At 38.7% G+C, this 121,896-nt stretch overlaps 3 protein-coding genes and 1 long non-coding RNA gene across 5 annotated transcripts; 1 reads left to right on the forward strand and 3 right to left on the reverse strand.

The window, feature by feature from the left end:
• Positions 1 to 15,721: 15,721 nt before the first annotated feature.
• Positions 15,722 to 16,542, reverse strand: LOC125229765. The gene is made up of 3 exons (XR_007177446.1): positions 16,261 to 16,542; positions 16,009 to 16,153; positions 15,722 to 15,794 (listed from the first exon to the last, which is right to left on the reverse strand). It is a non-coding gene; the product is annotated as an uncharacterized LOC125229765 (long non-coding RNA).
• A 36,200-nt stretch (positions 16,543 to 52,742) lies between these two features.
• LOC125229639 (molybdenum cofactor biosynthesis protein 1) lies at positions 52,743 to 74,988 on the forward strand. 2 transcript variants are annotated; one of them, XM_048134523.1, is made up of 9 exons: positions 52,743 to 52,961; positions 53,854 to 53,980; positions 68,723 to 68,890; positions 69,837 to 70,082; positions 70,295 to 70,358; positions 70,591 to 70,729; positions 71,240 to 71,350; positions 71,882 to 72,002; positions 73,706 to 74,988. In XM_048134523.1, exons 1-9 carry the CDS (start codon positions 52,899 to 52,901, stop codon positions 74,626 to 74,628), a joined length of 1,962 nt encoding a protein of 653 aa, XP_047990480.1. In that variant the 5' UTR covers positions 52,743 to 52,898; the 3' UTR covers positions 74,629 to 74,988. The 2 variants fall into 2 exon arrangements, with proteins under 2 accessions (XP_047990480.1, XP_047990481.1); XM_048134524.1 differs by having other exon boundaries at positions 52,744 to 52,961; positions 73,639 to 73,739.
• A 5,534-nt stretch (positions 74,989 to 80,522) lies between these two features.
• Positions 80,523 to 88,535, reverse strand: LOC125229352. The gene is made up of 4 exons (XM_048134172.1): positions 87,803 to 88,535; positions 86,273 to 86,335; positions 85,103 to 85,138; positions 80,523 to 84,915 (listed from the first exon to the last, which is right to left on the reverse strand). Exons 1-4 carry the CDS (start codon positions 88,533 to 88,535, stop codon positions 83,486 to 83,488), a joined length of 2,262 nt encoding a protein of 753 aa, XP_047990129.1. The 3' UTR covers positions 80,523 to 83,485.
• A 2,230-nt stretch (positions 88,536 to 90,765) lies between these two features.
• Positions 90,766 to 120,515, reverse strand: LOC125229353. Its single transcript, XM_048134173.1, has 22 exons — positions 120,361 to 120,515; positions 119,998 to 120,288; positions 119,464 to 119,605; positions 118,374 to 118,477; positions 117,458 to 117,636; positions 116,202 to 116,283; positions 114,959 to 115,018; positions 114,344 to 114,456; positions 111,448 to 111,566; positions 110,089 to 110,297; positions 108,562 to 108,753; positions 107,965 to 108,236; positions 106,642 to 106,724; positions 105,949 to 106,041; positions 102,323 to 102,432; positions 100,484 to 100,588; positions 99,230 to 99,459; positions 97,879 to 98,007; positions 96,902 to 97,029; positions 93,118 to 94,500; positions 91,620 to 92,763; positions 90,766 to 90,769 (listed from the first exon to the last, which is right to left on the reverse strand). The coding sequence occupies exons 1-22, from the start codon at positions 120,394 to 120,396 to the stop codon at positions 90,766 to 90,768; spliced, it is 5,208 nt and encodes a 1,735-aa protein (XP_047990130.1). The 5' UTR covers positions 120,397 to 120,515.
• Between the last annotated feature and the right edge of the window lie 1,381 nt (positions 120,516 to 121,896).

The following is a 121,896-nucleotide window of genomic DNA, read 5'->3' on the forward strand; positions in this document are numbered from 1 at the left end:
TAAAAGTATCATAGTCTAATAATATCATCATCATCATCATTCTTCAACACGTGTCTTCTTGTTTAGCAGTTACACTTCTGAAGTACTGTTTTCCAGCAAAATTTAATGCCGACTGTATCTAGTTATTAGAAAATTTCAAGTACGGTGTTGTCCCCGTAGTCTATGATTGCAACGGGCGGATTATTCAGTGAACTATGCAGTGGACTATAGGCTACTTGAACCTTTTTTAAAGTTTGTCTTATATTATTACTTACTGTCCAATAAACCGAAAAATAAATATCACTATATTTTATTATGACTTATAAAAAAAAAACTTACGTAATCAGGCAAAAACAACATCAGCCATGTCATCTATAGATTTTCTGTGAATGAAGTCATTCTGGACGAAAACAACACTTTCTGACGCTTTAAGTACGAGGCATAAAGGTCATTATGTCAGTGATTGATTTGACATGAATTCTATGACGTCATTACACAGCCGACAGCGTTTTCGGTGGCCCAAATAAAAAAAAATACTCACATTTTTGAATGTGAAAAATACGTAGTCACCGTACGCATTCAATACCCAAAATCATTAAATATTGGTTTCATAATGTCAAATATTACAGAAGACAATCATTTATTCTGCCAAATTAGATATGAGTCTAATAGCCTATTTCGACATATCAAACTACGAATACTAATATAATAATTTTAATTTTAATATACCATATAATAACTATGTACCTAAATCAATTGTGACGTGTAATATGTAACAATATTATAAATAAATGAGTATGAGTATGAGTATGAGTATTCAGGGAAAGATCATCCAGACGCACTATACGACGTGGTTTAAACAATCGCGGCTGTGCCAAAAGTCCGTATAGCGCTTATGATAGCCAAATTCTGGTAGGAACTCCTCTCTAAGTGGATTAGGTACACCTTAACACAACTGGCCCCGTAGCCGAATGGCATTTCTATGACGCGAAACGAAAACAAAACGCCGAAAAGTCTGGCTCTGTCGCGTCAATACACAAGAGCGATAGAGATAGATATCTACGAGCGTTTCGTTTCGTGAGCGTTGCATTCGGCTCCGCACGCTGGCCTGACACATCGCAAACAACACCCAGCCGTCTAGGTCCGTTCCTGGCACTGATCCAACCGCTGGTGTGGCTACAGCCACACTTCTATTTGCGCTTGTCTCACACCCATTAAAGTTATACGATTATTACAGCAATTCCCGTCAACTTTGTACAATGCCACGTCAGCAAATTTTAATTGATCCTATTTTGTTACCAACATTTAGTAATATAATTCGACTTTCGTAAGATATATACAGGATAATTGTTATAATTAAGAAAATATAGATACTAGAGAACCTTAATGACGAAATAAAACTTAATAAAATCTCAATTCATCAACAAAATCTTGGTAACAAAATAGGAATTAATAAAAACAAATTTAACTTTTCCCTTAATTTTTGTACAAAGTTGACGGGAATTGCTGATTAATTACAATCATTCGTTTTAAGGACGTTTTAACCGCGCTCATCTGTATTGCGATTAATATAGTTCAAGCGCTTTGTTTCTTTCGGAAATGGTAGTGGTGCGTAAAAAAGGGGTAGGTATTTGTCGTTGAACCAATCTGCCATATGAGCGGTTTCTAAAAATAGAGATGAATAAAGAGAATCTACATAGCGAATTTGTTTTCAAAATGTCAAAGGAGTTCGGCGTGACACAAGCGTCTACCATGACACACCTCGGACACTAGCTAAGCGATCAAATACATGAAAGAGGCGCGTTCCTACTTAGCACACAGTCTAAGCTCATGTAGGTGAACGCGTACTATGCTTGCTTGTATGAGTGAGATATGACAGGTCGACTGTTCGCGTTTTTGACAGGCGGTAACTGTGAGGTAACCGAGAGGGGGTGGGCGACACGTTCAGCGGGGAGCGGAAGTGGCCATACTGTATGATAACTGTGACCATGATTTAGACGTTTTAGAACATGTTACTCAATAACGACAAAACTCGACGGTGGAGAGCATGAATCGCTTAAGGACCAATTTACGAAAAGGTGGGATTTTCCTTGGCGTTATGAAGACTATCCAGTATCCATGGATGCATGGATGGACTAGGTTAGCCCACGTTGCTAAGCAGAGTGATGGCAGGTGGACCAAAATGTTTGGTGGACGGGAAAATAAATAGAAGCACCTGGCAATGGCATCCACTGGCTCGTTGGATGAATGACATCCGAAAAATCGGGAGACTGGACCCAGTAGGCCTAGCACATGATGGCCGCGAGAGTATGTCGCCGCCATCCTTATGTCATTAATACAGTTAGAAGAAGACGTGTCATCTATCTCGCGGCGACATACTGTCGCGGCCATCATGTGCTAGGCCTACAGGACCGGTATAAGTGGCATACACGAAGGGAGGTCTAAATTTAGCAGCGGACGATTGAAGGAATGATGGTTATGAAGTCTTTAAACTCAAGAATAGAACGAGGATAAGTCATTTTCACCATCACCAATTGGTAAAGAATTTTATCCATAAGAGTGCAAAATAAATTTCATACAAATTTTACCTATTTAGTACTCAAAGCGGGCTTGAAGTGCTGACGTTTATTTGATGATTTTGAACTAAAACTTTAATAAATCGATGAATTTGATTTAGTCGATGTTTTACAGTAAATATTTTCCTCGTTTTGGTTTGATAAAAAAATCTTGTGTTTCAGTCGATGGCAAAATTTGTTTAACTTTGTCTTGAAACTCTCGCAACGCTCATGATTCCACATTATATATTGGAATCCTTCGCTTGCTCGGGAATCTATATTGGCACGTGCGTGTGAGGTTAAACAACATAAACAAATAACTAATACTGTCTCCTCAACAAACAAACAAATACTACATGTGAAACTGTGCGTATGATCTAAATAAACCTACATCTATATTTACACGACATACTCAGATTGTAAAGCGTGTATTGCACGCGCAATAAATATGGGCGTCGCGTTAACCAAGATTTAGTGTCTCGCCGGACAGATATTAGCAGTCAATACAGTCGAACAAGCTCATTTACATGCTAATTCCAGGGGAGCTTCGTTTGTGCTAGTTGTATTCAATTATGTATGGAAACACGACACTTTATTAACTAATGCGAAAATTAGCTAAGAATATAGAAAAGGGCGCATGGGTGTTTGTCACCTCGTCTTGACCACCTTCATATTTATTATAGGTGATAGGTGTGAGTGACGTGTTCGAATAGAGAACACATATTTAAAATTAGGAACACAAACAAAACAAACGCCTATTCGAACCCGTCACTCAATTTATTTATGAAATAAAGCTATGGAAACGGATTAAATCGCTTATAATGAAATTACAATACATCCCGACGTTTCGAACACTTTACAGCATTCGTGGTCAACGGGTGACACCGTTTATTTATTTATTTAAACATTATTGCACAAAAAATAAATGTTATAGTACGAGTAGGTACAAATTACATCAGGCTTTACATCAGGCGGGCCGTATGCTTGTTTGCCACCGTAGTATAAAAAAAATGCGGACTTAATGCATAAAAAAACGTTCTCTACTAATTACTCTAAATTATTGTCCATCCAAAAATATTATGTTGTTTGAAAACGCATTTAATCAAAATTACGAATTCTCTAATGGTTTGTATATGGTTCATATCTATGACTGTTTGCCATTGACGTAGTAATGTACAAAATATTAAAGTTCTTCTACATCTTCACGCGTCATAGACAAAAAAATACGCCCTCTTTATACGCATACTAGAATTTTATAGGCACTAAAACAAGTGCTAGACATAGACAATCTAAATACCTACAACTTCAATAAGCGGCTTGGCCCCGGCTGCTGCCGTAAATTCCGACAATTGTTTGTTTTCACGCAACGCTCGCACGCCTTTTTGACTTCAATTTTCACGAAAACATTATATGGATAATCTTTATAATTAGGCGTGACTACTAAAAAATACGAATTAGTCCGTCAGTTAGATTATAAAAGAATTTTAGAGACGTATTTTTTCTTTTTTCTCGTAAACGAAAAATGACGACGGTACAGTGCGTTGAAGTTTCGCGTGACCCCCCCACTCCGGAACTTTGATGCTCCATATCTTTGTATTTATTTATTAATTAGAAAAAGCGAAAAATATGTGTTCAGTATTTTTGGACGATCTAACTAACGGACTAAACAGAATGCCATTTTTTTTATGTAGTCGTCATCCCTATTACCTAAGACTCGTTATATTTTGCCGACTGATAGGCTTTCAGACTTTAATGCAAGGAATATGCCAATTTGATTTAAAGGAATCTTTTACACGAAACGTTTGATAACAAACTTCAACGTTCCTTAGTGCCCGTGCTGTATGTTTGTTACGTAGTTATCCCACGCCTTTTTTGTCAAATAGGTATTTTAACTAAGTCTAACCACAGAATATATAATAGTACAAGTACAGAAGGCCCACTGCTTTGATGTTCACGAAATGCCGCCTTTTTAAATGCCTACAAAATTCTAACAAAGAAACGAGCCGCACGTGCGCAGCGTCTGGCGATAGGGTTGCCTATGGTTTAAAACGCATTAATTCTCAGATAAATAGTTATACTATATATTCAAGTCTTGGGTACTTTCTAGGTATATATACAGTATTTATATATTTTTGTTACAGCCTTCAGCATCACAAGCCTTATTGAACTTTTCCGTGGGACTTAATCAATAAGATCAGTGTTAGATTGTCCTATTTTATTCATGATGTCTATTTAACTAAGCATTATTAGCCATTCCACATATGGACATCGCATATGAACCTTGAAAAAAACTCGCTACGTAATGTAACAATAGAAAGTGCGAACGTCCGTTCCGTGAGAACGCGCGCCACCCCTGATTAGGCCGCGAACTCGCGGCCGCCAGAATGTACTTGTAGCGCGGCGATAGAATCGCGGAGTGAGCCGCCTCTGGTCTAACTCACGCACGGCCGATTTCCATCCTTTCTTGGTAGATATTCCGTGAATTCGCACGAAACGCTTTGCTTCTTCTTTTCTCATATAACCCGGCAACCTTCAAATCAAGGGTAAACAGGCATCTTCTGGGCTGAGCTCACTCCATCATAGGCCTCGTCTTTGCCTTTGGCTAGTCTGTGGTCAAGAGTAAGCCCATTCATAATAATAGATAATAAAAAAGTAACTAAATTCTGATGCTAAGCAGCAATCCTGTGTTCGAATTCCTGTCCGAAAATTTATTCCTGTGTCATGGTTGTTTTCTATGTAGGTACATTTGTATATCGTTGTCGTTGTTGTCGTAGTATACTACGACATACGTATATAATATATTATATATATCGTTGTCTGAGTACCCACAACACAAGCCTTCCTGAGCCTTCCGTGGGACAGTCAATCTGTGTAAGAATGTCCTATAATAATATTGTCTTCGGTTACCGCGATAGTTACTCATGAAATAAAACTATGGAAACGGATTAAATCGCGTATAATGAATTTAAAATACATCCCGACGTTTCGAACTCTTTACAGCGTTCGTGTGTGTGTTTGTGTTGTATGGTGTTGGACATTTGCAGTTTGTTTCTTTGTCAATTTTGTGTAGATTAATTGGTTAATTATTTTTTAACAGAGTAATGGTAAAATTTTTTTGAATATTGTATAACTGGCTTTATTAATAGTGTGTGAACCTGCCTTAGAAATCTATATTATTTGTGGTCATGGTTCGTTAATATTTCTTGTAAGTGGGTAGCTTTTGCACATTTTAATTTTTTCCTCAGTCACCCGTTGACCACGAACGCTGTAAAGAGTTCGAAACGTCGGGATGTATTTTAAATTAATTATACGCGATTTAATCCGTTTCCATGGTTTTATTTAATGTCCTATAATATTAATTTATCTTTTTACATCGTCTTATCCTCACTATTCTATCCTCCTGTCGGCCACGCTACGTAAATCTCAACTTTTGTCTACATCTTGGATAAATTAATTGTTTAGTGTACTTGTGTTGTCTATCGAGCTTATATCGACTTGATTTGAACGTTGCGATTTATATGTCTGGCCCGGCCTCCGCACTGACTAACCGTTTTGGAACGTCCCTCACCTCCCTGTTTTTGGACGTCAGACTTTTTTTTTATACTACATCGGTGGCGAACAGGTATACGGCCCGCCTGATGGAAAGCGGTCACCGTAACCTATGGACGCCTGCAACTCAAGGGGTGTCACATGCGCGTTGCCGACCCATTAGAAACTTGTACACTACTTTTTTGAAGAACCCCGTACTGTCATCGGGAATACCTCGGCAGGGAGCTCGTTCCACAGCCGGAGCGTTCGTGGGAGGAAATTCCTCTGAAACCGCACGGTGCGCGACCATTTAGGTTGCAAGGTGTGTGGATGAGCGCCCTATCGATGGCAAGCGGTGCGATGATGAAAAGTGGCCATTGGCAGCATGTCAAACAGTTCTTCAGTTCTTCAGAACACAGCCCATTGTACAGGCACAAACATTTAACTTTTTTAGTTATCGTACTTGCTCGTATTGGGTCGTTCAATTTGTATTCGTGAAGTTATTATTTGTCCGAATCACCCCCACAAAAAACGACATCTTTGGTTCAATGGCAACACCAATGTAAGAACTCAACAGTCAAGAGCGTCGAAAAGTGTACACGGCTTTCTACCCAGTGGATGTACATAAAGTCATTACTGACATTAGCTTTTATTTAAATTCGTTACTTATACATAAAATATGCTGCAAGTAAACCTCTTTTAGAAATCAATCCATACAAAAATGGGAAAGTGGGTGTGTCTGTTTGTTTGTCCGTCTTTCACGGCAAAACGGAGCAACGGATTGACGTGATTTTTTTAGGTGGAGATAGTTAAAGGAATGGAAAGTGACATAGGCTACTTTTTGCCTCTTTCTAACCCTCCATTTTCCTAAAATGGGGGGTGGAAGTTTGTATAGAGCATTCCACAATTACCGAATTTAACGCGAGCGAAGCCGCGGGCTAAAGCTAGTATGTATTTACATAAAATATTTTCATTTAGATCTAAACGTTTATAGGAGACAAACCCTTACGACAAAGGTTTGTCGAGTAACAATTCGTTCCACTCCATTCCAACACGAAATCTCAAACACTAAACAAGTGTTTCAACAACCTACACATTAACAACTAATAACGCACCTCAAGAAACTTATAAATCATTCAAACATTCGTCAAAACAAAACCTTACAAAAGTTTATGGTCAAGTCTAGTGTTGTATAACTCGAGTAGGTACTTACTTTAAGTCTGCTGTTGCAGGTGCTGAGACTCGAACGGTTATTCAGACTCATTGTAATCAAGTTCATATTCAACTTCCTGTCGTTTTCATAACAAAAAAAAAAACGAAAAGTTAGGTATTTTTCATGCGACATTCATAGGTTAAGCATAGTAATACCTACATATATACCGTCGAGCAAGTTGCTGCTGTGTAGCATCAAAGAGGATCAAGTATTTTAGAGAGTTACTGTCAAAGTAAAATATGTAATCACAGTGCATAGACTGCCATCTCTCGACACAAGCTCAAAACCTTTGGTAGCATTTAACACAACCGACATAACTTTTTAACAAAAAATAAAACCGCCTTCAAAAAAAGCGTGTTACAAAACACGGAGAAACTAAAAAGCCAAAAATAATAAACCTTCGAATTCAGATTTCTTATCGGATTGCAATAATCTAAACATCCAAATTATAAACAAATCAATTATTTTTGTAGTCGGTACCAGACCTGTTCGTCACCTTGCTATTTCCTGTTTGCCCCACCCAACCATACGCAGGCTGGCCCCGACTCCAAAAATAATTGATTTGTTTATAATTTGGATGTTTAGATTATTGCAATCCGATAAGAAATCTGAATTCGAAGGTTTATTATTTTTGGCTTTTTAGTTTCTCCGTGTTTTGTAACACGCTTTTTTTGAAGGCGGTTTTATTTTTTGTTAAAAAGTTAATTTATTTGTTGATTTTTAGTGGTTCCTAGTGATATTATATGTATCAGTCCGAATATATGTACAGTAGTGAAAGAATTATCCTTTAACTCCTAACCGTTGAGGAGTTGACCTTCCATCATCAGCTCAGCCACATAAAATTATTAGCATCAGGCGTAAATACTGGTGTACCTTTGAAAAATACACTAAGAACATTACATGTGCCTATAACATTTGAAGAGTTCCCTCGATTTCTCCAAGATCCCATCATCAGACCCCGACTTGGTGCCAATGGGACCATCTCGGGGTTATACCCGTTCGATCAAAAAAAAAATTTTGAAAATCGGTCCACGATCCTCGGAGATATCGAGTAACATACATACAAAAAAAAATAAAAAAAATAAAAAACATTCAGTCGAATTGAGAACCTCCTCCTTTTTTGAAGTCGGTTAAAAATTGATAAAAAAAATACTCGACTCATATTAAGACAATCGAGACTTATTGAGTACACCAAATTTAGAGTTGAAAGACTCGACTTTCCATCACTGCCTTTGGTCCAGTCCAACACGTCTTAAAAGTCCCTATCGCCAGTAATTAATCTTAATAATAGTTAAAACGCCAATTTAGATTCCCGGCCGGGTGCCAACAAAGCGCCTGCGTCTGCCACCGTCCGCGTTTTTTTTCTACAATTATGACCTGGATACAAGGTCCTTTAAGAGGAGGCAAATCATTTTAGACTAATTATCTTATGAGAAATGAGCCACAGGAAGTGGAAAGAACGACGACGAACAACTTGCAATGGATAAGTAAGTGGTTTTAACAGTTTATATTTTTGCAAAGAAAAGACTTTGCCGGTTACTCTCTCTAATGTGTATTGGAGAGAGCCACCGGCAAGGTATTTTTTTTTTCGTGCGCATATTTATGATAACATTTTTAACTACAATATACAAATGAAAATATTATGAAACTTTAACATGCTTGCGTGACTATCTTTCTATTGACCAAACAGCTGAATTTACAACTGCAAATTATTGCTGCCAGTTTTGAGGCGCAACCACAGATCATTACTTTTCTAGACACAGCTATTTATGGGTAAGAGTGAGTGGCAAAAATACCTGCATCTCTTTCTTGCATATACCTTTGTTTCAAAACTTGCAAGTGTAAATTCAGCTTCAGACGTTTGAAATTTAGGCTTATAAATAGAATTATATTAAAATAAGTAGTTTAGGTGTGACATTTCTCTTGACAATATTCTCGCTTGAAAATTTAATAAAATATAATTATGACATTGTCTTCGGTTACCGCGATAGTTACTCATGAAATAAAACTATGGAAACGGATTAAATCGCGTATAATGAATTTAAAATACATCCCGACGTTTCGAACTCTTTACAGAAAAAGAGTTTGTGTAACGGACCACACAGTCCTCGGTTCAAATCATAAGATATAACTATAATAATTATGCTTAGAAACAAATGCATACAGAGATAAAAACTTAAAAATTGCAAATAAATAAAACGAAAACAACTTACATACGAAATGGAATTCCAACAAATTAAAAATAGAAATTCTCGGAATTAAAACCGGCACAATAGGCGTTTTAGGCACAATAGGCAAAATCGGCACAATAGGCGTTTTAGGCACAATAGGCAAAACCGGCACAATAGGCGTTTTAGGCACAACTGGCAAATCAGGCACTATTTGCCATAAAACAACACAGCGCATGCGTTAAAATCGGGACAATAAAACTCAGAGCGCAGCGTCAGAGGGGGCATTCGGCGAGGGAACGTTGAGGTGTTCACATCTGAGGGATAGGTAGGCAAGTATCGTTACTAGGAATCGTTGAAGGAACACATCAGGAGTTTAAGTAGGAAGCGGACTTGAGATACAAGATTGAGAGGTTGGAGACTGGCGAGAAGGTATCTTGGTAAAGTAGACTAGAAGACTACAAGTAAGTGTCCAAATTGTTTATTTTGAATGTGTTTATAGTTGTAATTTTAGATTAGTGCTATTTTTTGAAGGTGATAATTTTAAATAGTGGTACTTATTCATTTCATATGAACAAGATATTCATGAATGTTATATTTATGTGGTAATTATTTAAAGTCGTTCAAATTTCAATTTATTTATTACATACAATTAACACTAACGGTTAATTTGGAATATTATTAATTAAAATTCGGATCTGAGTATCTCTAATATGACTACTATATATAACAAATAGATACATAAAATATTACACATATTTACTTTATGTACATACACATTCTATTAGCTAGAATCTCTTTGGGTGATTAGAAGGATTTTCATACTATTGTCTCATCCTTAAGTAAGATAATTTTGCTATATCAATGAAAGTAGGATTAATAACTTTATTTATTGTTCATAACATGTAAACTTTATTAGAGTTAAAGGATAACTTGTGGGAATTAATACTAATACTAAATACTAGGGAGGCATAGGACATCTATGGATGTTAGGATCCTGTCGCTATCAAGGAGAATCATTGATATAAAAATAAGATTGTTCACAAAAGTTGAATCATTGACACTGGCCTCGAGATTGGCAGACTTTGGAATCATCATTCCATTTTCATAATATGGTTAACGATATCGTTGTCTGGGAGATCAAACAATTCTAGCATTGACTAGTGAAACACGATGTCAAGCAATGGACCACTATACTCGGAACGTGGGAAATTGCACGCATATAGAATTTATATTTTGTGATCTTGGACAACCTTCGATGGCTATGGCCGAACCAAAATATATATATATGGGATGGCGTGTGAGTCTGGGGTTTTGTCGTTCGAAAGGCTAGATCAATGAAGTATTTGTCTTAGTATCAAAAGAAGGTCAATGAATAGGCCCAATAAAGGGTATCAAAATAGATATTCTGTTTCCTTGATAGACCAGGGGTAGGCAGAGCAGTTTCTATCCTGACGGTAGAGGACTAGGTTGCAGAAACATCCCAAAACATATAAAATTATACTGGGATTAAAGGGTCCTTGATTAAATATTTGATATCTACTACTATGGTAGTACATTTTTAAGTAGTGCAAAGACACTTTACATCAGTTTACTTTTGTTCTAAGGATCCCATTTGTTCAATGTTTGATAAAACATAAATTGAATCAGCAACCTGGTTTGTCCAAATGCTCGAGCGAGGTCCTTATAATAGGCTATGTTATATTATACACCTATTATTCCTACGTATAAGGGACTCGTGGGTCGGAAACAATTAACCCCATTTTAAATAATGTCTTGTATATATTTTTAATATATTTCCTGTATTTATATTCCTTACACAATTTTACCTATCTCGCACACTCTTATCTCAACGCACTAAATTCTTTCACAAATGTCGTTCTCTCTGCTTATTATACCTCAAGTGAATATATTACTGCCTTAGTTTTATCAACTTAAATTTACCCCTAATAGCAAGTTCCTAAAGGTAAAAAGAATCTGGATTGCTACGCACAACTACGGGGTCCTACCACTTACTAGACGATCACAGTATTTGTTTTAATGGCCAATTTTTAATAGTGTATTGTTTTAATTAGGGCTAACAATTTGGACTTAAGTTAGGTAATTTAGGGTGTATTTAATTAAGGGGTAGCGGGGTGTTATAAAGTGGTGCCGTGACCAGGATGTAATAGACCCTAAATATGTCCAATTGTTAGCATATTCAAGTGACATTTTGTCACAAAGTGTTGCTGTGAATGAGATATCCTTTTTAGGAACTTGCTATCCTTCATGCTGAAACTTTATGTTAATTTTGTATCATTCGTCTATTCTTATTAACCACTGCGTAATAGTCTAAGGGGCAATCAAGCTATTGATAGTTTCTAAGATACGTTTCATCTTGAAGTAAGTTTTGTAAGTTTAAGGTCACTAACCTGGATTTTTAAACAAAGTTATAATCCGATATTGAAACAGAAACATTGCACTTTGCACAACACATTTCACTCACTTTAGACATAGCTGTGTAATTTTAAAACCATTGTAGGCTTATCACTTATCTAATTAGATTTTTATTTCACTTTAATTCACTATTCAAAGAACTAATGACAGTTTGCGCTTCTAGCATAAACTAAACTTATAAACGTTACCCGTTACGAACTTAGGACGCGGCTTTATACGATAATTGGAATCGCGTGTGCACATGGTATTGTATGTAAACAATAACATAATTATCGATCAACAACGTGCGTACAGACTGATAAGAGATAACACGTGCAGAAAACTGTCATCGACTAGGGACACCGGGGATAGAAGAAAGTATTTGAGGCTATTGTAAAAATGTCAAACCAGCTGTCAATGAAACAATTCAATTGGAATGGCAAATTTAGAAAAGTTATTCGTTTTCTAGCTAATATTTATTCTGTTGCGATAATGAAGAGATTATAGCAAAAATAAAACCTCAATGGTATCGGTTATATTTATCTACTGGGAAAGTTTTGTACTAAAACAAATTAGTCGTTACTGAAAGCAATTACGCACAGATCGACTGTCTTGTGGTAATTTTGTGTCGAGGGTTCTTTAAAACGATATCATGGAAGATTATAAATACTTAGATACATCAAAATAATTTAATATTAAAACGTTGTACATGTTTTATGTTAAGGGAAACTTTTACTGTTTAGTGAATCAAGATTTTCCGTTCTGTTGGTTATAATATATCTGCCAGTCTCACTAAATTAAGTAGAAATGAGCAAGGAAATACTGCTAGTATTTTAGGTACTTTGCTCTGTGGGCCTCTGTAGGAATTGATTTCTAACTAGATTTGGCATGTAGTATGTATGTATGTCATGTACAAGTTGCTAGTATTGGCATGTTCTTTTAAGAAACAGAATAAGCTAAATTAATGACAGTATGCGATACACAGACTTGATTAAGTACATTTTGTCAAAATCTATTCTTCATGTGTCAACAGTGTCGCATATCATGGTAGATGTCACTTTGACAGCAAGACAATATCATGTTCACTCTTACCTCGCTCTTTTCTCGCCCCTTTTTCGTGTTATCAACTGATTAGTGATAAGCTGTTATCAACTACAGAAAAACTAGGAAATAAAATGATGATTGATCTAGAGAAGCGTTAAGCTGTGAAATATCTATTTTAGCTGTGATTATACTGACAAATAGAGGCTGTTTAATCTTAAGTTGTCAATAGGGCGACTCATTGATCTGATTTATTTTTAAATAAAATTAACAATAGAATAAGTAATGGTACTCATAATCATAGGGAAACTAGTAGCAATTAGCACGTCTCATACTTACTAACAACTAAGGATTAGTTGTCTTCCACTGAAGTGTGAACAAATTATAATTACTTGAAAGAGACAAACAATCAAGTAGCTAATTGTCAAGAACATACAATCTAGAATTTAAGCATAGTACTTAAGTGTACTCAAGTGAGGAGTTAGGCACACCATTCAATAACCTCAGGCAAGCTTATAGCTAGGAATATTTTTATTGACAGTCAGTCTGAGTCATTATTTAAGATAGTATTCAAAGCTGTGTTAACATGAAATGATTCCCATCAGTGAACAGATTGCAGTAGCTATTGCATTTAATAATTAGGGATATGGTGAATCACACACTAGCAAAATTATGAAGGAAGGTGGTAAATGAAACACCCACAAAATGCTTTATTAGTAATATTGGAAAGGTGCACAAAAAAAAAAAAAAAAACCCAGAGCATACATGTTCATGTTGTTTCCATTAGACGGAAAAGCGCCACTCCATGCAGGAAAAATAGAATAGAGAAGTAACTTTTAGTTAGGATTATTCAGGCAACAATGGAAAAAAAAATATTATGTTCCTCTTCTCGATGACTTTTGAAAAGTATCTTGATGTGAGACACGTTGAGTGATGATCATATTTGGTGTAGTCAGTGTAGGCGTTAGAAGTGATTGTACATGGAGAAGAATTTTAACTCTTTCATTGAAACCTGGAACAAAAATGAAGGGTAAATACATTTCAGTTAAAACATTTAGAATGCAATTCCACTATTGGATGTGCATTCCTTTTTTATACATACAGGTCAACAAGTCATATAATGAATTGCATTGTTTGTCAAGACATCTTCATGAAGTTGGCTTTCAATGATATTGTAATATTGTATTGTCATCCCACTTATTGGTTTTATAAAATTTCAGCTCTTTAGGTAGCATGTAGCTAGTAAATATATCAACTATGGAGTAGTCTACAATATAACCTGAGGTTACAATAGGAAAGCATAATTGCCAAGAGCAAGCTTTTTAAAATATTTATCAATAGATTGTGATTAGAGTAAATCTAGTATACTATAAAATAGAGCAAGTGAGTTGATCATAGGTTTCCTATATTTATGACTTTGTCAGATTATCCGTCAGTCTGTGTTTTGATTCTTTAAACCAGTTATCAGTGGATGGAGCAGGTTAGCATAGATTAAGTACTTATGAATGTAGATAAATAAGCTAGACTTAAGATTTTAGACTTAGTAGTAGTGTTTGTGCCAAATATAGTGCACAGTATAATAGTTTGGATGAACAAATGGAGTCAGTCTGTAGTAGACTTGCTATTATTACCTCTAGAATCAGGAATAAGAGCAAATAATATTATTTAACCTAGAGTAAATCAAAGAATAATAAATAAATAAATAAAACATTTTACCATTGTGTATGTAGATCAGACATACAGGAGCTGAGCCAGGTCAGCCTGGGAGTCATTCTGTTGCAAGTGAATGTGTTTCGAGCACACACACACAAGTTGCTCAGTCAAAGGGGCATGCAAATGGAGTTCCAATTTGTACACAGCCGGGGAAGGGGCAGGACGTTGATCCTAGTATAATGGCAGCGCATTGTTCAGCATACTCTGGAAAATTTAAGAAAATATTTATTAATTAAGTAGGAAATAAGTCCTAGTTATAAGCATAAGTTATAAGAATAAGATTGGTAGAGATTTTATAACTAAATAGGTATTTGATCATTTTATTAATTAGGGTCTATTTTAATTACGGGATAAATTTCAAATTTTATCATACTAAACTATTATCGAAATAAAGTTTAGCCAAATAGAATAAAAGAGAATAATTGACTTAACAACAACATAAAAGTTAAATAAATAAATAAAAATTGAAGGGGCATTTTTGTACAGGCCTACTTGATTACAAACTAAGCATGATTCTTATTATTGACATTCGGTAATGCTTACATTCTTCATTTATACAATTTTTGCTTAAAACCAACATTGCTTGGTCATACTTTAAAATTCATTCAACCTCCTTGCATTATTCCGGTGTTTGCCACGGCTCATGGAAGCATGGAGTCTGCTTGACAGCTAATTCCAGGATTTGGCGTAGGCACTAATTTTCAATAGGTCTTATTGAAATTAGTCTGGTTTCCTCACGATGATTTCCTTCACTCAAAAGCAACTGGCAAATATCAGATGACAGTTCTCAAGGACAATGGGTCGCGGTTCGAACCCGTACCTTATAATTCAAGGCATACAAATAATTTTATTAACACTAGGTGAGATTAGTTAACAGATTACAGGATCATTAGACATTAAAAGTGTAACTTACATATTACATAGCAGTACAGGTGATGCAAGCCGTGATCGTCGGTGCCTTGTCTACTCATGGAAGCGGTCCGTCGAAAAATGAGCTGCGACTGGCAGGTTTGAGCTGGTGGAGCGAGGTCACGAGGGTTGCTGAAGATAGGAAGGCGTGGCGTGAGCTTGTGAAGGCCCTATGCATCTCTGGGGTGCCTTAGGACACCCACCCACACATAACTGGTAAGGTAGTATAGTGGCACTGGGGCTTAACTCCAAGGGGCATCTAGCACCCAATACCTGAAACATGTCAATAGGCGGACATAAGAAATAGAAAGTTGTAGGCTTACTGACATTTCCCATCTCTAAGACCAGAATTAGAATGTTATTGTAGTGCGCTATAGGAATTAGACAATCTCTCTATTGGAAAACATTTTACCATTTTAGCAAGTCAAGGTTTAAACTAAACTATGAACTGCTTTGTGATGGACAAGTTAAATACATTATTACTTACGGCGAAAACTTGGCTAATTCCATTATGGTATCATCAAATCATCATGAAAGAAAACCACGTAGTTCCACTGGCGTCATGGGGTCATTTTATTATTGTAGCTAAAGGTTCGGTTTGTTTCATTATTGTTCATGATGTTTTCCATAATCTAAAACCAAACAAGCATTTATTTATTACATTCGTTATACACATTTTGTGTTGTATTTACCACATTACTAACAACATATATCATTACTTAGTTAATGTATTACTCACTTTTTTATGATTTATAACAAATACAAGCCAGCAGGTCGATAAATTACGTAATTTTCAGTTCCAAATAATGCGTGTACGTCTGAACGGCATCCATTTTTCTTTTATTTCTGTCTGACTGACAGTAATGACGTGGCAATGACGTCAGCATAGCAAATGTTGCCATAGAAAAATCAAAAGGGCTCTATAGATCATAAGACATTTGACGGACCGGATGCGACTAAAATTTATCCAGTATGAATGGGGCTCTGCAGACTATGTGGAACGAATTGTAGAATAATAAAATAGAGACAGTGATTTGACGTTTACATTCAATCTTAATGTTTTTTTTATATAAATATGAAATAAATAAATAAATATTGGGGACATCTTACACAGTTCAACTTAGCCCCAAACCTATCAAATTTTGTGCTATGGGTGCTAAGCGACGATATGCCTATTTGAATGGATAAAAACATGCTTGTATACAAGGGAAACATCCATGATTCATATAAATATATTCTGTGGAGTTTCATTGAGGAGAAAAATATTATTATAGTAAAACTTTGTTTAGACTGCTAGTATACTATGACAAATTAAAAGGTCAGTTGAAGAACACCAAATTTCAAACTTTCTATGTTTTGCTAAATAACGGATCGTAGAACCATATTAGTTATAAAATGAGATAAATAGGTAATGCGTAGTAGTACAGGATTTACTAGCTTTTGCCCGCGGTTTCGCTCGCATACTGTTCGAAACGTAATTCTTGTTCAATCGTTTACAAAACAAAGTAAGATTTCAGTTGGATCTGTAGATTTCGATGTACGGTACGGTAGCCATACTACCATCGTTGTGTAACAATGCAACAATCGTTGCAATCATTTATTTAGAAAAATAGTACATGTACAATATTATGTGCAACCAAGTCTCATATTTCGTCATGTTTGGAAACTTTCACTCATGTGACTTTCCATCTTTTTTATATACTACGTCGGTGGCAAACAAGCATATGGCCCGCCTGATGTAAAGCGGTTACCGTAACCTATGGACGCCTGCAACTCAAACAGTGTCACATGCGCGTTCGATAGGTTTATTAAACTAATGATAGTTCAGTATGTTGGTATGTGTGTATGTTTGTAACGATAATTCTAGAAGATAGTTATGTCATAGAGTTAGAAGATGTTATCAGAGCAGCTAGGCGTAACAAGTTACTTGTATTATTTTTCCTACTTACAAAAGGAGAATTCATACCGGTATTTCGTAAAATCTTCCATAATTCAACTTTGTGTCTTGAACTATAGGTTGAAAGGATGTAATTAAAACTTAACGGTAATTGGTGTCACATACAATATTTTGGAGTTTTGCGTACAATTTTGCGTACGTTTGTATAGGGTTAATGCGAAAATTAAATGTAAGATTGCGGGTGATTCATAAGTAAAGAATAACATAGTACCTATACTTATGATATAAGTATGTATATTATTTTAATTTCTGATCAATTTGAAAAAATTGAAATAGCAACAGGAAAAGAGAGAGCTTTTTAATTATGATATCATACATTATTTTTACTGTCATTATCTAAGTGGACTTGCAGGTATGACAGAAACAGTAAAATTGAGCGTATGAGGAAGGATGAAATCTGAACGAGTATATTAAATGAGAGTGGCATAATAGAAAGAAGAGAGGTATAGCTAGATGAATGGATGAAGAGTCGTTTGAAGATATGAAGGGTTTCCTCATGTTTGCAAGTTTGAGAATAGTGACGGCAGTTATTGGAATTTCGAAATGGGGAAAGGGTTACACAAACTTGTTACCACGAGAGTTAGGTGTTAGGATAAATAATTTATACCTTTTACAGGTACATTCTTTTGGTAACAACATACTCTACATGCCGCTAACAAACGAACTAAACACACACCCTGTGTCTTTATGGGATAAATCAGATAATTTTGTTGGCATATATAAAAAAAAAAAAATGTGACTTAACATGGAATCATATTTATAAAATTGTTGATTTGATTAAAACATTGATTGTCTGATTACTCTTATAATTATACATAGGACATTATGCCGAGAAAGGAGGAAAATTATTGATTAGTATTGAGTTGTGGACTGGTTCCTTGAACTATGGGGAGAACAGTTGTCAGTGGCTACCTGAGAATAGAAAGGCTTTTTCTTTCTAGTGAAGAGATCTTTGTAAGTTCATAATATCTGGACAATGGAGATAGCGGGTTACCTGTCGGACAATGTGACTAACTACCCATATGAGGATGCAAGGATTTTACCATTAGGGTACATTTGATTCACAACCAAATGCTTTTACTGGAATGAAAATTCTGGCTGGTGGCAATTTGACTCATGTGTCTGGGTAACTATTAAGTTCATAATTCGTGCTGGATCAGTGAGGTTCTTTTGAGTATTGGTCACTTTTATTCACCACAACTATGAAAATGGGAAATTGAAAATTTCAATAACTGAATTATTTTATTGGTTATTTTCGTTTAACACAAAATGTTATTTTGAATCAAACGAAAATAAAAGGGGCAGATGTAACGGACCACACAGTCCTCGGTTCAAATCATAAGATATATCTATAATAATTATGCTTAGAAACAAATGCATACAGAGATAAAAACTTAAAAATTGCAAATAAATAAAACGAAAACAACTTACATACGAAATGGAATTCCAACAAATTAAAAATAGAAATTCTCGGAATTAAAACCGGCACAATAGGCGTTTTAGGCACAATAGGCAAAATCGGCACAATAGGCGTTTTAGGCACAATAGGCAAAACCGGCACAATAGGCGTTTTAGGCACAACTGGCACAATCAGGCACTATTTGCCATAAAACAACACAGCGCATGCGTTAAAATCGGGACAATAAAACTCAGAGCGCAGCGTCAGAGAGGGATTCGGCGAGGGAACGTTGAGGTGTTCACATCTGAGGGATAGGTAGGCAAGTATCGTTACTAGGAATCGTTGAAGGAACACATCAGGAGTTTAAGTAGGAAGCGGACTTGAGATACAAGATTGAGAGGTTGGAGACTGGCGAGAAGGTATCTTGGTAAAGTAGACTAGAAGACTACAAGTAAGTGTCCAAATTGTTTATTTTGAATGTGTTTATAGTTGTAATTTTAGATTAGTGCTATTTTTTGAAGGTGATAATTTTAAATAGTGGTACTTATTCATTTCATATGAACAAGATATTCATGAATGTTATATTTATGTGGTAATTATTTAAAGTCGTTCAAATTTCAATTTATTTATTACATACAATTAACACTAACGGTTAATTTGGAATATTATTAATTAAAATTCGGATCTGAGTATCTCTAATATGACTACTATATATAACAAATAGATACATAAAATATTACACATATTTACTTTATGTACATACACATTCTATTAGCTAGAATCTCTTTGGGTGATTAGAAGGATTTTCATACTATTGTCTCATCCTTAAGTAAGATAATTTTGCTATATCAATGAAAGTAGGATTAATAACTTTATTTATTGTTCATAACATGTAAACTTTATTAGAGTTAAAGGATAACTTGTGGGAATTAATACTAATACTAAATACTAGGGAGGCATAGGACATCTATGGATGTTAGGATCCTGTCGCTATCAAGGAGAATCATTGATATAAAAATAAGATTGTTCACAAAAGTTGAATCATTGACACTGGCCTCGAGATTGGCAGACTTTGGAATCATCATTCCATTTTCATAATATGGTTAACGATATCGTTGTCTGGGAGATCAAACAATTCTAGCATTGACTAGTGAAACACGATGTCAAGCAATGGACCACTATACTCGGAACGTGGGAAATTGCACGCATATAGAATTTATATTTTGTGATCTTGGACAACCTTCGATGGCTATGGCCGAACCAAAATATATATATATGGGATGGCGTGTGAGTCTGGGGTTTTGTCGTTCGAAAGGCTAGATCAATGAAGTATTTGTCTTAGTATCAAAAGAAGGTCAATGAATAGGCCCAATAAAGGGTATCAAAATAGATATTCTGTTTCCTTGATAGACCAGGGGTAGGCAGAGCAGTTTCTATCCTGACGGTAGAGGACTAGGTTGCAGAAACATCCCAAAACATATAAAATTATACTGGGATTAAAGGGTCCTTGATTAAATATTTGATATCTACTACTATGGTAGTACATTTTTAAGTAGTGCAAAGACACTTTACATCAGTTTACTTTTGTTCTAAGGATCCCATTTGTTCAATGTTTGATAAAACATAAATTGAATCAGCAACCTGGTTTGTCCAAATGCTCGAGCGAGGTCCTTATAATAGGCTATGTTATATTATACACCTATTATTCCTACGTATAAGGGACTCGTGGGTCGGAAACAATTAACCCCATTTTAAATAATGTCTTGTATATATTTTTAATATATTTCCTGTATTTATATTCCTTACACAATTTTACCTATCTCGCACACTCTTATCTCAACGCACTAAATTCTTTCACAAATGTCGTTCTCTCTGCTTATTATACCTCAAGTGAATATATTACTGCCTTAGTTTTATCAACTTAAATTTACCCCTAATAGCAAGTTCCTAAAGGTAAAAAGAATCTGGATTGCTACGCACAACTACGGGGTCCTACCACTTACTAGACGATCACAGTATTTGTTTTAATGGCCAATTTTTAATAGTGTATTGTTTTAATTAGGGCTAACAATTTGGACTTAAGTTAGGTAATTTAAGGTGTATTTAATTAAGGGGTAGCGGGGTGTTATAACGACAACTTTGGTTATAATGGCGGCTTATGGTAACGGATGGCGTTGGAAACGTTTGACTTATTGGTTAGACGGCTTATTGGAAATCTTTTTTCTAGTTGCTAATAAGTTTCCCTGTTTGGAGACTGGGCTGGCGTACCCTTTCGGATAGGCGCCTAGCGAGGATGCCAATGATTAATAGAATAATGGCTAATTGTTCTGGGGCCGGAATAAGTAAAATTTTGACAAACTTAATGAGCCTCCGGATATACTTAAATATTGTGTGTGTGTCTGTTTGTTTGTCCGTCTGTCACGGCAGACCTGGAGCGACGAATTGACGTGATTTTTTAAGTGGAGATAGTCGAAGACGAAGAGTGACATAATGTTACTATGTGTCACTTGTTAACCCCCCACTTTCCCAAAAAGCTGGTACCTACAACTATACATAGAAGTACTCAGTCATAATGTGACTTTTAAGTTGCATCTGTCAAATCCCATACATTATTTGCGTCTTACGAGAGACAGATAAAATCAATTCATGCGCTTACAGTTTTCAGCCCCATTTAAAAACAAATAAAATCTAACATATATCCAAAGTAGTTTCACCCTATTCTTGTCATATCCAAGCCATCGGATACATAACAAGTCAATGCATGTAGAAGATCATACCGAAGCAAAGCCAAAGTTTAGAGTTACGAATGAGCACCTGAATTATTCAGGTTGTGGGTCGACGGTCCATCAAACTCCTTGTATGCGGCACGTAAAGGATCCGGTATCGAAAATTAAGATACGTCAAGAGCATTTCTTTTTTTTGCCACTTTTATGAAATGTGATATTTTTGAAAAAAAAAATGCTTTTTCTACTTAGAATTTTATAAAGTCTCAAGGCCATTTTTTGAATAATAAAATTTGACAGGCAGCTTACAAGGGGGTTCATGCAAACTCCTTTTGGAGTGTAGTGATCTAATACTATTTGAGCATTTCTTTTTTCTTTTGCCACTTTTATGAAGTGTGATATTTTTGAAAAAAAAATGCTATTTCTACTCAGAATTATTAGCTTTTTCAATCCTAGTAGTTAAAAAAATTGTCCCATACTATTTTGTCTTATTTTGTTACCATTTTCCGTACACGTTGTATGGGGTAACAAAAGAGGAAAGTAACAAAAATGTATGGAAATTCTGGGACACTTTTTGTCTCCCAGTGAGATTGAAAGTACTCGTGATTCTGTGTACAATTGACCTAAAATTCCCTAAAACAATCAAAATAAAAAATGGCAAAAAAAAAAGAAATGCTCTCAAAATATAAGCCCCACGATGTAGCAGTATAATAAAGAGTACTATCGTACAGTATGGCCACTCCCGCTCGCCGCTGAAAGTGCCTCCCATCCCCTCTCGGTTACCTCACAGTTACCGCCTGTCATACAAGCATGGTACGCTTTCATCTACACGTGCTTAGACTGTGTGCTAGGAACGCGCCTCTTTCATAATAGAGGTATTTGATCGCCAGTGTCTGTGTGGTGACGCGGGTTATGAATTTCACCACCCGTGGGTGTCGTAGAAGGCGACTATAGGATATGGGTTAAATTGTGGCGTAGGCGAGAGGCTGGCAACCTGTCACTGCAATGTCACAGTTTCGTTTTCTTTAAACCCCTTATTTGCCAAGAGTGGCACTGAAGCTTTAGTAGTTTCATGTGTTCTGCCTACCCCTTTATGGGATACAGGCGTGATTGTATGTATGTATGTATGTATGTGATCGCCAGTGTCCGAGGAGTGATGTAGGTATGTACGTAAGATTTGTATCGGATATTATAATATATCAGTGTTAAGGCCGTTTTTTGTTGGAAGAAACGTCATTTTTGACCTCCTCGGGTGCCAATTAGAATAAAATCCAAATTCGAATGACTCAAAAATCAGTCATTTTTGAGTCATTCGAATTTGGATTTTATTCTAATTAATCAAATTTCAAATTTGATTGACGTAATCGGCCGGGAGTCGACCGGTCGCCACTCCAATATGTAGAGCTAATATTTGACGAATCTTTAAGTTCGAATCGGGCAGACAGTCGCCAGCGAATATATGGATGTTGAAATATATCGGAACATGCACAATAACGTGAAAAATAAAGGATTTACTATAAACTTAAAAAAAATTTTAACTATAAAACTCCTGTCAGACTCAGACATATTTAATAGTTATTTGTTATAAGGGGGCAAAGTGGTATTTTAACGCCGAGTGTGGAATTGCAAAACGAGCAAGTGAAAGGATTCTATAGTTGAACCACGAGCGAAGCGAGTGGTTCGAGAATAGAATCCGGAACTTGCGAGTTTTTTAACACACGAGAAGTAAAATACATTTGCACCCGAGTGTGACACAAAACTTTTCCCCTCACTATAGCGAGGAAACTACAACGCAAAAAATGCGTTTATCACTGCTTCCAGTAGTTCCACAGGTGGTAAATCATCTTTATTACTAGATTCACCTACTTTTATCAATTTTAAAGCAGTTAATTTGACTTTATTCAAGGTCAAATTACTTTACCCACTAGTGGATAAAATGCGTTTTTACCCGCTGGTATTAAAGGACAAAACACGTGTTTCCGAGCTAGTGAGGAGAAAAAATACTTTAAGTGGGTTACTCACGTAGGTGTTAAGTCGATATATCGCTCGACATGTTTCGCTCCATTTCCGAGGAGCTTTTTCTGGAGTATCGAGAGTTATATCAACTTAATGCGTGAGTAACCCGCTTAAAATATTTTTAGATATGAAATAAATGTCACAAAAATGACGGGTTGGCACCGGCGTCCTTTTAGTTATCGTAGCTAACATCTTAAACCCCTAATAGTACGAGAGCCCACGACCAATAAGCCATGACGTCCACAACATCTCCAAGGAAAGAAAACTACATGTTAACTTCTTCGCACTACATCTTAAAGTGTATTTTTTTAAATATGTATGTTCATACTTATTTATTTATTTATTTAAACTTGATTGCACAGTAAAATATATAGTTACAAAAGGCGGACTTAATGCCACATGGCATTCTCTACCAGTCAACCTTTAGGCCAAACAGAGAAGACCAAAAAAGGTGCGAAGGTGGTGAGGTGGGACCAAAAAATTTATTTTATTTAAGCGAATTTAAACAGGAAGGGAAGGTGGTAGTTTTCTCCACATTCACTCACTGAAACCACAAAAAAACTTACATTTTATGTATTTTTAATTTTTGTAATACCTAATATATAATAATTACCATGACCATATCCATATGATAACACTGCGTCACTTGTACCACCGAAAATGGAGGGTTAACCTGAAGTTAACCCACCAATTTACACGGAATTTGACAGTTGACAGCCCACTAACCCTGAGTTAAGCGGGTGGTGCAACTGGCCATGAATGTATCAAATCAGACATAATTAACACAAAATAAACTCCCCCGGGAATAAAACTCAGTATACATACACATACATACATACAATCACGCCTGTATCCCATAAAGGGGTAGGCAGAACACATGAAACTACTAAAGCTTCAGTGCCACTCTTGGCAAATAAGGGGTTGAAAGAAAACGAAACTGTGACATTGCAGTGACAGGTTGCCAGCCTCTCGCCTACGCCACAATTTAACCCATATCCCATAGTCGCCTTCTACGACACCCACGGGAAGAAAAACTCAGTATATCGAGTTAAAAGAGGAATATCTATTGAATCTAATTTAAAAGCTTCGGATTCTTTTTTATAGCTATGTAGAGAGCATTCCGACCATCGCTCTCCATTTTAATGAATAAGTAAACAAAATTAGTGCAGCCCAATATCGAAATAAGTGGCAATGTACTCCAGTTAATGAGGATTCTTCGTTCGAATAGATAAGGCATCAGAAATAGAATTTAATCATGAACAAACGGATAGATTGCTTTATTAAATATTTACCACTAGTGCAAATATACTACAATATAAATTAACAATTTCAATATATACTAAAAAATACCAGGTTATAATAAAACTGTCTTAAAAACTATAAATAAACAAAGTAAATTTAATAATAATAATAGATTGATCCATACTTACTAATATTATAAATGGGAAAGTGTCTGTGTCTGTTTGTTTGCCCGTCTTTCACGAAAAAACAGAGCGACGAATTGACGTATTTTTTAAGTGGAGATAGTTGAAGGGATGGAGAGTGACATAGGCTATTATTTGTCTCTTTTTAACGCGGGCAAAAGCTAGTATTTTCACACATATCAACTACTAGCTTTTACCCGCGGCTTCGCCCGCGTAATAAAAGTATTCATTAAGATTTTCATTTGGATCCGTAGGGACCGTAGGTTTCTCTGTAGGTATATTTATCTGCGATTATTTCGATTGCACATAATACTTTTGCTTGCAATGATTGTAGAAATATTACACATCGACCACAGCGTAGGTAATTCTATATACGCTGGGGAAACCTTTATAAACATCCCACATAGCCCGTATTTGGACAGATCGGTGGGTAAAAAGTACTTTTTTCTACTATCCCTTACAATTTTTTACATTTTGCTTAGGTATACTTATCGCAAACGTAATCTTCAAGCAAGCAAACAACGATCGTCTTAGAGCACATTGATTGTAAGAGACCGCCGACCGATTATCCGTATCCCTCTAACGATACCCATATTATCCGTATCCGTATCCGTATCCGTATCGCTATCGCTATCGCTAGCTCTATCGCTATCGCTATCGCTATCGCTATCGCTATCGCTGTCGCTATCGCTATCGCTATCCCTATCCCTATCGCTATCCCTATCGCTATCCCTATCGCTATCCCTATCCCTATCGCTATCCCTATCCCTATCCCTATCCCTATCCCTTATCAAGATGTTTAATGATATAACACTTTAAGTTCTCGCGCTTTGTACACATATTTAAAGTCACATACAGGTCGAACGCGATTAATTAACATTATTTTTACCTTTTTTCCCAACGTTTCGGCCAGGTTGCACTGGCCGTGGTCGCGGAAGACTGACGTCCCAGCAAAATGTCACAGGAGATGTAAACAACACAAAACTACCCGATATTAATTTATATAAATGTTCGGGGTAGACAAATAAATATAATCTACCCGCTTTTAGTTAATGTTTATTTCTCACCATGTTTATTTAAAGGTAAAAATAATGTTAATTAATCGCGTTCGACCTGTATGTGACTTTAAATATATGTTTAATGATTTCTTATCAAGTGCTAAAATATAAAGTTTGATGGTTTTATCTTTTAAAATTAAGAAATCCCATACAAACTTTCAACCTCTTTTTCAACCCCTTTATCCCTTTTTTTCGAAATAAAAAGTAGCCTATGTTCTGTCTCAGGGTCTAAAGATTGTCTGTTCCAAATTTCATCAAAATCGGTTGCGTGGTTTAAGCGGGAAAGCGTAACAGACAGACAGACAGACAGACAGACAGACAGACAGAGTTACTTTCGCATTTATAATATTAGTATGGATAGTATGGATTACATGACAAAAATGTCATTTTTGTGTGAAGAAACGTCAATTTTGGCACTAGCAGACCGACAATTCTTACACGTATTGTTCGAATGCCGACCGCAAATATTTATTGCCGGCTTTAACATGGGAAAATACCTACAACAAAAAAAAGTATTTACAGCACTTTAGCCCCCTATAGAAAAATAGTTAGACCCCATAATTTTTCTTCTGAGCTCAGTCAAGTTCACAAAATACAATATTTCTATTGTCTCATGTGAAAATTTCCTAAAATTTCCGTGAACTTTCCAGAAACATTCCACTGACATTCTGTACCTCATTGACTGGACTAGCAGGAGACGGTGCGATACAAACTCCGCATACAGATCGCTCGCTTGAAGGAATGTTACCTTAATGGCCAGTTCCTTGCTTCACTCGATCTAACAACATTTAGATTTAATAATATATTATATAGATATTTACGGCTGTCTTTACTCTGGATAACCAAGCTGCATATGTGTAAGAGAGACAGAGATATGTGTATAGCGCTGTCTTGTTCACTCACCGGAGTGGAGTGCGGATTGCTATACCTAGGGGGCTACCATGATGTACTAAAGCAATTCAGTTTAGGTTGAAAGAAAAAGACAGCGACAGTTATACAGGGTGAAATAAAAATAACCGTTCAAACTTTTCATAGTGATATTTTGTCTTCGGTTACCGCGATAGTTACTCATAATATAAAACTATGGAAAAGGATTAAATCGCGTATAATGAATTTAATATTCATCCCGACGTTTCGAACTCTTTACAGCGTTCGTGGTCAACGGGTGACTGAGGAAAAATTACAATGTGCAAAAGCTACCCACATACGGGAAATATTAACGAACCATGACCACAAATAATATAGATTTTTAGGCAGATTCACACACTATTAATAAAGCTAGTTATACAATATTCAAAAAATTACCATTACTATTTTAAAAAACAATTAATCAACGAATCTACACAAAAAAAATCTCCATAATTTTCATAGTGACTTTTGAGGTTATAATGAACAACTTTTACTATGGGACCAATGCTGAAATCGCAAAAAATATAGTTCTTCATTCATTATGACTGGAGATGGGCCGAATATTCGGCAAATATTCGGTATTCAGCAAGTTTATCAATGTTCGTATTCGGCCGAATAGTTCGGTCACATTGCCGAATATTTACCGAATAAACCAAATAAATAATTGGCGTAAGTTGTTTCGTAATTCATCGCATAATGACATCTTATTTCAGCATTCTATAAGGAACTACCAAAGGGAGTTAAAAATGCGTTAAATTATGAAATACAATAATTTTGTAAAAAAAGTAAAAATAACGTATCTTAAGAAAGAAAAACCAAAATTTTCTAATGTACTAAATTATAGGAACATTAAGAGCCTTACTAACATAATGTGTACCACTGTACCCACAATCATTAAAACGTTTTTAACTCTAAGCCAGGATTTAAAATATGACTCAACTGAATATTTGGCCGAATGTTCGGTTCGGTAACAGCTGAACCGAATGTTCGGTCAAATATTCGTATTCGGCGAAGTCCGAATTCGGCCCATCTCTAATTATGACCTCAAAAGTCACTATGGCAATTTTTAACGTTCCTTTTTATTTCACCATGATATCTTTCTCCCTTTCTCTCGTCCTAAACTGAATTGCTTTAGTACGCCATGGTAGCCCCCTTGTAATGGATTATACTTAATTTTATCGGTTTTATTATATCGGCCCGAGTTTTAGGATTTAAGTTTATATTGTAGAACAGTAACCGTAGACTTTTATTAAAGTGTTAAATTTGAAGAAAAAATGGAAATAGAGGCCGTTTTAGTGGTAACCGTTTTCTTGATTTGTATGATTTGATTATAATGGCGTTTTATACATTTTTTTCTATCTAATGATCCAATAATGTACTTATACATGAAGATTAAAATTAAATTAATTAATTAATTTTAAGATTTTTTCTGCCTCCTTCATTCATTTTTTTTTCATTCATGTTCACACTCCCTAAGGTCGTGTTTTAATTCATCGCCACTCGTTTCAAATTTCCTCTTTTCCGCACTTGTATCGAACTAGTACATTTTGTTATAAGTGCGAGAAGTACCTATGTCATTACTTCACGAGTCCCGAGACATTTTGCGACGAGCGGCGCGCGTGGCAAAACTCGGGACTCGTGAAGAATGACATTCTCGCATGTGTAACGAACGACGTTTTGTAATACAGTTGCGAAAAAACACTACTACAACGAAATAAAACGATAACCAATCCTAACTCTCCATTTTCGCATTGACATTGACGCATTATTTGACAATACAAAGGCGTATCTTTAACTTTTAAACTTGCGTGCATATTTTCGATGTTGCTATTCATCCAACACAATTTATTTATTTCATTGTGTGCCATAAAAACATAAACATTTACGACTTGAGTAGATTGTTTAATGTATAACTACATTTTAATTTAATCGATCCATTTATGCCCCGACGTATTGCAAATAACGTAAAATAATTATGACAAATCGCGTAACATATTGAGGTTTTTGAACGTGATTGAGCAACTGTATTAAAAAATCATATAACTGACACATCATTTTTCGTGACGACAGATTTTTTTTAAAATACAGATCTATTTATTTACCCTACGGACCCTACACCCTAAAAAACCTTGTAAACCCACCAAATCTTATGCAGTTTGATGCACCTCATTCAGAATTCCTCTCACGATCTTACTCGATCCCCAAATCATAGTTATTACTTCACTCTTGTTTTCTTGCCATTACCTGCGGGACAGCGGTCATAAATAAATCAACACGACAGCCATTTTGTTTCTGAGACATTATGACTTTCTATCCAGAGGTCGCTGGTTCAAACCCCGGCTCGTACCTATGAGTTTTTGGGAATTTCTGTAGGTGTAGGTGTGTGTAGTGGGTTAAGAATTTCACCACCCCCTTTCTTCCCGTGGGTGTCGTAAAAGTCGACTGTAGGATATGGGTTAAATTGTGGCGTAGGCGAGAGGCTGGCAACATGTCACTGCAATGTCACAGTTTCGTTTTCTTTCAACCCCTTATTTGCCAAGAGTGGCACTGAAACTTGAATAGTTTCATGTGCTCTGCCTACCCCTTTATGGGACACAGGCATGATTATATGTAGGTGTGTGTAATAATACATATTACATATTTTTTAGCAACTTTTGGACCACCATTTTACACTTGAGGGTCAATCCACGGCAAGAGTAACATGAGTCACGATTTTATGGCATGTTCCATTTATTCACGACGCAAGTTCAAGTAGTAATCTATCTCTAAATACGTGTTACTTTTTAAATATATATGCAAAGATCTTTTATTTGCTGCTGTAGTTCAAATAAACACGCAATGAAGTCGTGACTCACGTTACTTTTACGTGGATTCACCCTTGACTGTAGGAAATGTCTTTTTGATATTTGCCAAGTTTTCGGCAAGAGCAATTAAACATCATTGTCTGCGCGTATAGACATACGTTGGGGCTGATGGCCAGGATTTGCGCTGATGTGGATGGCAGGTTGATGAAATGACGAAGGCAGCGGGTTCTTCGAATTAAGTGATTTAATCCGGGATTTTTACATGTTTTTTACTTAATTAAAATTTACATAAAAAAATAAGCAAAGTAAATGTTAGGTATGTGCTACGTGGTAGCAAAGGTGAGAAAGCGAAAGTGAATGTCATCGTCGATCTTCATTGGGGCTCGAAGAGATGACGAGCCGCGACACCATTGGTTGGCGATCACGACATATCGCGTACATGCATGTCATTGGCTGCCGGTGAGATGGCGCGATGATGATGCATGTGCCGTATTGTGACGTAGGTTGACTCGTGGTAGGGCAGCGCAGCCGGGGATGTGCTGCGCGGGTCGCTATGCGCGCGCCAGGATGAAGGTCACGCGCCGCCGTCAGTTGAATGCGTTTTAGGTATGGCCGTAACAATCATGAAGAAACCGGAGTAATCCCAATAGGTCTTAGTTTGTCCTCTGGGTTGGAAGGTCAGATGGCAGTCGCTTTCGTAAAACTACAACACCAAATCCTGAAATCGTTTGTCACAGCGGACCCCAGTTTCTTATTAGCTGCATCAAAATGCCGGGATAACGCAAGGAAGAAGACTGGCACCAGTGGCACCCAAATCACACTTATTCACTAACTTTGTTTTCTTTTCTTGCCATTACCTGCGAGACAGCGGTCATAAATATATAAGCACGGCGGCCATTTGTCTCCGCGACTTGATATATCTCGTGTTAACTTTGTTCTTTATTGTGCAAGGGGATTTTCATCTTTTATGGGACTAAGTCGGCAACATAAATGTTCCAGTATTGCGCCGAGATATTACTGATGCTTGCATTTTATTATGTGGAACCTACCGCAAGAAACTATTATGACAAACGGACCCGCCACTACATCACACCGCGATTATTTAACACATTAGGTACATTAGAAGACGAATGTCGAAATAAAAACATCTTTAAATCAAATATTAAGAAGTTGCTATTAGGTACAAAGCCTGAATGAAAAATTACCCTCGCATTTTTAAAATAGTTACTGAACTGGTTAGTTAAAGGGTGCTTGGTCCTTTTCTCACATATAGGTACCTATACCTACATAAGTCAACATGACAGATAAGGACAAGCGATTTTTTGGCTAATTCAGGTTTTTAAAGCGTTAATGAAAAGCGCCATTAGTAGTTGATAAGATATTATTATCTATTAACACTAGAATAAGTCTTTTAATATAATTTAAGGTACTAACTTTGAAAATGAGTGCTTCATTTCGCCGTTAAACGTAAGTTTGGCGAAGAAACTAGAAACTGTATAACTGTAATCTTTGTTTACAATAAATTAAAAAAAAATCCTTCTGCCTGTCCCGTGGCCTATTTTACAAACAGTGACATTGACACTGGACGCTGACAATTCTATGCCTATTTCTGGGTTGATAATGATAAGTAACATTATTACACAGCGTCAATGAATAGGCAATGAACGGCGAAGACAAGTGTCATCGTTGTGAAATAAGCCACTGGTTTTAATATTTGCGGTAGTAATGCAGTCAGTATAATTTTTTATAGGTACTATTAGCGTGAATCGAAATTGTACATTAAAAAAAACAGTAGATCCTGAGTGCGTTTTCACATTATCCGGTCCGATATCGGAATCGGATGTATAATTATACCTATAGCCCCTATAGGATGGATTTCAAAGGCAAAAATTAAAGAGGGCGGCTGAAATATTTGGGATATCGGTTATATTTCCGATATCGGATCAGAAAATGTGAACACGCAGTTAGGTAAACATTATAAACAGTGGCACTGATCAAATTAAAATACATTCAAGAAAAAATACTTAAATATAAGGTAAGTATATAATAATATACTTAATTTCGAAAAGATTTTAGTTACCGTTTCTTTATTGTCTGTTCGTTGAAATTATTTTGCCTTATTTTGTGGGCGTGTATTTTAGTGGATTTTTTCTATAAAATGAATATTTCATTATCACTACCAGTGCCAGTTTAATTTCAAACTTACATTTCTTAAAAGAAAAATACAATAATCAGTGCACATAAGCATCCAAATTATTTCAAGACCCATAAACAATAACTAAAGAGGGTTCAAGTAATGTCACAACACAGTCATATCATCCACATGTATTTCACAAATTGTAAACCGAGCCTATACGTTCATTACTTATCTTCAAACGCATCGATACGCAACATTTATTACTTTACCAATTCCAAACTTTACCTCACCATCACAAAAAATATATTCACTACTTATATTGAGGAGAAGTTCTATTTGTCAGCCGCAAATATAACTTTGTCATCGAACGTCTAGAGGAGTCCTATCACGTCGAAACAAGGAGCGTGGAATTACATAATTTTAGAAAGGTCGTAACTCCCATATAAAGTCCAATAACATACGACATTTTTAAGAAATGTTGGAACAATGTATTGCAGTTGGCAATCTTAATGCCCTTTCCGCAATATCTTTAGTGCGACGCCCTATATGAATAATGTGTCACAATCGCGCCCTCTATCTGTCTGGGGGGGAGTTACTGAAAAATGTTTAGCAATATGTGAGATAAGGTGACTAATTTACATGTGTGGGAAGATATGTTTAATTTTTCATGATTTTTCGTATAATTTTGTGATAAATTCAAGAAAAGGAAGGAAGAGATCAGATACTTAGGGTAATGTTCCAACTTCCAACCGCAACAGCAGGGCTGCAGAAAATTCTGAAAAAATGTTCTAGCACAGCGGTTCTCAAACTTATTTTCCCATGGAACCCTTTTGGAAAGCAAAATATCTGACGGAACCCTTAAATAAAATAAAAAGAAAAATAGTTTATAGCAACCTTTATTTTAATAAGTCTTAATAATAATAGTAAAATCTAATCACTAGATTCTAATGTGAGGTACCTATTACGTGGAACTGTTTTTATTTTTACAATTGGTGAATCTTTGGTTTTGTGGAAGAGAGTTGAAGTCGCATATCAGTCAACCAAAATTTACACGGAGCCCCCAGTTTTGCGGAGCCCTAGGGCTCCGCGGAGCACACTTTGAGTATGGCTGTTCTAGCACAATGAATAAACTAAATTTGTGTTTACTTTTTTTCATCAATAAATATGCAATAACAAATAGAGGCAATCTCTTCTAAATAACCTTTAGGTAGTATGATGTTCTAAATACATCATTGGACAATATTATGTAGGTACTTCATTGTACCCTTACATCAAAATATTATATGCGTCGGGATGTACTAATTCTGCAGTTCATTTTACCAACATTCCAAAAAATAATTTTTGAAAAATCCCCATACCGGACCGATTTTCATTAAACATTGCTCAGAACACTTCCAACGAATTCAGCTTTCAAACAAAGAAACGAAATCTAAATCGGTCCATCCACAGGCACATACACAGTCAAACTTTTACGAATTTTACATTATTTAAATTACTGTATTCATTTCATTTTAATATTAATATTCCTTGATTTCGTTTGATAATGTATTGGCATATTTTGACATTTTTAACTATAATTACTACCAATTACTACTAATATAATTATTAATTTTAATACACCATGTAATAATGATGTAAATAAATTTTGACGTGTAATATGTAACAATATTATAAATAAATGAGTATGAGTATGAGTATAACACCCCGTCATTCTTCCGTCGGGGGTTAAAAAATCTTTCTACTGTTTATAAACAAAAGCACCTGCATAGGTATTCTCATTTCAAAATAAATCAATCAACTGCACAATTACAACCCTCAAATGTCGCCTATAATTAACCTTACTCGCCCCACCCATTAGTTGATTGTCACCCCGTGACGCTTTTGTAAATATAGTCCAACTTTATTACGGGGGAGTACGGTATATTGAAGATCATTGTTATGATTCTTAATACCATCGTTGGTAATGTAAGATGAAACTATCGCTAAATTGTAGTTTTCCAATTATATACGAAGTAGTAGTGTTTTTTTATACGAAGACATAAGAATCGTATGAAGAATAAAAATGTGTACAGTCAACCAATTGGAACCTAGGCCACTGTAGAACTATGTCATAGTGACGTTATAAAACATATTGTAAGAAATATCTACATAGATACTATATTAAAATTTGACGAAGCCTGTGCTGTGGATTTTTTTTGTACTTATTATTTACTTTATTTGCTTATTTATTCAATAAAAGTCACTTTGCATATTATTAAAACAAGAAATATCTTACTGCTTGACATTTTGACATGATTGTATAGTGGCCTATAGGGTTTCAATTGGTTGACGGTACATGAAATGACATCGAATTGTATAATTTTTCATTCGCGTTTAATTTCATTATACTGCATACCGTAGCAATACCTATAAATTTAGCACTAAGTTCCAGTAGAGGTATTATTTCCAAGGGTCCAAAAAGCAAAATTTTTAAATTCAATAATATTATCATAGAAATTATTTATATCAAAGCCTCTGTGAATCCGCAGCAAGAGTAACGTAAGTCACGATTTATGTCATGTTCCATTTATTCACGATGCAAGTTCAAGTAATAATCTATCTCTAAATATCTGTTACTTTCCCGATCTAAACACAGATCCATTCATTTGCAACTGCAGTTCAAACAAACACGATTGAGTCGTGACTCACGTTACTTTTACGTGGATTTACCCCTACAATGATTTTTTTCTTTAAAATACGTTACTCGTATGCGTTCTCATCTTGTTACCTACAGCAAATGACACTCATTATATAGAAAAAAATGCAAAAACATGCCTACTTACTAATTTTGTTCGCTTCGCGTTTTCTTCCCTAATACCCCGGCTTTACGCCCCCTTAACAATTTCTAACATAATCATTATTGCAATAGGTACAAGGAAAGGTAATCGCAACAGCAATATTTTTATTAAAACTAAGCTTAAAAATTACTGTACTGATAATGAACTGTCGGATTTTATAGGTGAATCCCTACTAATATTATAAATGGGAAAGTGTGTGTGTCTGTTTGTTTGTCCGTCCTTCACGGCAAAACGGGGCGACGAATGGTCGTGATTTTTTAAGTGGAGATAGTTGAAGGGACGGAGAGTGACATAGGCTACTTTTTGTCTCTTTCTAACGCGAGCGAAGCCGCTGGCAAAAGCTAGTTTAAAATTTAATTAGGTAAATGAAATGGAGAAAGCAGATGCAATTTAATTAATAAAATTTAAAAGCTAGCTAATGTCTAAAATAGGCCCTTGAGGCATTGTACCAAGGATACTGGCGACATTTCCTCGCTGTATCGCAATGCTGATACGTTGTGCGAGGAAGTCGCCAGCTCTTCGGTCACCAGTTACCTCAACCAGACGCTTCGCGATTTCTGTGAATTAATAAAATAATTTCTTTAAATTAAAAATTAACATTTCGAAATTAATCGATATAAAAAACATTCTGCCCGTAACTTCCTATGTGTGTGATGATAATTATTGGCAAATACTAGAAATCTATGATTTAAACTTTCACGATTATTACACATAATTATTTTTGAAATCGGGACTTAATCGCGTATGACTACATACTAAACTGACCTCCAACGTTTCAGGGACGGCGTTGTCCCCGTGGTCTCGGAGAAGACTGGCTTGAAATGACATCTCAAATAATACGTACAATTGAAATAAAAATATAAATTATAATTACCAATTTGAGATAAATTTGGTAAGTACTAGGTCCCAATAAATCATCATTTCATTCAATTACTCACAATAATGGCGAAAAGTAATTCACACAACTATGCTTTTAACTTTTAAGCCATTTCAAGCACATTATATGAGTTATCGTAAAAACACGTTACGTTTATTACATACTGCTCATTTCGACAAAATGTCATAAAGGTCAAAAAATATCAGTGAGAGATACGCTTTTTTGCTTAAATATACGTATAACTAGCCTCTGCCTGCGGCTTCGCTCGCGTTAAAATCGGAAATTGCGGAATACTCCATACAAATTTCCACCACCATTTTAGGGAAGTGGGGGGGGGGTCTGAAAAAGACAAAAAGTAACCCATATTCACCCATACCCATTTTCTTCAAAGTTATCCACCCCACTTTTTTTTTTATTTGGAAATTTCTCTTTCAATCCTTAATAGGAGAAAAAAGTGTGGAGGGTTTTTCCCATTCCGTTACCATTTTTTCTTATGTTTTGTATGGCAATAACGGAATGGAAGGTTCGAAAAAACGTATAGAAATTTTGGGACATTTTTTTCTTCTATCAAGATCGAAAGAGCTCTCGATTCTAAGTATGAATCGCGTAAAAAATACCCATGTTACAAAAAAAGTGGGGTGGACAACTTTAAAAAAAAGCCCCAATACGTCGCTCCGTTTCGCCGTGAAAGACGGACAAACAGACACTCTCCGATTTATAATATTGTATGGATATAGTAAAACAGGCAGTCGTTCCCTCAGGCGAAAAATTGTGAGTAGTGAGTACAAATACTTGTATTATTTCTGTGGGGGTGACTCTTGTGGGGAAGCCAATGTTTTGGCTCGGCATGCTGCATAAAAAACGCGTGGGTCGAATGCAATATTTTAATATTAACTGCATTATGGGGTGCACTGTGCATTTGCGGAGTTAAAACATATTGGTACGATTATTGTGGCTGCGCTCATTGTAGTTTCATAAAATAAAAATAAATATTATTTCTATTTTATGGCAATAGGCAATTTTATTTTAATTATTTTTCACTTCGAAACATTCCTAAATACCTAAATCTGAATGTAGAATAAAATAATCAAATTACTGCACCCATGCGATTAAAACTGAACGAGGCCTAGCGCTTGGCGAGGAACAGACGCCTATGGAGAGACCTAGTCTTCAACAGAATGACATGATGTCACGATCCTCAGCATTGAGGGAACGACTAAAGAAGAAGAAGAATGTAAAATTTTACTTTTCCTACCTACTTTAAATCGCATCGCACTATTAAAGTATTATTTGCACCGAATATGATTGTATAGAAATCTGGTAACAAAAAAGGAAGGTTTCATACAAACTACCGGACACTTTGGGAAACCCAGTGGATCTTGCTCAGCATCATGGACTCTATCAGCCTACTAATTTTTATCAAAATCGGAGACGTGATCCAAATATACAAACTTTTCGGGAATTAGGTACTCAGGAATGAAAGTCAATATCCTTTTAAGTAACATTCACATCCATACTAATATTATAAATGGGAAAGTGTGTGTGTCAGTTTGTTTGTCCGTCTTTCACGGCAAAACGGAGCGACGAATTGACGTGATTTTTTTAAGTGGCGATAGTTGAAGGAATGGAGAGTGACATACGCTACTTTTTGTCTCTTTCTAACGCGAGCGAAGCCGCGGGCAAAAGCTAGTTTTAAATAAAGTAAAGATACTCGTGCCTAGTTTCATACTCGTTCATAGTTCATACATCTAACATATTATTTCTCTTAGCTACCCTTTTTTCCTAATTTAACTAATGTTTGGCATACGATTGAATACCTTTTTATACCAGTCTAGTATTCCAACTAATGGTCCTGAATTTTCCGATCTCTTTAATCAACTAATGCCCAAAAACTTTCACTTTGATGTATCAATACTATTCCCTCCGTTCACCCACATAATATCATAAAAACTCCAATGCAAGGGCAACACTGGTTTGCACTCATATTAGACTAATATTCGGCTTACCCTCCTTTATTAAAAAAAGGCTATTTGTATGTATTTATAGGGCAAAACAGTCGACCATGAATATACTATCCTAACCTAAAAGACCGTATGTCACATTGATGAATACGAAGATACGACTTTTTCCGTTGTATTTAATGAGTATTCTGTCCTAACCTAAAGGACCGTATGTCACATTGATGAATATGGACATACGACTTTTTTCCGTAGCATTTATGCCTTGTGGATGCAAAAGTCCCTGTCAATAGGGAACTCCCTGTAGATTAATTTTGTTGAAACATTCCACCATAACTCAATTCCGAAAGATAATAAAAGCATTAAAGCTAAGTACATCTTTACGACAGTTTTCTTTCAAGGGTATTTCTTATCAGTCTTTAGAGAAACGTTGGGGTATGTTAAAAAGAGCTTACGATTTTTAAATTTCAATACGTTAATCCTTGAATGTATTTCTCTGCGTGTTTTTAAATGTTTAATGAAAAGGGAGAGTATAAAAGATGAAATTAGAACGTAAAAGGTAAGTTCATTTAGTTAAGTGGCGGCATTTAGCTAATTTCAACACAATTTTATTAAATTAAACGGTATTAGGAAAGCCGTTTTAAGGGATATTTGGTACTTGAGAAATACAGAAGCAAACAAATTAAAGTAGTCTCTTTTGTATCCAAAAGTTAAGAACACTGTAGTCTAATTTCTGGTTGTTTGGGACTTTTGTAGCTCAAGATCAGCCCAATAGTTAAGTAGAAGTACCTAATTAATGCCTAAAATTCTAATTATTTAAAAATTTGCCTCCCAATATATTATATTTAAAATCATCATTCATATATCATATCAATTGAGGTATTCGTAAACAAAAAAGACCGGTCGTCAATTTCTTCGAAATTATTAAACGCTTAGAACAGTAACGTGTACAGTGTATGAACAGTACGTGTAGGGGATACAATAGGTTATTTGTTATATAAAATAAATAAATATAATATAATAAATATTATAGAACATTCTTACACAGATTGACTGAGGCCCACAGTAAGCTCAAGAAAGCTTGTGTTGTGGGTACTCAGACAACGATATATATAATATATAAATACTTATATACATAGAAAACATCCATGACTCAGGAACAAATATCTGTGCTAATCACACAAATAAATGCCCTTACCGGGATTCGAACCCGGAACCGCGGCGTAGCAGGCAGGGTCACTACCGACTGCGCCAGACCGGTCGTTATAAGAGTGCAAAGTTGTATTTTAACGCCAAGTGTGAAATTACACAATACACGAGAAGTAAAATACATTTTCTCAAACATGCAATGAAATATTGTCTTTACGTTCCTTAAAATGGGCTGGGAAGTATCGCTTTTTGGGCGCAACAACTCGAGAGGGGGGGAGAGGGGGGGAGGGGGGGAGAGGGATTTCATATTATTTTTCAGGCCTAGGCCTGCAAAGTAACTTTTTTTTATAAAATATTGTCCTTTAGAGCATATTTTTTTTTATTTCATTGTATGTTTGAGAAAAGCACTATACATGCCTCGGCGTGAAAACGGATTCCCGGCCTCGTATCCCTATCCGTATATACCCACTTGGCCGGAAATCCTCATTTTCCCGGCCTTTGATGTAATGTACTATTGCACTCGTGTGTAACACAAAACTTTTCCTCTCACTAATAGCGGGGAAAGTACAACGCAAAAAACGCGTTTATCACTGCTTCCAGTAGTTCCACAAGTGGTAAAACATCTTCGTCACTAGATTATCCCACTTTTATCAATTTTAAAGCAGAAAATTTTGCGTCAATTCAAGGTCAAATTACTTTAAGTACCTACTAGTGGATAAAATGCGTTTTTTTACCCGCTGATATTAAAGGACAAAACATGTGTTTCCGAGCTAGTGAGGGGAAAATAATATTATAAGTAATAAAATATCGGCCATATTTATAAAACTATCAACACAATGACTCCCGCCGCCGGCGATGGCGTGTCATCAATAATTTGCTTTATTTGATTCGCAAAAAACGCGTCGTTTGCAGCACGTGCGAACTATGTTTTCAGTAAACATCAGTCACCGTACACAGACTAGTTCATACAGTGCTTTCTATTTTATTTTCCACTGAGTGAAAGGCATATACCTATTCAGATTTTGATAATCGCTCTTTTTTTGGTATCGTACCGTAAATGTTTTGCCCTTTATAATAAGTATAAGTATTAGAGATGGACCGAATACGGACTTTGCCGAATACGAATATTCAGCCGAACATTCGGTTCAGCTGTTACCGAACCGAACATTCGGCCAAATATTCGGTTGAGCCATATTTTAAATCCTAGCTTTTTTATTATTATAAATGGGCTTACTCTTGGCCACAGACTAGCCAAAGGCAAAGACGTGGCCTGAGATGGAGTGAGCTCGCCCAGGAGATGCCTGTTCACTCTTGATTTGAAGGTTGCCGGGTTATATGGGCTCAGAAATATAGCCGCCGGCGCGCCGGCAAGGAATTAAAAACTTAAGAGTTAAAAACGTTTCAATGATTGGTAATGGGTACACATTTTATCTTGCTATAAGGCTCTTAATGATCCTATAATTTAGTGCATAAGAAAATTTTGTTTTTGTTTCTTAAGACACGTTATTTTTACTTTTTTACGAAATCATTGTATTTGATATTTTAACGCATTTTTATTTCCCTTTGGTAGTTCCTTAGAGTGCTGAAATAGGATGTCATTATGCGATAAATTACGAAACAACTTACGCTATTTATTTACTTTGTTTATTCGATAAATATTCGGCAATGTAACTGAACTATTCGGCCGAATACGAACATTGAAAAACATGCCAAATTTGCCGAATATTTACCGAATATTCGGCCCATCTCTAGTAAGTATCATGACTTACTTTGCCCACCTCGCCAAAGTTCAGTAAAAGCGCAGTAACTTAAAATAGTTATAGATCGTATGCAATCTGTAACTTCTGTAAATATTAATCTCCTTATTCATAAACGTTTACTAAAGTTATCAAGCCGATAAAGTTCGTTTGTCCCTTTCCTACGTAAAGATGTGATAGAAAGGGACAAACGAACTTTATCGGCTTGATAACTTTAGTGAACGTTTATGAATAAGGGGGTAAGTATTTACCAATAAATAAAGAACAGGGGTGAACAGGCATCTTCTGGGCGAGCTCACTATTTCGTAGGCCACGTCTTTGCCTTTGGCTAGTCTGTGGCAAAGAGTAAGTCCATTTATAAGTAATTTAAAAAAGAGCTTTTCTACTTAACTGTACTGACCACTTTTAGCCATCCTCACCCATAACTTCGCCATAGGATGCAATAACAGATAAAAACGTACAAAAATAAACCCCAACTTAAACATAAAACGTCTCGCGACACTTTATTGCGATTCGAGTTTTGTGGTGCCGAGATACACTATCTGATGTCTATAAATAAATGCTTTATGCACATTGTTCTATGATAGACTAGTGGAAGAAGACGCAGTCGTGAGCATCCAATTGTTAAAAACCGTCCAAGAGCGTGTCGGGCCACCCTCAGTGTAGGGTTCCGTAGTTTCCCCGTATTTTTTTCAAAAACTATTCAACCTATCAAGTTCAAAATAATTTTCCTAGAAAGTCTTTATAAAGTTCTACTTGAGTGATTTTTTTCCATATTTTTTAAACTTATGGTTCAAAAGTTAGAGGGAGGGACACATTTTTGTCACTTTCAAAGCGATTATTTCCGAAAATATGAGCATTATCAAAAAATGATTCTAGTAAACCCCTATTCATTTTTAAATACCTATCCAACAATATATCACACGTTAGGGTTAAAATGAAAAAAAAAACAGTCCCCACTTTATGTGTAGGGTAAACATTTTTTTCCACTTTTCATTTTTGCACTTTATCGGCGTGATTGATATACATATTGGTACCAAATTTCAGCTTTCCAGTCCACGGAGACGGTCACGGTCACTGGGATTATCCGCGGACGGACAAAACAGACATGCCGAAACTATAAGGGTCCCTAGATGACTACGGAACCCTAAAAATGCATTGGTTGAATGAAATTTCGCAGAAATGCCATTCGGCTACGGGGCCCGGGGCCTGAATTGTTTATGAAACTTCAATCAGTTATTTTTCTCTTTTACTGTACTTATAGTAAGACGCTGGACGTCGTGACATTGGATATACAAGAAAACAATCTCACACTTGATGATGACGAAGACCGGGCAAAGTGGAGAAGACTGAGCAGGAAAGCGGGCCCTGGCGCTAGGCTGGGAAAACGCTAGGTTGAAGAAGAAGAAGAAGATTCCGTTCCGAAGAGGGTTTCCGTTAAATTCGACATGTCGTTAGGTTCGGTATCAGGAACCACCCTGTATCACTTTTAGTAAAATTCGCAATCAATTTTTTTTCATCGTTTTCATATATAATAAATGAATTAATTAGTGTGAGAGACCCTTAAGAACAAGCCTCCCTAATAACAAAATTTGTGAAATGCATATACTCATCCTTGACTTCCTTATGAATTAGATAATGTATTGAAAAGGGATGGATATATGCTAGTTATTTCTCTTTTTGGTAGGTGGTCAGTAGGTTCTTGTTTTGCTAGGGATGTTACTTTGTCGATTCTATTATCGATAAAATACACGCTTACTCATGTTCTCACCTTAAAAATAATATAAACTTGATACATATAAAAGTAACGAAAACATATAATATCTATTATAAATATTTCATTAGGATTATTATGGCTTTTTGCCCATGAAAGTCACATATTCATACTGTATTCTTGGCTAACCAATCTAACCATACCTACGGATTGCAAATAAATAGTTTGTTTATGTACTCAATACCTACATAACCGCTCATTATATCACATTATCATATATATTTCATCATAGATGTGTATGTCTCCCTTCCTCTTTAACGCGAAGAAAAAAGACGGCATGTTGTCTGTGATCATGTGATTTCTATGATAGTGCAATATCGGCCTAAATAGTATGTGTAAAAAATACGAGTATATGAGAAATCAATACATTCTTCTCTTCTCTTTACGCAAAGACCTAAGTAAAATGCTTTTAATTAGCATCTATCTCATGTGAAGTCCACCACTCGGAATCTACTTACCTCAATAATATCTTCTCTACCAAATGGAAAATAAAATAAACGGCAGTGTAGGTGACATAATTTATTATTTCAATAGTTTCAACTATTTTTAGTTTCTTTTAATCATCTATGAGAATATCTGGAAAAACTAAAAAATATTAATGGTTGAGTTCGCTAGACCTGTTACATTACCAGGTCCGTGATGCCTACCAATAAACATTCATGTCCTTTTTATTGAATGAATGTCGATAGGGTTATTATCCCTGACGTCGATAAAAATTACACAATTTACACATCACTATCATATAAACATAACCTAAAATCAGTTTGAAGAAATATCGAAAAAACATGAATAAAACTATGCAGAATTTAATACGGCATTAGTTATATATAAACTATCAATATCGTTTTTTATGTTTCGTTTAGATCCTACAAATAATATTATCAATAATTGAACGAAATTCACTAATGAAAGGTTACATGTTCTTGGCAGTTTTCTTTTCACCATGTACGTGAATTACAGTCCTTAATCACACAGGCCACAGTCACATAAGGAACTTGAACACATCACAAATAGTAACATAGCAGGTTAATCAACTATCTATTAGGAATAAACACAATATAATTAAAAATTGGCCAGATGACCGCCGAGATATTTGACTTAATATAATACGACTATGTACAGTTGTCAAAGGTGGACACCGACTGTGAAAGATAAACACATATTTATTTTGGCCGTATTGTAACTACTGAAAGGCAACCAAAAGGCAACCACTTGGCAATCGTTTAGTGACCACCTTCGGGAAAACGAAAGAAGTTCCGGATTTTTGTCGCATTCGCTCATAAACAAAACGTAATAGTGTGTTGTGAGTAAGATTCATGTCACGGCTTCCATGCTTTAGTTATACTTCCGTGCTTAAGAATAATATTCAGTGTCAAGTGATTGACGGCACATGTCAAAACAAATAACATTGGGAAGTGGTACGTAAAGGCTGTCACACACGTGTTCAGTAATTATTTTGATTTTTTTAATAACTCGATAACCGTACGAGTTAAGACGCTAGTTTCTTAGAGAAATTCATTGTATTCGGTCTAAAGAACCATCCCTTAAAGTTAACGGAATTAAATAAAAACAGGTTGTATAGTAAGAACACGCTACGTTGACTGGAGTATATTCGTTATTGCTTTTTATAATGCTCTCGTTTGTCTTCGACTCTGTAGTTTGTCAGGCGGCCGAGTTTTTTGGAATCGCAGACACTTTAGTGCCCATAACTTTGGCTACTGTGTGACTAAACGTAACTTGCTTCAAAGTTACGACGAAGACAAGTTGAAATGTCTGGGAAGGTGTCAATGGAGTTTGGCAAAAATATTTTACCATTTTGTAGATACAATAGACGGAGAGCTATATTATTTACTTACGATTTTAAATTTGTATTTAAAAAACTTTTTAACAAAAAATAAAACCGCCTTCAAAAATGAGCGCGTTACAAAACACGGAGAAACTAAAAAGCAAAAAATAATAAACCTTTGAATTCAGATTTCTTATCGGATTGCAATAATCTAAACATCCAAATTATAAACAAATCAATTACTTTTGTAGTCGGTTAAAAATAGACAAGACCAGCGAATTTCCTAAAACACATTGGGAAAATCGGGAAACTATTAGTCCCGAAAAGCCTTACTAAACTAACCCTAAAGACCTACTGTCAATACAAAAACATCAAACATCATCTCATCAGAGCATACGACAAAAGGGCATCCACAAATGCCTTGACGCTGTCAAGGAACCAACTCAACAACCTAGTGAGGGTGCTCACAGGACACTGCCACCTGAACAAGCACATGCACACTATCGGGAAACGTGCAAACGGGCGGTGCAGATTCTGTCTAGAGTCTGAAGAAACGCCCCTGCACATCTTGGCAGAGTGCCCCTCTCTAATGCGTACACGTAACATGATTCTGAGCAGCTACCAAATACACCCAGAGGATGTGAGATATCTCGATCTCAAAAAGATACTACATATTTTCGAATTTGTAGGACTTGATCGAGAGTTGTAGTAGGTGGCGATCACAATAAATCAGTAATGGACGTAATGGTCGCAGTGATACATAAGGCGTTATGAAGCCTTACATAGCCCCTAACAAAGAAGAAGAAGAACTGAGGAACCTATTAGTCGTAAATAATAAAATATTGTGTGTGTAATTTCCCCCGTGTGGTGACGGATTAAGAATTTCACCACCCCCTTTCTTCCCGTGGGTGTCGTAGAAGTCGACTGTGGGATATGGGTTAAATTGTGGCGTAGGCGAGAGACTGGCAACCTGTCACTGCAATGTCACAATTTGGATTTCTTTCAACCCCTTTTTGCCAAGAGTGGCACTGAAACTTAGTAGTTCATGTGCTCTGCCTACCCCTTTATGGGATACAGGCGTGATTATATGTATGTATGTATAAAATATTGTCTGCTTACCTTGAAACAGCTATGGATATATTTTTTAGGCCTGTGGCCCTTTCACTTCATTCTTACACATTTCACGTTACTTATAACTCAAGTAATCGTTTGGAATATCCAACCAAGAAAAAGTTCGATTCACGGAACACACTTATGTCAGAACATACATTCAGAAAAATTGATAATACACGTTTATACTATTTAAAATGTAAAGCACTTATCTAGTAAGTAGATATTTGCAAATTTTATGTAAATAATATCTGTTTATAATTTAATATTGTCTTCGGTTACCGCGATAGTTACTCATGAAATAAAACCATGGAAACGGATTAAATCGCGTATAATGAATTTAAAATACATCCCGACGTTTCGAACTCTTTACAGCGTTTATAATTTATAATAATTGTGTTTATAATTTGTTTGATTACTGTGACTTCGGGATCCACTAATATGTCAACATGTCATTGCTATTTATTTATTCAATATGGCAGCCTCGAGGGCCTTTGCCAATAACAAGTGTATTACATAGATATAAAAAACACCGATGTGTGCATGTAAGTGATTAGACCTTCACGTTGCACTGGAGGATAGCTGGAGCAGCAGTACAAAGCATAATGGCGGCCGGGACCACGAACTGCCGAGCCGAGTGATGTCCGTAGAATTGGATATTCGCATCTCCAAACGAATTCTTCATCAACTGCACCCTTTGCGTAGGCTATTTACTGCATATATCCTATCAAACTTATACATTAAACAGCAGAATGCAAAAATAAAAAATACATATTTGGAGAACGATCCGCCATGTTCCATAGATCAATCGAAAGTCCATGTCATTGCTAAATATCTACTTACTATGTAGTTGACAATGTGTCATAAATTCGTAATACGTTTTCATCTAAATTTAAAAGAGGTTGATTGACATTAGGTCGTTTAATTATAAAAATAAGAATTAAACTCAAGTTGAGGGCAACAGTGATCCAAAGTTAACTTGAATATTATTTAGACCAGTGTGCTTAGGTAGCTGAATGGCACAAACGCTCACGATGATATTTCTTTCGTAGCTATCTATCTCTATCGCTCTTGCGTATTGGCGCGACAGAGCCAGACTACCTTTCTGCGGCGTTTTTATTTCGTTTCGTGTCGCAGAAATGCCATTCGGCTACGGGGCCAGGTATAATAAATATCGTTGGATTATCGCAATTTTGAAGCAAAATATTATGTTAAGGTTGTCTGGAAGAAATGTTGTTTACCTTTGTTCGTGTTGCTTCCTTGTTTTGTATTGTTGTATTTTATCAATGTGTGCAATAAAGAGTATTTGTATTGTATTGTAAATTGAAGATAAAAGGCAACAACTAAAATAGAAGACTTGGGGGCCATAAATAGTAGCATTCAATTCAAGATGAATTCTCGTGGAAAGATCTCTTTACCTAAGCCCAACCATTACTTACATAAACGAACTGTCACAACAAACACCTCAAAATTTAATAAAAAATCACCTAAACTAGCAAGGTGCCAGTCCTTTGACAAATTAGCCAATTGCCTGAGATAAAGACCATCATTCCCAAACTTATTACCAGTCCGCTTATTGACTTTAATTTTCTCCTCTGTTGACGTTTCCAATGATATATCTCCAGAGGAATGGCGAAAATGGCCCTTCGCTTTTTCAAATAACAAACTGGGGCGATCAATCGTCTCTGTCACTCATTTACACGGCCCCTGAAATATTACAGTTATCTAAAGGAAAAATCACGGCTGGAAAAACTACTTGGTCCGAGAACAATCTTTCACTTTGATTATTTTTCTATTGTAAACATTTGGGGGGTGATGAGAGTTTTGGGACTGTGTCAATAATATCAGAATAGGTGTAATAAGAGAAATTTCTATTCTTACATTTAGTAAAGCATTTTAGAAGCAGTAAAATAAAAGAAAATTAACACATAAATAAATAATAAATAAATATTGGGGGACACCTTACACAGAGCAACTTAGCCCCAAAATAAGCAAAGCTTGTACTATGGGTGCTAAGCGACGATATACATACTTAAAAAAAAACAATAGATACAGTCCGACACAGATGAAAATTATAATAATCTGTGTTGAACAAAATATTGCTCTATCGTCAAAAACCAGGGAGGAAATAGTCGAGAGCGTTTGTAGGGAGAATTGACCCCTCCCGTATCGTCTTAACGATTACTTACTTACTGCAGCTACTACGATTATTTGTAGATTGGCCTTAAGTGTCACTTTCGAGCCATAAATCTATGTCAAAATCTACAAGACATTTTTTTTTGTAGCGCCATCTATGTGTGGTGTAGTGTATGCTCGTTCTTAGGCGGTCGCATTTTAATGTATGGGATGGTTAATCTTCTTATATTCAATCTATGGCCTTAGTAACAAAATTTGATTCCGTGCCTATAAGTTCTGGAATCTCTGGATGTAAGAAGATCCCCACGTGTAGTATTGATGCCGGCTATATATCGGCTTCTACCCTTTAACTAATGTAATAAGATTACAAAGGGAGCAGACAGTGAACCAGACTGGCCGGGGACGGATTTAGGTGCTATTTTCTATTGTATTTATTTTTTATTAGCTTTTTCCCGCGGCTTCTGAAATTGTGGAATGCTGAAATTGTGAGATGCTTCATACAAACTCCACCCCCCCCATTTTAGGGAAGTGGGAGGTTAGAAAGAGACAAAAAGTAGCATATTTCACTCTACATCCCTTCAACTATCTCCACTTAAAAAGTCACGTCAATTCGTCGCTCCGTTTTGCCGTGAACGACAGACAAACAAACAGACACACATACACTTCCCCATTTATAAAATTAGTATAGATTTGCCAATTTTACTGTCCTTTTAAATCTATAATATTAAGATGAGATACTAGGAACTAGTGAAATTCATGTAGGTTAAATATGAAGAACACTATATATTTCTATATAACTGTGTCACATAGCAAAAATGTTCTAAGTCACAAGTAATCTTCATAAAATTCTCTACAAAAAAGTATTCACACTTTTTATCTGGGATCAATAGTTCAGGAAATATGGAGTTTTGGGTTATTGAATGGCGCAGTCGGGGAGATACGCAACTGGTAGGGCAGTATGGAAAACCCGTTAATTTGAAAAAATATTCGTTTTAATCCATATAGATTTAAATGTTGACAATTTAAAATATCGCCATTAGCGAAATATACACGACTCCTAAATCTTCTCAGATGTAAAAAATCTTATGTTACTAAGTGGTTAGGGAACCGATCGGGTTACAAACACCGAACTGCTCTCCAAAATAGGTATCGTAGATCGCGGAAAAAAATTTGAAAATTATGGATAGGCATATAATTTTTGATATTTTGACAAGCTTACCTGCCTTAATAATTATTAGTAGGTCTATGTCTTTAAAGCGCCCTTCTTCGGACATAGGCCTCCATTCCTCCACGCCGGTCCATTGCCATTGCGCATCCAGTTCTCGTCAGCTAGTTGGCAGATGTCATCTCTCCACCTAAGGGGCGGCTTGCCACGACCGTGGGTGTTAGCGGGCTTCCACACCATAGTTCGTCTCGCCCAGCGACTATGGTCCATCCTGATAATGTGCCCAGTCCATCTCCTCTTTCTGTGTCCAATTTCCTCCACCACGTCTTTAAGTTTTCTGACCTGCCTGATGCAGATAGGTACCAGCAGCGGCTGGTCCATATAAGCCGATTCCCACCGGCTTGCCTAAAATAGATTACTAGTAAAGTACCTAATGTTAAAGTAGGTAGGTTTCTTTTTGCTCAGTGTTGCCTAGCAGAAATTTTCACCAGCCGCCACTGATAGGTACATACCAAAGACATATGTAACTCCGTATAGACGGATGTCTAAGAAAAAAACGTACCTCAAAGCCCTAGAGAAAAAGGTACGGTGGCCTAAATGGCGTTACACCTTTGGGGAACGCTAGGCTAGATGGCGCTAATATTAATATTTGACATTTTAGCACATATCAAGCTAGCAATATGGGCCAAATTGTCAAAACTGAGGTCCAAAGTTTTAAGCTTGTGTCGAGAGATGGCAGTCTTTGCACTGTGATTACACATTTTACTTTGACAGTAACTCTCTATAAAACTCGATCCTCTTTGGTACATACCTAAATGATTAAAATGTTGAATTTAGAATTCGCCTCACCCAAGTCCGTCCCCGCGCGTAACGAATCACCACGGACGTTTCCAGGCGTTAACTAGCGAAAGGGCTGCGTACATCACACCTGCCAAAAGGACGTAACCGCCTTACTAAAGTTCGGCGCATACGACGTTTTAAAATGGATATGTTGTACCATTACGGACCACCGTTTAGTCGTCTGCAAACAAAATGTATGGACGATAAAAGCCGATCCGTCACGGGTGCTGTAAGGGCGCGTACATGTAAACCACAGATTAGAGAAATGTTTCTGTGAAATGTGTAGGTATGTAAGTTTTTATCAAAAAATAACTACATACTTTTCCCGTGACAATATGTCAATACAGTCAACCAATTGGAGCCCTAGGCCACTGTAGAACTTTTTTATTATTATAAATGGGCTTACTCTTGACCACAGACTAGCCAAAGGCAAAGACGTGGCCTACGATGGAGTGAGCTCGCCCAGAAGATGCCTGTTCACTCTTGATTTGAAGGTTGCCGGGTTATATGAGCTCGGAAATATAGCCGCCGGCAAGGAATTCCACTCCTTGTCTTAGTGACGTCATAGTGACGTTATAAATCAGATTGTAAGAAATCTCTTACTGGTTCTCATTTTGACATGGTTGTAGAGTGACCTAAGTGCGTTTTCACATTATCCGATCCGATATCGGATGTCGGACCGATATCCCATACATTACAGGCGCCATCTTGGATTTTTTCTATTGAAATCCTTCCGACATCCGATATCGGATCGGATAATGTGAAAACGGCCTAAGGGTTCCAATTGGTTGACTGTACCTAGTTGTAGTAGCTGTTTGGCAGCACTGGCGCTGGTGGTACCGTTCTCCTTTCTCATAACGTTTGTCACCCTATCGAGTAACATGTCAAAAACTCATAATAGCCCATTGTCAGTTTCCCATCAGTTACAGTCGTTCCACACACACACGGGTCTTTATGCAATCTGAAGCCAATCAAACTAACACCGCTGACTTAAAAACTTACTTACTTATTTTCAATATCAAAATCAAGTAAAAGTAAAGTTATTCTGAGTAGGTACCAAGTAGGTACCTATTTAAAATAACCCAAAATTATGTTTAATACGAAAATTAAGTACATGTATGTACCTAAACTTGTTTTACTTACTAGCTAACCTAGCTACCTTTTAGACGCTGTTGCCTCATTTGTAAAATCGTTTCGTATCACCAAGTTTCACTAAAGTATTTACACCAGTGTAAACACGCCCTAATACAGAGACCCCAAAAGCTAGACCCTTCCACTAGCCTGGAATCCGATCCGTGTCCGGCGTAATGTAGAGGGGCCTTTATAAACTAATAAATTGCCCGCTATGTCTCAATGTTGGTAGCAATGGCATTTACATTAAATTCTCCTTGGTGTTTCTTGAGTTCCGAAATAGTTCCGTTTGAGAGGTCTCAATTTTTCCTATTAGGCCTTCCGCCTAACATTAGGGCCCCGTACATTTTCTACGACTTCGATATCTATTTCGGAGGAAACTCTATTAAGAAGAAACTATATATATTGTGTGTTTCGTAACTTCATTTATTTATAAACAACATAAAAATAATACAATAAACACTTAAATTAAAACTTACAATAAAACTTATAAATAAAATATTTGGCCCAGGTCTTGCTCGTTGGGTAAGGTGCCCAGAAGGCTGGCCGCATTGCCCCGCTGGATAGCAATGCTGATCCGCTGAGCAAGGTATTGACCAGCCCTCTGGTCACCAGAAGCGTCTATAAGGCGCTTAGATAGCTCCTTGTAGAGGCAACGCGCACTTGGCCCCCACGGCCCCATGGTTTCGACCCCAAACGCCGCAAATATGTAACTACTGCCGAGGGTGACATACTTGCGACGCTTGAGGTCTTCAGCCAATGATGCAGCCGCCCCAGCACCAACTTTGGTGCCTGGAACATGGGACGGCGCCAGGGTATCTACACAAGTAGCATCCCAGACAAGCGGCCGACCCATACTCCAAGGCACCAGCGTCATTCCGTCAGGCCTCTTGCCGTCAACCCTGGCCAGTCCATTGGGTTCGAGGACGGCCGGCACTTTTGCACTAACAAGGGCCCTCCGGATGACATCGTTGAGGCTGGCGTGGCGAGGAATTCTCCCAGCACTTCGGCTGCATGAAAGGCCGTGGTGGCCAAGATTATCCACCATAACTCCGCACTGACACCGATGGGGCACATTTGTTGATGCCCCTATTCTGAGGCAGGTAGCCAACCGGAATGTGGTATTGTCCAGCAATGTACCTATTGTGATGGATGGTAGTGTCTGCAGCCACAGACCCGACTCCCATTCCGCAGTAGCGAGGAGGCGAGCCCGATCTGTCGAATCAAGAGCCGTCTCTAGAAGGCGGTCCCTTGTTAGACGACAGAGAGGTTCGTCCCATTGCCTCTGCGAACATGGGTTGACAGGCGGGTCTTTGAGCACCGTGTACCGAAGCCAAGAAAGCAGGCAGCGCCACACTAGAAATTTTTCGGATGCCCAAGCCGCCCAACCTGATGGGTAGGCTAGCCTGGGTCCATGTTCTTTCGCCAAAGGATATATTGAAGATGGTGGTGAGAGTTTCCAAAACTAAGTTATCCAAATTTGAGATCAAAGAAGGGTGTTTCCAGAGGTGTGAACCACGGAGGATGTATGTAAATTTTGGTACAAATAAACAGTGTTTTATGATGCAATATGCCGAATGTATGTTAATTTGAGCCAGACGATGTGTAGATGCTTTAAAATTTTCGATTTTTGTGTCTATGAAATTATTAAATGATTGGTCCATGATGGGGCAACCAAGTCATCCATTTCTATATTTCGTAACCGTGGTGGAATTTTCTGAACCGATTTTAGTGAATAAATCAATCGATTCGCTTGTTGTGACTAACTTCATTGGAGTAGCAAAATTCGATTTCATGGATTTCACACATTTTTCGTTGGTTATTTTTTGTTCGGTTAAAACACCATCTAGCAAGAACGTAACAAACCTCTGAACTCCTAACTAATTCAGGCCAGAGTGTCACTTCAGCACTTCACATATTTGTAATAGATGGCGCTGCCGTACTACAAACACGCCATCTTTTGACTATTACAAAAACTACTAGTTGTCATAAATGACAGCTGACATTTTAATCACAACTTTGTTAACATTTCTGAACGTACCCCGCTAACAGCGTTTTTCGCGGTCTCAGAAAAGTTTTGTTTATATAAAATACGATAATATTTTGTAATATCTTGGTGATATAAGTAATTTTGGCATGAATCATATATAAATTATGATCAAGATACAACACCGTAAAGTAATAATTTCGAAATAAATAAAACAAAAATACAATCAGCGAGCTGTCAAAAGTATGCAGTTTTACGTGTGTAAAAACTTCTAAACCTGTTTATTTACAGCAATTTTTTTGTGTAAATACTTGAACAGCCGATTCTCTTGATACTATCGCGTGAGCGGGCAAGAGGTCACGTCGTTATCGCGTGTAGTGTGTCGTGAAAGCTAGTTTGAGTAGTTTGCTCGAGTTGAGTGTGTCTTGCAAGTGGCAGGTGCCATGCTGCAAGGAAGGTTAGGCAGGGTGTTGAACCTCGGGCGCCGGTTATGCAGCGATGCGAGTGTAAGTAAAATACCTACACATACTAATCATTTAAGTATGCAGACGGCTTCTGGCACCATTTTGTATAAAGCAAAAATATGGTACCTATTTATTTTTATATGTCGAATAAAAATGGGATGTTTATAGTAAGAGAGTAGAATTAGTAAATAATAAAAAATGTATTATTTTAAGTAGGGGGTGAATGTGGGTCAACATGGGTATTCATTATTGACAATTTTAATATAAATAAAATAAATAAATAAATATTATGGGACATTCTTACACAGATTGACTGAGTCCCACGGTAAGCTCAAGAAGGCTTGTGTTGCAGGTACTCAGACAATGATATATATAATATACAAATACTTATATACATAGAAAACATCCATGACTCAGTAACAAAATGTCTGTGCTCATCACACAAATAAATACCCTTACCGGGATTCAAACCCGGGACCACAGCATAGCAGGCAGGGTCGCTACGTGCTAGGCCAGACCAGTCGTCAAATTATGTTATTTAAATAAGAATATTAAATTATAAAACAAATTAAATGTATTTGTTGAGCTAAAAATGAATATAAATACATATCTGACATGCTCCTTTTTTTGATCTTTTAATGTGTTACAAAGGGTTCTTCCGGAGTCTCTAGACATTAACATCAGAACAATATAATTAGTTGCCAATATTTTAGTTAAGACTTCTAATACTATAGCGTTCTAAGTAGATAGTTTCATTGAGTAAAATTAAAATCTGTTACCACTATTTTGTTTGATACTAAATAGATTAATAATAACTATTTATCTAATGAGAAGTTTAATGTTTTTGATCACATTCTCATTAGAAATAAAATGTTTTATTGCCAAATTAAATATCGCTTCTGACCTCTATTTCTGAACATTTTAATTGTAACAGGTGCCAATACCAGATCTCCAGTCCCACAACGCAGTACCTGAGTGGGCCCGAGCTCCACTGGAAGACTTGCATGGAAGGCGGCATGACTACGTTCGGATATCCCTCACAGAACGGTGTAATCTAAGATGTAAGTATGCTTTTTCTGTTCAATTCTTAAGCTGTGAGTGCGTAAGCCTTAGTGCTAGTTCAGACACAGCGGAAACCGCGCGGATGCAAACCGCGCGGATCTAATTTCAATAGCATAGTACTGGATCATTCACACTAAAACCGCGCGGTGTAGTGTGAATGGTCTAGTACTTTGCTATTAAAATAAGATCCGCGTGGTTGATCCGCACGGTTTGCATCCGCGCCGGTACCGCTGTGTCTGAACTAGCACTTAAAATTGAAATATCAGTCCTCTTTTTTCATGTCCTCAGAAACCGGTTTAAAAAAAAGATAAACAATTTTGCACACGAAGGGAGGCCTGTGCTCAGCAGTGGGTGATTAATGGCTGAAATGATGATGATGATGAAACAATTTTTACATTTTAAACTTGCCCCATTGTTCACAAACATTTACTAAGGCTAACAAGCCGATCAAAATCGTTTACCTATCCCTTTCTATCATACATATCCTGTATCTCTTTGCCCGAGATACAGGATTATTTTCCTAGTTCGGGCGCACGTAACACTGCACGTACTATAAGTAAACGCATAAATGTAACATTAGCAATAAGGTTTTTTCAATAAATTATTCTTATTCTTATTCTTATTCTTATATCATTTGGAAAGGGACAAACTAATAATAAGGATGTTAGAAATTTATTTTAAATATGTTTTTACCTAGGTAGCAGAAATCTCTGAATCGCTATAAAGTATAAATTGAAATAGATATCATACACGAAAGAAAAAACGACAAGGCCCACTGGTGGCCGAGCCGGGAATCGAACCCGGGTCTTCAGCTTACGCTATAAAGCTTAAAATATATTTAAAAAGTCGCAAAATTATTTTTATTTTAAGTAATTCAAATCACTGAATAGTATTATTTGCAGATATTTCTATTAAAAATTAATGTTCATCATTTGTGGATTGTGGATATTATGTTTGTGGATTTCCATCATATTGAAATTTCCAATTTGACTTGTTGCATGCCGTTGTTGTCAAGATTCTCAAATTGCATAGATTAGTTTATACATTCATTATAAGTACAGTTATAGCAAGGTCATCCTTATTATTGCAATTACCATAAGGAATGCATTGTATCATATAACAAGCTACCAAGGCCATAGGCTCTGGATAAAAGTTGCAATCAATATGCAATATGCGCTTTTTATACCAGACTTTATTCATTGGGTTTAAGGTTTATTATTAAATGAATACTTCTGCAGGATGGTTATTATTTTAAAACACAAAAGATAAAAGGTCAATACAACTAGGGAACAAATCAAATAATTTTATTGAATTTCTTTTTTCGCCGCGTAAGCTGAAGACCCGGGTTCGATTCCCGGCTCGGCCACCAGTGGGCCTTGTCGTTTTTAGGGTTCCGTAGTCAACTAGGAACCCTTATAGTTTCGCCATGTCTGTCTGTCCGTCCGTCCGTCCGTCCGTCCGCGGATAATCTCAGTAACCGTTAGCAATAGAAAGCTGAAATTTGGTACCAATATCTATATCAATCACGCCAACAAAGTGCAAGAATAAAAAATGGAAAAAAATGTTTTATTAGGGTACCCCCCCTACATGTAAAGTGGGGGCTGATATTTTTTTTCATTCCAACCCCAACGTGTGATATATTGTTGGATAGGTATTCAAAAATGAATAAGGGTTTGCTAAGATAGTTTTTTGATAATATTAATATTTTCGGAAATAATCGCTCCTAAAGGAAAAAAAAGTGCGTCCCCCCTCTAACTTTTGAACCATATGTTTAAAAAATATGAAAAAACACAAAAGTAGAACTTTATAAATACTTTCTAGGAAAATTGTTTTGAACTTGATAGGTTCAGTAGTTTTTGAGAAAAATACGGAAAACTACGGAACCCTACACTGAGCGTGGCCCGACACGCTCTTGGCCGGTTTTTTCTATCGTGATTCGTGTATGATATCTATTTCAATTTATATAGGGTTAATGTTTTATCATTGTGATACTACTTGTAATTATGTTATAACTAGCTTTTGCCCTTGGCTTCGCTCGCGTTAGAAAGAGACAAAAAGTAGCCTATATCACTCTCCATCCCTTCAACTATCTCCACCTAAAAAATCACGTCAATTCGCCGCTCCGTTGTGCAAACAAACAGACACACACACTTTCCCATTTATAATATTAGTATGGACGCTCTTGGCGTCAACACCTTAGTGCGATCGATTGATTTAAGGAATCTTCAATTTTTTTTTTTCATTTCAATCGTCACTAACCTAACCTAACCACAAAATTAAAATGTTGAAAAAACCCCCAACCGCGTTATAGTGTTCCGATGTTCATAGAACACTCCCGAGTCTCGACTAATTCAGCTTTTAAACAAGAAAAACTAAATCTAAATCGGTTCATCCGTTCGGGAGCTACGATGCCACAGACACACACAGACAGACAGACACGTCAAACTTATAACACCCCGTCGTTTTTGCGTCGGGGGTCGGGGGTTAAAAATACTATAACAGCTAGGCCAACCCAATTGACGTTTAAAGGATCTTTAGGCATAGTTTATCACATTTTAATTATTTTTCTACACCCGAACTGTTATTCATTATTTACAGGGTCGTGCATAGATCTTTAAAACCCTGCATAAAAGTCTATTTCCCAAAGCCAGCGTCCGCCGGCTTTCCGCGCATGCGCGCAGTATCGAAAAAACTGAAAACGCATTGTTTGGCTCTGTAACCAAGGCAACGCATGTTATAACGATACTACGCGCGTGCGCGGGAAGGCTTTGGGTAGCTGAGCTGACAGTGCAAACCTTTGCGTCAAAATACAGGAAACAGTGTGAATTTGACGAAAGTTATTCAAGAAAACTATTAAAAAGTAAGTCGTAGAAAAAGTATTGTATGCAACGGTGTTTAACTGAATCAAAAATACTCGTGGCGTCTTCGCCTTTGGCTTCGCCTCAAATTGTTACCCACGCCAATGGTTTTTTTTGACCTCCTTTAAACGCCTGTTGCATAAAATACTATAATTAATAATGTGTAAATAACACTACATTTCATTTACCAATGATATAATTGAGGATATATGCACGACTGCATTTGATTATTCTTAACTTCCTATGATTTGCGTACGAAGAATCAGGTGCGACAATTTGAACCTTATTGGACTGAGAAAAGGTTTAAAAATTGCTCGTATATGTAGTTGTTGATAAGGGCGGTATGGCCTTGTCAAGTAGGTATTAGAAAACTAGTAATTTAGGCGCGAAACTACACTCGTGTTTACCTAATTAGGAATCTCTATTTGACGTATCATCATTAGGTACACAGTTTATTAGGGCTTAGTTTAATTCCATCAACCACCGGGCTCTGGTTAGCGTTGGCGTGTCGTCCGTTTTGGAACCGGAGTCTCGTGCGTGATGACACTGATGACGGAAAGAGACCCGACGGATGGATTCCCTGCCGGACGGGACGGCCGCTCATCTGGGATGCAACCTGTATGGATATCTTGGCCCATTTGGCCTCCACTTCTTAAAGACCGGGCGGGGCAGCGGCAACAGCTGAAGCTCTGAAGTGCCGCAAATATGCTGGTGTTTTAAGCAACCACGTATTTGCGGCGTTTGCGGTAGAGACTTTGGGACCTTGGTGCCAGGATGCACTGACTTAGTTCAAGGATTTAAAGAAAATGCTTCCTAACTTCACTAGGGCTGGTTCATTCCTTGAAGATTGGCATTGCTATCCAGCGGGGAAATGTGGCCAGCATTATGGACACCCTTCCGCAATGATCGGGTTTGGGAGATGCAGTGGTTTTGTTGTTTTTTAAGTGAATATATTAAGACTGATTTGTGTGTTTTTGTATCTTTTATGTCTAATTTTGTTGAAATTAATTTCCTATATTCCACCAATGAATTAAATTATGAATCATCAGGTTTAATAGGTAAGATGCATTAGGGTAATTCCGAATAACAGAAATGCTCGGGCAATTTCGAAAGGGGAATCTTGATATGATGGAAATAATGGTGATTTTTATGCGACTTTCGAAATTAGACGACTTTCGGAATTACCCTAATGCACCTTAATAAAATCGTAATATCAGGAATGACCCACTTCCCTACTAGATAAATATGATATGAAAACAGCACATTTGCAAGTTCATTAAAATAACTATTATCATAAGTTTAATACCGCATGCTTATTTACATAATAATAAGTATAATGACATAGTGCTACATTGTTACAAATGTTACAATATTACTACTAGTAGGTCTTTATCTTAATAGGTATATGTATTTTGATAACATAATTATATTTCGAATATCTTAACCAAGTACCTCAGCACCGTTAACCGTTTCTGTGCGGATGACACGAGAGTCGTGTCATCAAGGTTGTTTACGTGTGGCTTATGGCACGCAATTTTAAAATAGAAAAATGTATAGTATATCAATCCAAGTGTCCAGTTCAATAATGTACCTATTTCAATTTAAATACTAGGTATTCTAGTAGAAAATCAAATTGCAACGCCACCTTATATTACCACCATTGATTATACAGATATTATACAGATTGATTGAAATTACTGATGATCACTTCATATTCTGATGTGAATTGTGTCATTCACAATGATGTGCAGTGTTTAACAAATCTAACCTTTTTACGAAGCGTCTGGTTGAAGTAACTGGTGACCGAAAAGCTGACATTGCGATTTGCGATACAGCGAGCAAATGTCATCTTGGTACAATGCTTCAAGTCAAGTGCCTATTTTAGATATAAATAGGCTAGCTTTTAAGTTTAGTCTTAGTTTCTTACATACCTTATCAATTTTATCATGTAAACATCTTCATTTAAATATTTTAAATAACCAAAAGTATTTTTTTATCTATACCTTTAAGAGCGCTATGACAAAAAAAGGCGATATATTGTAAAATGCACAATATTTATCGACAAAATTGTACACTTTACTCATACTAAAAGACAGTGAAAGTACTTGTTTCAGTTAGAACATCTTATTAACTGTCGGTTAAATAAAAAACATATGAAAAAAAAAGCTTTTTCAATTAGTAATGATTGTTTTTCTGATGCTCGTTTAGGAAAAACCGCGTGAAGCACAGAATTCGGAGCTCTTATTATGTACAATTTGATAAGATCACTCTCATAAATGAGGTAAATTTAAGTTCCAAATATCTTGTACTTAAGGCCCATTAAACAATATTTATCATTTAATCCTTTGAAATTGAGAAATTGAAAGTAAAACGAACTCAATTTTGTCTTGAAAATACATCGAAACAAGTGATCATTTCTCCGAAAATCTACATGTTATCGAAGTTATTTTAGTATATAAATAATCTGCACAATGTGCTTAAACTGCTGTTATCCATTTGTCGTTATAATATTTTATCATGATTTTTTGCCAATTTTTTGAAAACTAGCCTTCCTGTCGCTATTTTACCGGCGACGGACGCCTGCGATTTCAGTGCCGCGCCGGAGCTCGAGCAGGTAAGACGTATGTCACTTTGGTCTCCGAGTTTTCATCGCAAACGTCGAGAATATTTATTGTTGTGTGGGTCGGACGCCTTGTTTCTACACGGGCTATCCTCGCATTGTGTGTGTGTAAACCAGGGACCGGACAACCCCTTCCGCGCTACAAGCCTTTCATTGGGAATCCCTAACGTAAGGACGACCCAAACGAGAGACTCTCCCTTTCCAACTGCAAGCCCATTCATTTGACTAGCCCTTACAAAAAACTCAGCAAAACAATAAAGCTAGCCCTGTGCATTGGCTTACCGCTATCCGATACGGCTTGCAAGCCTTTAATAAGGGTTACCCTTATTTTAAGCGCTATTTATAAGGCTTTCCCTTTTGTTAAAGCGTAGTCGAGCCTTGCGTGAAAGAGACAGGATTATGAATCTAAGCTAGTGTAAGAACAGGAAGGAAAATGCGCTGTTGCCACTCCGCACTATGCGCCCCATTTTTAATTTTGCAACGAAACATGTTTTCGTTGGATAAAAGTAGAACACGGCTAGAAATTATTTTTAATGAACTGGGATACAAAGGGACTGATGGATCGCCTGATGATGGTAAATGATCATCGTCGCCCATAGATCAGTATGTATGTTCGTACGTATGAATGTATGTAGGTATGTATGAATGTATGTAGGTATGTATGTATGAATATAATTATGTAAATGTATGTATGCATGTAAATATTACTAAATATACAGTGTTGGCCGAAAATCAATACAATTAACCATTAACATTACTCGTTGAAAACGTTAATTGCCAACATAAAAACAAGCCGTTTTCGTCATCGGACTTGTCTTGATGAGTACTTGTGTGAGCAGTAGCCAAGGTAGAGCTGATGCTGAACCCTGGCTTTTCCCAGGGGAACGCGGGTTTGGAGTAACATAGGGAACGCTGTTATCGTCATCGGACTTGTATTGATGAGTACTTGTGTGAGCAGTAACCAAGGTAGAGCTGATGCTGAACCCTGGCTATTCCTAGGGGAACTCGGGTTTTGTGCAACATAGGCAAACGCTGTTTTCGTCATCGGACTTGTATTGATGAGTACTTGAGTGAGCAGTAACCAAGGTAGAGCTGATGCTGAACCCTGGCTTTTCCCAGCGGAACGCGGGTTTGGAGTAACATAGGCAAGCGCTGTTTTCGTCATCGGACTTGTCTTGATGAGTATTTGTGTGAGCAGTAACCAAGATAGAGCTGATGCTGAACCCTGGCTATTCATAGGGGAACTCGGGTTTCGTGCAACATACGCAAACGCTGTTTTCGTCATCGGACTTGTCTTGATGAGTACTTGAGTGAGCAGTAACCAATATAGAGCTGATGCTGAACCCTGGCTATTCCTAAGGGAACTCGGGTTTCGTGCAACATAGTCAAACGCTGTTTTCGTCATCGGACTTGTCTTGATGAGTACTTGAGTGAGCAGTAACCAAGGTAGAGCTGATGCTGAACCCTGGCTTTTCCCAGGGGAACGCGGGTTTGGAGTAACATAGGCAAGCGCTGTTTTCGTCATCGGACTTGTTTTGATGAGTACTTATGTGAGCAGTAACCAAGGTAGAGCTGATGCTGAACCCTGGCTTTTCCCAGGGGAACGCGGGTTTGGAGTAACATAGGCAAGCGCTGTTTTCGTCATCGGACTTGTCTTGATGAGTACTTGTGTGAGCAGTAACCAAGGTAGAGCTGATGCTGAACCCTGGCTACTCCTAAGGGAACTCGGGTTTCGTGCAACATAGGCAAACACTGTTTTCTTCATCGGACTTGTATTGATGAGTACTTGAGTGAGCAGTAACCAAGGTAGAGCTGATGCTGAACCCTGGCTTTTCCCAGGGGAACGCGGGTTTGGAGTAACATAGGCAAGCGCTGTTTTCTTCACCGGACTTGTCTTGGTGAGTACTTGAGTGAGCAGTAACCAAGGTAGAGCTGATGCTGAACCCTGGCTTTTCCCAGGGGAACGCGGGTTTGGAGTAACATAGGCAAGCGCTGTTTTCTTCACCGGACTTGTCTTGGTGATTACTGGTGTGAGCAGTAACCAAGGTAGAGCTGATGCTGAACCCTGGCTATTCCTAGGGGAACGCGGGTTTGGAGTAACATAGGCAAGCGCTGTTTTCGTCATCGGACTTGTCTTGATGAGTACTTGAGTGAGCAGTAACCAAGGTAGAGCTGATGCTGAACCCTGGCTATTCCTAAGGGAACTCGGGTTTCGTGCAACATAGGCAAACGCTGTTTTCGTCATCGGACTTGTCTTGATGAGTACTTGAGTGAGCAGTAACCAAGGTAGAGCTGATGCTGAACCCTGGCTTTTCCCAGGGGAACGCGGGTTTGGTGTAACATAGGCAAGCGCTGTTTTCGTCATCGGACTTGTTTTGATGAGTACTTGAGTGAGCAGTAACCAGGGTAGAGCTGATGCTGAACCCTGGCTATTCCTAGGGGAAGTCGGGTTTCGTGCAACATAGGCAAACGCTGTTTTCGTCATCAGATTTGTCTTGATGAGTACTTGAGTGAGCAGTAACCAAGGTAGAGCTGATGCTGAACCCTGGCTATTCCTAGGGGAACTCGGGTTTCGTGCAACATAGGTAAACGCTGTTTTTGTCAGCGGACTTGTCTTGATGAGTACTGGTAAAGCTGATATTGAACTCTGGCTGTACCTAGGGGAACTTAGGTTTGGTGCAACATAGACAAACCCGGTTTCCGTTATAGGCCCTGCCTTTATGAGGACTTGGGTGCGCAGTACCCAAGCCAGCGCTGTAGCTGAGACCTGGTGGTACCTAGGGGAACTCAGGTTCGGTGCAATATAAATAAACGCTGTTTTCTGTTCATAGTATGTTTCGTGTGAAATATCTTAGACTCGTCTTTATGACTGGTACTTGGTTGAGTTGAGTAGTACCATAGAATCTGTCAAACTATTTCTGTTGATTGTTGTGAATTCTATGAAGATCGTTTGAAACAGAAATACTTTTCTGGTGGCAATCAAGCATACAGCCCGTCTGATAGTAAATAGTTACCGCAGTCTATGGACGCTTGGAACTCCAGTATTCTCTTTATTCCCTGTGTTACTATTAGTGAAATCGACTGTACTTAATTTTGATATTCAAATGGATATACATACGTATTTTTTTAGACATAAATAAAGTGCTTTATGTATGGCAAATTAATAAATTTGTTCTAACTACTTGATGTTAATATTCACTTCTGGTAGGATTTTTGTTCAGTTAATATTATGTTTTATGCCTAACTTGACATTGCATGAAATATTTCTATATTATAATGCACCGAAACCAGAGTTGCCCTAGATACCGCCAGGGCTCAGCTACAACGCTGTCTTGGCTATTGCGCACCCAAGTCCTCGTCAAGACAAGTCCGATGACGCAAACAGAGTTTGCCTATGTTACACCAAACCCGAGTTCCCCTAGGTACAGCCAGGTTTCAGCATCAGCTCTATCTCGGGTACAGCTCACCCAAATACTCATTAAGACAAGTCCAATGACGAAAACAGCGTTAGCCTGTGTTACACTAAACCCGAGTTCCCCTAGGTGCAAACAGAGTTCAGCATCAGCTACACTTCGGGTACTGCTCACTCAAGTACTCATCAAGACAAGTCCGATGACGAAAACAGCGTTTGCCTGTGTTACACTAAACCCGAGTTCCCCTAGGTGCAGCCAGAGTTCAGCAACAGCTGGACTTTGGGTACTGCTTGCTCGAGTACTCATCAAGACAAGTCCGATGACGAAAACAGCGGTTGCCTGGGTTACACTAAACCCGAGTTCCCCTAGGTGCAGCCAGGGTTCAGCATCAGCTGGATTTCGGGTACTGCTCACTCGAGTACTCATCAAGACAAGTCCGATGACGAAAACAGCGTTTGCCTGTGTTACACTAAACCCGAGTTCCCCTAGGTGCAGCCAGGGTTCAGCATCAGCTGGACTTTGGGTATTGCTCACTCGAGTAGTCATCAAGACAAGTCCGATGACGAAAACAGCGTTTGCCTGTGTTACACTAAACCCGAGTTCCCCTAGGTGCAGCCAGGGTTCTGCATCAGCTGGACTTTGGGTATTGCTCACTCGAGTACTGATCAAGACAAGTCCGATGACGAAAACAGCGTTTGCCTGTGTTACACTAAACCCGATTTCCCCTAGGTGCAGCCAGGGTTCAGCATCAACTGGACTTCGGGTACTGCTCACTCGAGTACTCATCAAGACAAGTCCGATGACGAAAACAGCGTTTGCCTGTGTTACACTAAACCCGAGTTCCCCTAGGTGCAGCTAAGGTTCAGCATCAGCTGGAATTCGGGTACTGCTCACTCGAGTACTCATCAAGACAAGTCCGATGACGAAAACAGCGTTTGCCTGTGTTACACTAAACCCGAGTTCCCCTAGGTGCAGCCAAGGTTCAGCATCAGCTGGAATTCGGGTACTGCTCACTCGAGTACTCATCAAGACAAGTCCGATGACGAAAACAGCGTTTGCCTGTGTTACACTAAACCCGAGTTTTCCTAGGTGCATCCAGGGTTCAGCATCAGCTGGACTTCGGGTACTGCTCACTAGAATACTCATCAAGACAAGTCCGATGTCGAAACCAGCGTTTGCCTGTGTTACACTAAACCCGAGTTCCCCTAGGTACAGCCAGGGTTCAGCATCAGCTGGACTTCGGGTACTGCTCACTCGAGTACTCATCAAGACAAGTCCGATGACGAAAACAGCGTTTGCCTGTATTACACTAAACCCGAGTTCCCCTAGGTGCAGCCAGGGTTCAGCATCAGCTAGACTTCGGGTACTCATTAAGACAAGTCCGATAAAAAAAACCGGCCAAGAGCGTGTCGGGCCACGCTCAGTGTAGGGTTCCGAAGTTTTCCATATATTTCTCAAAAACTACTGAACCTATCAAGTTCAAAACAATTTTCCTAGAAAGTCTTTACAAAGTTCTACTTTTGTGATTTTTTCATATTTTTTAAACTTGTGGTTCAAAAGTTAGAGGGGGGCGCACTTTTTTTCCTTTAGGAGCGATTATTTCCGAAAATATTAATATTATCAAAAAGCAATCTTAGTAAACCCTTTATTCATTCTTAAATACCTATCCAACAATATATCACACGTTGGGGTTGGAATGAAAAATATTATCAGCCCCCATTTTACATGTAGGGGGTACCCTAATATTTTTTTTTTTCCATTTTTATTTTTACACTCTGTTGGCGTGATTGATATACATATTGGGACCAAATTTCAGCTTTCTAGTGCTAACGGTTACTGAGATTATCCGCGGACGGACGGACGGACGGACAGACAGACAGACATGGCGAAACTATAAGGGTTCCTAGTTGACTACGGAACCCTAAAAAGCAGCGTTTGCCTGTGTTACACCTGAGCAAAGAAGGAGCCTATCATAACTATAAGTATTTGGTATTGAAAATTTAACCTTATTTTATCTACAGCCGTTTCCATCAAACAGAAACGCGCAAATATCACACACAGTGCCGCCGTAGGTAACGATCGTATGTTATTTCGTTCGGAGTAATGTGTGCTTTATGAGCGAGGTACAGGATTTAAACTCGCACGATATGCTATAAGGGAAAGCAAATAAAACCCAATATAAGGCTTACCCTTATGGCGTTAGGCTGAGCCGAGGATAAGGGTTTTGAAAGGGTATTGGGCTATTTTAGGTAAGCGCTTTCGTTAGGGCTTTAAAAGCAAAATGAAAGGGTATCGCGTCAAAAGGGTAGGGTAAGTTAAGCCTAACGAAATACCCATACAAAACCCCGTATAAGGGATAGCGGGCCGGTCCCTGGTGTAAACAGCGACCAACGAATTTGATCCTAGATCCGTAAATATTTGCTTTTGTAATACTTTGTTATGTTTGAATGTTAAAGTATTACAACGTTGTGATGATAAAAATGTGAAAATTACAATACGGTCAAGATGATAAGACACATCAAGATGGTACTCGGGATCTGATGATGGAGCCAGAAGGTGGTCACCAGTACCAGTGAACCATGTAAGTAAACGACTTCGTGTTTAGGCTCGTTGGGTTCGTCTCAACAAGACCTTTGACAAGAGGTGGTACTCAGGGTCTGATGATGGAGCCAGATGGTGGTCACCAGTACCAATGAACCATATAACTAAACCCAGAGATGGGGAAATCGTAATCGATTCCGGATTACACGATTACTTGATTTTACTTTGTAATCTGACACTACTGGGTGTCAGATTACTTGTAATGTAATCAAGTGAAACGGTAAATTACCATTACATGTAAAGGAATCACTAATCATCTATACAATCATTACTATTACCAATAACTCGGAATCATAGTCGATTCAAAATAACTGAAATTATTGACTTGATTACTTTCAGATTACGAATATGTAGTACCTCAGATTGCCGACTGTCACTTTGACACAAAAGTCATCATGGGTGTCGTAAAATAGGTTTTAGGGGTGCTGATTCCAAAATTAATGACCAATGTGGAATCTGACATTGCTGACTGTCACTTTGACACAAAAGTCGTCATGGGTGTCGTAAAATAGGTTTTAGGGGGTGCTGATTCCAAAATTAATGACCAATGTTCAATCTGACATTGCTGACTGTCACTCTGACACAAAAGTCGTCATGGGTGTCGTAAAATAGGTTTTAGGGGTGCTGATTACAAAATGAATGACCAATTTGGAATCTGACAGTGCTGACTGTCACTTTGACACAAAAGTCGTCATGGGTGTCGTAAAATAGGTTTTAGGGGTGCTGATTCCAAAATTAATGACCAATGTGGAATCTGACATTGCTGACTGTCACTTTGACACAAAAGTCGTCATGGGTGTCGTAAAATAGGTTTTAGGAGGTGCTGATTCCAAAATTAATGACCAATGTTCAATCTGACATTGCTGACTGTCACTCTGACACAAAAGTCGTCATGGGTGTCGTAAAATAGGTTTTAGGGGTGCTGATTCCAAAATTAATGACCAATTTGGAATCTGACATTGCTGACTGTCACTTTGACGCAAAAGTCGTCATGGGTGTCGTAAAATAGGTTTTAGGGGTGCTGATTCCAAAATTAATGACCAATGTGGAATCTGACATTGCTGACTGTCACTTTGACACAAAAGTCGTCATGGGTGTCGTAAAATAGGTTTTAGGGGTGCTGATTCCAAAATTAATGACCAATGTTCAATCTGACATTGCTGACTGTCACTCTGACACAAAAGTCGTCATGGGTGTCGTAAAATAGGTTTTAGGGGTGCTGATTCCAAAATTAATGACCAATGTTCAATCTGACATTTCTGACTGTCACTTTGACACAAAAGTCGTCATGGGTGTCGTAAAATAGGTTTTAGGGGTGCTGATTCCAAAATTAGTGACCAATTTGGAATCTGACATTGCTGACTGTCACTTTGACACAAAAGTCGTCATGGGTGTCGTCAAATAGGTATCCGGAGGTGTTTGAAAACTAATGACCAATTTGGAATCTGACACTGTTGACTGTCACTTTGACACAAAAGTGATCATGGGTGTCTTCAAATAGGTTTTCATGGGTACTGATCTCAATATTAATGATCAATTTGGAATCTGACATTGCTGACTGTCACTTTGACATAAAAGTCGTTATGGGTGTCGTCAAATAGGTTTCCAGGGGTACTGTGCAATGTCAGGTTCCAAATCGGTCAGAACTTTTTAAATCATTTCATTAATTTTGGAATCAGTACCCCCTAAAAACTATTTGACTACACCCATGATTCCTTTTGTGTCAAAATGACAATTAGCACTGTGAGATTCCAAAATAGTCGTTAATTTTGGAATCAGCACCCCGGAAACCTTTTTGACGACACCCATGACGACTTTTGTGTCAAAGTGACAGTCAGCAATGTCAAGATTCCAAATCGGTCATTAATTTTCAAATCAGCACCTCCGGAAACCTATTTGACGACACCCATGATGACTTTTGTGTCAAAGTGACAGTCAGCAATGTTAGATTCCACATTAGTCATTATTTTTGGAATCAGCACCCCCTAAAACCTATTTTACGACACCCATGATGACTTTTGTGTCAAAGTGGCAGTCAGCAATGTTAGATTCCACATTGGTCATTATTTTTGGAATCAGCACCCCTAAAACCAATTTTACGACACCCATGACGACTTTTGTGTCAAAGTGACAGTCAGCAATGTCAGATTCCACATTGTTCATTAATTTTGGAATCAGCACCCCCGCAAACCTATTTGACGACACCCATGACGACTTTTGTGTCAAAGTGACAGTCAGCAATGTCAGATTCCACATTGGTCATTAATTTTGGAATCAGCACCCCCTAAAACCAATTTTACGACACCCATGACGACTTTTGTGTCAAAGTGACAGTCAGCAATGTCAGATTCCACATTGTTCATTAATTTTGGAATCAGCACCCCCTAAAACCTATTTTACGACACCCATGACGACTTTTGTGTCAAAGTGACAGTCAGCAATGTCAGATTCCACATTGTTCATTAATTTTGGAATCAGCACCCCCGCAAACCTATTTGACGACACCCATGACGACTTTTGTGTCAAAGTGACAGTCAGCAATGTCAGATTCCACATTGGTCATTAATTTTGGAATCAGCACCCCCTAAAACCTATTTTACGACACCCATGATGACTTTTGTGTCAAAGTGACAGTCAGCAATGTCAGATTCCAAATCGGTCATTAATTTTTAAATCAGCCACGAAGTTGTATAGTCATATTGTTCATCGGTATTGGTGACCACCATCTGGCTCCATCATCAGACCCTGAGCACCACCTTGAAGTAATTAGAATTGTATTTGTCTTATTTTATCATCATATTAATATATACTTTACTCTAATACTTATCATATAACAAAAGCAAATATTTGGGATGGGATCTACTTTTATAATTATTACTTTAATTTTTTAAATAAATTTTAACATAATTTATATTATTTCGCGCTATATTCTCGTATTTTCGTACAAAATAATGTTTATTAGAAACCAAAAGTTTATATCGAGATAGTAGATTGTGGTTGTTATCAAAATTCCATAGAAAGGATCAAGATTGTTTTGTCCATTATTGTAGTGCGAGCGAGTGATAAGACGTGCTAGAAAGGGTCGGCATATTGGGCTCGCGCGGCGGGTAAAATACCTAATTTCGCCCGACGCCGAAATGTTATAACGCTCTTAAAAAGGCATGGCACGATCTCTTCCAATAAAGGCGCAAGACGCAAGACCGACTAATACCTTTTTGTTATCTTTTGACTAACGATATGTTTGTTTAGGTCAATACTGCATGCCAGCGGAAGGCGCGCCGCTCTCAGCGCGCGACAAGTTGCTCACACGTGATGAGCTGACCAGGACAGTCCGGGTTTTGGCTGCCATGGGTGTCCGGAAGCTGAGGCTGACGGGTGGTGAACCTACACTTAGGTCCGACTTGCATCTTATCATAGGTATGTGCCTGTTCTACATCTTGTTATTTGTATAAATGGTTAAGTAGAAACTCAAAGAGGTTATACAGATAAACAACAAGGCGTCCATCTTTCAAAGCAAAACTCATGGAGTGAGTGAGATGAACTGGTTTGAAACGGGTAGACTCGTAGGGTAGCAATAACTGGTGGCCCAGCGGTAGCGCTGGTGGCCTAACGGTAGCGCTGGTGGCCTAGCGGTAAGAGCGTGCGACTTTCGACCCGGAGGTCGCGAGTTGGAACCCGGCTCGTGCCAATGAGTTTTTCTGAAATTATGTGCGAAATGTCATTGGATATTTGCCAGTCGCTTTTCGGTGAAGGAAAACATCGTGAGGAAACCGGACTAATTCCAATAAGGGATCATCCACATATTACGTCACACCAAATTTCAGGTTTTTGGACCCCTCCCCCCCCTATGTCACGCTTTTTTGTATCCCTTTAACAGGGATTGTCACATTTAGTATGACCCCCCCCCCCCTTACACTGTGACGTAATATATGGATGACGCCTAAGGCCTAGTTACCCTTCGGGTTGGAAGGTCAGATGGCAGTCGCTTTCGTAAAAACTAGTGCCTTCGCCAAATCTTGGGATTATTTGTCAAAATGGACCCCAGGCTCCCATGAGCCGTGGCAAATGCAGGGATAACGCAAGGAGGATGATGTAGGGTAGCAATAACTGACATTTGAAAGTAGCGCTCTGAATGAAAATTCCATGTGAAAATCGTATTGTAGTCGCAACAATGTCTAGTTTTCAATTTGTCATCAAAGGTCAGACTTAGTTCTATCTCTTTCAGACCAAAATCCTATTCAAGCTGTTTATGTTTCAACTGAGAGTTATCTAAGAAAAATCGCTATAGGTATGAGGAGAGATAGTGGGATGCAGACAATTGCAAAAATGATTATATTAATCATTTTTTTTTTCAATGTTTCAGAGGAACTAAACAGCATCGAAGGCATCACAAGCGTCTCCATGACAACCAACGGCCTAGTGCTAACCCGTCGCCTGCCCACATACGCTCGAGCCGGTCTCGCTGCCCTCAATATTTCTTTAGACTCACTTCAGAACGAGCGATATGAGAAAATGGCGCGCAGACCGGGTTTAAAAAAAGTGCTAGCTGGTATTGACTTGGCTTTACAACTTGGGTTTCCAGTGAAAATCAACGTAGTGCTTATGAAAGGTGAGTATTATGTCAGCGGCCACTTGTCTTCATAAAACGCCTGACTTCTGACGTTGGCCGAATCATCGACGAGCCATTATGATAACACTTAAAAATTAAAAATGTAGAAGCGAAGGTTTCATTCCCATTGAAAAATTGAATTTCACTATTTTACTGCCAAGATTAACAAGATTTGATTGATCGTCTACATTAGACTTATTTCTATTTTACAGGATTCAATGATGATGAAATTATGGACTTTGTGGAGTACACCAAAGATCGCCCCGTCGAAGTGAGGTTCGTACCTATTCTAGTTATCTTGGTTTTATTCACTTACCTCTACAAAATGATTAACACTCACAACCAAGAACCCGCCTGTTGGGCACTCGTGAACTTTGGTAAAATGCCGGAGAACCTGCTGAACGGGTTTTTGCCATACAAGCGGGCGATTATAAATTACGACGGATTTCTGACGCAGTGTGCCATTATCTGTCTGGGAGAGAATGTGTTAACGTTATTTCTCTTACAGGTTCATCGAATTCATGCCGTTTTCTGGCAACAGCTGGGACGACTCGAAATTAGTGCCATACAGAACAGCTTTAAGAACTATTGTGGAAAGACACCCAGAGTTGCAGGGATGCACGCCAAGACCAAACGACACCGCAAGGGTATTGATTTTTTAAGTAATTTATATTAATGAACCTCCCACATCTAGCGTCTCGCGGGCGTCGCGTCGGGCCAACTGTATGGAAAAAGATGCCGCGTCGACGCGACGTCGACGCAGCGTCAGGCTTTGCCCATACAGTTGGCCCGACGCGACGCTTGCGAGACGCTGGATGTGGGGGGACCCTAATTGTATAGTTAACTTTAGTTAGAACTTAGAATTAGTATATAATAGTATCAATTGTAATTTCAACTCAATTTTAAATATTTTTTAAATACATAGGTATTTTTTAAATACATGTGACGTGTAAAAGTGCCCCTGTGGCCTATTTGCTGGAAAAAAAAAACTATTTTTCCTCAGTGATCCAAAAAGGTAAAAGTAGTAGTCCTTCGAACCGAATTGTTTACTCCTTACTTGATTGTTGTTTCACGGCGGCTTCTTGTATTTCAATACGTTACCCATACCTAACCAGACTTTTGTCATACACCTGACTCAACTATTCGTTCTTTGCCAGGTGTGGCAGGTGCCAGGTTATGCTGGTCGCGTGGGTTTCATCTCTTCAATGACGCACCACTTCTGTTCTACGTGCAACCGACTCAGGATAACTGCAGATGGAAATCTTAAGGTTTGTATTTCATGACAATCATACTGATTGCATTTCACTTGACTTGTGAATTTCGCTAAGTATCTTGCACTCATGAAACCGAGAAAGAACGGTTTAATTACTAGATAGACCTTCGTTAACCGATTCAGTGCGGCGGTGAACAACTTCTTCATGACACGATAGCCGTGTCATACGCCATACACTATAATGACACAGCTCCCGTGTCATCCGCTGTTACTTTGATTTTGTTCGGGCACTCTACTTTTATGAGATATTTATTTCCTTAACCCTTCGTGTGTATGTTTGATAAGGATCCTAACATAAGGCGTTGGACTTTAAATGCATATAAAGTTCATTATTTTATGAACATTTTTTGACAGCCACATAAAACGGGTTAAACACTCAAATGCTTAGAAGAAAAAAAGAAGAAAAAAAATGGTATAAAGAGAACATAAATTTGAATTTAAGTATCAAGGTCACTTTTGCAATGATCATACGGAGGTAATTTTAAATGTTAATGCTGAATACCATTCTAAACGTTACAATTGACAGGTTTGCCTATTCGGCAACGCGGAAGTGTCCCTACGCGACGCGATCCGAAGCGGGGCTGATGACGAAGAACTATCGACGCTTATACGCGTCGCTTTGAGGAACAAGAAACCTCAACACGCTGGTGAGTTGAGATCATTTCTATTGTACTCTAACAGCAACAACTAAAACTAACCCATTCATTGCCGATGACGCGAATGCGCGTCACGAAACTTTTTAGTTGTAATGCGAATGCGGATATCGGCAATAAATGGCTGACCATTATTATTAAACTAACCCTCATTTTATTATTACACAAGAAGACAAGCAACTAAAGCAGGAATTTTAACTTAAAAACTTTCATTTGTAAGGTGTAGACAAATAAATAAAATCCAATAAAACACCATGTCAAAACCTAGTTTACTATATTAGGCTTACAGAAATGGTAAAAATGTAACTATAATATTACTCACTTCCTAACAAAATGTCACATGCATTGTTTTCGAATTAATTTAAATAATCATCGATTATCAACACTATTTACAATTATCAGTTAAAGTCATGTTAAAAGTTCATTTTTACTATTTTTCTTGACTTGTATTTTAAACGGCTATTCTCAGAAAATGTGGATTTCTTTAATTGACAGGTATGTTTTACACAACATTGAAAACAGTTAATTATGGCAATAGATTTGACGGATCGAAATATTGCTGCAACTGTCAATAGCTTGCTCCACCAATCCCTAGAATTGTGTCAAATTCTTATTTTTTTTTCGGAAACTAGAACGCCGTTGTCAAAAACTTCCTACTCAATTAGAAACTTTCAATGTGTTAATTACAGCACAGAATATATAGGTAAATTTAAAGTCACACACAGGTCGAACGCGATTAATTAACATTATTTTTACCTTTTTTCCCAACGTTTCGGCCAGGTTGCACTGGCCGTGGTCGCGGTCGCGTGGTGGGAAATAAACAATAACTAAAAGCGGGTAGATTATATTTATTTGTCTACCCCGAACATTTATATAAATTAATATCGGGTAGTTTTGTGTTGTTTACATCTCCGGTGACACTTTGCTGGGACGTCAGTCTTCCGCGACCACGGCCAGTGCAACCTGGCCGAAACGTTGGGAAAAAAGGTAAAAATAATGTTAATTAATCGCGTTCGACCTGTGTGTGACTTTAAATATGTGTACAAAGCGCGAGAACTTAAAGTGGTATATAGGTAATAGTACAAGTTACAGTGATTACAGTTTAAAATGCCTGTGACAAATTTGGCACAAGGCGTTTGAAGGGTTAAGCCAAATCTCATAGATCAAAACTTGAGACAGGGGCAAACTATGATGTCGCAATCTATGCATACTTTTGACAGTTGCAAACACCATTAGGCTGGTTTTAGTGTAACGCGCAGTGATCCGCACTACTAATTTGTATGAAGTTGATGTTACATTAAGGGCCCATTTAGACGGTACGAGAACTCGCGTACGAGTTTTATTACACTGCAGTATTTGATGACTGTGCAAAATTGTATGTAACCTCAACAGCCCGCAATGTAACTAAAATCGCATGCGAGCTCGCACGCCGTCTACATCAGGCCTAAAACGCTCCCTGAACTTAATACATGTTAGTCCGGTGGGGATCGCTCCGCGTGACACTAAAACCAGCCTCCGAGAAGGCATCTTATCTGAGAATGGCCGTTAGCCTAAGAAACACATCAACAGAAGCATTCACATCATCACCCTCACCCCTCCGGGCGCGATGCTATTCTGTTGACGTTTGTAGGCATGCAGAATCTGGCGCAAATGGAAAACCGGCCCATGGTTCTCATTGGGGGATAATTACTTCACAGCGAAGCAGCTTACGGAGTCCATCAAACTACAGGAGAAACACTTGTCCAGCAACCATCACCCAGATATGGTTACGCTTCGATCTCTAAGTCTTCCATTTGAAACCAAAAATCTTTCTGATCAGAGCGTCCAAAGAATCAGGAATTTGACTATGGTGTCCACCAAAAGTCTACAGAACCAAGACTTCTTAAAAAACCACTTAGATGACGTGGAAAATCCTATGCTCCAGTCGCTAAATCTTCAGAATCAAATCAAAAGCTTCTCGGGTCAGATCCAAAGATCGAAGTTTTCGTATTTAGATTCTACAGTGCCAGGAATTTGGTCAAAAATAAATTTGCAAAGCATGCGTAGCTACAGTACAACCCCGTTTTCGCATCTAGACTCTTCAGGACGAGCTCGAATGGTAGACGTAAGCAGAAAGAGGGTCACAGAAAGAACAGCTATCGCCGAATGCCGTCTCAATGTAAGCCCTGAATTGGTGAAACTTCTAAAAGATGGTGCTTTACCTAAAGGCGATGCTTTAGGCGTAGCCAGAGTCGCTGGTGTATTAGCTGCTAAACGAACTTCAGAACTCATTCCACTGTGCCATCCACTACCTTTAGACTGCGTCCTTATTTCTTTAGAACTGCCAGAAAAGGAAGACGATAACACAGTCTACATAACTTGTGAGGTTCGCGTCACAGCGAAAACTGGTGCTGAAATGGAGGCCTTATCCGGATGTTCAGGGGCCGCTTTAGCTCTGTATGACATGTGCAAAGCAGTGGATAAAGAAATGGTCATATCGGACCTTCGAGTCGTCCGAAAGACGGGAGGTAAAAGCGACTACCCCCCTCCGAAGTTACCCCCTCCACCCCCCGTGGAGACGACCAAGCCAGTTGACTGGCCGAAAGAAACCTTTGCTCCTATTAATGTTGTTTACTTGTGATATGCGAAGGGTATATTTTTAAGTTGTTTTAGTAATATATGTTTTGAAGTTTAGTAAAGTCGCTTTCCATAAAGAAGAGAATTGCTTGTATAATGTACGAATAGTCCGTCAAACCATACTTATGGCAAGCGAGAAAGTGAGACGTTTTACTAAACTTAACACATATAATTATTATATTAAGTAGGAACTACGTTGTTATAGGTAGGTAGTTAGGTAGGTATATGCATGATGTTACGTCAAACGAACATCAATGCTGAATTGCTTGAAAAAAAATATTTTTTTTCATTATATCGTTTTATATGCATGTTATGTCGCATAAGTCATAATATAGATACGTAAGTAGTTCTTTCTTTATCCCACTTTATTGCTTGAAAAAAAAAATTTTTTTTTCATTATATCGTTTTATATGCATGTTATGTCGCATAAGTCATAATATAGATACGTAAGTAGTTCTTTCTTTATCCCACTTTAAATAAGGTAATAAAATTATAATTAAAGTTCTAGTTATTTAGCACGATTAGGTACAGGTAAAATAACCGAACGTAGGTAAAATAGCAAGTGAAAATGAAAATCATGACAATTCCAATTTGCGCCATATCTTATGAATTTACCTACTATTATTATACTTGCTATTTAGGGTGCATTGGGGTAATTTCGAAGCACAGAAATGCTCGGGTAGTTTCGAAAGGGGAATCTTGATATGATAGAAATGGTGATTGAACGAAATTACCCCAATGCACCCTACATATTAACTATATTCATTTCTGTATAATATGGACAGCATATCAATATCATTTGCAAGACCAAGTTACAGTACTACCTTTTCCGTTTGCAAGAGACCGTCAGTTGTATAAACATACAATTAATTGTTATGTAGATAGTGGCAATTGAATTATGGAACCAGACTGATGGTAGAGGTCATTTATGTGGCATAACAATCGAATTCACTGATGAACATAATATGTATATGAATGTACTTTGTATAGTATATGTAAGCGGGGCAAAACTCGACTGGGGGGCCATTGTAACTAGTCCATTTTTTCCATTATTACTATATAGGTCTTATAAAATTTTTATAAGACATGAAAAGAGTAGACGGTAAAAATTGCAATGTGAAATATTTAAGTAGGTAAATACGTAACATAGTACATATAATTATACTGTTATGTATAAATATCCCCATTTGTTAATAATCTCTAGAATGTATTAGTCCTTATTATTTGCCACTAGTTTGAATGAAAACTGTGATAGATATAAGAACATCTTCAAGATTATAATTATATTTACAGTACATAGCTATTAGCTAAGCTACTATTTGTTACAAAGTTTTTATACACGTATTTTAATACATCGATATTATAAAGTTAAACTCTGTTTTATTTTAAAGATGGCGCGAGGTTGGCTAGTTTATTTTTTTTATATTTTGTGCCCTGGATACCAACCCTTTAAGCTAAGTCATCCTGTCCTGCATCCAAATCCGATTCATATTCAGGAACTCGGGGATAGCTATGGTGGCGACATCTATGAGCCAACCTTTGACAGTTCGACAAACTAATTTAATCTAAATGAGCATTTTTTTTTGCCAATAAAAAATTTTTTATAGGGAATTTTAGCTCAATTGTACTCAGAATCACGAGTACTTTCAATCACTCACTGGGAGACAGTGTCCCAGAATTTCCATACATTTTTGTTACTTTCCTCTTTTGTTACCCCATACAACATGTACGGAAAATGGTAACAAAATAAGAAAAAATCGTATGGGACAATTTTTTTAACTTCTTACTAGGATTGAAAAAGCTAGTAATTCTGAGTAGAAATAGCATATTTTTTTTTCAAAAATATCACACTTCATAAAAGTGGCAAAAAAAAAAAGAAATGCTCAAATAGTATTAGATCACTACACTCCAAAAGGAGTTTGCATGAACCCCCTTGTAAACTGCCCGTCAAACTTTATTATTCAAATAATTTTTAAGAAAAAAAAAACCGTCGCCTTTCGGGTTCTGGTGAAAGCTACTTGCGAATGTTGGATTATGTAGAAATGTGTAAGTATTTTTTAAAACTGCTTTTAATGCTTTAATTATTAGATGGAAACACAAATGAATATACGTATAACGTTAAGGTTTGAGGAGTTTCCTCAATTCCTCATGAATCCGATTATATTATAAGAAATCGAAGCTTGACAAACTTTGACTTCAAAACATATGCTTAACAAACATAACTAAATAAATGTCACTGTTCTGAACTGATGATGATGAAAATGCATGCTTTTCTTACAAAAATACCAAAGTCACTATGAGTGTGCCGTTCAGGTTTGAGGAGTTTGGTTCTGGCCATCATCAGCAGTTCCACTGCACCAAATGTCACTGTTCTGGACGAAAGTGCATGCTGTTCTTATAAAAATACCAAAGTCACTATAAGTATGCCGTTCAGATTTGAGGAGTTCGGTTCTGACCATCATCAGAAATTCCACTGCACCAAATGTCACTGTTCTGGATGAAAGTGCATGCTGTTCTTATAAAAATGGCAAAGTCACTATAAGCGTGCCGTTCAGATTTGAGGAGTTTGGTTCTGGCCATCATCAGCAGTTCCACTGCACCAAATGTCACTGTTCTGAACGAAAGTGCATGATGTTCTTATAAAAATACCAAAGTCACTATAAGCGTGCCGTTCAGATTTGAGGAGTTCGGTTCTGACCATCATCAGAAATTCCACTGCACCAAATGTCACTGTTCTGTACGAAAGTGCATGCTGTTCGTATAAAAATACCCAAGTCACTATAAGCGTGCCGTTCAGATTTGAAGAGTTCCGTTCTGGCCATCATCAGCAGTTCCACTGCACCAAATGTCACTGTTCCGTACCTAAATGCATGCTGTTCCTTTATTATCACAAAAATCACCATATGTATGCCTTTCAGATTTGAGGAGTTCCCTCGATTTCTCCAGGATCCCATCATCAGAACTGGGTTCTGAGAAAAATGGGACCAATCTGTATGTATATACATTCAATCAAAAAAAAAATTTTCAAAATCGGTCCAGGAACGACGGAGATATCGAGGAACAAACATAAAAAATAAAAAAAATAAAACATACAGACGACTTGATAACCGTCCTTCTTGAGTAGAGATGGGTAACTACCCAGGTAAATACCCGACGGTGGGTATTTACCGGGTAAATACCCGATATTTACCTACCCGCGGGTAAATACGCGGGTATTTTCATTTTTCTTCCAAATTTGACGTTTTAAATGGTGTTTTGGGCTAAAATAGATTAATTTAAGTCAGTCTTTGTAATTGTACACATAATGTTTATTCAAATTGAGAACGAATAGGTTGCTATGAGATAAAATGTAATTTTAGTGTATCTTTCCAACTATAAAAATGGTGTAATATCATTCTCTGACACACGGAAATAATTTAAAATGCTTTTAATATAAATTATAAGTCTGATAAATTAAAACTGTAAATGAAAATATGTGAATAAAAATATTTTAAAAATCTCTTTTTGAAGCTCATAACTCATACATAGTATGTTTTATGACAAAAATGTACATAAACTTTTTTGTAGGAAATTGTGTCTACTTTAGTTCGTACATACAAAACTTTTCGATATTCATGATAGTTTCCATGAAATATGAAAAAAATACATTTTACTCCCCCTAACCCCACCATAACCCCCTCCAACCAGTACTAGGAAGTTTATCTTTATCGTATAAATACGACTATTTAATGCAATCTAAAAAGCACACGTAAAACATATTTTTTTAATTATTTTTAAAAATATACATTAAAACTTCTGTAATCTTTATTGTATATTTGACTGAACAGTTTCGTTTAGAATTGTGTATAATAATTACAACCACTAACTTAGTATTTATCTCCATTTTAACACAAATCAGCATGTGCAACATGAAATGAATCTACCCGTCAATTTGGGTAGATACGGGTAAATACCGGGTAGATAGGTATTTACCGGGTAAATACCTGGGTGGGTAGATTGGGTATTTACCCACGACCCATCTCTATTCTTGAGATATGAGGCGACGGTTAAAAACGGCCTTGAGACTTTATAAAATTCTACAGGGCAGCATAATCATAAGCCCAGTGGTTATTAACAATATGGACACTATCCCAAACTATTGTGAAGTATTTTATATTGCCAAAGGTCCAGATTTCTACCATTGTGTATTAGACAACACGTAGATTATTTTTCATCACACTCGCACACTAAATATTCAACTTCCTCCCCTTGTTGCACAATGTACTATGGGTTAGTTGTAGAGGGCAGCACCTGCTTATGTCGACTTAAGACTGTCCCTGCTGTTTCTTGCTGATTAGGACTTCACCCTAACGGCCCAGCCACGACATTGGTCTAAGCACGACAGTGGTAAGCGGCAGCCATACGAGCGCAATGTCGTGGCCGTGCCGTATAGTAGGGGGAAATTAGCTAAAATTACGGCATAATTAATGGAAGGTTTTTTTTAATTGAAATATGTACGTTATAGACCGAAGTTATTTTTCATCAACCCTCCCCACTCCTCCCTCCTCTGCGTCACCCCTCTACCCTCCCTTAAAGTGCCGAAAATGCGGTTTTTCTCGATTTCTGACAAAACTGTTGAAGATACAGAAAAAGCGCGTAGGAACGAAGTAATCCTTAATAAATTTACTACAAATCATTCATTAACACTTTGGTTCTAGCACTTATAGTTTACGCGTGATCCGTCACGAAAGTTGGTCCTTTGCTGCAATTTTCTTTAGTGAATGTTAAGTTTTCGCCCAAAATGCATACGAAATCGTCGAAATTTGTTTGATATAATATAACTAAAATATTGTAACTCATGACTAAAATAAAATTAAGGGGGAAAAATCACTACCATGGGTGGAATTTCCAATATGTCTTGGAATTCCAGTAACTATTTAAGACGTAATATTTTCACGGTAGTAGTCGCTAGGAGTACCATTGATCTATATAGTGTATCTATGACTGGGGATGAGGTTTTGGTAGCTGTTGGTAGAGCCCTGGAGTATCAATCCAGTAGCCGTGAGTTCAAGTCCCACCCATGGTAGTGATTTTTCCCCCTGAAATTCATTTTCAGTTTATAATATTTTAGTAATATCAAACAGATTTCGTAAGCAATTTGGGAGAAAACTTAACATTCACTAAAGAAAATTGCAGCAAAGGACCAACTTTCGTGATGGATCACGCAAAACCTATAAGTGTTAGAACCAAAGTGTCAATGAACGATTTGTAGTAAATTTATCAAGGATTACTTTCTTCCTACACGCTTTTTCTGTATCTACAACGGTTTTGTCAGAAATCGCGAAAAACCGCATTTTCGGCTATTTAAGGGGGTGAAGAGGGGTGAAGCAGAGGGGGGAGGGATGAGGAGGGTTGATGAAAAATAACTTCGGCCTGTAATGTACATATCCCAATAAAAAAAAAACTTCCATTAATTATGCCAACATTTTCATACATAACTTTCCAGAAGCAACGGACTAGTAAGTTAGCAACGAGAATTCTGTCCCCTTAAGCTCTACAGGTAAGTACTTGACGTAGACTCTGACGTGAAAAGGCGTGGCCATCTAAAAATCATGAAAGTTCTTCCCTCGAACGGTACTCTGCACGCTGCTTTTGCTGCTGCTGCATTTGCCGCTTTAAAACGACGTCTGTTTTCTTGAAAGTTGAAAAGGCTAGAGTCGTGTTGCTCAGAAAAATGCAATGGTTCCTGCAAAATGGCTTCCAGTAGATCTGGCACCGTGCTAGCCAGTGCGCGTCGCCGCTGAAATACATACAACAAAACGCACAGGCAAGCAATGTGTGCAAAAACATCCTCGGGCGCTCATCACCTGTCTAAGGAACCCTAATAATCTACTTCGCCCTCGAAAAATAAATATCCAAGACATTTTTTAAGTTTTTATTGAAGCACAAGATGACAAACATTGAAGCATGCATTTAATTTAATGCTTATCTACATAAGAGGGCTTAAAATTATAACATACCTAATGTATTTCGAATAATGAAAGAAACGAAGTAAAATAACAAATGTACCTAAAATAACGCCCCTGAAAATGTAAAATAAATATGATACATATAGACAATAAGAATTAAACATACAGCACAAGGTGCCTAACATTTTTTAATGTCAAATTTTAAACTACCCCTACGCTAAAATAGTGATGGATATCGTTAATTTCCTATAAATTTACAAATCTGTGTTAGTACCTATAGATATATCTATCGTATATGTGTATTTGAATCGTAATAAATTTGTTATAAAAATGCATTTTTTGTTTCCATATAGTCCTATTCCTTCACCAATATTAGAAGACTTGTCTTCTGCAACTTGAAATGTTTAAATTAAGTACGCACTACGCAGCATACGCACTGATTACAAGTGTATTAACGAATTTAATATCTATTCGCGTCCTAATCGATTAATATAATTTCATTAAAATTACAATCCACCACAAATATAAAGATGAAATAAACAACAAAATAAAAACGTCGGTCGCTCGTTGTCGCAACGCCAAAGGAATACATTTTAGAATACAATAGTTTTACAATTGTATAACAATGATAACGCGTTTCTACATTGACGATGTAAAAAAGCTAGTCCGCATCTGGAAAATCTCCAAGTATCATCCTAGATTACAATTCATATACGTTTTAATTGAAACGTTGCTAGGACCAACGAGTCAAGTGACTGGTCGGACGACCAGTTGTCGCACGAAATCCGTGTCGTACCGTGTCGCGTCGTGTCGTGTCGTGTGTTAAATCTTCTTTTTTGAGTTTCCGTGGCTGATTCGGGTGACGGGGCGCTTCGGAGGCATTTTGCACACATTGCTAGCGATATCAAACTTGTTACGCCGAAATGGAATCTACAAAGTAATTTTTACATGGATTATGAAAATTAACAGTTTTAGTATGCATTTAAAATTTTGGTTAGGAAAGTGCGAGCTACATTCCATTTCGGCATAAATACATAGTGATAAAAATAACGCTCACCGAGTACGAATGTGTAAATAACAAAATTTTCAAAGATTTATAAGTTTCGTAATACATGCAATATAGCAACATGACTAGTATTTGATGACAGTTAACAGCAAAGGGAATTTCACAATTTGAATTATTATTGACAAATGACTAAATAGTCACAAAAATACTATTTAATTTTTTAAATATCGCTTAAAACATAACATAAATATAATCCGCTCCTACATTTGGCAATCAGTTGGCTATAAAATAAAGTTCAAACTGTGTAGCACAAAATCATTTCTGAATTGAATATTGTGAATGTGTGCGTTCAAATTTGGCTAGCCATTTTTGTCAGAATGACCAAGGCTCTGAGTAAAACCACAGGTACCATAAAAGGACAAAGTCATGTTGCAATATTAACACGATGCGATAAGGGTGTCCACATGCGACATTATGGCGTGTCCACATATGTGCTCGGTGCGTATTACCTGTCCCGGGCGCTCCACTTGAGCGGCCGGGGTCCGCGCCGCGCCGCCGCCGAGGAAAGCAAACACGGGTCACCAATAAGGCACGTATATTTCAACAAGGTGTAAATATTCTATTAAAATCTTTGGCGTCATATGGTTTTTTATCGAAGCACGAAGCTAAGATAAATCTGTCTTTACGAAGACACTTGATGGAAGTAGCTGCGCAAAAACGTTCCAAATGAGAATGTTTGGGTCCACACAGCGAGGTACAGTCACCGGCATAAAGAACTAATGATTTCTGTACCTTGTCGCTTTTAATCGTTTGACAATTACGTTGACATTTCAAACAAGACGTTAATACGACAAGGTACAGAAATCATCACTTATTTATGCCGGTGATTATACATCCCGAGGCAATGTGCTCACGCAACGAACGTCCAAGTAGTCGTGCCTTGGCCGGGGCAGGATGCTTAGCTGAACAAAACGCACGCAATGCCTCTGACGAGGTACGGCCACATAGCACGTTTGACGCGCGAGGAAATTGCCTCGCGATGTGCTTCGCTGTGTGTCGACCCGGCTATTAGAAAGAACGAGTATTGTTTTTGATAAAAAGCTTAATTAGTTTGACATTATGCTTGGAACGATTTCGCGTAACTACGTGCATTTTATCTTTGCCTCTTGCGATTCGAATATAATATCTAATATGCCTTTGATATCACTATAAGCGCTTTCCGACTATGGTGTACAGAAAACTGTACTAAAGCAGAATGTACAACTTTATCAGTTTTAAAATTAAATAAAAAAGTGTTGACTGGAGATAAAACAGTACATTTTGCTTAAGAAGCCTCAATATTATTTAGCTGTAAATTTCCTTCAGGAAGAACTACATCTGTTTCTACCGCCACAGATTTAGAAATAAATAATTTGTACTTGTTTCGCATTCAACGTTCACAAGAGGTATTTCGTTGCAGTCTATTCATCAACAATCAAATTTAAAATTCAATCGGATCGAATTCACGTCTTATTTGATAAAAAATTCTAACCTTTAAATTTTCAAGATATTTTCTCCTTTCTTTTAGAACCAAAAATATTCAGATTAATATTTGAAAATCTAATATCTGCACTCTTCGAATGGCGATCGTCGACGCCAGACACCGACAGAACTGCAGTATAGCTCTGTCGCGCTAATACGCAAGAGCGATAGAGATAATAGCTACGAAACAGATATTATCGTGAGCGTTTGTGCATTTGGCTACGCACACTGTAAAGAAATATCACCATTCCGAAATCAAATCTCATAATCTACAAGTCAAAGTTTAGAAATTCTTACCAAACAAGACGTTACACCATAGTCGGAATAGTCCGCACGACCCCGAATCAGTTCCACCGAAAATATCCCGATTTCCACCTTCGGCGCTGTCAAGCCTCTCCTTTGGCGGGCTCGAAAATGTCCTCAGTTTTGGACTCTGTTGCTTCTATTCTGTTCTCCGTCTCTGTTGGTTCTCTCTCTGTGGCTTCTATTCTGTTTTCTGTCTCTTTCTGTTCTGGTGCTATTGAGAAGCTAGTGTCTACTGCGTCGTTTGCGTCATATAAGTCCGCCGCTGGAGCGTCGCTCACTGGTGCCTCTTCAAACGTTATCGTTTCTTTCGGTTCCTCCATTGGAGGTTCTCTTTCTTCAAAACTTTCTCGGGTCTCTTCTCTAACCGGTTCAGAATCTTGATGACTATCATCAAAGCTTTGAGGTTCAGGGCGTTCTTCATATTGCTTTGTCTCTATTTCTACTGGTTCCCTCCCCTTAAAATCTTCCTTCTCTATTGTACTCTCAGTTTCCATCGGCGCACTCTCTCTTTCTGGTTCTCTAGCTTCTTCACGATCCTGACTAGAACGAGCGTCCATTTGTTCAGGTTGATTAATGCTAACCTCTTTAGGTGCTTCTGTGCTCTCTCTAGGTACTTCTGTGAACTCTTTAGGTGCTTCTGAGACCTCTTTAGGTACTTCTGAGCTTTCTTTAGAGGCCTCCGCGGCCTCCGTTGAAGTTTCACCTTCCTTGGCTTCCTCGGCGGCGCCCCACCTAGATTTCCTATCTTTCTGTCTGTCGGCGCGCGAGCGCTCCTCCCTCTTGGGCCGGTCACGGTCACTCTTGTCACGGTCATTCTTGTCACGGTCACTCTTGTCACGGTCACTCTTGTCGCGGTCACTGCGGTCACGGTCACTACGGTCCCGGTCGCGATCGTTCCTATCGTCAAAGTTCTTCCTGCGGTCGTTCCTGTTCCGGTCGAACCGGTCCTCGTGCTCCTTGTCGCGGAAGCGGTCGCGGCGGCGGTCGTCCCAGTCGTTCCGGCGCTCGTTCCAGTCGCGGTCGCCGCGCTCGCGGTCCCCGTTCCAGCCTCGATCGTTGAACTCTCGGTCCTCGAAGCGTCGGTTGTTGAAGAATTCCGGCGGGCCGTCGAAGGGTCGGTCGCCCTCGAACGGGCCGTCGAACGGGCGCGGGCCGTCAAACGGGCGCGGACCGTCGAAGGGCGGCCTCGGGCCGTCGAAGGGAGGCCGGTTGCCGTCGAAGGGCGGGCGCGGACCGTCGAACGGAGGACGGGGACCGTCGAACCTGGGGCCGTCGAACGGCGGGCGGGGGCCGTCGAACGGGGGCCGGGCGCCGTCGAACGGGGGTCTCGGGCCGTCGAAGGGCGGGCGGGCGGGGCCGTCGAAGGGCATGCGGCTGAAGGGCGGGCGCTCGAAGCGCGGCCCGGGGCCGGGGCCGGGGAAGCCGGGCGGCGGCCCCATGCCGTTGAAGCGCGGCCCGAACGGAGGACCACCCCCCGGAGGACCTCCGGGGCCTTGCTCCATCCACGGACCTGGAAAGTTAAGTGTCATTGTGAGGAAGACGGTGAGCGTGTGAAGCCGATAGGTAATCAGTAGTAACAAACTGCACAAAATAACTTTCACCGATGCATTATTTCCAATTCGGTCAAAGGAAAAGAATTACAATGGGACCTAGAGAGCGACCGGACCGAAATAAAATGTATTCAAGCTAAATCATACCTCGGACGGGTTGGCGGGGCCCTCGCATTCTCGGATCTGAAAACCATTAAGCGACCGTTACTCTTAGGCTCTACGGGTATTCGAGTGAAAGAAATAAATATAGAATCAACCACCGACAAAGCAGACGGAATAAACTTCAGATGAAAAATATTTTAAACTGGTGTAGACTGATCGCTGACGCAATTTTCAACGACCACCCTCGATTGCATTAAATCATTTTAAGTTTAACAGAAACTCGATAATCAAGTATTTGTGTATGAATATTTAATATATTATTGTGACTTAGTTAAAGAACTAGGTGCGTTTTCTTACTGTGAATTAGTAAAGCCTCACACGTGCTTTGGCCCCATCCCAGTGAGATGTGCAACATGTACCATTTCTGTGATTGTGTTAGGTCAGTATACCTGACTGAGATAATATATAGACATGACTCCCAGGAGCTAGGAGAAATCGAAATTATGTTAAATTCTTAGAAATAATTTGGGAGAGCTCTACATGTAGTAAATCGGTCGTGGCACCAAAGTGTAACACCTCATTTTCAGGAATAGTTTAAAAGGTATAAAGGACACATTCTCTAAAAAGTTTATACTTTTGTTTATTTAATGAAATTAATTAGTTAATGAAAATAAACAGATTTACGAAGTCCCATTTATTTTATCACAAGTATCACATTTTTCAAAAGGAACAGAACAGACCACGCTAAGAAATTTTGAAGTCTTTTTCGAGATTCTTCTGAAATCTTCTCGAGGCTGAGGCATAGGGTTAGAGCCGGCGTAGCTTTATTTGACGTTCATATGCGCATTGTAATATGCCTACTTGAAAAATAAATATTTCATTTTCATTTTTTTTTTTTCATTTTCATTTGGCGTTTTAAGAATACACCTATAACTTTTATGGAGATGTCACCTATCACCGTGATTGGAAAATATTAAATATATAAAAGCGAACATTATGCCCGCAGGTAGCTTCTAAGAAAACAGTGTATCTAATATTGCAGTGTATTTGTGAGTGAGCGTGTTTTGTGTGAAAATGCTTGTAGGTGAGGCGTTTTGAGGCGAGTATCCTGGTCACGGCACCAAAATGTATTTGTAGGTACCCTACGTACCCGTTGAAATTGTTAATTATAAATGTATTCATTTAATCAGGGAATGTGTGTGCGTGTGTGTTTACCGAGCCTGCCGGGCGGCGCGTGCGGTCCCGCGGCGCGGCGCCAGTCGTCGGCCGCGGCGCCCTCTGCGCACACGATATTCGTGTTACGTACTATTCACATCAAACAGGTCGGAGCGCGTAGTCAAGGGAATATAAAACTTTTTACTTTTAGTGATACGCGCAAAGAACCTGTTCTTTGAAGTTTTACATTAAGGACGGATTTTTGTTTGTAAAATATGATTGCTAAAATCGAAAAACCAGCATTTTGCAATCTGTACTGAAAAACGTCGTACGATACAAGTCCATGTACGGGCCAGTTAGTCCGTACACTTGCTTGAGATGGTTGAGTGCGTTGAGAGATGATGAAGAGATGGAGTTATGTTATACTGGTTTATTTCACCTTAAAATGGTTACACTAGGCAACTTAATTGGCAGTTCCTTTAGTTGATGATTATCGTAAGAGAGCTAGGTACGCACTAAATTTACCTTTACTTAAAATAATAAATTACGGCTCGGCCTTAAGTAGGTTGCAGCGTAAACGGAAAAATGTGCAGTTGCTAGACTGTACATGCTGGCAACCCCAAAAGAGAGAGAAAAAGTTAAGATAAATTTCAACAAGAGGAAAAGCCATTACAAATAAATCAAGAAATCCAATTAATCAAAGTCGAATGACACGTTGTCCTTGGTTGCGAGGCGACGGCTCGGGCGTGGCGCGAGGTGGCTCGCTGGTCTCGCACCGGTTTGTGGTTGTGGCTGGCTTTTCTCTTCTGGCATCGGTTGAAGTTCGATATCCTCGTAGTGTGGCCTTACTGATTGTAGTGAGCATTGTTTGCGCTTCTTTAGCTTGCACAGATCGGGATAGCATCTTCCCACTCCCCAAAAGACAGCAGCAGATATGACAGCAGCCAGCAAGACATAGCTGATAGTATATTGATGAATATCGTGGGTAGTTAAAGTTGTTTGGAAACCTTGTTCCTTGTTCTTCTGGAACTGTATTCTATTATCCACTTCTTCTACATCGGTGTCCTTGTGTTTACGTTCAGTATGGTAAAGATGTGGTATGTTGTGGTAGGTCAGATTTGCAATCCGATTAATGGATGATGTTACTGAGGGCACGTTTATCTCATAGTCCATCTTCATCTTGCTGTTGTATTGGTTTAGTGAATGTATAGTTAGGTATTTAGATTGCAGTATGCAACCTTGTGCTAAAGTGACTATCCCGGATGACGTCATAGTGTGTGACGTCACATCTTGTTCACATATGGCTCGTAGCGTGCAGGTATCGCAGCAAATGGCAAGCCAAGCGTTTGGTGAGTGCAACTCGATCCAGGCGTTCTGACATGACGTATGCGCTACGTCACATGGTGTACTCGTGCGATGACTTATTAGTTTTGCTTCGCATGGAATGTTTTCATTGTGAAGGTTAAACACTGGCAAGTTTTTGTTGCATATGAAAGTTTCTAGTTTCAACTGTACGCATTCTTGAAGGTCCTCTTCTTTAAAGAGATATGTAGGTATTTTTCTGCAGGTTAACGGCTATATAACGGGCACTTGTTTGCACGATGACAGTGTCTTGAGTTGTTTTGATGGGCAGCGGTATAGCACGATGTAACGTATAGTCTTCATCTGAAATTAGAGGAATGTGAAGTTCGAAGAAGAAATAAGTGTCGGTGACTCGAGCTTTAACGTACAGTAGTTTGTAGAGGTCCTTGATGTCTTCTCGTATGTTGTGAACAGGTAAAGATATGGTTCTTGGCAGCTTGCCAGCGATAATGTTCATTTGCTCGATTAGGCTGACCGGCGTCACAAGGTGGACGTCGATATGGCCCTTGTAGACATCAGTTAGGGTGTTGAATAGCATTTCCTGCATGTTCTTTAGATTGTTGATGAGTAGGTAGGCTGATAGTGAAGCCGAATTAAAGTAGCTCGTGGCCATGGCGATTTCCACTGCTGACTCAATTTTTGCTATGTTGATATTCGTTTCGTTCATGAAGGTCTCTATAACGTTGAATTGTTGTTGGATGTTAACTTCATTTTTCTTTAGCACCTTGTTTTCTAGTTCGACGATAGTTGTTTGATTCTTGATGAGTTCGAGTAGGTAGTTTTCATTGTCATGTACGGCTTCTATGTCGTTTTTGTATTTTTCGGCAAAACGTTGATCCAGGATTCCGAATAAACTATTAGCTAAGTACCCAACCCCGTCGGCTAGTCCTCGTTTCTTCCTGTCGGTTAGATGCTTGTGAGGGGCGAGCAGCATAGAGTTGTAGTATTGCAGGAGATCCATTTCGTGGTACAGTTGGTTGAGAGTAGTTTTGCAATATCTTGGGTCCGTCTTCGCACACCAGTCTTCCACCCCATGTAGGTATGTTTCAATGCGACGAACTCCTTCCCAATAGTTAGTTAGGTTGTAATACATAAGTAATGTCCATTTATTATGTATTACTTGTACCTTGCCGATTGTATCATAATATATCGGTCGCTCGGGTTCAAGGTTCGTAATATGTCCGACGTCGACGCGCTGGCGGCGTGCGACCCTGATATAGCGCACATGGTTATAAAAGTTGTAAACAATGTTACGAAGGATAGCTTGGCGGTTTTATTTCTTCTAGGATATCTTGTAGATTTCTTAGTGTTGCCTCGTTCAGATTCGTTGTTTTCCAATGATTGCTCAGTGTGGCTTGTCGATGGCTTGTCCTCGAGTTCAGCCCTTGGTTTCATCGGCAAGGGTGAAAGTTTGACAACAGGACGCTTGAAAGTCCCGTTTTGAGTTTGTATAGTTGTTACGCGAGTTAGGCCGTCGCGCCCAGGGTGAACCTCTACGACGCGGCCGAGTGCCCATTTTGCCGGAGGTAAATTGTCCTCCTTTACAAGAACAATGTCATCCTTTTCAATATTTTGAGTTGGTTTGTTCCATTTGCTTCGACGCTGAAGTTGAGTTAGATAATCATATGACCAAGCTTTCCAGAATCGTTGCGTCATATGTTGAATAAGCTGCCATCTGCGGCGCAGATCGATGTGTTTGGTGTCACTGTAATCCGAGTGCGGCAGTGACAACGTAGCTGACCCGGTCAAAAAATGTCCTGGAGTTAGACAGTTATAGTATTCATCGATGTCTTCTGTAAGAGGACAAAGCGGTCTTGAGTTTAGGCAAGCTTCTATCTTCGCCAGCAGAGAGATAAACTCTTCGAATGTAAGTTTCTGCTCCCCAAGGACTCTTTTTAGGTGATATTTCAAGGATTTCACGGCGGCCTCCCAAATTCCCCCACCACTAGGCCATGCGGGAGCATTGAAGTGCCATTCCACTTCCAGTTTTCCAATTTCATCAAAAAAGCTTGAGTTTGACAGTGTTTGCTTGAATTGTTCAAATTCTTGACGTATAATCTTCGATGCGCCGATAAAGTTGGTGCCGCAGTCAGAGTAAACATGTTTAGGCGTGCCTCGGCGGGCACATAATCTCTCAAAAGCAGCCAAAAATGTTTCAGCGCTCATGTCCGAAGTAAGTTCTATGTGTACAGCCTTCGTGGCCAGACACACGAAGATAACTATGTATCCCTTCGATGTTTTCACACCTCGCCCTTTGTTAATTTTGACTTCTACGCTACCAGTGAAATCTACACCAGTGTGCGTGAATGGCCTTGATGGGATAGTTCTTTGCGGGGGTAAGTCCGCCATCAGCTGATGGGTGGTTGACGGCTTGAATCGGTGGCAGCGAACGCAATGTTGCAGTTGATATTTTACCGCCCTGTTGCCGCTTATGATCCAGTAACGTTGTCTTATGTAGTTAAGGGTTAGGCGCGCCCCGCCATGTAATGTTGCCCTGTGCCCGTGATGAATGACGAGATGAGTCATACGCCCTTTTTTGGGTAAGATAATTGGATTTTTCATTCCAGAGGGCAAGTTAGAGTTATTCAACCGTCCGCCAACCCGAATCAATTTCCTTTCGTCTAGGTAAGGCTTCAGTTTGTATATGCAGCTGTGGGTTGGAATAGGTTTATTTTTAAACAGTAGTTTATATTCGTCAGGAAATGCCTCCTTTTGTGCGCAGCTGGTTAAATATTCATTTGCAGCGATTAGCTCCTTAGTAGTTATATAGTTGGTGTCGGCTTTCTGCTTACGTCGCAAGTTTGTAATAAATCGTAATATCCATGCGGTGATTCGTATTACTCGTGATAGCGAGCTGTACTTTTCAAGAAGGTCGTATATGAAGTGTTTATCCTGCTTTGTGGTTAGGGTTGCTTCTTCGGTTTTCAATGCGCCGATGTTTGTAGCAAAAAGACAAGTCAAACTTTGAGCATCATTTTTCGGGCTAGTTTCGGGAAGAGACGGTCCGTGCCACCAGAGGTCGAGGTTAACTAGTTTGCTTGGATACACGCCTCTCGAAGCACAGTCACTTGGGTTGTCCTCAGATCTAATGTAATGCCATTTGTCTGCCGGTATTATTTGCTTGATCTTTGCTACTCGGTTCGCTACGTATTTTTCCCAGCGTGATATATCTCCTTGCAGCCATGCGAGAGTCACCTGAGAATCACAAAACGCTTTAATAGTTATGTCGTAATTCTTGTATGCTTCCATAACCTTCTTCATTAGTTGAGACAACAGTAGGGTTCCGCATAATTCCAATCTTGGAAGAGTAGTTTTTTGTGATATGGGGGCAACCCTAGTTTTCGCTGCTAATAAAGTTGTGCATGGCTTCCCGCTTTCGTCTCTAATGCGAGTGTATATTACACAAGCAAAAGCCTTCTCACTTGCGTCCGAGAAGCCCAAAAGCTCGATTTGTTTTGATGTTCCGCCGATCCATCTGTTAATTTTGATTTTTCTTAGTAGTTGCAGCTCTGTTTTTAATTTCAGCCATTCCTCTTGAATGTCGCGTGGTAGAACTTGATCCCATGAGATATTGCTTGTCCACACTTTCTGAAATATTAGCTTGGCGGTCACAGTTACAGGGCTATACCATCCTAATGGATCATATAGACGAGATATCTCCGACAACAGAGTTCGTTTCGTTAAGTTAGTTGAAGGCTTATTGTTTAGATTCCAGTTGAGTAAAAAAGTGTCAGAATTAGGGTTCCAGCCAAGCCCTAAAGTTTTCATAGAATCTTCATGTTTGAAGTCAAATGTTTGTGTGGAAATTTGATCTTCGCTTAGATTTTCAAGTAGAGTTGGGTCATTTGCCGACCATTTTCGTAAGTTCATGCCTCCACCTTTAAGTAAGTTTATTAGGGATTTTTGTAGTTGTATTGCTTCCGCAATTGAGTTGCGGCCGCTGATGAGGTCATCAACATAAAATTCATTCTTCAGCGCTTCGGCGGCTTCGGGATATTTATGACCGTCGTCAACAGCCAATTGCTTGAGGGTTCTTGTGGCTAACCATCCTGCACATTTTTGGCCGTAGGTTACTGTGCAAAGCTGGTATTCCTGAAGGGCTTCAGAGGGCGAGTTTCGCCATATTATCTTCTGGAGATGCTGCTGGTCTTCAGAGATCCAAATGCATCTGTACATCATTTGAACATCAGCACAGAAGGCATATTTGTAGGCTCTCCACTTCAGAATCAATGCTTGGATGTCCCCTTGTAGGTTAGGGCCCTTTTCTTGCAGGCTGTTTAGGCTGTAACCGGAGCTTGTTTTTTGAGACGCATTAAAAACAACCCTTAGCTTCGTACTGATGGCATTTTCCCTTAGCACCCCATGATGCGGGAGGTAGCAGTCCTGGGATGAAGTTGAGGCCGAAGGTTTCATGTGTTCTAAATCGGCATATTCCTTCATGAATTCCCTGTACATTGCGGCCAGTTTAGGTTGTCTTTGTAGTTTGCGTTCCAGTTGTAAAAACTGAGAGACCGCAATTTGTTTAGAATTGCCCAGTTTTTTTTCGTAGTCCGCGCTCAATGGCAATTTCACAATGTATTTCCCATCGGAGCCTCGCTGGACAGTTTGCTGGTAGTAAGCTTCGCACTGGTCGTTAAGAGACGTATTCTCCTCGCTTTGGGTGATGTCTTCGGTTTCCCAAAACTTGGCAAGTTCCTCCAGGTTAATTAAAGTTACATGGCAGCTAAGTGGGCCATTCGTTGCGAGTTCCCCGCTAATAATCCATCCTAGACGGGTCTGTTGGGCAATCGGAGCCAATCTTCCACCCCTAATTACGCCATCCATAAGAGCGTCAGCGTAAACGTGCGCCCCTAGCAAGAGGTCTATAGGGCGCGACACGTTGAAGTCAGCATCCGCTAGTTCCAAGTTTTGTAGGTGCGTCCAGTTCCCTTTCTCGAATGTGGAGTTGGGAAGGTTCCTAGTTATTTTTCTAACAATGAATGCTTTAGTTTGGAATGTATAATCGGATTGCAAGGACTTGCAGGTAAGCTCTGCCTCCCCTTTGCAGCTTAAAGTTCCGATTCCAGTTATAGTTCCGTTGAGTTTCTTCCTGGGTAGCTTCAGTAGTTGCGTGGCATTTTCAGTTATAATGTTAAGTTGTGACCCCTGGTCTAGTAGCGCGCGGAGCGTAATGTATGTTCCATCGCTAGCTTGAAGTTGAAGTTGAACCGTAGTTAGCAATACTTCCACGCCATTCGTAGCTATATGATGGCTGGATGCTTGTTGAGTTGAATTTGAAGTTGATGGCTTAGATTCAAAGTTATTTTTTCTAAAATTATAAGTTGTTTGTTTCTTGGCCGTATTATTGTGCAATAATGAATGATGTTGCAAGTTACATTCCTTGCACGTTTTGTTGGATCTGCATTCCTTGTCCCCGTGACTAAACAAGCAATTTTTGCACACTTGCAGTCTTGCGACCGTGTTGTTTCGCTGAGTTGTGTCTAGGTCGAGAAACTTCTGACATTGCATCAACACGTGCTCCCCATTGCAAAGAGGGCACTGACCGTAGGTCGCGTGATATGTCTTGGAATTATTCTTGAAATAGTTGAAGTTATTGTAGTTAGTTTTCTTGGCCTGATGATCCTTGTTGAAAGTTTTGATGGGTGCTGGCTTCTGCTGCGAGTTTATATCCTTTTTGGAGCTTTTCATGGTTTCGTAAGCCATGAATTTGCTTTCCAAAAAGAAAAGAAAGTCGTGTAAGACTGGAACTTCCCTGTGATCTTGAAGGTCCCGTACGTAGTCGCTGTGGGTGGTGGTGTCTAGTTTCAAAGTCATTAAATGAACAATAATAGGATCCCAGGTCGTAGTATCCAAGCCAATATTGTTTAGTCCACTCAGACATTCAGTTATGACGTCATGCATTTTCTTCAGATTGTGGCCGTCCGGCTGCTGAATGTTAGGTAAATTCAGCATGGTGTTCATAAATGAAATAAATTGAAGACGTCGGTTATCGTAACGCTGGTTTAAGATATCCCAGCATGATTTATAGTTGTCGGCATTTATTGTCAGATGCTGGACCAATCTTTCCGCTTCTCCGCGAAGCTTAGTTTTCAGATGCTGCATTTTTTGCGCCTTGTTGATAGTTGGGTTATTGTGGACGGTTTCTATGAAAAGATCTTTGAAAGAAATCCATTGGTTATAATTTCCTGAGAATTCGGGTATTGAGATGCGCGGCGCCGATTTCTGATAGTGTAAGGTTGACCATATCTTGCTGTTGAGTTCCTTGCGCATAGAATCGTATCTATTTTCTATGTCGGTGAATATTTGGTAGTAAGTTTCGTGAGAACCCTTGAGCAAGCCGTCTATTTCCCAGTGTTGCTTGTCGATTTCCGTCCATTTTGACTTCAGAATGTTAAGATTGTCCTCTAGTTCCCACTTTTCGCTGTTTACGCCGACATTTATTTTTGACATCGCTCGATCAATTGCCTTGAAGTTGCATTCTTGTTTGTTAAGAAGTTGAATGACGCTGTCCGAACCAGATTCCATGTCTTCCAAAAAATCTGTAAGATCAAATCTGACTGTGCTCTTCGCGTCAGTTAGTTTTTGCATCAAGTTCAGCATGTCCGCCTTAGTGACGTCATACATAGCTTTAGTTTTCGTGTAAATATCTTCCTGGAAGTAGTTAATGTTCTTGTCCTCGATTTCCTTTTCAAGGACCCCATGTTGGTTCTCGAAGTCACCCCATAAGGCGTCGAGAGAAGTTATCCGCTTGGTTAAGTAGTCACGAGTTTTCCTGCCTGCCGAATCCTTTTTGTAGTTGACACACAATGCCTTGATGTTCTCAAAGCAGGTTTGCTGTTGTTGAAGTTTAGTCATGATGAGTTTGTCGTTAGAAGGAAGTTGAAAGTTGATCTTGAAGTGAGTTAAGTTGTTCAAGTTAGGCTTGACTTTGTAGTAAGTTGAGCCTGAAGTTGCTGTTAGTTAATTTGAAGTTGCACCCCCGCCGGCGTTTTTTCAAGCACCCCGACGGCAGATAATTAGTTGCTAGTTTTGAAGATCCAGATTCCTGCGCGTCTTCTGATCCTCGTGTAGTTGATGACTGTATCACCGGTGGTTCTGTGTGGCGTCCTTTCCTTCCACAGGTAATCAGAGCTTCTGCACTTTAAATACGATATTTGTGCCTTCTCAATTTTACTGGGGAGACCCGCTTGTGGGAGGCCAGCAAACCGATTCACTATCGTACCAAAGTAACAAAAACACTATTACCTTTTTGAGATTCCAGGACACGCAGAGGCTCGAAGGACCATTTAATGTACGGGCCAGTTAGTCCGTACACTTGCTTGAGATGGTTGAGTGCGTTGAGAGATGATGAAGAGATGGAGTTATGTTATACTGGTTTATTTCACCTTAAAATGGTTACACTAGGCAACTTAATTGGCAGTTCCTTTAGTTGATGATTATCGTAAGAGAGCTAGGTACGCACTAAATTTACCTTTACTTAAAATAATAAATTACGGCTCGGCCTTAAGTAGGTTGCAGCGTAAACGGAAAAATGTGCAGTTGCTAGACTGTACATACATATAGGGTAACTACCAGGGGCCACCATTTCTCAAAACTGAAAGTTACAAGTTACAAGTTACAAGTGGAAGTCTCTTTCCAACTTGTCATATTAGACATTGACAACCACTTGTAAATTGTAACTTGTAGCTTCGAGAAATGGGCCCCAGCTATCAAAACACAGCCCGTGTAGTCTGAACTTTCTCTAAATATTGTTACGCCTGACTAAGGGCCCACGACATGCGGAAAACAGCGGGTCACAACTGGATGAGACTAGCCCAGGCCTGGGAAAATTCGCTTACTAGAAGAGAGGCCTATGCTCAGTAGTGGGCGATAAATGGCTGGTATGATGATGATAGGGGCCCATACTGCAATATCATAATACCCGCAACTAGCGGAACTCTAGGTTAGATTTTCTCATAATGTGTTTCCTGTAAGTTATTTTTTGTTTTTTCCTTTTATAAACGTGTAAAAATAGTTATTTGTTATACAAGGGGGCAAAGTTGTATTTTAACGCCGAGTGTGGAACTGAAAAAAGAGCAAGTGAAAGGATTCTATAGTTGAACCACGAGCGAAGCGAGTGGTTCGAGAATAGAATCCTGAACTTGCGAGTTTTTTAACACACGAGAAGTAAAATACGTTTGCACCCGAGTGTAACATAAAACTTTTCCTCTCACTATAGCGATGAAACTACAACGCAAAAAATGCGTCTTATCACTGCTTCCAGTAGTTCCACAGGTGGTAAATCATCTTTATTACTAGATTCACCTACTTTTATCAATTTTAAAGCAGTTAATTCGACTTTATTCAAGGTCAAAGTACTTTACCCACCAGTACCACCTACTAGTAGATAAAATGCGTTTTTACCCGCTGGTGTTAAAGAACAAAACACGTGTTTCCGAGCTAGTGAGGGGAAAATATATTGTCCTGGTGTTGTGGCCGAGGGAATTCGTCTCTCTTGCCGTTGGCCATCTCCCACAGCAGTTTCTATAACGACCTCCCCTCCTGCCCCTTCGCGAGGGGATTTTGACCTGCTTCGGCCTCTTAAGACCTATAAGGCGCGTCCACATAGAGCAAAGCAGTGTGCTCACGGGGCAAACCTTCAATAAAGACGTGTCTCGACCGAGGCAAGTCGCTCGACCGGGAAAAACTCGTGCGCTACCCGTTTACCATATTAGAACATTGCCCCGCATGCTTCGATGTTGACCCGGCAAATAAATCAAGGCGACAGTCGCTAGTTCAATAAATAATAATAATTATAATAGTATTTTATACAATCGTGATATAATACAAAGCTTTTCAGTCGAGTACCATGTTTAGGCCACGAAGCTTTGCTGAGTGGCCTAATAGTACGGTACGAGAGTGAAAAGCTTAATTATATCACTATCTTCATCATCAATGGACGGAAATATCATCATTCATGCAAGTTAAAATTAATGTTAATAGCGTCGTTCACGGTTGTATTAACATCGAATTACCTAGCAACCAATTGTTTGTAATAACCGTGTCTGATTGGCCGATAACGCGACAGATAAAAAAATGTGTTTCAGATGCCGACAAATTTACGAGGTATCGCAAATTAGTATAGAAATTGTATGAAGTTCTATTTTTGAAATTATTACAGTCAACTATAATGAGAAAGAAACAACTATAATGACTAAAGTCAACTATAATGAGCTTATTATAATTGAGTCGGAACTGCCATAGAGTATCCAACACTGAAAAGTTAGCACTTATAGTTTAGTCTGTGGTGTCCTAATTGACAGTCGACGAGTAGAAAAAATAAGTTACCCATATTGTCCTGTTGTTGAGGCTGAGGGAACTCGTCTCGCTTGCCGTTGGCCATCTCCCACAACCGTTCCTGTAGAGACTTCTCCCCTCCTGCCCCTTCGCGCGGGGATTTTGATCGGCTTCGTTCCCTGCGACAAATATTCATTCATGAGATTGAATGTAGCGTAGGGTAGTGGGGGTAAAAGAAAAAGACGTACATTACAGAATTTAAGCGTTCCCAAGCGTTGTATGGACTTTTTATAGATTTCTGAAATTTCTACTCTTCTTCGGAAATTTTTATAGACTTCTGCTGCGTGATGTTGAGGTATCAGATAAGTGTGGTTGATGCAACTGGCCCTTAGCACTACCACAGTATAATAAAGAGTACTATCGTACAGTATGGCCACTCCCGTTCCCCGCTGAAAGTCAAGCGCGGATCCAGCTTCGTGCCCAGGGGGGGGTCACGTGGTAAAGGCCCAGGCCCTAGGAGGGGGGTCACGTGGTCTATTTGTATGGCCAACCTAGGCTTCAGGGGGGGGTCATGACCCCCACGACCCCTCCCCCCTGGATCCCCGCATGCTGAGAGTGCCGCCCACCCCCTCTCGGTTACCCTACAGTTACCGCCTGTCAAAAACGCGAACAGTCGACCTGTCATATCTCACTCATACAAGCATGGTACGCGTTCACCTACACGAGCTTAGAATGTGTGCTAGGAACGCGCCTCTTTCATATATTTGATTGCCTGTGTCCGAGATGTGGCACTACGTAGAATATATATTGTTGAGTCCCACAAATTTCTAGGCGTAAAGCCAGACCACGTCAAGTGACGGCGGGACGAGAGAGACTAGAAAACTCATCCCATTCGACTTTGTATTGAACTGCAAGGGGTAACCAAACGGATGCAACAGTTTGCCTGTGTCGCATATACAATTATACACAGCTTGAGACCTCGAAAAGCGATTTTTAGAATCGCCCAACAACAGTAATAAATAACTCACCTGTTATTGTTATCCCTCGGCGCGTTAAACCGGTCCCCGCGGTTGTCGCGGTCACGATCGCGGTCCCGGTCGCGCCGGTCACGCCCGCCGCGGTCACGGTCGCGGTCCCGGTCACGATCGCCTCGCTCCCTGTTGACAAAGTTAATCGTTTAATTTTTATATCATTGTGAACAAAAATACAACATGAGCCTGGCGACAAGCGCTACACGAGCTTATTCCACCGTCTCCATTCTACCATCGGACTCTTAGTGCGTTTTCACATTATCCGATCCGATATCGGATGTCGGACCGATATCCCATACATTACAGGCGCCATCTTGGATTTTTTCTATTGAAATCCTTCCGACATCCGATATCGGATCGGATAATGTGAAAACGGCGTTAGACGCACGGCCGGTCTCCATCCTTACTTGGTAGATATTCCGCGAATCCGAACGAAGCGCTTTGCTTCTTCTTTTCTTATGCGCACTGGCAAGGAGTGGAATTCCTTGCCGGCGGCTATATTTCCGAGCTCATATAACCCGGCAACCTTCAAATCAAGAGTGAATAGGCATCTTCTGGGCGAGCTCACTCCATTGTAGGTCATGTCTTTGCTTTTGGCTAGTCTGTGGCCAAGAGTAAGCCCATTTATAATTTAAAAAAAAAAGATTGCACTTCGGTTTTCGTCTTCGTAGAGCGTTGTCTCTTTCTTGCTTATGTGACGTTAATTGTCCCTTTCCAAAGGCCGCATGATTTATCGTCGTTTACTGTCGAGACGTCCATGTATTGACTTGGCAAAGAGATTTTTTTCAATTAAAAATTTCCACGGCACATTTCAACAGGAAAATTTTGCACACACTACGGGCAGATATGTTAAAAACTCGCCTATTGTGATCCCGTCCGCAGCTATCTATGTCCCTATAATCCCGATCGCTGTATCTGCGAGCTGCGGTCCCGTGGGCTATTTCACAGTGACATTGACAATTTTGTGCCTAAGGATTAGTTGCATCAACGAGACACATCATCGTCACGCAGCAGACGTCTATAGAACTTCCCATACAATAAAATTTAACGAATGCTTTAACGGAGACAGATGGTTTGATGCAACCGACCCGAATTCTGGGTTGATAAGTAATATTAAATTTAGTTACTCAGCTTCAATATTTCCTTGTAGAACAGGCAATGAACGACAAAGTGTCACTGTCGGGCGACAATTGTCTTCCTAGTGAAATAGGCCACTGGTAGGGGCGGCCACGGTTGCCCTTGTCTATTTGTCTTCAGGTTTATGTGTAAAGTGTGGAGCGGCTCGAAGAGGTAGATTGCAAATGTTAAAATTCACACTAAGAGAATTATCTGTGACAAATGAACTCACCTATCGCGATCCCGTCCTCCTCTCTCCCTGTCTCTATTCCCGCGGTCGCGATCCCTGCGGTCCCGGTCGCCGCGGTCCCGGCGCTCGCGGTCCCTGCGGTCGCGGTCGCGCTTGTCGTCGGGCTTGTCGTCGGCGCCGGGCGCGGTGGGGGGCGGCTCGGACAGGTTGAAGGTGGGGGGAGGTTCGGAGGAGTTGAAGCCGGGCGGCGGTTTCGAGAGGAGCGCTTGGAGCTGTGGGACAAACAAACACTACTGGGTAAATCCATAGTTGAGCATATAAAAAATTCAATATTGATCAGAAAGATAATCAACCTTATAGAGGAATAGATTTACCCAAGTTTGAAATTAAGCAACACAATTAAACGTTATTACTTGGTAGATATTCCGCGCATTCGCACGAAGCGCTATGCTTCTTCTTTTCTTATGCGCACTGCCAAGGAGTGGAATTCCTTGCCGGCCGCTACATTTCCGAGCTCATATAACCCGGCTACCTTCAAATCGAGAGTGAACAGGCATCTTCTGGGCGAGCTCACTCCATCGTAGGCCACGTAGCCCATCCATAATTTTAAAAAAAATACAGGTTATTAACTAAGCATATTTTTTGTCATATTTGTTGTTTGCAACACTTTAATTTCAACAATATTTCTTAAACCTTAAATAAATGACGCACAGCACACCACGTTCTTCACTATTTTTTAATTCTTCGGTATCAGAAAAGGCTCATAATCACCCACGTTTTTCGCCAACTTAATGGTTAATTTATTTCCTAGTATTTCTCCATCATGAAAAATGGAAATCGAGACAAACTGCAATTTCCCATATAATTGGCTTTGCTCGTAATAATCACATAGTGTTGGCAAGAAAGTGTTGACAGGTTAAGATCTAACGATGGTTTCCTATAAAGAAAATTTTGGAATATACCAAACCATAGATTAAATATAACAAGATCATACCATCCCATACATTAAAATGCGACCGCCTAAGACCGCGCTTACACTCCACACATAGATGGCGCCACAAAAAAATGTCTTGTAGCTTTCGATTATACTTGTAGATGGCGTTAAGTGTCACTTTTGACATAGAGTTACGGCTAGGAATTGACACTTAATGCCAATCTACAAATAATCGGTGACAACAAGGCATTTTTTTGTGGCGCCATCTATGTGTGGTGGAGTGTAAGCGCGTTCGTAGGCGGTCGCATTTTAATGTATGGGATGGTATGATCTTGTTATATTTAATTTATGACCAAACTCACCTGATCCGATAGTGGCGGGGGTTGTTCACTGGGCACTTCCTCATTATGGTCCTCTGTATCCAGGTCCATGGCATCGTCTGTCCTCGTCACCTCTGACACCCTTTGCTGTAGAAAGATATGAACATGAAATTAGGTAATTTGCTAATAAACAGGGCCCGTAACTTTCATGCCGATGACATCAAGCGTGACGTCAACGCTGTATATAGGATGATTCAAATAATTTTATTGTAATAATTAATCAATTTAATCATGTACAAATGACTTCAAAAGTGAGCTACTCATACGTGAAATAATTAATACCTACTTGATACGTGAAACGAAAAGAAAACAATTTTGTTTTGGTTTTATAATTTATTGAAATATGGTAACAAGACTATTTAATCATATGTATGTATAAAAAATAAAATAATATATTAATTTACTTTTCACGTATCAAGTAGGATCACGTAGATTTTCAGATTAGTTTTGAAGTCATAGTTAAAATGATTGACGAATAATGATTAACTTATTAAATAAAACTCTTGAATCATCCTATAGGTATGCTGCGTGACGTCAAATTTATGTCATCGGCATGAAAGTTACGGGCCCTGCTAATAAATCAGACATTAAACATAGTGCGTTTTCACATTATCTGAACCGATATCGGATGTTCAGAAACTCAATACTTCTTTTACAAGTACAGTAATATCATGATAATACATAGCAGCAGCGGCTGTCCATACAAGCCGATTCCGGCTTGCCTAAAATTGATTACTAGTAAAGTACCTAATGTTTAGGTAGGTTTCTTTTTGCTCAGTGTTGCGTAGCAGAAATTTTAACATAGGTACTGAATATTAAAATTTTGAAAAAACCCCCGACCGCGACATAGTGGACCGATTTTCATGAAACATGGCTAAGAACACTCCCGACTAACTCAGCTTTCAGACAAAAAAAAAACTAAATCTAAATCGGTTCATCCGTTCGGGAGCTACGATGCCACAGACAGACACACACACAGACAGACAGACAGACAGACAGACAGATAGACAGACGGACAGACAGACAGACAGACACGTCAAACTTATAACACCCCTTCGTTTTTGCGTCGGGGGTTAAAAAATAAACGCTACACTTCTCATAATTTAGCGGAGCGCACCGGTGTCTCAATTTCACTAGAAATTTGTCGGAACTCGGACTAGATCTCACAATAACAAAGTATTTTAATCATCAGACATTTATTCCCATTAATATAGTGATTCGGCAAACATTTATGAGGGCGTCTCTTTCAAAATTAAAAAATAATCCTCAAAGTCGGTCGTAGTATTAAAAATACACACGGAATTACAATAAACATCTCTTTCTGCTTAGATAGTAAGAGACGGCATCACCATGTCACAGAATAATAAAGAGTATTATCGTACAGTATGGCCACTCCCGCTCCCCGCTGAAAGTGCCGCCCACCTCCTCTCGGTTACCTCACAGTTACCGCCTGTCAAAAACGCGAATAGTCGACCTGTCATATTTCACGAATACAAGCATAGTGCGCTTTCACCTACACGAGCTTAGACTGTGTGCTAGGAACGCGCCTCTTTCATATATTTGATCGCCAGCGTCCGAGGTGTGACAATGTTCTCCGAATCCCTCCGAATACGTGTGTGTGGGCACCAGTGGCGGCTGGTGAAAATTTCTGCTAGGCAACACTGAGCATAAACAAACCTACCTTAACATTAAGGTACTTTACTAGTAATCAATTTTAGGCAAGCCGGTGGGAATCGGCTTGTATGGACCAACCGCTACTGGTGGGCACACCGCACACCCTTAGAAAAGTGTACCGGCTACTACAGTGTCCTACAAACTGACCTGCATTTGCTGATGCGGGGGCGCGTGGTGCAGCGGCACGCCGCCCACGCCTCCCACGAGGCCTCCCACGGCCAGCAGTCCTCCTAAGAAGCCGGGTAACGCCGCCATACCTGACCACAACATTATTTCATACATTATCATCATACATATATCGTAGACCACGTCTTTCTATTAGTCTATTCTTGGCCCATTTATAATTTAAAAAAACCGGCCAAGAGCGTGTCGGGCCACGCTCAGTGTAGGGTTCCGTAGTTTTTCGTATTTTTCTCAGAAACTACTGCAACTATCAAGTTCAAAACAATTTTCCTAGAAAGTCTTTATAGATCAAGAGCCCAGGCCCGCCAGACCTTCCTCAAATTCTCAAGGATGAAACTTTGGGACAATGTAGAGTTCACATCGGCGTTTAATGTGTGCATATTTTCTAGTTCGGCCCATCGGCCAATTTTTTGCTATCAAGTGATGAAGGTGAAAAAAAAAAAGTGCTTACTTTCCTTAAATTCTCAAGGCTGATTTTTATATATGTGTTAGAGCACGTTGTTAGAAATTGGTTATCATCAATGCCAGACCGTTTCCGCCGGCCATAACTTTTACCAGACGCGACAAAGTTGGCAAAAAACGACTCTAACTTACCTCATTTTCTCAAGCCTGATTTTGATATATGATACGCAGGGACCTATAACTAGACCGTTTGTAAGCAGCCAGACCAATCGGATGGACCCAACCATCCGTCAGACCGACTTAAAGTTCCGATATGAGCATTAGCAGAGTTGAAATATTCCGGGTCTATAAAAGCTAAAAACTTGAATTTTCTACATTAAGCTACGTGTATATTGTAGGTATACTTGACGTAATAAGCGACTTTCAAAAATTTTACTTCTAAGGAAATAAAAAAATGAAAGTTTATATGTGGTGCAAGATTAATTTTAAGCTATGAATTTTATTTATACTGCGTAAGTACATGTGTATTTTATTATAAATATAACTTTTACCAAACGCGACAAAGTTGGCAAAAAACGACTCTAACTTACCTCATTTTCTCAAGCCTGATTTTGATATATGATACGCAGGGACCTGTAACTAGACCATTTGTAAGCAGCCAGACCAATTGGATGGACCCAACCATCCGCCAGACCGACTTAAAGTTTCGATATGAGCATTAGTAGAATTGAAATATTCCGGGTCTATAAAAGCTAAAAACTTGAATAACGAATTGATTTTTATATTATAAATAACGTAAACAAGGAAAAAACAAATTGGTACAGCAAGCAACAAGGTGGTGATAAATTAAATATTCAATTCAAAGAAGTAAACAATCAATGTTACAACGGTATATAACTAAACGAATTTCCTTTCTCCTACAAAACATGGTAACATACCTAAGTGACGAACTTTAGAATTACAAGTTTAGGAAGTTTAAACATTTGTACTCAATACGAACATCATCAACCCCGTTATAACCCATGTCGGAGATGCTGAATTTTCAGACACGAATACATTTTTGGCATTCTTCAAATACATGTATGCCGTTATAAAAAGTTTAGAATACTTTACGTGTGTACACAACATATACACTTATACTTTCCACCTCATTTTAACTGAAGTTATATAAATGCTTAAATAACTTTTGTAGTATGCGAAGGATTTGACATTATATGCAACAGACACATAGTGCCTTTATACATAGTGTGAGGTCCCTCGCCCACAAATTAAAAAGGATCGATCTTAAAACTAATTTTAAACCACCTTGTTCGACGACCGAAAAAAAAGTTTAATTTACTTTTCTTCTTTAAATTTATAATAAAATACACATGTACTTACGCAGTGTAAATAAAATTCATAGCTTAAAATTAATCTTGCACCACATATAAACTTTCATTTTTTTATTTCCTTAGAAGTAAAATTTTTGAAAGTCGCTTATTACGTCAAGTATACAATACACACGTAGCTTAATGTAGAAAATTCAAGTTTTTAGCTTTTATAGACCCAGAATATTTCAATTCTACTAATGCTCATATCGAAACTTTAAGTCGGTCTAGCGGATGGTTGGGTCCATCCGATTGGTCTGGCTGCTTACAAACGGTCTGGTTACAGGTCCCTGCGTATCATATACCAAAATCAGGCTTGAGAAAATGAGGTAAGTTAGAGTCGTTTTTTGCCAACTTTGTCGCGTCTGGTAAAAGTTATATTTATAATAAAATACACATGTACTTACGCAGTGTAAATAAAATTCATAGCTTAAAATTAATCTTGCACCACATATAAACTTTCATTTTTTTATTTCCTTAGAAGTAAAATTTTTGAAAGTCGCTTATTACGTCAAGTATACAATATACACGTAGCTTAATGTAGAAAATTCAAGTTTTTAGCTTTTATAGACCCGGAATATTTCAACTCTACTAATGCTCATATCGAAACTTTAAGTCGGTCTGGCGGATGGTTGGGTCCATCCGATTGGTCTGGCTGCTTACAAACGGCCTAGTTACAGGTCCCTGCGTATCATATATCAAAATCAGGCTTGAGAAAATGAGGTAAGTTAGAGTCGTTTTTTGCCAACTTTGTCGCGTCTGGTAAAAGTTATGGCCGGCGGAAACGGTCTGGCATTGATGATAACCAATTTCTAACAACGTGCTCTAACACATATATAAAAATCAGCCTTGAGAATTTAAGGAAAGTAAGCACTTTTTTTTTTCACCTTCATCACTTGATAGCAAAAAATTGGCCGATGGGCCGAACTAGAAAATATGTACACATTAACCGCCGATATGAACTCTACATTGTCCCAAAGTTTCATCCTTGAGAATTTGAGGAAGGTCTGGCGGGCCTGGGCTCTGGGTCTATTATAAAGTTCTACTTTTGTGATTTTTTTCATATTTTTTAAACATATGGTTCAAAAGTTAGAGGGGGGGGGACGCACTTTTTTTCCTTTAGGAGTGATTATTTCCGAGAATATTAATATTTTAACTTCTGATTAGCAGAAACGTCTGCAAGGCAGACATTTTCCACTTTTAAATTTATTTTAAGCCTAATATTAATATTATCAAAAAACGATAACGAAACCCTTATTCATTTTTAAATACCTATCGAACAATATATCACACGTTGGGGTTGGAATGAAAAAAAATATCAGCCCCCACTTTACATGTAGGGGGGGTACCCTAATAAAACATTTTTTTCCACTTTTTATTTTTGCACTTTTTGGCGTGATTGATATACATATTGGTACCAAATTTCAGCTTTCTAGTGCTTACGGTTACTGAGATTATCCGCGGACGGATGGACGGACAGACAGACATGGCGAAACTATAAGGGTTCCTAGTTGACTACGGAACCCTAAAAACCGGCCAAGTGCGAGTTCTACTCGCGTTGTTTGTAGCTAGTCCATTTTTTCCATTATTACACTATGATGTTGAGTTCTACATGTGTCCACTGAACACGCCTACCATATATAATCGGTAAACACTCTATTTAATATTATGGAAAAAATGGACCAGTTACATTTGCCCCCCAGTTAAGATTTGCCCCGCTGTTCCTTACTCGAAAAGTACATTTTTGATTTGACCTAATGGAAGCATTTCCATTATCATTTCTAAAAACTGCTACTGACGATGATAATATTGAAGACTAACCTGGTTGAGGCATGGACTGTATGGGCTGTGGTGGCATTCCCGGGAACCTCAGCAAGGCGCTGGTCGGCGGCATACCTGTTTCAGGCTGCATACCTGTCCAACAAATACAACTTTAAGTATACGGGTAACTGACAAATTCGGAGTCTAGTCAAAGGAGGGACCTTTGTCCATAGGGAACTTGACTGTAGTTATAATAAAATATTTTATACCATGCACGAAATAAAGCATCAGAGAACAACATGGATAGAAGTTATTTTTAAATCCAATTTCTATTTAATAAATCAGGTATATATAAAGTAACCGTGACGTCACTCAATTCGATTTCATATAAATTTCATATTAGCAAGTCATTCAAATTTGTTTTGACAGTTCTTAAAAAGAAGCTGATTTGACTAGGAGGCAAGTAGCCTATTATACAGTGACCCCGCTTTACGTGAGAGAAGCGTGTTGCCGGAAATCGCGTCATGTTAAATCGCGTGTAAGGGCAGTTTTAGAATTTAGGACCCCAAATTAGCGTAAGTCGTTAACAAAAATTGACTCGCTGTCAGTTCTGTGACGACAATGTTTAAAAATGTTTCGGTTGCTTTATATTACACCGTGTATAAACTTCCACTCAAAATGCCCGATGTTATTGGACAGTAACCTCGCACGTCAATTGACGTTTTGTTGGACAAATGGATGAGTAGTACTGACCGGGTACTTGCGTAGGCATGTTCGGTGGCCGCAAGCCGGGAGGCATCCCCGGCGGCATACCAGGAGGAAGACCCGGGCCCATCCTGTGAAGTAATACAATCATTTATTATCAAGTTCAATATATGTAAAGCATATGTGTAGGCTGTGCATAGGATCCGAGTTGCACAGAGAGCCATGGAGCGCGCCAAGCTAGGCATCAAGATTCAAGATCGGGTGAGGAATGCCGAGATCCGTCGTCGCACCAAGGTTCTAGACGTGGGTTTCGTCATTACCAAACTAGAATGGAGTTGGGCGGGACATGTTGCCAGGCAGAGTGATGGGCTGATGGCAGATGGACTAAAATGTTAACAGAATGGTGGACGCTCACAGATGTAAGCGCTTGGCATCCGTTAGCTCGTCGGGTGGACGACATCCGGAAAATTACGGGTCACAACTGGATGAGACTAGCTCAGGACCGGGGTAAGTGGCCTAGAAGAGAGGCCTATGCTCAGCAGTGGGCGATAAAGGGCTGATATGATGATGATATGTAGTACAGCAGGGAATCCCAAATTTTGCGCTGCTGCGCTTTGGGTTTCGTAGAGAGTAAGCAGTGCTGTAAGTCGCTTTGCAACATGTTACCTATCCATTCCGAATAACCTAGCTAGTCAGATAAAACGGGACTTAATCGCGTAAAACTTACGTTTATATTTAACCCGACGTTTCGGACTCGTAAGTTTTGCGCGATTAAGTCCCGTTTTAATTTAATAATATGAGTGAAGATCGTGTTAGTTTAAATCAATATATAGTCAGATAAACTTGCAAGGGCGCCGCGAATTAAAAAAGATTGGTAACTTCTGTAGTCAAAAAAATCAAAAAATCTAAAACCAAAATAATTTATTCAGCAAATAGGCCACAGGGGCACTTTTACACGTCACATGTACATAGGTATTTAGAAAATATTTAAAATTGAGTCTGTTATGTTCTTGTGTTGATTTAATCCTTTGCAGTTCTGCAATATACTGCACCATTGTAGTCAATAACCTAACTCCTAATACTATCATCAGCATGGTCTCCTTAGTTAAAATTGATGGCTATAATGATGGAGTCCCCATTGAACGCGTTGCAAACCAGAGTAAAAACTTACAACCGACTTTTCAAGTAATTCTAGAAGGGAAACTGACAATTTAGATAGGTACATACCCGACATGTTTGGATCCAACTCCGAGGATCTTTTTCAAAAAGTAACGACGCGCAGCGCATTTTAGTAGTGAAGGCGGGATCGTCCACATTGAACGTGAGTAACCCACATAAAATATTTGAGTCGCACGAGAGTTTTATACGTACCCGGGCGGCGGTAACTGCAACGCCGACATCCCTGGCATTGCCCCAGGCATCGCATTCTGCATAGCATTAGGCATCGAATTCTGCATCGCGTTAGGCATGGCGTTTTGCATCGCGTTAGGCATCGCATTTTGCATTGCGTTGGGCATTGCGTTCTGTAACGGGTTGGGCATAGCGTTGGGCATGGCGTTGGGCATGGGGGGTATGCCGGGCGCGCCGGGGATGCCCATGGGCATCATCCCCACCATACCGTCCATTAGGGTCTTGGGGAGGATCTGTGGACAAAACACAATATAATCTATGGCGTATACGCCTAACGAGACACGGAAAGAGAATGGCTGCCATGCTTATAAAACTTGCTACGGTCTCCTATCTACGTACGAGATGTCCAATTTGATCAACAGAACCATCATCTAACGCGTCTTAAAACAGGGTTTCAAGCTCCCAACAGACGTGAAAGGCCCTTTAAGGCAGGTAGGCAAAGAACCTAACCAGTTTCAGACCATTGAAAAAGATTTTGTTAGATTGGGCTCTGTATCTCTGTATCCTTATCATGGCGACCCCGCCGGAACTGTTTTAAGTCTTATTATAGCCACTTACCCTAGGAGGTAGCCACGGTGGTAACGTCTCCTCATCAACAGCGCCTCCATCTTCCAACGCGTCTAGAGATAGGGCTCCGAGCACCCAACGCGCATGTAGTGCGTTCCAGGGCAAGTAAGAGACTCCTAGCTCTGCTTCCCAGTAATCCTTCCATTCGCGGCCCTTCACGCCTTTGCCCGGCGCCCAGGCCACCTGGAAAAAATGAAGATAAATATCTAGTTGTCAGAATTTAAGGAAGCGGTAAAATGATAGAATCAAGTTAACTTGAAGGCTTTTATAGTATTTACTAAGTGCACCAATAATGATGCCCTCATTTTCTTGATTTCTACATTAAACTTAAGGAGTAAACTAGTTTCTATGTATGTCGCTAACATTACATAGAACCGATCCTCAAGTCCTTGCTTAAAAGAAAGACAAACTATATAGTAACTTTAGTTGATCAAAAATGGGTCAAACTCAATAGCATAAATTGGACATTAATTGTAATTTTTCCTCAGTCAACCGTTGACCACGAACGCTGTAAAGTGTTCGAAACGTCGGGATGAATTGTAAATTCATTATACGCGATTTAATCCGTTTCCATAGTTTTATTGCATGAGTAACTATCGCGGTAACCGAAGACAATATTATGTCCTGACAAGGTTAAGTAACACTGATCAAATTTTACCAGAAATCTCCACATTTGCAGATTAGTTTTTAGATAATTTTAAGGTGTTTTCAGATTATTTAGTCCAAAAAACCGCCTTCAAAAATAAGCGCGTTACAAAACACGGAGAAACTAAAAAGCCAAAAATAATAAACCTTTGAATTCAGATTTCTTATCGTATTGCAATAATCTAAACATCCAAATTATAAACAAATAAATTATTTTTGAAGTCGGTACCAGACCTGTTTGCCCCTCCCAACCATGCGCAGGCTGGTCCCGCCTTCAAAAATAATTTATTTGTTTATAATTTGGATGTTTAGATTATTGCAATACGATAAGAAATCTGAATTCAAAGGTTTATTATTTTTGGCTTTTTAGTTTCTCCGTGTTTTGTAACGCGCTTATTTTTGAAGGCGGTTTTATTTTTTGTTAAAAAGTTTATTTATTTGTTGATTTTTAGTGGTTCCTAGTGATATTATATGTATCAGTCTGAATATATGTACAGTAGTGAAAGAATTATCCTTTAACTCCTAACCATTGAGGAGTTGACCTTCCATCATCAGCTCAGCCACATAAAATTACTACTGCCAGGCGTAAATACTGGTGTACCTTTGAAAAATACACTAAAAACCTTACATGTGCCTATAACATTTGAAGAGTTCCCTCGATTTCTCCAAGATCCCATCATCAGACCCTGACTTGGTCCCAATGGGACCATCTCGGGGTTATACCCGTTCGATCAAAAAAAAAATTTTGAAAATCGATCCACGATTCTCGGAGATATCGAGTAACATACATACAAAAAAAAAAATAAAAAAAAAAAACATTCAGTCGAATTGAGAACCTCCTCCTTTTTTGAAGTCGGTTAAAAAGTAACTCACGGCAATTTCCTTCGAATGCAGCTTGTGTTTGTTCAGCGTAGTTAGCGCCTTGTGTGCGTCGCGCCGCCTCTCCATCACCACGAAAGCGCAGCCACGAGGGGCGACTACATCAATGGACACTACACCGCCGATGGCGCCAAACAAGTCGGAAAGCTCTTCTTGCGTGGCGAGCTTGGATAGATGGCCCACCCATAGTGTTGTGCTGCACACTGGAAAATAATTTAAGTGCTAATGTGCGTGTAACTGACGTTACATTCGCTACGGCAGCTTAAACGGGTATGCCTTTATAAGAAACGCTTCGCGAAGTCCTCGCATTGTGGCCGCGTTCAGATGTTTCGGAGAGGCACGCCGTACAGCAGCGTTCGTGACCCTCAAAGTGGTCTCGCCGGAAGATCAGCGCTGACCCCTGGGTCAGCATCTATGCTGAGGCGGGACCATTTCGTGGTAAACCCGTCATACATTTTTCACGTCATATATTAATTGTAAAATTTATGAAATACTTATGTAGATAATTATGTGTTTACCATGAATAAACTATTGAATCTGAATCTGAAGTAGCACAATGTGAATAGAAATGCCAGGTTTAGCTGTAACTCCTTTGTGTGACAATTCAACCGCGAGCAAGTTCATTGCCGCTCTTTGCTTTGAAGCTGAACAATGTATATTGATTTTGAGTCAGGACCGAACCACTGGATTGAACTGCATAATCCCAAAGTCCTTTCAACTGAACGTCTTTACTATAGCAGGAAAGTACGTGAAGCGATTGAAATCAGGAAACATCGTAATTTCAATCAAAATGAAGGGCAAGGGATTTCATCTTCGTGGAATCCAGTGATTAGCAACTGTAAACGTGAGAAAACTTCCCGTCTCATACCATCGGATGTCGTGAGTGTTGTATGTAGGCAGAGTGGCAATCCTAGCGTAAAAGTGACTGATGACAATCAAGTGCGGGTAGTTCGAAAAACTCGTACAGCTAGAAGATGTTGATACAACTCCCAGCCAGTCTACCCGTGACCACGGACGTAATGTCATGTCCGAAACGTCGGGTTAAATATAAAACGTAAGTTTTACGCGATTAAGTCCCGTTTTAATTTAATAATATGACTGAACAATGTAGGTACTTTTTACCACGAATTGTAATCAAGAGTATTACGGATGGAAACCCATGAACAGGCGCAACCTCATTATCTTTACATGGAATACCTAGTTTCTGATCCACGTAAATATCGTAACAAAGATCGATCAACTAATTCAAGTACAGTTACAATCCGCCATTTGTACTCTTTTTTTTTGTAAATTTGTGCAATAAATCCTTTAAAACAAAAGCACTAATAAGCAAATAACTCATGTGATATTTACCACTCAGATTCTCCTTTTTGATTGGTGGTAACCCTTTCTTTTCCCGTTCTCTTTGTTTTTCCTTGTCAGCTTCTCTTTCTTTGTGACTCTTATCTCTATCCTTATTTCTATCCCGGTCTCTGTAAGAAATATAGTCGGTATTAATGTAAATAAAATTGATAATAATAGAGAAAGACTGTTGGAGTGAAATAATCGTTATATTTTGATATAAGGTTAAAATATTTGAACTATAATCCTAAAACTAAAAGACTTTAGTTCTCCTCTGGATATGACGTACTTTAGTGCCCTTCCGATTCAGTTCCGAGTGTAATTTTCTGTCTCGGAAATGGGTGAATCAACTTTTTCTTGCTTTTTGCAAGAATTACCCTTACTTATTATTAGGTCTACTTATGTGATTTTTAACCTTACCATCGTGAATAAAGATCCTTATTTCACGTATACCAATTAGGAAAAATTTAAAAACGATTCATTTTTAATTAAAACAATATGTGACCCAGTGGAAGAGACACTTTTTTCATACAAAAGTGAGGGACAGCTATGTCCACTGGGTCACTGCTCGAAACAAAGTTATAAAATAGGAAATCCTATAATTACATGTTGTATTGCGTAGCTAGTATATTTGTCTTTAATATAATAAGTATACATTAATTAGACTAAATCCCAATTAAATTTTCTGACCACATGTAGTCGAAGTATGCGAAATTTTGTTGGCAAAGAAAAGTTGATTCACCCATATAGTACAAATTGTGTAGGGTGTAAGATTGAATTCGATCGAATCAAGATTTAAGCAACAAGAGGAAACTCGAGAAAGAGTTAATGATGAATAAATTATGAAAAGAGATGTGGAGTTTCGATCGAGTTGAAGCTAAAATGCCTTTTCGGGCTGAAGAGATTTATTAGTGACCAAACAAAGCTGTTTGAATTCGTATCAATATTATATCTATAGCGGTCTGAGATGTACTTTTAAGAATTATGATGTTTTTAACCTCCGACGCAAAAATGACGGGGTGTTATAAGTATGACGTGTCTGTCTGTCTGTCTGGCTGTGTGTGTGTGTGTGTGTGTGTGTGTGTGTGTGTGTGTGTGTGTGTGTGTGTGTGTGTGTGTGTGTGTGTGTGTCTATCTGTAGCATCGTAGCTCCCGAACGGATGAACCGATTTACATTTAGTTTTTTTTTGTTAGAAAGCCGAGTTAGTCGGGAGTGTTCTTAGCCATGTTTCATGAAAATCGGTCCACTATGTCAGGGGTTTTTTCAAAAGTTGAATTTTGTGGTTAGGTTATTAAAGTAGGTGTCCGTGCGAGTGGGCGGTACCTGTCTCGCTCGCGGTCGCGGTCCTTGTCGCGGCGGCGGCGGGGAGAGCGCGAGGCGCGCGAGCGCGAGCGGCTGCGCCGGCGCCGCCCGCGCGAGCGTGAGCGCGAGCGGTGTCTGCGCCGAGGGGACGGACTCCTAAACAACATATTATATTAATATCATGTCATATGTAACCATGGAAACCGTGGATAAATTAATGTTGCTAGTCTTAAACCTAGGTATACAAACTACATTCTGCGAAAGGTATTTAAAACAAAATCCACCTTCAAAAGACTCCTAAAGCCACTTGGCACATGAAAACATTACACGACCGAATAAAGTTATTCAAAAGACATCGGTACGTGTCATATTATATTAATACCTTTTCCCGTTTCTCTATTTCACAATTCCCATGCATTTATCCCGGTCACTCCTTCACACTTTCCTGTCGCCCGTCACCTCACCGTTCCCTCGCCTTCATTTCGTGTGATCTTTCTCACTTTCACAAGGTTATATTTGATTTTCCTCTCCCGTTCCTTCGTGATACCTTTCTCGTCGCGTGACTTTTATTCCTTCCCGTCGCATACACGGGCACATTATTGCCACATAAAAAGGCATTTTACGAAAAAAGATTCAAAAACTTTTTTTTCTAAAATAGGTAAATTTAACGTTTTTCCTACTCAGAATTACGAGCCGTTTTCATCCTACTAGGCGCTACCATTTATCAAACACTTTGTACAGCGGTTGCAAAGTGGACGACCGGTCTGGCTCAGTCGGTAGTGACCCTGCCTGCTAAGCCGCGGTCCTGGGTTCGAATCCCGGTAAGGGCATTTATTTGTGTGATGAGCACAGATATTTGTTCCTGAGTCATGGATGTTTTCCTATGTATATAAGTATGTATTTATCTATTTAAGTATGTATATCGTCGCTTAGCATCCATATTACAAGCTTTGCTTAGTTTGGGGCTAAGTTGATCTGTGTAAGGTGTCCCCAATATTTATTTTTATTTATTTATTTTTTATACAAAATAATAGAAAATTTTGGGACCATTTTTTTGTCCCTTGTTTTTTGTCCCAGATCGAAAGGGCTCGTGATTTTGCGTAAGAAAAACATAAAATTTACCTACCTTAGAAAAAATGTTTTTGGTGATTCTAATTAACACAAGTCAAATTATTTTCTATTGAAAATATTTCAACTTGTGCTATCTTAAAGTAGTCACACCACTATATATAAATTAAAACCGAAATAAATTACACATATGAAAGAAAAAATGACTAAAGCCTCTAGTGCCTGAGGCTGGAATCGAACCAGCGTACCCTGCAACTATGAGGGCGCTACGAGTCCTTGTATAGATTACTCATATGAGAGATAATTTCGACCTCAGCAGCTGTGACCTGGGTGGCCGAGCGGAAAACAGGCATCTGCCGCGATTGCAGGGTACGCTGGTTCGATTCCAGCCTCAGCCACTGAAGGCCTTGATCACTTTTTCTTTGGAGATTGTTCTCGCGAAAATGCCCAAAAGCGAATTGTGACAGCATTCTTTTAGGGTCAACTTAACATTTCTCAGGTTCTAACCTGACATACAAGTATGGAATATGGACTCACCTGGAATCATTAGCGTCTGGTATTTCTATAACCTGCGGCCCTGTCTCTACAAATTCGATGTCTGACTCCACCATATCATCTTTGGACTCATTCTGTTTCTGTTGTTCTTTGCTCTGAAATAATAATTAACTCCATCAATATAATAGCTAGTTTACAGCAGATACAACTAAATGAAATATGTAATTATTTACTAAACTTCAAGTTCCATACACTCAACTGGATTCAATTGAGTCAAATATCATCATTTAATAATATTTGGGATAACATCAACGAAAAAACAAAAGTTCTGACTTTGCATAGAAGTTTTTGGTCTTAGGCCGATAGTCCACTATCATATGTTTATCATAGAAATATGATCATATGTCTGTTATGCCTCCCTTTTTCTCCAACGTGAAGAAAAAGGATGGCATGTTGCCTATGATCATATTTCTATGATAAACATATTATTAGTCAACTATCGGCCTTACTTATCTGTTTAAAATCGGTTTAAAACTAGAGTAATTATGTATTCTTATAACATTATAAATCAAACTTGTTTCCGATATATTATGGTAACTAGAATTTATATTTAAATCAATATTAAAACCAATAAAACATTTTTGTATACATACTCACCAAAAATTGTTGGTTTTGATTCTGCTGTAGTTGCATGTCTGTCATCATTGGCATTAAATTCTGGAAAAATAAAACTAAATGATCAGCATAGGACAATATTGCATTAGAATATTTAGAATCCAAGACCCTCTTGAGAGGAAATTATCAATCATAAGTGACATGAAAATGATGTAAGTAGACTACACAAAATAAGAACACTCCCGACTTACTCAGCTTTCAGACAAAAAAAACTAAATCTAAATCGGTTCATCCGTTCGGGAGCTACGATGCCACAGACAGACACACACACAGACAGACAGACAAACAGACAGACAGACAGACAGACAGACAGACACGTCAAACTTATAACACCCCTTCGTTTTTGCGTCGGGGGTTAACAATCGCAAGGAAATTATCATGGGCGAGGCAATGTCTCCACCGACCAAGCTATTAATGTGGTAACTTCCTAGTGAGAGGCCTAGTTCTTTTTTTTTTTTTTTTTTTTTCCGTCATGGCTTTTACTCCTCGCTAATTTAAGCGGGGTGAATTCTGCCAATGTCGAGGTGAAGACTTTTGACTTTTTTTACGAGAGTAAAATAGAGAAAGAGAAAGAGAGAGAGAGAGAGAGAGAGAGAGAGAGAGAGAGAGAGAGAGAGAGCCTAGTTCTGTGTGTCTGATAATTTTAAAAGAAAACCTGATTGATCACACTTGACGATTGAGCACAAGTAAAAATAAACCACATCCTAACTGATTCCATTTAAATATTTCTTTCTCTCACCCATATTGGAATTTGGTTGAAAAATACCCACACATATACATAGATGAGCATTTTTTTTTTTGCCAATAACAAAAATCTGATTGTTTTAGAGAATTTTAGGTCAATTGTACTCAGAATCACGAGTACTTTCAATCTCACTGGGAGACAAAAAGTGTCCCAGAATTTCCATATATTTTTGTTACTTTCCTCTTTTGTTACCCCATACAACATGTACGGAAAATGGTAACAAAATAGGAAAAAATCGTATGGGACAATTTTTTTAACTACTAGGATTGAAAAAGCTAGTAATTATGAGTAGAAATAGCATATTTTTTATATTGATTTAAACTAACACGATTAAGTCCCGTTTTAATTTAATAATATGAGCATATTTTTTGTCAAAAATATCACACTTCATAAGCGCAAGTGGCAAAAGAAAAGAAATGCTCAGATAATACTAAAAATGTAATCTAATATTTTGTGGGTGAATAAAAAATTGATACTTACAGGTATCTGCATTCCAGTCATGAGTTGCATTTGCGCCTGAAGGCTCTGCAGCTGCCGCATTATTTCCGGATTCGTCAGTATACTGCAACAGACAATGGTGTGTTAGAAAGACGAAACTGAACAATTAATGAGAACCAGGAAACTTGCTAAGATTGCTTAAGTGGGACAATATAATTCTATTTCCTTACTTTATGAGGCTACATTTATAACACAGATATTAGAGAGAGAATATGTAGGGATGGATGTGTCAAATTAACTGACTATGAGTTCCTAAATAACACATCCATGGGTATGTTTATCATCTGGCGAGCTTTACCCAAGAATCTTTCACATTCATTTCAATGAGGTACCTACTGATTATTTAATTACATTAGGTCCCTTACGAAATGCGACTTTTCTACCACCATTTTATGTCTGACAATATTAATTCATGATTTGGCTAAAAATTTAGTTCTAAAGCTTTATAGATATAATTGAATTAACTGCCATACTTCAAAAAGCAAACATTTAGTAATACACATTCTACTACTACTTACTTACTGCAAAGTAGCAAGAGAAAAATGAAACATAAGTTTCATAGTTACCTTCAAATGGCAACTTCTCAGCAGTCTGCTGCGGCTGTGAATGTATTTCATGTAAGATATGCGTGGAGTGCGCCGTGTGCGTGTCGTGTCCACCATCATCACTCTCGTATTCAAAGTTGAGAAGAGTTATAGTTACCTTCCCAACGGCAACGTCTCAGCAGTCTGCTGCTGCTGAGTATGCAAAGCATGCGTATGTGTGGAGTGCGCCGCGTGCGTGTCGTGTCCACCATCATCGCTCTCGTATTCAAAGTTGAGAAGAGTTATAGTTACCTTCCCAACGGCAACGTCTCAGCAGTCTGTTGCGGCTGAGTATGCGAAGCATGCGTATGTGTGGAGTGCGCCGCGTGAGTGTCGTGTCCACCATCATCGCTCTCGTATTCAAAGTCGAGAGGAGTTATAGTTACCTTCCCAACGGTAACGTCTCAGCAGTCTGCTGCGGCTGAGTATGCGAAGCATGCGTATGTGTGGAGTGCGCCGCGTGCGTGTCGTGTCCACCATCATCGCTCTCGTATTCAAAGTCGAGAGGAGTTATAGTTACCTTCCCAACGGTAACGTCTCAGCAGTCTGTTGCGGCTGAGTATGCGAAGCATGCGTATGTGTGGAGTGCGCCGCGTGAGTGTCGTGTTCACCATCATCGCTCTCGTATTCAAAGTCGAGAGGAGTTATAGTTACCTTCCCAACGGTAACGTCTCAGCAGTCTGCTGCGGCTGAGTATGCGAAGCATGCGTATGTGTGGAGTGCGCCGCGTGCGTGTCGTGTCCACCGTCGTCATCACTCTCGTATTCGAAGTCATTGGAGAGGAGTTTGCGGTTGAACTTGACGCCTTGGTTGCCGGAGGGTTGGTCCTGGAACTAAAAATGAGTGGTTATAGTAAATGTTGCCTGATTGTCATATACTGATAACTGAGGTTCTGAGTGTGGTGGGTGATTAAATAGTTATTGGACCATGAATTGAAATTAGGTAAATTGCTTTAAATGGTTTTATAGTTTCGCAGAATATGCTGATATTGTAATATGTGAAGTGTAATATGTGAACTACTACAATTGACCAGAACTAATTGTATGAAAATGAAACTGATTAGTTGGTATGTGGAATATTAAAAAATCTTCTCTCATTATGAAAAATATCAACCATACCAATTTACAGTGGCACACAGTTTGGAAAAGGGATCCGTGCTCTAAAAGTTTCATTTATATTAATGATATCAGTCAACTTTTTGTGCCCCGGATTGTTCAGTTTATACTATAAGTGACCGGCCACACCAGAGCGTCGCGTGTCTCGGGGCGCGCAACGGGCGTCCGCGCCACGCCGCTTCAGTGTAATTCAAAAAACGCCTCCTCAGTACATTTTGTATAGGAAAGACGTAAGACGCGCCCCAGGTGGCGTGGCGGCGGCGGGGCGCGCGCCTTACGTCCTTCCTATACAAAATGTACTGAGGAGACGCTTTTTGAATTACACTCAGGTGGCGTGGCGCGGACGCCCTTTGCGCGCCCCGAGACACGCGACGCATAAGTGGGAACGCTGCCTAAGGATTTCCATGTTTTCAATTACAAATAAATAACCTAACAAATAAAGTATGAGAACTCACTGAGTCACCCATAGGAGAGTGGTCTGGAGGAGTGTGCAGGGGGGCAGGCACGGGGGATATCTTCTTGTCCGTGTTGTGGCTGGTGTTCAGGGTAAGACTGCTCCCTGGAAGTTATAAAAGTCGGAATGAATACTCAAATTGTTGATGACATTATACGACGGGAAGACTGCGGACAGTGCCGCGTCGCATGGCACTTTCATGTAAGAATCCCCGTGTAATAGGCCCAACTTATTATGAACGCCTACCCGCCGAAATACGAACTGAAATATCTGACGAAGCATTTGAACGTCAATTGAGGAACTTTTTATTGAATAATCCGTTATATTCAGTGAATGATTACATGAATTTATAATTAAAACTGTATTAACTGACAGTACTACCTATGTTATGTCAAATTTATATTATTCGACATTGTGATTTTCTTAATTAATGCTCTTAGTTTTAATATGACGATCATTATTATGAGATATCTATACCCACCTATTAGATTTGTTCATTTGAAATGTATTCCATTATGTATTAATTTTTTTAGTTTGAATTCGTTTTTATGTTAACTCTTTTTGTTTTGATTATTATTATTGATATTATACAATTGAATGAATGCATGTGAAATAATTATATTGACAATCATAATGTAAATTCGTATAGGTTAACATAGCATAATTTATAATGTAATTTATCATTATGAAATAAATAAAACTAAACTAAAACTAAACTATAAATACAACACACTAGATGAGTTTATATCTAAGTCTCAATGCATCAACAGCTAAAAAAATGGTTTTTAGCTGAGATTGTAGCACATACTAATTTATTTTAGAAAATAAATATGTTTACACTACACTTTGTCCGTATTGCGTGAAAGTATGGATTTTTTAAGTTTAGCCCATAAACCAATTTTTCATATAAACTTTATCTTCTAGCCCCATCGGGTGAGCAAACTGTGGCCTACATCGTGAAAAATAAAACTGTTTCTTTACATTCCTGCCTGAAGAAATAATTCTGGCTTTGATTCTCAAGGTTCTTTTCGTACCTTTGTGGTATGAAACCCTAAAAAGACAAATTATTTGATCAATTTCATCATGCTCACCATTAGCAGTGTTGTTCTGTTGCTGCTGAATCTCCTGATGCAACGGGTGGTTAGGATCCGCCATATCCATCAGCGGCTGAATCACATCCGGACCAAACACATTGTTCTTCTGCCAGAGATTCAGCACTCGGATGATGTTACCCTGCAAATTATCAATTAAAGGGCTTAGTATCATGTATAAGGATAATAATTTCACTAGGATAGGTTCAATTTTATCTACAATTGTTATTAAAAAAGAAAATTCTAAAATAATAGCATTTTTGACATGGATTTTAGATGTTGGTTTTAAACAGGTATTGAGATATTCTTTATTCACAAGCATAGGTAAGTGGTAGCATTCTCATTAATTAGAATTGATACACCAAATCCTCATAAATGGAAAACCTTTTAATTAAACATTCTGTGTATTTATATCCATCAGATCCCATTCACAAAATATTCAGAGTTGTACGTGGAGCTTTTGACTTTATGATTCTTAGCATAATCAACAATGTCAAGAGTGATAAGTCATAACCTACAATATTTGACAGTTACCTTATTTTCAGGAGGGCATCTGAACAGGTTCGCAAAGGTCTGCTGCATGTTCTTAGCGAACCGCGGCGCGAACACATCCTTATCCTGCCCGAATTGGTGTCGCGACTGCCGTACTATCGAATCTATCACGTATAAACCAGGCACTTTATACTCTGGCTTGCACTTTTGAATGAACTTTTCAACACTATGTACGACGTGCTTGTAGAACTTTATAGCCTTAATAGCACCCCGTGTGATAGCACTCATCTTCGCCTTCGAGATCGGAGGCTTGTTGTCGTACAACCCGGATAACTGCAAGGAAAATACACAAGTTATAATGATGCCACGGACCATTACGATATCGCAATGTAATACCGCAAATACCTCCGCGTTGAACGCCTTCACTTCTGGCATATCCATTTTGCTGTATTGCTTCCTTTGTCTAATTAAACTATACTTAATCAATTATACTCCTAGAATTAAAAACTAGCGTTAGAATAATCATTTTCGTGAACAAGTCAACATGCTCAAAATTACAAAATGGCGTGCAGAAGCAAACTGAGCAAACTTGCATAGACAACGTTTGTCTATGATTCCTCTGCTGTCTCGACGTGACTTGATTTTATAACATTATAAATTCAAAAAAACTTTTAAAAATGTAATTTTAAATGATTTTACTGTAGATAATGTACCATATATTTGTAATAGGCATCAAATTTCAAAACGTAGTGATTCAATGCTCCTTGTCAAATTCTACATAGAAATAAGATATACTCTGTCAAACAAGTCTGTCAGTAAATAAGAACAAAGAAAACTACATGCATCCTTTTCTTTAGGGTGCTAGAGAAAAGGATATCTATAGTTTTCTTTGTTCTGATTTACTGACACACTTGTTTGACAGAGTATAATAATTTGCTGACGCAATTTCTTTTTGACGTGATAACGTCTAATAACTCGTTACTACGGGCTGCATGCACGAAAAAGATGACGTCATTGTCCCGTTCCTCAAGGCCACCAAGCAAGAGCAAGTGGTTTGTGTATGGACGGTTGGGGTATAAGCAAAAGGGGACCGATTTTAGGACTTAGAAAATTTTTGTTAAAAATTTTCATTTATTATTTTTGAGTGTTTGTAATTTAAAAACATGAAAGATTGCATTAAAATAAGCATCTTTTATAGAATGAAGTTGCTTGAAAAACCTACTTATTTTGGAGTTAGAGCAGTACGAAGTTGCGAATTTTCCCATACTAAGGCGCCAGAGACAGAAAATTTACGATGATTTTTTTTACCAATATAACCTATGTTAATAGCTGTTAATAGTAATAAATCATATAGAACACGTTTAAATAAGGATGTTTTGTTATATAAACTTTTTCTTTTCTATTAATATTTACTGAGATATTAGGGTTCTAAGATTAGTAAATGGCACTAGCACTTTAATAAAATTAACGCGTGTCTCGCAAACGGTCTAGGATACAAAATGACGACTTTTATATAGGTATAGGTTAGGTTCGTTAGGTATCTTCAAACGGCCGAAGCCCAAACTGCACAGAATAGGAGCCCCGCGTAAGCGGTGCTCCATCGATATCGCTTTCTGTCTCTGGCGCCTTAGTAATGCTACGGGAAAATTTTGCAACTTTGCACCACTCCAACTCCTAAATTAGTAGGTTTTTAAAAAAACTTTAATTTATAAAAGATGCTTATTTTAATGCATTCTTTCAAATAAGAACAAAAAAACGTGAAAAAAGTCCCAGAATCGGGCCCCTTTTGCTATACTCTGACCGCCCCTGTCTATACTACTGTAATGTTTGACGTTATCACGTTAAACTACCGTCCGTAAACCGACTTTACAGACAACCAATTTTTGACGTGATAACGTCTAATAATTCGTTACTACGGGCAGCATGCACGAAAAAGATGAC

The sequence above is a fragment of the Leguminivora glycinivorella genome, chromosome 9 (assembly GCF_023078275.1).
Source record: "Leguminivora glycinivorella isolate SPB_JAAS2020 chromosome 9, LegGlyc_1.1, whole genome shotgun sequence".
In the NCBI taxonomy this organism is placed as follows: domain Eukaryota; kingdom Metazoa; phylum Arthropoda; class Insecta; order Lepidoptera; family Tortricidae; genus Leguminivora; species Leguminivora glycinivorella.

Bases quoted from the DNA above. Each gene is read 5' to 3' on its own strand.
- LOC125229353 (XM_048134173.1), bottom strand. From the start codon at position 120,396: ATGGATATGCCAGAAGTGAAGGCGTTCAACGCGGAG. The intron at 115,019-116,201 runs GTAAGTATCAAT...TTATTTTTCCAG, and splicing joins TGACTGGAATGCAGATACCT to AATTTAATGCCAATGATGAC. The intron at 106,042-106,641 runs GTCAGTACTACT...TTTGTTGGACAG, and splicing joins CATGCCTACGCAAGTACCCG to GTATGCAGCCTGAAACAGGT.
- LOC125229352 (XM_048134172.1), bottom strand. From the start codon at position 88,535: ATGGATCTCCTGCAATACTACAACTCTATGCTGCTCGCCCCTCACAAG. The intron at 85,139-86,272 runs GTAAACACACAC...AATGGTTTTCAG, and splicing joins CGCGCCGCCCGGCAGGCTCG to ATCCGAGAATGCGAGGGCCC. The intron at 84,916-85,102 runs GTATGATTTAGC...TTAACTTTCCAG, and splicing joins GCCCCGCCAACCCGTCCGAG to GTCCGTGGATGGAGCAAGGC.
- LOC125229639 (XM_048134523.1), top strand. From the start codon at position 52,899: ATGCTGCAAGGAAGGTTAGGCAGGGTGTTGAACCTCGGGCGCCGGTTA. The intron at 68,891-69,836 runs GTATGTGCCTGT...TCAATGTTTCAG, and splicing joins CGACTTGCATCTTATCATAG to AGGAACTAAACAGCATCGAA. The intron at 71,351-71,881 runs GTTTGTATTTCA...TACAATTGACAG, and splicing joins CTGCAGATGGAAATCTTAAG to GTTTGCCTATTCGGCAACGC.